Source organism: Tursiops truncatus, chromosome 6 (genome assembly GCF_011762595.2).
Source record: "Tursiops truncatus isolate mTurTru1 chromosome 6, mTurTru1.mat.Y, whole genome shotgun sequence".
NCBI lineage: Eukaryota > Metazoa > Chordata > Mammalia > Artiodactyla > Delphinidae > Tursiops > Tursiops truncatus.
Window position 1 is genome coordinate 113,287,114 of NC_047039.1, and position 138,645 is coordinate 113,425,758.

Here is a 138,645-nt window from a genome sequence, read left to right on the forward strand (position 1 = left end):
GTTTGATCCCCGGTTGGGGAACTAAGATCCCTCATGCTGCGCGACGAGCCAAAATTAAATAAAATATTCAGACATAAAGTGTGTGGCCTCCGTTTGTTTTTTAAAAAAGTAATTTTTCCAAGTTGGAAAAGTAATTTTTCCAAATTTTCCAAGAAAATTACAAATGTATTAAATGTGCACAGATTACAGGGTTTTAAAATGACGGCTCTGGCTCAGATGCTGTCTTAGGGTGGCTGGTTCCCCCTGCTCTGGGTGGGTGGCAGTGGGGAGCTTTACTGAGAAGGTTTTACAACGCTTGTGGGTTCACTCAGACTCCTGTTCCTTAGTCACAAGTTGATGAATTTATTTTCCTTAACAATTTAGTTTTGATCTTTTCCTTTCCCTAGAAAAAGAGAACCCACACATGCACCTAAAACCTATGTGGGCACACTGGAACCGGCTGGTGCCAGCTCGTGGGAGCTGAGGGTGTAGCCTCTTCCCAGGTCTCTATTCGGTGGCGTCCTTCTCATCGGCAGGTTGAAATTGGCCCTGGTGGGGGCATGTACACGGCAGAAGTCAGCCAGCGCTCCCCGCCTGGAGAGCCAAGTGTTAAACGTTTAGCGGCACCCCACTGCAGAAGGATGCTCGCTAACAACGATTAGCTATGACAGTCCTGGAGGTTAATACACTTCACAGCATAGCTTCAAAATACATAAAGCAAAAACACACAGAATTATGGGGAGAAGTGGACACATCCCAGTCGCAGAGGGGGACACTCACACAGCACTCAGAGATAGCCGGCGGTATTCAGTAAGGAAGCTCCCTGCCAGGGGAGTGTTCCGTGTGGAGGACAACGGGACAGTCAGACAGAGCCCAGGCTGTCACTCCCAGTGGGGATCCACCTCCCTGCCCGTCTGCAGGTCCCCTTTTGGGGACAGTCCCTGTCCAGGGGGCTGCATCCCCAGTCTCTGGGTCCAGCGTTCCCGGGGGTGTCATACTCACATGTGGCCACCAGGGGACGATGTTTCCTGGGAAGGCCCATTCTCCCCTGCTGTCTGGATCTTGGTGCTGGCCCCGCCCACACGGGCTCAGCGGCCGGAGTGACCAGTTCCAGCCCTACATTTGTTTCCATCACAAATAACGTTGGAAAGAAATGACGGAGTGAAGTGGGAGCCTCAAGGCCCCGCTGTGTGTGCGTGGAGGTAGGGCCCAGGTGGCTGCAGCCCGCAGCCGTCCTCACCTGCCGTCGGCATGTGCGTCTAGGGGGAGGGGCACCCACCTGCCTCTCTGGAAGGACCACCACTTACCCCCAGATAATAAAACATTGTCTTCACGAAGGCATGGGCAGGGAGTTGATGTCATTTTTTTTTTTAAGGTTCTTATTGGAAAAATAAAATCTTGGCAGTGCAAATGCAGCCCTCAACAGTTGTTCTGGAAACTTCCCTGGTCCATGAATTGCCCGGGTCTGGTGCCCATTAGCTGTGTTGTCTTGGTTTTCTCATCTCTACAATGGGCAACAGTGTTCCTCCCTCCCCTGAGATGACACACATGAAGCAGTCAGCACACTGCTGGCCCCCCTCGCGCCCCCCGCATAGGTGTGCCCTGGGGCAAGGCTCAGGGGCAAATGGGGCCGGTACCAGGTGTGGCTGGGTCAGATGTGGCCAGGTACTGTTGGCTGGTTACTTAATGTCCCTCCTCTGCAGGGCCACACGCAGAGCTCCGAGGAGGAACCTCCTCCTCTGGCCAGTCCCCTTGCTCCACCCTGGACGTCTGCCCAGTCAGAGGGCGGCCTGCAGACGCCTCCCTCTGCCCTGGGAGCCTGGCCAGCAGGTGGGTGTGGAGGGCTGGCCGGGACTGTGGAGAGGGCCAGTCTGGGCCAGAAGGAGGTGTCTCAGGCCTGGTAATAACATGCAGAGAAACTTACAAAAATTCCCTGAAACTGACAGCCCGGGGGTTCCAGTCCCTGCTTCCCAGATGGGGAAAGAGGCTCCTCGAAGGGAGACCAGCCCAGATGGCGCAGCAGCCTGGCAGCAGGACCCTGGCCCAGGGCCCCTAGCTGGAGCCTGCCCACCTCTTGACCTTGGCCCTCTTCCAGACCCAAGCAGCACCCAATCGATGACGAATCCTACAACGCTGACCCACAGGCAAGCCCAGGCCTCCAGCCACCACCCCTCGTCCAAAGTCCAGGGGGACTGTGCTGCCCGCTTGCTTGGGACAATTTTGCAACAGCTGCCTGTCTTTGAGCAGAGGGCAAGAGAGGTCTGGGCTGCCTCGGCTGCTGTCCTGGGGCTGCAGTGACTACTGTGTCCCTCGCCTGGGCATCTCGTGTCTACGGGTCTGAGGAGGACATGGTCATGCTCCTTCCTAGCCCTCTCTGACCTGTCCTTCACCCCATCCAGGGAGGGCACCCCTGCCTCGGGCTGCAAGGCCAAGCTTGCCATCTGCTGAGTGACCGGGCTGCTGTCCTCTCTGCCCTGGACCCCAGCACTGCCCCGGGAAGCCTTGTGCTGGTGGAGCCAGCCTTCCTCCAGAGAGGCCGGGTGGGGGGAGTGAAAGTCTCTGTCCCCATGATGGCGACAGCACATAGGCCAGAGCCCCCAGCCACCTCCTCCGAGATGGCCTCCTGGGTTTCTGCTGGAAGGAAGGACAGCTTGTTCAGGACCACCCCCCAACATAGCCAGCCTCGTGGTCGCCTTGCCCCTCCCTGCCTCCATCTTCTTCCTGGACCCTGAGGCCCTCAAGGGCAGGGAATGGGTCATAGTTGCCTCTGGGTCTCCCTGCAGTTCTTTGCATACAGTAGGTGCTCAGTAAATGTAGAGGGCAGACAAATTGGCAGTAAGACAGTTGGACAGCCCAGTGGGAATAAGTACACACATATTTGTTTGTCTGTATTAATCACAGTATCGTGCCTCCGTCACTCCCTGTATTAGCAGCTGGCATTACTATTTTGTTCACTGACAGAAATTTAAATACTTTCTTTGACCCAGTGGGAGGAGGAGGTCCTATTTTACATCAGCACCTATTCTGATTCTTTGCACAGTCAGAGGTGGACGTACTTACTCGTTCCAGATTTCCTCTGGACGTCTCCTCTGGGCATCTTCTGCCTGAGCACAAACCAGACGCCCTAGACCTAGCTTGAGGCCCCACTCCGTCTGTCTGACTGCAGGCTTGGTCTGGCTCCCCCACTAGCTTGCTGTGTGACCCGAGGCAAGCTGGCTCCCCTCTCTGGGCCCTGGTGCCCCCAACAGTCAAATGGAGGCAGGCATCCCTGCCCTGGGAAGCTGGTCGCTGTGAAGTGGAAAAGCCAGAGGCTCACGGATGTCTCGCCCAGAAACAGAAGGATCTGGGAGCTCTGGAGGGCAGACAGGTCAGGAGCGCTGTCCAGTGCTGGTGGTGCGGGCAACCCAGACTTCCTGACCTGCCTCCGAGGGCAGTGAGCGCCCCTTCCCTGGGGGTGAGCAGCTGAGGCTGGACAGGCAGCTCTGTGCTAAGGCCCTGGATCACCCCACCAAGGAGCCCCAGCCCCGGCACGACGCTGCTGCTGACCCAGCACTTTCTGCCCACCTGGCCGTGCTAAGCTCCCTTCTGGCATGGGGAGCATGGCGGGCACAGGCAGGCAGGGGTGCACGGGTTCATCTGCAGAACGCTGTGACCCCTGTTTTAGGGAGGAGGGGGAGAGGTCGCCTGCCCTGGCGCTGCTGCCCTCAGAACTGCCCGCTTGGCTGTGCCCGGCCCGCCTCCTAGAAGCCTGGCCGTGGGCGGTGCATCCTGCCCCAGCCAAGGGTGGGGGTGGGATGGGGGCGGGCAGCGCCTCCAGGGGCGGGGACAGCGGGGGGTGGGGGCGGGGTTGGCCCCGGGTTCCCGCCTGGCTGTTGCTGGGGAGGAAGGAGGTGACGGCACTGCTGCAGCCACTGGGCCCGGCACTGGCAGGCCACTCGGGGCCCAGGGGCAGTGGCCGGCCGGAGGTACAGCCCTCGGGAGGGCAGGGCCCAGGCCCTTCCCTGGGCTGGCGGGGTGGGGACAGGCCCAGAGCTGGCTGGGCACGACCATGGGACACTCTGGGGGAGGCCAGGGGGCCTGGACACCCTCCCAGCCCTTCTTCTCCCGCTGAGGCCTGTGCCTGGACCTTCCCTCCATCCCCCCACCGCCGGGCCCGTCATCCTACCGCCTGCGGGGAGGGCTTCTCTGGGCCGCCCCGCTTAACAGCACGAGGCCAACCCGGTCTGTCTGACCCCGAACGCTGGCAATGAATGGTCAGGCTGCGGACGCGGGTGGGAGAGAGTTGGAGGGGGCAGAAGTGCAGATCAATGTGGAAGCAGCTGCCCTGGCGGGAGGGCACTGGGCTGCCCCTGCTGGGGCCGTGCCCCCTCTACCCCCAGCCTGGGTGGGAGAACGGGACTGGCCAAGCGCCGGGAAGAGGCACGTGGCGGCACGTGGCAGCCCCCGCGTTGGCACAGGGGGAGGGAAGAAGGAGTCTGGGTCAGAGGCCAGGAGGAGGGGGTGGGGCAGGGGGCGGGCAGATGCCTGGCCTTGGAAAGGCTTCCTGGGCACCCACGTGAAGCTGAGTTTCCGACAGTAGGTCCTCACTGTTGGCGGCTCCTGGAAGGTTAAGGAAATCCAAGGACGAAAGGTAAGTGCAGACACGAGCCGGGCTGCACCTCCCCGTGCCCAGGGCGCCTGAAGCGGGGCAGAGCTGACGGAGGGACTGGGGTGCCCGGCCCCAGCCTCCAACCCCCCACCCCGAAGCCCCTCAACTCACCCCTGCCTGCTCCCTCCTCTGCCCCTACCCCCTGGGGGGGGGGTCTCTGTGGTGAGGGCAGGGCAGCCCTGACCAACCTGAGAGCCCGGGTGCCTGCGGGGGAGCGGAGGGGGTGCAGTGGGCAGTGCCCACCTGTGAGGGCGGGAAAGGGTGTGGCAGTGGGTCCCCCCCCAGCCTCTCCTCCCCCAGACCAGGCCCCGAGATGTCTGCGGACTGGGAGTTCGGGAGGGGGCAGGACAGCCAGCAGGCTTGGCCACACGGCGGCCCTGTGACCTTGGTCACCTTGGCGGGCCTCCTTGGGCCTCAGTCTCCCCCCTCCGTGAAATGGGGACAACAGTCATCTTGACTTCCGAGCAGAGAGAACGCGTGTTCCCGGCTTGCCACGTGGCACATGCTTGGAAATGGAAGTGGTCTTAATTAACTGGCTAATTGATACCAATCACGGCTATTAACGTAGGTGCGGGACCCACCTCAGTCCCTCGACCACAGCCAAACCCCTCTTACTTTTCCTGCTGATCCCACGAGTGGGCCCAGGAGCCTCTCTGAGGCGTCCTTTCCCCTGTGTTCCTCGCCTCCGGGGAGACACCTCTGCTGCATCCTGTCTCCTTAGAAGGTGGGTCCCCGTCACAGTTTTCTTCTTAGAATTATGAGGCTCTTCTGACCGGGGAGGGATGCAAGGTGAGCCCTGCAGGCTACCGGGAGGTCACCAAGGAGGAGGGAGGCTGGTTGCCCATCCTCCGAGTCCCTACCTGGATTCGAGATGGCCCGAGGGAGCCGGGGGCCTGGACGCTGCTGCGTTGCTCACCTTCTGCCTCGGGTCCCAAAGGGCTGTGGAGTCAACGTGGCAGAAATAACTTCTGTCTGGGGCTGAGACGGGAGTTGCCCCGGAGGGCGTGTTGGGTACAGGCTGGAGGGTTGGGTGTCCCTGCCCCAGGCTCCCCGCCACCCACCCTGTGGCCCTGCAGCCCTGCAGCCCTGCCCCGCCACGCACACTGCCCCCCTCCTGCCCCCACCGTGGTCTCCCCTGGGCCCAGCCAGAGCCTGTAGCGTACGAGGCCCTCAGTACACGTGGACAAATGCACAGGTGCACACGTGACGTGGGTGGGTGGCAGGAGGACGGCCGGAGGGTGACAGCGCAGGGGCCCTGGGGCTCACTTGCACAGAGCCTTCTGTGCCCCAGGCAGCCCCGATTCCCTCCCCAGCTCCCTGTGGTGCTCGAGCCGAGTCCCCATGGCCTTGCTGAGCCGAGCCCTGCGTGTGGCCGCCACCTGTCCTCGCCGGAGCCCTGCCCAGGGCCTGGGGCTGCGACTCCTGAGCAGCAGGGCCCGGCCCAGCCCTGAGAAGAGTGTGCCCTACCAGCAGACCCTGAAAGAGGCCCGGGACCCCTGGGCAGGCGCCCAGGGCCCAAGCCGGCCCCTGCCCAGCACAGCCAATGTGGTGGTCATCGGCGGGGGCAGCTTGGGCTGCCAGACCCTCTACCACCTGGCCAAGCTGGGCGTGAGCGGGGCGGTGCTACTGGAACGGGAGCGGCTGACCTCCGGGACCACCTGGCACACGGCGGGTAGGGGCCTGGGTGCACGTGGGGGCGGGAGGGACTGGCTCAGCCAGGGGCCAGCTCTGGGTTGGCAGCCGGAGGCCTGTTAGAGGCAGCTGAGCTGGAGTGGGAGGACATGGGGAAAAGACGCGGGGTCCTTCTGAGGGTGAGCCTGCGTGCCCCCTGAGTCTCTGAAGAGCTGCGGAGGGGAGGAGGGAGCAGACACTGACTGGGGGATCCTGGAGGGCAGAGCAGAGACCAGAGCTGGGAGCCCAGGCAGCTGTGTATTCAAAGAGCAGAAGCCCCTTCCCTGGACGGAGCTACCCGGGGTGAGCGCCGTCCACGGGGTGCAGAGGATGGACGGGGAAGGGGCCATCGGGGGTGTCCTCCGTGGGCACCATGGTTCTCAGCCAGCTAGCCAGTGGGCATATAGTAAAAGCACCTACTGTGCGCACGTCCCCAGGGCAGCCAACCTTTTGCCTTAACCCTGCGTTGAGTTTGCCAGGCTCTGTGGGGAAAACGCTCCCACTTTGGCCAATGTGAGCGTGATGTCGCTGGATGTGGAGCTGAGAAGAGGTTCAGGCATCACGTGTCTTGAGAGCTGACACAGCCGGCCCTGCGCGCCACTGCCCCTGCCTACCCACCGTCCTGTCTCGGCTGGGCCCACACAGCCTCTCACCCACCGCTACCTCTCCCCTGGCCCCCCCGCTCCCCAAACTCTGCTCGGAAGGGAGCAGCTTTGTTGGTGAAGGGGCTGCCTTTGGACCTCAGTCAGTCCTGGGTTGGGGTCCCGGCCCCATCATCACCCGTCCTGTGATCCTGGGCACAGAACCACATGGTGCCGCCTTAATTTCACTATAAAATAGTCACGCCTGCCTCCCAGGACCGCTCTGTCACCCAGTGATAGGCTCAGTACACAGGAGGTGCTCCATAAATCGCAGCCTTGGGTATCGTCACGCTCTGAGCTGCCCAAGGGCGACGTCCTGGAACTCAGCTTTGACCCCGTCACTTCCGGCTCATCAGCGGCTCGGGGCTCTCCATGGCCTGCAGAGACGCTCCCCGCCCACCGCCTGGTCTTCAGGAGCCCGGGCCTGCTGGGAGGAGCCGGGGTGCCGCACTGCAGCGCTGGGGCTGACGGCGCCCCGCCCCTCCCCCGCCAGGCCTGCTGTGGCAGCTGCGGCCTAGCGACGTGGAGGTGGAGCTTCTGGCCCACACGAGGCGCGTGGTGAGCCGCGACCTGGGGGAGGAGACGGGGCTGCACACGGGCTGGATCCAGAACGGGGGCCTGTTCATCGCGTCCAACCGGCAGCGTCTGGATGAGTACAAGAGGCTCATGTCGGTGGGTGCACCCCTGCCAGGGCGGGGACTCATGTCCTGGGTGCACTCCCGCCCGGGCGAGTGAGCGGCTCGTGTTGGTGTGTGCCCCCCTGCCGGTGGTGGGTGGGGCAGCGTAGCACAGGGAAGGAGCCCCGACAGATCTGGGTTCAAGCCCTGGTGCTGCCCTTGCTGGTCGGGCACCTGGGCCGAGCGGCGTTGCCTCCGAGCCTCGGCATCCTCGCCTTTAAAATGGGACCGTTGCGTTGCGCAGCACCGTTTGCCGAGCCTCGAGGCAGGAGAGGCCCGATAACCGGGAGTTATCGGCAGGCACGGTGCTCACAGGAGCCAGGATGCATGATGAGAAACTGCAGTACCCAGGAGGAAGGACCACCCTTCTCCCGGCACCGCTGGCGGGGCTGAGGGAACGCCATTGGGGGCGAGACGGCAGAGAAAGCCTTCCGCTGTGGAAGGCCCTCTGCTGGGGTGGAGAGTTGATTCTTCACCCAGAGCAGCCAGGCCCGGACCCCAAATTCCAGGGCGTGGCAGAGACTGGCTCCTCCAGCAGGTCATTCCTTATTGAGCACCAACTGAAGAGCGGCTCAGGGCCCAGCGAGCAGAGAGGCCTGTGTGGGTAGCAGAGGTACATTGTCACAGGGATGCCGAGCGCCTCTGCCCAGACGGAAGCAGCGGCACCTGGCTTCATTAGAACGGGCTGGGTCTCTGGGGTTAGGAGGTGGCCTCATTCTGCCTACTCCCCCCACCTCTCCCCCCCACCTCTCCCCCCCACCTCTCCCCCCCACCTCTCCCTCCCCCCCCCACCTCTCCCTCCCCCCACCACCTCTCCCTCCCCCCCCCCCCCCCCCCCCCCCCCCCCGCCGCCTTGCTCACTCATCAGCTGCGATGGAGGCTCCAAAGGTGCCCAGGCAACCTTTCAGCTCAAGTGCTGAGCGAGGTCTCTGCAGCTTTTCAGTCCCACTGCTCGGAGAGAGAATCTGATTGGCTCAGCTCATCTCTAGTTGGGCGGATTGGCCCTTGGGCCAATCAAATGAGCCGGGGGTGTGGGGCCTGGGACCGAGGACTGCAGCGGTCTCTCGTCTGGGGAGCTGGTCTGACCCTCAAACCTGGTTGAAGCTCAAACTATCAGACGTATGGGGATTATTTTTATTTATGTTATACAGTAAATCCTTATGTGCCAGGGACTGGTCTAAGCTCTTTAAAGGTGTCAACCCCATAAACCATTATCACCCCCATTCCCCCAGGTGACGTTAGCAACTTGCCCCACGTCACATGGCTCATGTTAGAGCTGGATGGGGGAGGCGGGAGGGCCCCAGAACCTGCTTCCGAGCACTACCTGGGCTCCTGACTCTTTCTCGGAGCTGGCCCGAGGGATGGGGGCCGCTGGGGCACGGTGGCCGGCTAAGGGTTCCTGGGGGACAAAGGGTCTGAACTGACCCTTGGAGGCCCAGATGGGGAGGAGAGTGGCCAAGGGGGTCTGCTCCCCGAGGGCTCAAGTACTTTCCTCTGGGTCCCCCAGTTGGGCAAGGCCTATGGCGTGGAGTCCCACGTGCTGAGCCCGGCAGAGACCAAGGCCCTGTATCCGCTGATGAATGTGGATGACCTCTACGGGACCCTGTACGTGCCTCATGACGGCACCATGGACCCCGCCGGCACCTGTACCGCCCTCACCAGAGCCGCCACTGCCCGCGGAGCACAGGTACAATGGCCTTCCGGCCCTGGGTCCCCTGCTCCCAGCCCACCCCTCCTGCCTAAGAACCCCAAGACCAGAAGGCAAGAGAACACGTGCCGTTCTCTCTGCTCCACATAGGACCTGAGCCTCTAATCCGATCCTGCAGAGGCCGACCGGCCTCAGGTTTGTCCCCCAGGTCAGCTCTCCTCCCTTCCCCGAGGTCTGGCCCTGCTGGAAGAGTGAACCCGCCCCAAATCTCTTCTTGTAAATTTTATCTTCTTTTGTCTCGAATACACACGTAGTTGTAGGAAAGATTAGAAAAGACAAATAAGCAAGACAGAAGAAATGAGGATCCCCCAGAGGTAACCAATGTTGACATTGTAGTTTTACTGCAAGTACTTTTCTATGAAGATGTATGTGTAAGTCAACTGGAAGCAAACTGCACTGTATGTGACCTTTTACCGCAAGCATCTGTCCGTCAAATGAGCCCTCCTTTTCTTTTCTTTTTCTCAAAAAAAGCCTCTGTCTGGGGGGACAAGTTCTCCAAGTCAAGGAACACGTGGAGTTAGTTTCCACCCTGTGGTCACCCCATTTCCCCAGTGGGGTCACATGAAGCCTGCCTGAGCAGAAGCAGGTGTCCCGGGTACCGCCTGGGCTGGAGGTAGGAGAGGGTAGGTGGTCAGTGCTCAGAGCGCCCACATGGCTTTGGAAGCAGCTCTTCTCGCTCTCAGGTCATCGAGAACTGCCCGGTGACCGGCATCAGTGTGCGGACGGATGATTTTGGGGTGCGGCGGGTCGAGGCTGTGGAGACAGAGCACGGCTCCATCCAGACACCCTGCGTGGTCAATTGTGCAGGTGGGAACACGTTTCTTCTGGGCTCCCAAGTGGCCACCCCGGCTGCTCCCTAAACCTGGCCTTACTTAGGGGTGGGGGCCCAGGCGTGACCTGGGGAGTCACTGCCATGGCAGACAGGCCTGCAGAGGCGCCCAGCTGGCTGGCCCCCGCCAAGTGCCAGCAGAGCTGTCTGTGCTCTGCCTGCAGGAGTGTGGGCAGGCGCCGTGGGCCGGATGGCTGGCGTCAAGGTCCCGCTGGTGGCCATGCACCATGCCTACGTCGTCACCGAGCGCATTGAAGGGATCCAGGTGAGTAGACGGCCTCAGGCACCAAGTGGGTGGTGCACGGACCTGGCTGTGAAGCCCAACACTTGCAGGTTCCTTCATTGCCCTGAGCGTCAGTGGCCTCATCTGTGAAATGGGACTCCTCATGACTGGAGGTTTTGGGTGGCCTGAGAATGAAGTGAAGTAGCACAGGCATAACCCGAGGGTCCCGACCCCCTTTGCCTTGGGAGCAGGGCTTCTCATTGATGCCCAAGCCCATCCTGCATGGTGCGGCCAGTCTGGCTTTTGCCATGTTCTGGGCCCCAGGTGTTTCTGGGAACCTCTGAATGTTCGCATGCTCCCAAATGTGCCCTGGGTGCCAGTCTCAGAGGACATTGATCCCTGGCCCTCAGAACCTCCCAGGGAGCCCTGGAGACACCTCTGCCAGAGGAGGCGGTGGGGGAGAGGGGAGCTGTGCGCCCCCTGCCCTCTCTCCTCTCCTCCCTTTCTATCTCCCCTCTCCTCCCTTTCTACCTCCCCTCTCCTCCCTTTCTATCTCCCCTCTCCTCCCTTTCTATCTCCCCTCTCCTCCCTTTCTACCTCCCCTCTCCTCCCTTTCTACCTCCCCTCTCCTCCCTTTCTACCTCCCCTCTCCTCCCTTTCTATCTCCCCTCTCCTCCCTTTCTATCTCTCCTCTCCTCCCTTTCTATCTCCCCTCTCCTCCCTTTCTACCTCCCCTCTCCTCCCTTTCTACCTCCCCTCTCCTCCCCTTCTATCTCCCCTCTCCTGTGCTGGTGGCAGGTGGCTTCCTGTCGCCTTGTCACTGACCACTCCTCTTTCCCTCCAGCCTCTTCCCCCTCCCTCCCTCCCTCCATCCATTATCCCTCCACTCATTTCCTTCCCTCTGTTCCTCTGGCCATCCCTGCATCCATTCATCCCTCCTCCGATCCCTCCCTCCCTCTAGCCCTTCATCCATCCATTGATTCATCTATTTATCCATCCATTCATCTGTCCGTCCTTTCTCTCATGTATCCATCCAGCCATCACCCCCTCTACCCATTCATCTCTCCCTCCACCCATTCCTCCATCATCCATCCGTTTATTAATCCATCTAACCTTCCCTCCCCACCCCTCTCTGCATCAAACATTCACTGGATAAGCTCTGTGCTCCAAGCCCTCATCTAGAAACTGGGACTATAACAGAGATAAGAACCTAGTTCTCGCCCAGGTGAGCTGGGGGAAGGGTACAAACAAGTAAAGGTATTATTTATTTTAAAACAGGCTGACAGGGGCTCCCAGGGGGCAAGCACAGGGGCTATAGGGACTCCCAGCCTATGGACCAGGGAGGTGCCCTGGCGGAGGCCATGTCTGAAGGGTCTTCTGAGGCATCTGAAGGGTGGCAGAGAAAGAACAAGGGGGAGAAGGGGAGGACGCAGAGCCTGGCGGCCGGGGCACTGCAGGCAGTTCAGGGAAGCGGGCCTGAGGGTGTGGGTGTGGGGAGAGCGTGAGAGACCAGACTGGCCTTGTTTAGGGTCAGGCTCCAGCAAAGAGGGGCCTGGGAGCCTCACCGCTGCCCTGGACAAGCCTGGCTTCCCTCTGGTCACCAGGCTGGCCGCTGGGTGGACCCAGTGGCGGAGGGTGAGGGAAGCTGCCGCGGGGCCGGGGTCTCCGCCGCTCTTGTCCCCCCACCCCCACACACACAAGGTTCCCCCGTTCGTGGAAGAGTTTAATACAACCCAGCACACACACTCCTCCCCAGGGCTGCTGTGTGCCCTCTGGGTGGGGCTCTGGGGAAAGAGGCATCACTGCAGCTGTTGGTGCGAAGAGTCCCTGGCCCTGGTTCTGTGGGAAATATCCCCCGCGGCCGCCAGGGGTCGCCCTCAGGCCGCAGTGGGCTCTCGGGGGCTGGGCTAAAGCTGGGGACAGGCTGGGGGCAGAGCAGGGCTGTGTCCTACAGAGCCCAGGACTGGGGCCTCAGTCTCTCCGTGTCCTGGTGTGCAGGATGCCCAGCTTTGAGGCGGCTTTCAGGGAGAAGCAGGGCCCACTCTGGGCCCAGGGACCCGCACCCTGAATTTTAAGGTCAGAGCCAGGCTGGGGTTATTCATGTAACTCACAAACACTGCCCTCACCCAGCAACCTGTGTGTCCTGGGAACCCCAGGCTGCGCTCCAGGAAAGGGCCACCAGCCCCAGAATCTATGAGACTTCTGTAGGAGAAAAGAGGAGATTTGGGGCTGGGGGCCAAGTTCCCCATGCTCCCCTCCACGTGGGGAGTCTGGGAGGCCAGCCTCTCCTGAGGCCACACCTGGGCAGCCTGAATCTGGGAGAAGGGCAGGCCTCTGACCCTGACCTCCCACGTGGTCTGATGCCATGGTGGGTCAGAAAACAAGCTCCTTTAGGCCACGGCAGCTCCTGCAGTCAGGGCTCTGCGGCTCATGCTGGGAGGCCCCTGACACTTGGGCCTGTCTTCCGCTGCTCGGGTCGCTCCCTGGGTTGACAGTCCTGCAGCAGGACACTTAACTGCCCAGATCTGGGCCTCGTGGTGTTGGCCCCGGGCTGGCCAGTGAGGGCTCAGGGCTTTGCCACCTGGACCACATGCCCTTTATCCTTCTTTATGGGTGGCCAGAGGGCTGTGCTGCCCTAGGGACCCCAGTTCTGAGAAGCCGTCCCCGTCCTGGGTCCTAGCCGAATGCTGCCCCCAGCTCCTCTGTGACCTTGTCCCTTTCCTCTCTGGGCCTGGCCTCTGCGTCTGTCAAACGTGGTGGCCCAGATGCTCCCTCATGATCTGGCATCCCCGCTATCCTCGACCCACTTTTGCAGAAACTGCTCTGTTGGGGCACAGAGCAATGGGAGAGGGCCCGTGCTCAGGCTCTGCATCCCAACTCCCCCATTGCCCAGCCAGGTGAGTCAAGGTGCCACCTGAGCCTCAGTTTCCTTCTCTGCCAAATGGGTAAAAATGGTAGCTACCTCTTAGGGCGGTGCTGAGGGAGGAACCAAGTGATGGGCTGAAGGGCTGAGCGCAGTGCCTGGCACATAGCAGGGGCTCATTAGGTGAGGGCCACGATGACCGACCGTGACTAAGGGCATGGGATGGTCCAGCCAGCTGGTGCTTCAGAGGAAGAGAGCAGGGAAGGCTGGCGCCATCGGGCGGGCTTCCTGGAGGAAGCAGCTGACAAGATTTGGATGGAGATGGGGCCGGGAGAAGCAGATGGAAGGAACGGGCTGAGATTAGGAGGCAGAGACACCAGTGGAATTGGTGTTACACCTATAGGGTGGGCTTCCGGAGGGAGGAAGCAGTGAGGGTACCCTGTGGATGCCTTGGGGCTGAGCTGAGCCTGTGCTGGCCACTCTGGGGCAGCTGGGGCCTTGCAAGGCAGGGAGATGGGGACCCTGATCCTGCTGGACGAAAGCCAGGGGCTTCCCTGGCCAGCAGGTGTCCCCGCTCTCCTGCTCTATGGAGCTCTGGCATTCTGTTGGTTTTGTTTTTAGAGTGGTAGTGACAGCAGAGGTAACCTCTCACTATTATTATTCCTGAAGTGCTCGGTTACTGAGAGCTTCCCGGGAGCCTTCTTGCAATCAGTGCAGACATGCTTAGTCCAGCTCTGCAGGGGAGCCAGGCCACTAGGAGACTGGAGGAGCAGGGAGGGGCATCTGCCAGGTTATCCCTTTTGGTCTCTGCGTGTCCTCGAAGGTGGGGCGGAGGGGTCACATCAGATGTGTCCGCCTCCAGGGCAGGGGCACCGGAGAGCAGGGTTGAGAGGAAGCAGTTCCCCCGGTGCTGAGCACCCCTGTGGGGTGGCCTCTTCCCACTCCGCTCACTTTCTAAAATGCTTCGGTTTTGTTTATCCATTCATTTATTGGTTAAATCAGTAGTATTTGCAGTATAATGACAGTGAGAACATTGTTAACTCCTGAGCAAATAGTGTCCAACTTTTCGTGTTTCCTGGAGCTATTAATAGTTTTTTTTTTGGTTGTTCAGTTTCCTATGTAGCTGTGACTAATTCTTTATTCCTATCTATCTATCCATCTGTCTATCTATCTGTCATCTATCATCTGTCTATCTGTCTACCTCTATCAATCAATCAATCTATCTATCTAACTCTATCATCTATCTATCTCTGTCATCTATCTCTATCATCTATCTGTCTATCATCTATCTATCTCTATCATGTATCTATCTATCTATCATCTCTCTATCTATCTGTCTGTCTGTCTATCTATCTATCTGTCTGTCTATCTACCTATCTGTCTGTCTGTCTACCTATCTGTCTGTCTATCTATCATCTATCTATCTCTATCATCTATCTATCTATCTATCTGTCTGTCTGTCTATCTATCTGTTTGTCTGTCTATCTATCTATCTGTCTGTCTGTCTATCTATCTGTCTGCCTGTCTATCTGTCTGTCTATCTATCTGTCTGTCTATCTGTCTATCTGTCTGTCTATCTATCTGTCTATCTGTCTGTCTGTCTATCTGTCTATCTGTCTGCCTGTCTGTCTGTCTGTCTATCTAACATTATCTTAGTCCTTAAAACCCCACACACATTATCAGCCCCCATTTCCCACCCCACCCTCAGCTTAGACAGTCACTAATCTAATTTCTGTCTCTATGGATTTTCCTGGTTTGGACTTCAAATGAAATGGAATCATACCATTTGTGGCCTCTGTGTCTGGCTTCTTTCACTCTGCATGACACTGTCAAGGTTCATCCATGTGGTACATGTAGCAGAATTTCATTCCTTTTTATGGCTGAATAATATACTCTTGTAAGCCACAGTTTATTTATCCATTCGTCTGTTGATGGACATGTGGGTTGTTTTCGCTTTTTGGCTATTGTGAATAATGCTGCTATGAACATTCATGTACAAGTTTTTGTGTGGACGTATGTTTTCCTTTCTCTTGGGTGGAAGTGGAATTGCTGAGTCACAGAGTAGCTCTATGTTGAACTTTCTGAGGAACCGTCAGCCTGTTTTCCAAGGAAGCTGCACTGCTTTACATCCTCATCAGCAGTGTATGAAGGTTCTGACTTCTCCACATTCTCAGCAATATTTCTTATTGTCTATCTTTTTGATTCTAGCCATCGTAGTGGGTGTGAAGTGGTATCTTGTGGCTCGAGTTGCATTTCCCTAATGAGTGATGACGTTGAGTGTCTTTTCATGTGCCTGTTGGCCATACGTATATCTTCTTTGGGGAAACCTCTGTTCAGATACTTTGCTCATTTTTAATTGGATTGTCGTTCTATTGAACTATAAGAGTTCATGTATTCTGGATACAAGTCCCTCATCAGATTTATGATTTGCAAACATTGTCTCCCATTCTGTGTGTTGTCTTTTCACCCTCTTGTTGGTATTGTTGGCAGCACAAAAGTTCTTAATTATGATGAAGTAATTTCAACCTATGTAATTTTTTCTTTTGTCCCTTGTGCTTGTGGTGTCATATTTAAGAAGGCATTCCCTAAACCAGGCCACAGAGGTTTATTCCCGTATTTTCTTCTAAGACTTTTACAGTCTTAGCTCTTATAATTAGGTCTCCAACACATTTGGAGTTAAATTTTGTGTGTGGCGTGAGGAAGGGGTCCAACTTCGTGCTCTTGCAGGAGGCGATTCAGGTGTTCCAGCACCATTTGCTGAAGAGTATCCTTTTCCCCATTGAATTGCCTTGGCATCCTTGTGGAAAATCAATTGGCCATAAGTGTGAGGGTTTATTTCTGGACTCTCAGTTCTATTCTGTTGATCTATATATGTCTATCCTTATGTTTGGACCACTCTGTCTTGATTGTATTAACCTTGTAGTAAGTTTTGAACTCAGAAGTGTAAGTCTTCTGTGTTTGTTCTTCTCTTAAGATTGCTCTGAATATTCTGGGTCCCTTGCACTTCCATATGAATTTTAGGGTCAGCTTGTCAACTCCTGCCAAGAAGCCAGCTGAGATTTTGGTGGGAGCTGTGTTGAATCTGTAGATCCGTTTGGGGGGTACTGTCCTCTTAGCAACAGTAAGTCTTCATTTTGTAAACTTGAGAGGTCTTTCCACTATTTACATCTTCTTTAATTTCTTTCAAAGGCATCTTCTAGTTTTTAGAGTACAAGTTTCGCACTTTTGTTAAACTTATTTGTAAGCATTTTATTATTTTCGATATCGTAAATTGAATTATTTTCCTAATTTTTTTATTTTCCTAATTTCATTTTTGATTGTTCACTGCTGGTATATAGAAATACAGTGGGTTTTGTCTGCTTGTTGTATATTGACCTTGTATCCTGCAACCTTGTTGAACTATTTTATAAGTTATAATCGTTTTTAGTGGGGTCGTTAGGATTTTCTCTACGTAAGATCATGTCATCTGCACCTAGAGATAGTTTCACTTTTTTTCCCTCTGGTTGCCTGTAATTAGTCTTTCTTGCCTGATTCCCGCCCTGGCCAGGACCTCCTGTACAATGTTGACTGGCAGTGGCGACAGTGGACCTCCTTCTCTTGGCCTGGTCTTAGAGGAAAGACTGCAAATAAGTAGGCATTTGCTGTGGGTGTTTCTCAGATATTCTTTATCAGGAAGTTCCCTTCTATTCCTAGACATTGGGTGTTTTTATCATGAAAGTGTTTTATCTGTCAAATGCTTTTTTTGCATCTATTGAAATAATTAGTGGATTTTGTCCTTTATTGATAATGGTATATTACACAGATTTTCAGAAGTTAAACCAACCTTGCATTCCCGGGATAAATCCCATTTGGTCATGGTATGTAATCCTTTTTCTATGTTGCTGGATTCAGTTTCCTAGTATTTTGTCAAGGATATTTGCATCTGTATTCATAACTGTCACAATTTTCCCCCAAACATCTCAACAGATCTGTCAAACACCTATCAGTAATATTTTCGGGTTTTTTCTTTCTTTCTTTTTTTTTTTTTTTGCGGGTATGCGGGCCTGTCACTGTTGTGGCCTCTCCCGTTGCGGAGCACAGACTCTGGACGCGCAGGCTCAGCGGCCATGACTCACGGGCCTAGCCGCTCCACGGCATGTGGGATCTTCCCGGACCGGGGCACGAACCCGTGTCCCCTGCATCGGCAGGCGGACTCTCAACCACTGCGCCACCAGGGAAGCCCATATCAGTAATATTTTCTGCATACTCATACATGGCAGAGAAATCCCATAAAGTCTGTAAGTCCCATTCCCCTCCCCTGAAGGACTCCTCCCGCTGCCTTCTTATCTTCTCCATCAGCCTCTGACCGGCTGTTACCCTGGGACCTTCCTCACCCATCTTCTGTTTGGATCTGCTGCTCTCCGGATCCATGGCATATGGTCTCTGGCCACTTACTGAGAAGGGTACCTGGAAAATAAACGTTTTTGTGTCCGTGAATGTCTGAAGAAAATCTTTATTCTTTCTTACAGTCGGTTGACGAATTGACTGGGTCGAGAATTCTGTATTTAAAATCGTCTTTCAGAATTTTGAGGACTTTGTTCCAGGTCTTCAGCCTCCAGGAATGCTGTTTCTTTGTTTAGGACCCACCTGTTCGCCGGATGTTCCATCCTGATGTGGCCTTGGTGCAGGCCTGGTCCAGTCACAGGGCTTGGTGGGCACTTGTGGGCCCTTCAATACTGAGATTCACGATTTTCAGTCGGAGAAATCATCTTGGATTTTTGCTTTGACTTTCCTTCTACTCCATTTTCTCTATTTTCTCTTCCTGGAACCCCTGTAAGGTGGACATTGGACCTTCAGGATTGAATTTCTAATTTTCTTATTTTTTTCCCTTTCCTGATTTCCATGCCTTAATCTGTTTTAGCCTAATATCTGGAAGATGTCCTTGGCCTTATCCAGTCCTTCTGTCGAATGCCCTTCTCTTTGGTGAGGGACCTCCATGTCAGCGTCTGGAGTCTTCCCCAAACCACTCAGTGTCTCCACAGAAGACTCTCCAGTCTGTTGTCGAGGGGGGATGGCAGCTGGCTTCTCACCTCCCCGGAGCCTGGAGCCCCTGGGGACCCATTTCTCCAGAGACAGACCTCAGGGCCCCTGCAGGGTAGGGCCAGGCCCTGGGCTGCACACAGCAGGGATGGAAGGGATCTGGGTCCAATTGCTTTGAAGAGACCCTAGTCCAACTTCCTGTTCACGTACACGCACATACTCTCTCTCACACTCACACACACATGCACACTCACACACATGCGTGCACGCACACATACACACTCGGCCCACCGCCCCCTGCAGAGGGACCTGGGGTTGCCCTAGGCTCGGCCTTTGCAGATTGGAGGGGACTGGACAGAGGCTGGCAAACTGTCTCCCCTCTCCCAGCCCTGAGCTAAGGCGCCGGCCCTCCCCCATCCACTCTGCACCTCCGGTGTTGGCTGAGATCCCCCGTCTGCTGTGTTCCGTGGGTTACCCTTTTCTCTTCCCTCCCTCCGCCCTTCCATCTTTGCTGCTATCTTATGGGGTTTCAGTGGGGTGGTTTGTCCACTGTGTGACGCAGAGGCCCCAGGTCCACCCTGTCCTCAGGGTCCTACAACGAGGAGGTGGCACCGTGGGCCCAGCTTGGGTCTGTGACCCTGACCCCGAGGCCTCTGTGCTCCACCTTGCAGAACATGCCCAACGTCCGCGACCACGACGCCTCCATCTACCTCCGCCTCCAAGGGGACGCCTTGTCCGTGGGCGGCTACGAGACCAACCCCATCTTCTGGGAGGAGGTGAGACACCAGGGCTCGAGGGAGGGGTTGGGGCTGCATCTCAGCGTGGAGGAGCCTTCTTCCGGAGACTGTCCCCCCGGAGCTCCCCCGACCCTGGGGGCTTACCTGAGGAGTGGCAGGTCCCCCATCCCACAAGGTCAAGGTCAAACCCATTTTTTCCAACCCCTGAAGAACCTGGCACACAGGCAGATCCAGACTCGGGGCAGGTGGAGGGCTTGCCTCAAAACATCAATCATCAGAGGCTGCAAAGTGTGAAATAATGACTTTAGAAGATTATGAAAGCATTGAAGCCCTCTGTCCATCAACAAACAATCCCATGCCCTCCCCCACCCCCCGTGGTTGCGGCTGTATCTCCCTCCAGCCTGGGCTGCTCTGCCGGCAGCTCCTGGGGTTCATGCAGGGCCAGCGGCCCCCTCAGCACCCCCCAGCCCCCTCGAGCATGTACGGACCACCCCAGCTCCCGTACTCATGCATTTAGTCTACAAATTGAACAACAAAATGAGTCCTTTCAGCCAGATACTGTTTAACTTTGGGGAGAAAGAGGGAGACCAAAATAAGAGTCCCTGTCCCCAGAGGCCTCTATTCTGGTGGGGAGACACACAGTAAGTAAGCAAAGAAGTAATGCGATTTGGGATGGTGGTCTGTGCCCCGAGTGAAGCTAGCAGGTTGAGGATGAGCCTAGCGAGACTGGCGTGGAAGCATGTCCTTCGGACGGTGGCCCGGCAGGGCTCCCTGAGGAGCTGACGTCAGCAGAGAGCCCTGCAGACAGAAGGTGGGGGAGGAGCTGCCCCAGGTGGAGGTGAAGGCCCTGAGGTCAGATCAGGCTTGCTTTTCCCGAAGACCCGAAGGAAGGTCAGCGTAGCTGTGGGTTGGTGGCAGACGTGGGCAGGGTCCGCTCACGTAGGGCCGATCTGACTTAGGTGAACGGGGTGAAGGAGGGCGGGAGGCAGGGAGACCGGGCAGAGCAGGTGGGCCTGGGGCGGGGCGGGAAGGGGGCGCAGACGGGCCGCTGAGGGGTTGGGGGAGGGGAGACACACTGCGGGACCAGCCCAGCGCTGTCACCACCTAATGGAGGGGCTGGCCAGGCCCTGCCTGGCTCTCACTCCCGTGGGGCGCTGTCACAGGGCAGTTCCCTGCCCGCCTCCCCAGGTGTCGGACAAGTTTGCCTTTGGCCTCTTCGACCTGGACTGGGATGTGTTCACCCAGCACATTGAAGGTGCCGTCAACCGGGTCCCCGTGCTGGAGAAAACGGGGATTAAGTCCACAGTCTGCGGCCCAGGTGAGTGGGGGGCCTGGAGCCGGCGGGGGGGCTGCCCCCTGAGGCTGGCCTGCGCCGGGTGCGCGCCGGCCGTCCCTCCGTCCTGGGCCTCGGGTGCCGCGCTCGCTCTTCTCTGCAGGCAAAGGACGTGAGCTCGGTGAGGGCAGAAGTCCGCCCACGGGCACGCGGCCAGGCTTCCTCCCGTCCACGCCCGCGTGAGTCCCTCCTGAGGTCCCGCCGGGCTCAATCCCTGCTTGACTTTTCCCTGGAACTTGGTGTTTTCATCCGTAAGGTGGGATGAGCGCCCTCCCAGCGCCTGGTGAGGCTGAGCATGGAGAGCAGGGCCAAGCTCCTCCCTGATGCCGTCCTCACAGGCCTGCAGACCCCCATTCCAGGTCAGCCTCGCCCCCTTTGCCCTCTGCCCTCGGCAGGCAGGCCAGCAGGGCCACACGCCCACACAGCATGGAAAGGCCCAAGCCGGTGCCTCCCCTCTGGCCCCCGGGAAAGCTGAGCTGCAGGAAGCTGGAGGGAAAAGGGGAGAACAGAGTGGCTCAGCTTCCAGTGCCCCCCTTGGGTATGCACGGTGCAGCCCCTGACCCTGCCCGGCCGGTCGGTGCCCACGGGGATCGAACACCAGGCGGGGTGGACTCGGACCCCCAGCACTGACACGTTTGGCCAAGGCCACTAGTTTATTGTTTAGGGCCTTCCGGCCAGGCTAGACTTTGGACATTCAAACTGATGTGACTTGTCCCAGCACGGGTCACTCACAGCTCAGCACGGAGAGATGACCGCTCGACGACGGAGCCTGAGAGAGGGCAATCCTGGGGTTGCCCAGGGAGCTCAGGGACCCCAGGGTGGGGGAGGCCCAGGCACGCTGAGCGTCTCAAAGGCTGTGTGCAGATGGAGAAGGTTCTAGAATAAGATTCAAGCCCGGGACAACGTCAGCGGGGATGTGGTGTGGGGGAGCTCGCACAGCATCCGCCCAGCTCCTTCTGACGGCTGAGCGCCTGCCTCGTGCCCGGGCACGTGGGGAGCGCAGCGGGGGAGCCTGTGTGGGAGGCTGGGCGGAGCTCCCGAAGCTGGAACCCAAGGCGGGTGGGCTCGGGACAGGGGGGCAGCACGTTCCCGTGTGACGGCACTGGGGTGCAGGGGTGAGGCTGCTGGCCTGGGGTCCTGGCAGACAGTGGCCTCTGGGCGTAGAGGGGCCCAAGCTGGCCCTGGGGCCCAGACATTTCAGCTGCGGGGCTGAGGGCAGGAGGTACAGGGGTGGTGGGAGCAGGGTGGGCCACCCAGAGGGTGCCGTGGGGGGCTGCGGGGCCAGGGTTCCGGGCGGGCGAGACACGCCACCCCAGGCTGGTTCCAGCAGAAACACGTGGGCATACCCCCTCGTTCCTGCACGGATGGGATCGCTTTAATCCTCAAGAAAGGCAAGAAACGGGTAGGATGCCTACTTAGGGGTGGAGAGAGGTTCCGAAAGGTTCAGTTGCCCAAAGAGGAAACTTTGTGTCTGAGGCGCTGAGTTCCTTGAACCTCGGTGTCTGCATCTGTGAAACGGGTGACGGGCGGAGTGAGGCGAGGAAGCCACACGTTAGGTTGCAGGGCAAGGCCCAGGCCGGCCGTCAAAGCCTTTCCTACAGGCCGAGCAGGGCGTGAGGGGCAGGCCAGGCCCGGGGAGGGGTGGGGTCCCGACACCAGCCTGCGGACTGACGGGGATCCAGGCTTCCTGGTTCCGGCACACACGGTGTCTGCACAGCCGCCAGCCCCGACTGCTTTAATCTGTTCAGCTCATGAAAGAGCCTTGGGTGAGAGGACAGCTTTCTGGGGAGAGGCAGCTGGGGTCCCCCGGCCAACCCCAGGGTCTTGGGGCACAGGGTGCGGTGTGAGAGCCGAGGGCTCACTGCCCCGGCAGCTTCCCGGGGCTGCGTGGGGCTGGCAGTGAGAAACCCAGGCCCAAAGCAATCCCAGGGGCACGGGAGCATTCTCGCTTTAATTGGACTGGGGGTCATGGCCCCCAGGAAGCCCTACGGGGGGGGGAGATGCATGTGGAGTCTGGTTTCCCAGCTGCGAGGGAGGTTCCGTGGGGACATCAGCACTTCTCACCAGGGAGGACAGGCCGGTCAACGACCCTCGGCCTCCGGAGCAGAACAGGGAAGTCCCAGGCCCCCTTGACTTCGGGGAAGCTGGGGGCGGGGAGACCTCTCGTTCCAAGGTCGGGAGGTCAGAGCCAAGGTGGGGGCCCCTGTCCCATGCATCCTGCCTCCTCTCGAGTCATTTGTTAAACATCCAGGCGACCTTGACCCCCAAACTTCCCTCCTGCTGGCTTTCTGTAAGGCTGCTCAGAACGTTTGGAAACATTTACAACACTCCCGAAGTGCTCACCGGGTCATCCCCGAACATAACTGCATCCTCCCATCACTGTTGCAGGAGCCGCCCCCTGCACCCCGCCCCTCGCCCCCCGCTTGCCCCCCCCCGCCCCCCACCCTGTCCCCAGCTTGCCCCTTGCAGCCCGGCCTCCGCATAGTCCCCAGAGAGGCCCCTGACGCTTCCTCACAGGGCTGTCGCCCCTCCTGACGCCTCCCCCGGAGGCTCACCAGTGTCACCGTGGCCTCCAGGGACTCACCCTAGGCCCCGCCCTCCTCTCCGCCCCGCTTCTTCCACCCTCCCTGTGGCTGTCTGGGAGGCTCCCCAGCTTCCCAGGGCTGGTGGCCTCCTTCAGCTCAGACGCTGAAGATCGGAGACCGGGGTCGCCGGTCACCAGCAGGGAGAAAGACAGCGCTTGTGACCAGTGCACACGGCGGCTGAGGGCCCGGCTGGGAGCCGGGCAGCCCTGACCGGCGGCCCCAGCTCCTTGCTGTGCAGCGTCCTCCTCTGTGACCCGGGGTTATGATGGCGCCAGGGGGCGGTTAGGAGCGGCCAGCCCTCTGGGCACTCCAGACCCAGAATCCCCCTGTGTTTTCTCCCCAGGCATTCCCTGTTCCCCTTATTTACCCATTTACTCTCTGTCCCTCTCACTCTCCCGTCGGCTCCCCGAGGGGTGGGGCTTGTCTTGTTCGGAGCCACCTCCCGTAGCTGAGTTCTGGGCACAAACAGGTGGGCTGCAAATATTTGCAGACCGACTAACTCACAGCCCCGTGAAGTAAATACCCTGATCAGGATTTTACAGATGAGGAAATCAAGGCGGCTCTGAGCCAAGGTCACACGCTGGGAAGGGGTAAAGCAGGGTTTGAACCCAGGACAGTGGCTGCAAAGTCCAGCTCTTTATCATTATGCCCTCCAATCCTGGCCTCTGCTCTCGGCACGCTGGCAGCAGACAGAAGCGAGAGACTTGGTCTCCTCTCCCAAAGAACTTACGATCCTTCATTCACTCAGTGAACATTTATCAAGCACCTACTGTTTGCTGGGCCCTGTGCTAGGCCTCGAGATACCGCACACAGTGAGCAAAGCCCAGCCCCTGCCCTCAAGGTACTCGTGGTCCAGTGGGCAAGAGTGCCCTGCAGTGACACAGCAGGAAGATGGTACAGTGACCGGGAGCCCCGTGCAGTGATGGGGGCTCAGGGAGCGGCCCCTCACCAGCAGGAGAATGGTGATAGTCATGAGATACACCAGGACCCCCCCCAAGGCAGAACCCAGTTCAGGTCGTAAATGCTGAGGAACTCAGGGGAATGTGGCAGGAGCAATCACGGAGGCTTCCTGGAGGAAGCAGCGTTGAGCTGGGTCTTGAGGATAGGGAGGGTCTGGATGAAGGAGGCACCTACACACCCCCACCTCAATTACTGCCCTCTTGGGAGACACCACCCAGGAGCATGTGGCCGGGAGGGAGCTTCAGGCCTGCCCCTCCCTTTCAGAGTCATTCACACCGGACCACAAGCCCCTGATGGGGGAGGCACCCGAGCTCCGTGGGTTCTTCCTGGGCTGCGGCTTCAACAGTGCAGGTAAGCATGGGCAGCAGTGCGTCCCCGACTCCCTGGCATCCCTGCAAGTGAAGACAGCCAGCTGGGCCTCTCCTTCAGTTCTCAGAGCCCCACCCCCCACCCCGGGTTGGGGTGCTGGGCCTGGCAGCACTGCAGCCCTGACAGGGGTGGAGATGGGACAAGCCTGCCGGGAGGGGGTGAGGTCCCGTTAGGAGGTGTGTGGCACCCCAGGTGTGAGATCCAGGGCTTAGGGGCTGATGCTGCCCATAGAGGTGGGAGGGGCACGGAACTGAGGTGCAGGGCCCCGGGGGTGGATCGCAGACCTGCGGCTCCGCTCCTGCCAGGAATGATGCTGGGAGGTGGCTGTGGGCAGGAGCTGGCCCACTGGATCATCCACGGGCGCCCGGAGAAGGACATGCACAGCTACGACATCAGGCAAGGGCCCGCTGGGACCCGCGGGCAGGAGGCGGCTGCCCCAGGGTGGGGTGGGGTGGGGTGGGGTGGGGTAAATATCCAGGGCTATTTAGAAAGGAGCCTTCCCTGAAATCCAGAGGGCTTCTTGGAAGAGGTGGCAGTAAGGGAAGAAAGGGAAGAAGCCTGCCAGCGGGGGCGGTGCTGCAGGGTGCCTGGGTTTGGCAGATCCACTGCCCTCTACAGTTTCCAGGACCTCTTGTCCCAGTGTCCTGCCTGACCCGCCTGACAGCTCTGGGCTCAGCAGTGAGATCTTATCATCCCACTTTGCAGATGGGGAGACTGAGGCCCGGGGAGCAGGAGGGACTGCACAGGCTGCCCAGGAAATGGGGCTGAATTGGTGGTCATCGTTAGGACATGTGCAGGTCTGGGAGACAGGCAGCCCTGAGCGACATGTCAGCTGCATCCATCCGTCACTCACAGAGTGTCTGGAATCAGTCAGACCCCGTGCCGAGCACTTTCCTCTCTGTAACCTGGGGTGTGATGTATATGCTGTAAGTGCCGCCGGCAGCAGTGAGCGTGTTTGTGTAGGTAAAACGCTCGGCATCAGGTCTGCACACGGAAACACTAAACAAAGCTGAGCTGAGCCCAGGGGGCACTGATATCAGAGTTGGGAGGCGTCCCACTGACCTCTATGAGTTGGGACAGGGATGCGGGTGCCCCCAGGCAGGGTCCGGAGGGTGGCAATCGGTGGGGCTGGGGTCTGGCCCCCAGGCGGCAGTTCTGCGCCCCGAGCGCTGCAGGTGGCAGTCGAGGCAGCGGCTTGGAGGGGCCTCTGTGGGTGTTCGGCCCCCTCCGCTGTGACTGGGGAGATCCCAGCTGCCCAGCAGGGCTGGAGGTGGCAGGGCTGGAGGTGCTGCTGGTTCAGCTCAGCGCACCCCAGCTCCTCTGCTCACCTCGTCCCTGCCTGGCCCGCTGGGGACCTCGCGTCCACTGGGGGGGATGTCTGGTCCCCACAGAGACAGACAGACATACCCTGAGGTCCCCCCAACACTGCCGCCCCCTGCATGGCGCCTGGCACAGCGTGGTCCGCTCTGGCGCCACCTTGGAGTCTGTCTGGGTCTGTGCCCACGTGCTCTCCCAAGAGAGGAATGTTCCAGAAATGATAAAGCTGCACGGGGCCTCAGGGATGGGCCAGTCTGAGCCCCTCCCGCTACAAACAGCGAAACAGAGGCGCCGTCGCAAGAGGCATCGTGTCTGAAGTCACCCCGCGTGCGAGCCAGTGGGCAGGGACCCAGCTCCAGCCCTGCAGGGCTGTCTGCCGTCCGGCTTCCCTCGCGGGGTGAGGCCTCAGCAGTGGAATCGGACAGACCAGGGCGTATCCTCGGCCTCGCCGAGTGGCCTCTCACCTCCGGGGCTGGTGGAGGCCCCTGGCATGGGTCTGAGCCTCCCTCCTCAGCCGCCTCTTCTCACAAGCTGTGACATTAGAGGGAGCGTCTTGTGGGCGGGTTTGTGGGTGGAAGGCAGAGCTCCTGCCTCTGCCCTCGCCTGGCTGGGGCCTTGCGTCACAGGTTGGAAGGCAGAGGGCCCAGGGAGGGAGCCCCTGAGTGCTGGGGCCCAGTGGGTAGGGGTCGGGGCTGTGATCTGGGCCACCCGCCTTTCTGGCCCGGGCAATGCACCCAGGAGATGACCGGCTCATGGCATCGGGCCTGAGCGGTCACTGATGTGGGGCGTCCGTGTCCACCCAGCACCCACACCCCCGCCCCCATCCCCACTCACATACTGGACGGCTGCGACCACCGGACCAGCTGTGGCACCGGCACCCGGGGCCTCTCAGCACTGATGGGATGTTCTGCTTCCCTGGCCTGAGCGGGGCATGGAGATCCAGGCGCCACAAGAGAGGCAGAGCCAGGAAACGAGGGCACTGTGTCAGGGAGTCACCAAAAAACCTGGACGAGGGAGCGCCAGCCTTGTGCCCCTGCTTAGACACTCAGGAGATCAGAGCAGAGCTCTGACCCATGTCACCTCCTCGTCTTACACGCTGGAGGATGGGCTCGGGGAGAGGTGCCTGAGGAGGCGATCGGGACCCAGGGCCGGGTCCAGGGCGTGTCTGGACCCTGGCCTGCATGTGAGGCTCCCGGGGCTGGCCTGGCACCAGGTGCCCTTCAGGCCACAGCAGCTGCCTCACGGATGGTGGCAGAGGCACCCCCTTTGGACACCCAAACAGGTTCTCAGCTGTCCCGGCCCCCCACCAATTAGCCAGTTCTTCCTCCTCCCTGACCTTGGTTTCCCCATCTGTGAAATGGGAACAGTGATCCACCCTCTCAGTGGAGTGCATTTGAGGCTCATGGTAGGGATGCGTCGCCTCCCCCAGGGCCTGGCATAGGTGGGGCCCAGAGCACGGGCCGTTGTTTTTAAAGAAAGCTCTTGGGGTCCTGGCAACCAGGGAAGGAGAAGTCGCTCTTTGTTATGTCAGGAGGGTGGCTGGACGCCGGACCCCGGCTGCAGGCCCCTCTGCCCGCTTGTATGCAGGTGGAAAACGGCAGCCGGGTCCTTGTGGACCATGGGGAGTGGTCCTGCCGCTGCTGACCCCTGTCGTGCTTGGGCTGAGCTGAGTGCCCCCGCCCCTGACACCCACAGGTGTGCACAGGGGCGAGCAGAGGGGCTGGTGGGGGCCTGTCTAGAGGGGCCGGATGTGCCTGTGCAGGGATCACCCAGCCCTGCCTCAGGCCCATCCCCCTCCCTGGTCCCTGCCACCCAGGGGGTCTGAGAGGACAACTGAGGCTCCACCTCCCCCCTTGAGAGCCCCCCAGGAGCCCCACTCTCAGCGAGGCTGGGTGGGTGACCACGTCCCATCCCAGGAGCCACTGGGCTCCTGCTGCCAAGGGGGGTGAGTCTCCTGGCCTCCTCCCGCCCCGGCTCAGCCCCTCACCAGCCTGCTCCTGCAGCCCCACGTGCCGCTGCTGGGACCCCTCCCCAGGCCCCTGGCGGTGCTTCGTGGCCCCCCTTCTTTCTGGAAGCTCCTGGCTCAGTGCAGCAGGTTCCTGTCGCGTGGAATGAGTCAAACCAGGAGCCCCACACCTGAGGCCGCTCTGAGGACTGCACGAGGGGTTCTTGCAGGTGGCCCGCAGCCCTGGGCCTGCCCTGGAAAAGGGCTCCTTACACGACGGCAATCACTACGAATAGTATCTGTCGTGCTAATTCCCACATCGGCAGCCCCTGCCCCAGCCCCTGCACAGGTCAGAGCAGCATGCTGAGGAGCCCTGCTGAGGCTCAGGCCAGGCCCCTGAGGACAGCAGCACTGATGGGGACACAGCCGGGGGGAGGTGGGCCCCACAGGACACGTGAGATGCCAACAGGCGGGGAGTGGAGGAGTGGGCAGGCGGGGGCCGCAGTGAGCTGGGCGCCTGAGAGTGGGCTGTTCCTGGGAGGGGCTGCAGGGCGCAGCGTGTAACGCAGCCCAGCAACTGTGGCCACGCTGGGGACCAGACGGCAGGGCTGCTGGTTGGCCCTGGCTGTCCTCCCTCCGTGAAGGCTGGGGGAGGGGCCTCTCAGCTCAGCAGGAGGTCGCGTGGGATCCGCGGGCGGAGTTGGACACCACCATGGGTGGAGTGGCTGCACCTGGTGTCCCCCCAGCTGCCAGGGGACACACGTGCAGGGATCGCGGCCACACCATCCCTGGGAGCAGTGCCCCCAGCACAGCTGGGACTTCTCCCACTCCTCTGCGCCTCCTGGGGGTCTGACCTGAGAGGCCGTCACCTGCACCCCTTGCCTCCGCTGAGGGGCACCGAGGGGAAAGAGGCGCTCCATCACATCTGCTGACCCTAAACTCCGAAGATCCCTCACGCTAGCTTTCACGAGATCATCGGGGCCTGTCCGGCCCGGGGCCCAGGTCGGGGGCAAGGAGCACGGCTCACCCCACGCACTTCCCCAGCCTGAGGCCCTGAGCCTGCGGTGTCCACTCCCTGCGCCCGTCAGCTGTAGGGGGCTGCAGGCGAGGACGCTGAGCTCCCCGAGATTTGCGGGCTGCCCAAGGCCCCTCAGTGGGAGAACGGAGAGCCAGGAGCCCCCCTGAGGCCTGAGCCATAGGGAGGACTCCCGTGGAGGGGACAAGGGTCCCCAAGGCAGTGACGGGCCACTCCATCCACGACAGGCGCTTCCATCACTCGCTCACGGACCACGGCCGCTGGATTCGAGAGCGCAGCCACGAGTCCTACTCCAAGAATTACTCGGTCGTCTTCCCCCACGACGAGCCCCTGGCTGGACGCAACATGAGGACAGACCCCCTGCACGAGGTGCCACCCCCACCCCCCCGCAGTGCCTGCTCTGTGCCGGCTGCCGGCGCTCTCAGGGAGCCCCAGGTGTGGGGTGACAGAGTGCATGCAGCGCCCCCCCGCCCCCAGCTGCAGGGCAGGTGTTGGCTCCTTCGCTCCCTGGGCACTTACCGAGGGAATGTGCCTGGAGCACAGTGGGGGGTCGTGAGGGCCAGGTGCACCGGCAGGTGTGTGCAGTCGCCCATCAGGAGGGCAGGACCAGGCAGTGGCGTGCTAAGAAGACGTGCTCCTGCTTGTGGGGCCTGCTTGGGATGTCTTTCCTCCCCGGCAAGCTTCTACTTATATGATGAAACCCATCGTCAGGTGCCCTTTCCTGGGGCCTGCCCCTGGGCACTCTCCCAGGCCCCTGACAACCCAGGTGCCTTCCCTGTGCTCCCATTACCCCCCCCAACCCCAAGTCCATCTCCATCCCCCCTTCCTTGCCTCCATGTCTACGAGGACCCTGGCAACGGGGGCTGGGCCCCAGTCACTCTGAGCGCAGAGCCTGACTCTGGGTAGGTGCTCAGGGAATGTTTGTTGACTGGATGGCTGGGGCGGGAGGCAGGTGGGCAGGGCGCAGTAAGCAGGTAACATTTAAGCAGAAGAAGCCTCCTTCATCTGGGGCTCCAGCGCCTGGACCCCAGAGGGAGCTGGTGCCCACGGCACCTCCCCAGGACAGAGACATCCTTGGCTCCCGGGCTGCCCTGTCCTCCAGCCTGGCCTAGAGCGCCAGCTGGGAATCTTGGGCCCCACGTGGGCTCGGGTTCCCCCAGCCTGTCCCCGGGCCTGCACCGTCCCCGCAGCGCAGCAGTCTCCCAAGGAGCTCAGGGCTTGCTCGATGACTCTCGGGTGGAAGATGGGCTCAGGCACGTTGCTCACATGTGCACAGTTCTGCCCGGAGGGGGCTTGGCGGGTGCAGCAGCCTTGCCCCCGGGGAGGAATCTGCCTTCACCCACACTTCACTTCCTCGTCAGCACCCTCCTGGTGACACTTCCCAGCCGTTGATGGTTGGCGTGTGTTTTGTTAAACAGAGGAGCCTGCTCTCCATTTTCCCTCCCAGGAAGGGTGATGCGTCTCTGGTGGAGGTGTCCCCACGCTCACTGGAGGGGAGTGGGTTTTGTGTCCTTGGTTGCCACCCCCTTGGACGTCCAGGGAGGAAGCATCCGGGGGTCACCAGTTGGCATGTGACCTGGAGCGCCCTCCCCCTCGAGGTGGTGGCTCACGGGGAGGGGGAGACTCAGGCCGTCTTGGCCTCTGGCGCCCATCGGTCCTGGCCCTTGAACGCCCGGCCACGCTCAGCTTCCGAAGCCCACTCCTCCTGGGCGCTGGGCTGGGTTGGCCCCAGGCACAGGGCCCTTCCAAACCTTAGAGCGGAGATTCTTTTCTCCCCCCAGGCTAAATTTATTTTCAAAGAAATCTGCCGCCACATTACTTTACTGTGTCTGCTGTAATTTCTTATTGTGGTAAAGTGCACACAGCATACAGCTTGCCATTTGAACCACTCTAAAGTGTACAACGCAGGGGGTTAAGTACATACACGGAGCTGCGTAACCATCACCGCTATCCAGTTCCAGAATGTTTTTGTCACTGCGAGAGGAAACCTCGTACCCATTAAGCAACAACTCCCCATGTCGCCCCCACCCCCCAGCCTAGAAAAGCTACCGATCTATACTTTCTGTCTCTCTGGATGTGCCTGTTCTGGTCTTTTCGCATAAATGGGATCGTACCCTGTGTGGCCCTTGGTGGCCGGGCTGCTTTTCCTTACCTTGCCTCTGAGGTTCATCTGCAATATAACAGGTGTCAGAATGTTCTTCCTTTGTCAGGCTGAATAACATCGCATCGTATGGGTGGACCACACTGGCCATCCATTCATCCGTTGATGGGCGCCTGGGCTGTCCCCTCCTCTGGGTGGCTGTGAACGCAGGCGTGCACGGGCTTGTTTGCGTCCCTGGTGTCATTTCTCCTGGGTGTACGCTTAGCTGTGGCATCGCTGGGTCAATGGGTGTCCCAGACCGCTCGGGCTGCCGTAACAGACACCCCAGGCTGGGGGGCTCGAATTCATCTCTCACAGTCCTGGAGGCTGGGCGGTCAGGATCCAAGTGTCCGCTGACCGGTTTCTGGTGAGGGCGGCCGCCTTCCCGCTGTGTCTGCTCCTGGCAGAGGGACAGCCCTGGTGGCTTCTCCTCTCCTCATAAGGCTTCGGACCCCACCCTTAGGGCCTCATTTCACCCTAATTCCTTCCTCACAGGCCCCGTCTCCAAATACAGTCACACTGGGGGTTAGGGCTTCAGCATAGGAATTTGGGGGTGCTGTTCGGTCCATAAGAGAAGGTAATTCTGCAGATGGGGGATTCTTGAGGCGGGCAGTGTGGGTGCTGGGAGGGCCGCACAGTTGGAGTCAGAGCCTGGGCTTGGGTCCTGGTTCCGAGTACTGGGACCTCTTTGCCCGCTGCCTGCTGCGGTGCCGGGTGGTGGATTCTCCCCTCCCTGCCCTGCTCTGCGCGTCTGGCCAGGCCTGAGTGGGCCTCTTCTCCCTCCACAACCAGGAACTCCTCGCACGAGGCTGCGTGTTCCAGGAGCGGCACGGCTGGGAGAGGCCGGGATGGTTCAGTCCCCACGGCGCGGCTCCGGTGAGTGGCTCCCCGGCACCCAGCGGCCATGCCCCCAGCCCGGCCTGCGCCCGGCCCCTGCCCACCGTCCCGCCTACGTCCTCCCCACCGGAGGTGGCTGTGTGTCTCCCTGTCCTTAGTGCCGTGGGGCGGGTGCGTCACCTGGCCTTTGGAGAAGCCGAGCCCCGGCCGGGCCACCTGAGGTCGTGGGATGTCCCCACAGGCATCCCTCACCGCCCACGGTGCCCGGCCTTCCACGGCCCAAATGGGCCAGGGGCCAGGAGAGCTGGTGTTCCACAGAGGGGAGGCTGCACACGAGGCTCCCAGGTTTACGGGAGGAATCAGAGCGTCTTCTCGTAATTTGGTTCATATATCTTTGGCAACGGCAACTGTGAATGTTAGTAGGAGGATTTAGCCAAAATTATGCATTCTGTGTGTTAGCTCGTAAGTTGGTACTTCACAGCGTCCTGGCCTCTGGGTGCCCTCCTGGGGGCTGCCCAGCCCCCACCCAGTGCCTCTCAGGGACCCGGGTCCTCAGAGAAGAGTCAAAACCGTCCTGCTTGTGAGCCCCTCGGCCTGGGGTCTCTGGAGCAGGTGATGTGATCTGAGGGGGATAGTATTTGACCCAGATTTGTACAAATTAAAACCCCTTTCCCGTTGCTATGTTTCACCAGTCCCCTTCCAGTGCGACCCATCTCCCATCTCCGTAGCAGCTATGTGCCAAGGCACGTTCCAGGGCATGTTAGGTGAGGTGGATGGAGGCCAGAGTTCCTGATGGCTTCTGCCTCTGCTTCTCTGGGGTCAGCAGAGAGGAGGGGCCTAGGGAGACCCCTCCTTGAGCAGGTCTCTGCAGAGCCCACTGCAGCCAGCCTGGTCCGCCCTGGAAGCCCCTCTCCCCGGAATCCGCGGGCAAGGCGATGAGACCAGAGCAGGAATCAGCGACATACCCCTGGTCCCGAGATGGGCAGGCTGTGCAGTCCCCACCCGGGAGCCATCCTGGGAGTCCAGGGCACTGGGTGACGAGACGTCCCCAAACCCCTGACCCCTGGCCAGGCTACGGCAGGCTGGGATGTTAGGAGGGAGGGCTGGGGGAGGAGGAGGGGCCCCATCCGCAGGAACAGGGCCAAGTGCGGGGTGTTGGGTCCTGGGCCTGCCTGAGAGCAGCTGACCGAGTGCAGGAGAAGCCAAGGCAAGTGGTGGCTGAGGGGCCAGCCTCTGGGGCCCACGCCGGGCGCTCAGGACTCGCCTGTGACCTGAGGCAAGTTCCAGTCTCTCGGCGCCTCGGTTTCCTCATCTGTAGAGAGGGTCTCCCTTCCCGGAAGCGCGAGGCCCTTTGCGCAGGGCTTGGCCCCGAGCAGGACCTGATCCCGGATCACCATGGCAACAGCACCTGGAGCCACCGCTGCGGCCACCCCAGCCCCGACTCCCCCTCCCTCTCCTTCCGCAGGCTGATCCCTGGGCCTTATCCCAGCGCCTTGGCGCTGAATCGGAAGCCCTGGCGTGGCCCCCGAGGTCCCAGTCAACCCGCCTGTTTCCCGTTCAGCCCCGTCCCTCGCCGTCCTCCCTACCCGAGCACACCCAGTTCGTTCTCCACCCTCCGGGGCCCCAACGCTCCCACCGCCATGGAGATGATGGTGTCACCTGTGCAACATGGAGGGCATGCCTGAGCCCCGCCTCCACCCCGGCCTCGTCCACAGCGCGTTGCCCCTCGAGAGCGGGGCTTGGAGAGGGCAGGACCAGCTCTGCCCTGTGGACCTTTGTTTCCGCAGGACCCGGCTCAGGGCTGGCCAGGCCGCGGGCACCGGGCCATGCTGTGCGTGGAGGGGGGAGGAGGGGGCGGGACCGGTGACGACCCCTCTTCTGCCCCAGGTGCTCCCTTACGACTACTACGGGGCCTACAGGCAGCGGGCGCATGAGGACTACCTCTACGGCAGGCTGCTGGGCCACGAGTACACCTTCGACTTCCCACCCCACCACGACGTGGTAGGACGCCCCATCCCTGATGGCACAGAAAGGCGGGCGTCCCCGTGGGCTGGCCCTCTCTGCCGGCTATCCCCACCCCCGTTTTTGGCCGACTCAGTTTCGTGGAGGAATCGGTGATGTTCTCTGCCCTCCCCTCCCGTCTGTACCAAGACTTTGGCAGCGGTGAGGTCTGCTCAAGGAGTGGGGCTGGAGCCAGGCCTGGGTCTGGCTGTGTGGCCTCGGGCCAGGGCTTCACCTCTCTGAGCCTCTCGGAGCTGCTCCGATTCTCAGGTCGCTCCTGGTGGCTCCTGGCCCCTTCCTTCCCTTCCCGACTCCTCATTTCTGTTGGGGTTGAGGTGAGTCCCTCTGAGTCTGCGTCACACAGGGAAGTTCTCACAGGCAGCTTCTGCAGAAGAGACTATGCCAGCTTCCCCTCGGAGCCGCCCAGCTGCTTTGTTACCCAGCAGAACGTGCTGTGTCCCCGTGCACGTGGCCGACTGGGGAGGGAGCGAAGTCCCTTCGGTATCTGTTTGAGAGGGGGCCAAGGCCTCAGCCTGGGGGTCCCCAGGGATGGGTGGCCTGGGAAGCTTCCTGGGCGTGGGACCCCTGCAGTCACGTGGGGCCCCCTGCTTAGAAGCAAAGCTCTGCTGTTGCTGCCTGGAAACTCTTAATACATTCTGAACAGGCCCGCATCTTTATCGTGACTAGTTCTGCACCCGGTCCTGAAGGGGAGGAAGCAGGCTCTCCTCCGAAGCTTGCCCTAGTAAAGGCATTGGAGGAGGCGGCTTCTGAAATGGAAGGGGAGGCGTGTGCGTCTGAAAGCCCAGGAGTCCCTGGGGGCTGCCTCTCCGGGGAGCAAACGGGGACCCGTCTGGCACCTCCGCACGGTGGCTTCCAAGGCCTGCGGGATGTTCAGGCCCTTGAGGATGTGGGCGCTGGGAGGGGATGCCAACTTGGCTTCACGGCTGCATCCCACCCGCGCAAAGGCACCTCGACAGTCCCAGAGCATGAAACAGGCACTTGTGCTCAGCCTTGGCAACTTCCCCAGCCTGGCTAGACGAGAGTCAGCCCGGGAAGCTGTTCTGGGCTTTGATCTGCAGCCCCAGCAGTGTAAGCGAAGGTACCACATGGCTGATGGGTGAAGGGAGCTCCATAAAGAGTAGTGGTGCCTGGAGCTGTGCAGGAGCTGTGCAGACCCCATGGGGTGCCGTGTAACAACCAGCTGTCCCAGGGGGAAGCCTGATCCCCGGCGCTGGCCAGTTTCCCCTGTATAAATGCCCTCACCGTCCGCTCCCTCCCACCCACCCACGTGGCATCACTGAACGCAGAGCGGGGAGAGATGCGCACGGTGGCTTCTCGGGGTCGGGGCACTACTAGACAGACCCAGGTGATGAACAGCTCATCGTTTCCACCTGTGTAAACTTGAGTGGCCCACGTACTGCCCCTGGGCCTCAGAGGGCACCCGGCCGTGAGGCTGCTGATCACAGTTGCTCCCAGGCAGCGGTGTCTGTACCACACGGGGCGGGAGGAGATGGCGTGGGCCCCTCACACACCCTAAATGCTCCCTAAGTGGCAGCTTTCCTGTTATAATTTTTTTTTTTTCCCGTAAAAGCAGTGGGATTGGCACATCTGCTCAGCGATGGGGTGAGGGGTTTAGGGCAAAGATGGACTGACATTGCAAGGGAAGACCAAGCAGAAGAAACAGATGGACAGCAGAAAACCTTGAGACTGGAGCCAAGCGTTTGCGTACCGTATGGAGGGAAATAATGAGAGATGTCGCCTTGTTTTTTTTTGTTTTTTTTTAAAAAAAAAACAGCTTTACTGAGATATATTCACATACCATACCACCCAACCACTTAAAGTGTACAATGCTTTTAGTATTTTCAGAGGGTTCTGCAACCATCACTGCAATCTAATTTTAGAACCTTTTTATCTCCCCCCCAGGGAAACCCTATCCCCATTAGCCCATTTTCTCACCGCATCCCCACCTTCTGGCAGCCACTAATCTACTTCCTGTCTGCGTAGCTTTACCTCATCTGGACGTTTCACGTAATGGACTCGTACCATGGTCTTCTGTGACTGGCATAATGTCTTCAAGGACCATCCATGTTTTAGGAAGTCGTCAGTACTTCATGACTTCTTATTCTGAACAATATTCCATTACATGGATACACTCCTTTTTCTTTATCCATTCATCTGTTGATGGACATTTGCGTGGTTCGACTTTCGGGCTATTATGAATAATGCTGCTCTGAAAATGTGCGTGCAAGTTTTTAGACAGATGTTTTCATTTCTCACGGGTAAATATCTGGGAGTGGGATTGCCGGGCCATGTGGTAGCTCCACGTTTCGTGTTTTGAAGATCTGCGAAGGCTTTTCCAAAGTGGCTGCACCGTTTCACACCTCCGCCCGCGGCGGACGAGGTTCTCGGTTCTCCATCCTCGTGAGCACGTGTAGTTCTCTTTTTGACGCTAGCCATCCGGGTGGGTGTGAAGTGGTATCTCAAAGATCTGAGTTGCATTTCCCTAATGACTGCTGGTGCGGAACATCTTTTCATGTGCAGATTTAGCCATTTGTATATTTTCTTGGGAGAAATGTCTATCCAGATATTTTGCTCAGTTTTAAATTGAGCTATTTGTCTTTTTATTGAGTTATAAGAATTCTCCGTACATTCTGGCTACAAGTCCCTCATCAGGTTTATGATTTGTAAACATTTTCTCTCCTTCTGTGGGTTGGCTTTTCACTTTTTTAACGATATCGTTGGCAGCACGAAAGTTCTTAATTTTGATGAAGTACAGCTTATGTAGTTTTTCTTTTGTCCCTTGCGTTTTTAGTGTCATATTTAAGAAGGCGTTTCCTAACCCAGGTCACAACGAGTTACTCTTCCGTTTTCTTCTCAGAATGGTATAGTTTTAGGTCTCGTACTTAGGTCTGTGGTTCATTCTGATGAAGCTTTGTGTGTGGCGTGAGGAAGGGGTCCAACTTCGCACTTTTGCAGACGGCTATTCGGGTGTTCCGGCACCATTTGTTGAAGATTATTCTTTTCCCGATCGAATTGCCTTGGCATCCTTGTGAAAAATCAACTGACCATAAACGTCAGGGTTTATTTCTGGACTCTCAATTCTATTCCATTGATCTGTATTTCTATCCTTATGCTATACCACGCCGTCTTGAGTACATTAGCTTTGTAGTAAGTTTCAAAATGAGGAAGTGTGAATCCTCTAGCTTTGTTCTCCTTTTTCAAGACTGTTTTGAATATTCTGGGTGCCTTGCATTTCTGTATGAATGTTAGAATCCGTTTGTCAGCTTCCGCCAAGAAGCCAGCCGAGATTTCGGTAGACTCTGTCTAATCAGTAGATTGATTTGGGGGGTACAGTCATCTTAGCAATAGTGAGTCTTCATTTCGTAAACATGAGAGGGCTTTCCATTTATTTAGGTCTTTAATTTCTTTCAAAGATATTTTCTAGTTTTTAAGTACAAGTTTGCACTTCTTTTGTTAAATTTATGTGTAAGCATTTAAAAATTCTTTTTGATGATGTAAATAGAATTATTTTCTTAATTTCATCGATGGTTCATGGCTAGCATATAGAAATACAAAAATTTTTTATTTGTTGTATATTGACCCTATATCCTGCAACCTTCTTGAACTATTTTATTAGGTGTAATAGTTTTTCAGTGGGTTCCTTAGGATTTTCTGATGTAAGATCACATCAGCTGCAAATAGAGATGGTTCTACTTCCCCTTTTCCAGTCTGGATGCCTTTTATTTTTTCTTGCCTAATTGCTCTGGCCGGGACCTCCAGTACAATGTTGAGTAGAAGTAGCAGAGTGGACAGCCCTGTCTTGTTCCTGATCTTAGCGTGGGACATTTAGTCTCTCACCATTAAGTATGTCAGCTGTGGGATTTTGTTCATGCCCTTTATCAGGTTGAGGAATTTCCCTTTTAGCCCTAGTTTACTTGGAGTTTTTATCATGAACAAGTGTTGGATTTTGTCAGATACTTTTTCTGCATCTGTTGAGATGATCATTTGGTTTTTGTTCTTTATCCCGTGAAGATGGTACATTACGTCGATTGATTTTGGGGTGGTAAACCAGCCTCCCATTCCTGGGATAATCCCACTTGATCGTGGTGTGTAATCCTTTTTATATGTTGTTGGATTTAGCTTGCTAGTATTTTGTTGAGGTTTTTGTATCTGTATTCATGAAGGATTTTGGTCTGTAGTTTTCTTATGAGGTCTTTGGTTTTGGCATCAGGGGTAGTGCTGGCCTCTTGGGAAGAGTTTGTGAAGAATTGGTATTAATTCTTTTTTGAATGTTTGGTGAAATACACTAGTGAAGCCATCTGGACCTGGGCTTTTCTTTGTGGGGAGTTTTAAATGACTAATTAAGTCTCTTTTTTATTATAGATGGATTCAGACTATTTCCCCTTCAGTCGGCTTCAGTAATTTGTGTCTTTCTAGGAATTTCATTTCATGTCTAATTTGTTGGACAGCTGTTGACAGTATTCCTTAAAATCCTTTGCTATAAATTGGTTAGTGATACCCCTCTTTCATTCCTGATTTCAGTACTTCGAGTCTTCGCTGTTTTTTCTTGGTCAGTCTAGCTAGTGATTTGCCAATTTTGTTGATCTTTTCAAAGAAACAATTTTCAATTTTGCTGATTTTCTCTGTTTTTCAAGATTTCATTTATTTCCTTTCTAATCTCTAGTATGTCTTTCCTTCTGCCTGCCTTGCCTTCTGCCTACTTTGGGCTTAATTTGCTCTCCTTTTCTAGTTTCTCAAAGTGGAGAAGTTAGGTTATTGACTGGAGAGCACTTGCAGGTGTAAAACTTCCGTGAGCACAGCACTAGCTTCATCCCATCAGTCTGCATATGTTGTATTTTCATGTTCATTCATCTCCAAGTGTTTTCTAATTCCCTTTCTCTTTGATCCGTTGGTTATCTAGGACTGCGTTGTCTAACTTCACTTATTTGTGAATTTCCCGATTTTTCTTCCACTACTGATTTCTAATTTGATTCCACTGTGGTCAAAGAACATATTTTGTACGATTTTAACCCGTTTGAATTTATCGCCTTGTTTTATGGCTTCTGGTCTACCCTGGAGAGTGTCTCCTGTGCTTGAAAAGGATGGTCACCGTGTGTTCCTAGCTGGAGGGGGGGAAGGCAGGAGGGGCTCTCGGAGCAGGACGGCAGCCAAGGGCCCAGTGCCCCAGGGTCTGGGGGAGGAGTCAGGTCCCAGAGCCCACACAGCACCCCACCTCTGGAACTTTTCAGATCAAGAAGGAGTGTCTGGCCTGCAGAGGGGCTGCTGCTGTGTTTGACATGTCCTACTTTGGGAAGTTCTACCTGGTGGGCCTGGATGCGAGGAAGGCCGCCGACTGGCTCTTCTCGGCCGATGTCAGCCGGGCCCCAGGTACGGAGCCCAGGTGGGCCACGCTTTCCCACTTCGGTGCAGCCCCGGGCACTGAGACGAGACAGCGAGCTAACCCTGTCCTCTCTGGGCTCATCTGGCTCATGGCTCTGCCCCCGGGGCCTGGCCCTGGGTCCCCGTGTCCAGACCCCTCTGCCCTCCTGGCCGAGCCCCAGCCCCAGGCCCCCTCCACTTTCCTCCCTCCCTCTACCCTCTGTCTCCTCCTCCATCCTCCCCCCTGCCCCCACCCCCACTTTTACTTTGTTCCAGACAGGGTTCCAGGCAGCAAGTCCTCAGAACAGTCTCCTGGGGCTGCAGAACCTGTCCACTTCCCCCCCTAGGAATGCTCTCCCCAAGTAGGGTTTCTAGAATTAAACAAAAACACAGGGTGTTCAGTTCCATTTGAATTCTAAATAAAGGATGAATAACTTCTTAGTGTAAGTATGTCCCATGCAATGTTTGGGATATGCCTCTCCTTTTTTATCACGCATCCCCATCCACCCGACCCCAAACTCACCCAGCCCCATCGCTATTAGTTTCCTAGAGCTGCTGTAACAAAGTACCACAAACTGAGTGGCTTTAAACAACCTAAATGTGTTATCTTACAAGCCTGGGGCTGGAAGTTCAGACTCAGGCCGTGATCCCAAGAACGTAGAATCCCTCCTTTTTGCCCCTCCTGGCTTCTGGCCGTGGCCACCGTCCATGCCTTTCAACCACGTTGCTCCAATCTCTGCCTCTGAGTCACACGGTCTTCTCCCTGCGTTTTCTTCTTCTTTTAAGGGCACCAATTACGTTGGATTAGGGCCCCACCCTGATGACCTCTGATCACCCTAGCATGATCCCATCTGCAAAGACCCTATTTCCAAATAAGATCCATTCACAGGGACTGGGGGTTAGGACTTCAACATACCATTCTGGGGGTCACAGTTCAACCCATTATACCATTTATCCAGCCAACCCACCTGCTCCCCACCTCACATGTACCTGCTACTCACCTCTCCTTAATCCCCCGCGTCCCATTCATCATGCCAACACCCTTCTACCCACCCACCCGTCCCCTCCTTCCATCCGTGCTTCCCCCCACCCTCTCCCCACCTCCGCATTCTCTCATCCATCCATCCATCTACTCACCTCCCCTTAATCTCCCGTGTCCCATTCATCATGCCAACACCCTTCTACCCACCCACCCGTCCCCTCCTTCCATCCATGCTTCCCCCCACCCTCTCCCCACCTCCGCATTCTCTCATTCATCCATCCATCTACTCACATCCCCTTAATCCCCTGCGTCCCATTCATCGTGCCAACACCCTTCTACCCACCCACCCGTCCCCTCCTTCCATCTGTGCTTCCCCCCACCCTCTCCCCACCTCCGCATTCTCTCATCCATCCATCTACTTACTTTTGCATACTCATTTGTTCATCAGCCATTCAAGGAGCTTCTGCTGTGCCAGGCATGGTGCTAGGAACACCCAATGAATGAGATATAAATCCTGCCCTTAAAGACGTCCCAGCGTGGGGGTGGGGTGGGTGGGAGGGAGGGATTCGAGGCATTTCTAGAAGAAAGAAGCCTCCCTCCTGACCCTTCCTCCTCTGGGCATGGCAGTGCTGGGTGACCTGCCCATCCCTCTCTGGGTCATTCAGTCGTGGTGGCATCACTGAGACGAGGGGCCTTTCAAGGTTGTCCCCCTAGGGTATCCGACCAAGGGTTACCCTGAGCTGAGGGGCCGCCCCGCTAAATGGCTCCCACATTCTGGGGTCTTCATCCTGTCCGCAGGCTCCACGGTGTACACCTGCATGCTGAACCACCGCGGGGGCACCGAGAGCGACCTGACCGTCAGCCGCCTTGCCCCCAGCCCCCAGCCCTCCCCGCTGGCCCCTGCCTTTGAAGGTAAGCGATGCCTCGAGGATCCAGCAGTGCCCTCGACGCAGCCCCGCTCGGTGAGGCGGCCGCCGACGCAGGACGCACTGGGAGGGGCTGCCGAGGCTGCTCTGGTCACGCGTGTGCCCGCTGCAGTCAGGGCCTGGGAGCTCAGAGGTCTCGCTTCAGGCAACGATGCTGGGCTTCCAGCGCTCAGTGATTATGCCTTTGAACCTGCCCGTCCCGCAGGGTTTCGGAGTGGCCACAGCGTGCGCGTGCTCAGCTCACCTGCCCGGAAGAGAGTGAGCCGAGGATAAGGCCACGCCTCCCTCGTGGAGAACTTAGCTCCTTCTGACACCGGCATCTATGCTGAATTGGCTGTCTCCGTTCCCGTGTAACTCTCAGTCTCAGACTGGGGCAGGTCCTTAGAAGATATCCAGCTCTGTGCCCAAGCTGACACCCACACTGCCCTCTGCAGGCCCTCTGCTTCTGCTTGCATGCCTCTTGTGACGGGGAGCTCATTACTCGTACCCCTTGTTTGCACAGGTCTGACTACGCTGAGCCAGATCTGCCCCCATCAGTTCACCTCCCCGACCCACCCCTTGGTTCACATGGGAGCAGTCGAATCTCTAGTGCTGCAAGCCTGTCTCTGTCAGGGAAGAGTAGCAATGGCTAAGCTTCACAGAGCGTGGGAAGCATCCCCTCTCTCCAAGAAGGGGCCGCCTTGCCACCTCTGGGACACTGGATTTGCAGGGGAGAAAGGATTCAACTGTGCTGCTCTCTGTGCGGCTGCACTGTACCGTCGGGGGAAGGGTCACTGTCAGCCCGTTCAGGAAACCTGGCGGCCCCAGCTCCCGGCCTGGCTCAGTGCTGCTGGCCATTCAGTTGCGTGGGACTCAGTCACGGAGGAGGGGGGCGAGGTCTGGCCTGGGCACTGGGAGAGGGAGGTGCAGGAGAAGCCCGATAGAACACTGGGTGGGATTGTGAGGGGGTGGGAAAGAGTGAGGATTATGGGAGGCCATGGGAAGCAGGTGAGCCAGGATGAGGAAGGTTTCCTGGAGGAGGTGATGTCTGGCCTGAGCCTCGAAGGATGGATACGAGCCACCTGCTAGAAAGGTGTGGAGGAAAGAACGCGGGAGGATCCTGTGAGGAGCTGGGTGGAGAGGGGCATTTTGACAAGGGCCGCTGGAAACTTTGGCCTTCATCCCCCAGGAGAGGGGAGGCCCGGTCCAGCCACAGCTGCCATCCTTAGACAGCGAGTCTAGCTGGGGAGACAGAACAGAGGGACCCCAGTGAGTGTGCAGGTCCCTGAAATCCTGGCTCTGCCACTGCCTGGCTCGGGGCCCGCCTCTCTGAGCCTCAGTTTCCCCATCTGTGAAGTGGAGACAAATGACCCACCTCCCTGAGCTGCTGCAGGGAGTTGAGCGAGAGTCTGGGGGTGCCAGGAGGGCTGGGGAGCAGCCTCCCTGAGCTTGTTTCCCCACCTGGAAACTAGTCCCCGTCACCGGGGGGAGTTGTCACCAAGGCTCTGTACGCTGAGCCACGGCCCAAGGGGGCAGCTTCTTGTGCCCTTCCCGATGAGTCTGGTGGATTCCTGGCCCTGGAGGAGAACTCGCCTGCCAGGGCCGGAAGAGCAGGCTCTGAGAGGAGGGGAAGGGGAGGTGTTAATGGACCCCGGAGATGTTTCTCCTGGACGCTGGGGGCGTCTGCCTCAAGTTAAACGGCCGCCTGGTGGGGAGGTTTGCACTTGGTGGGTTCTTGACCTGCCAGGGCGTGTGCAGATGACAAGCAAGTCACAGTGGTCTGTGGAGCGTGCTAAAGGTCCCGGCTTCACCGCTAAGCACAGAAAACCCACATACGGACCTTGTATTTTCAGCCTTAAAAAAGCGGTACTGTTCCTGCTGTGAACATGCATGTCCAGTCAGTGCGCGTGTTTATACCTGTTAGGTCAGATCACCATTAAGACAAGAGGATGTGCGTTTCACGTGTGATCAAGGTTGTGTATAAAGCAGCTGTCCATCTTAAATGTGATTTTGAACAGTATTTTACATCACAAAGGGAGTACATACCTGTAGGAAACATTTGGACAATTCTGAAAAGTACAAAATAAAGTCCACAGCTCCCGGCCCGAGCCAGGGCCCTGGAGCCTGCCCTCTGACCGCCCTCCCTGCCATGTCCGCCGTGTGGGCTGGACCTGGACCTGGGCACTTCGCGATGTTTTTCATGAGAGACAGCTGCCCAGAGGAGGCCAGGCCCAGCAGCCGCTGTCTGTCTGGAACCAGGTGGCTTCAGTTAACGCTCGGGTCCCCCTGGGAGGGGCCTCGGCATGGCTGCAGACGGGCGGGGCCCCGCGGGGCCCACGGAGCGTGCTCCGGGCGCTGGGGTAGAGGATGCTGCTGGAGACTCGATCCTCAGAGGTGTTCTCAATCCAGCGTCCCGAGAGCCCCCAGCCCAGGTAGCAGGGGATCCTTGGGGATCAGCTTGTTTGTTTGGCCTTTGAGTTGGGTCTGGATGGACAGCCAGGACTGAGGGCGCAGACGGGCACACAGAACGTGGGGTGACGAGGTCAGGGATGTTCCAGAGGTCACCTGGACGGGGCGGGAGGACGACCAGGGCTCTGGCTGGGGTCTCCACGTGGGGGACTGATGGCAAAGCCAGGGGCTCTTCTGCTCTCCCCCCGGCTGCTGCTGGTGGAACCCTGGCTTGGAGGGGGCAAAGGGTTCCCAGCTTCACGCTTCCAGGTGTGGTGGCCTGACCGGTCCCAGCTCCAGGACCTTCCATCAGAGCCCAGCCAGCGAGTGCTTCTGGGGAGGGAGCAGAGGCCCCAGGCCCCCCCACCCCATCCCCTGTCCCCGTCTGGGCTCTGCTACGAGCTTCACGCTCCCCTGCCGGAGAAGCGAAGTGGGGCGTGTCTCTTTTTCAATTATAGTAGGTGCCCGCACCTATGATCACAATGACATGCTGTTCCACTGCTGTGGAAGCCTCGGGGAGTGGGGGCCAGTGTGCGGAAGGGCGTCTAGGCAGGATTCTCCAGACTCCGGAGCCTCCCCGAGAGCTGCTGCCCCCCTCCCATGCCAGCTGTGCCCAGAGTGGGCTGGGGGCTGGTGCCAGGCCGGCCCCCGGCGGGGCCCAGAGTGAATGGCGCGGAAAGCTGAGAGAAGCAGCCCTTGGGCAGGACCGGACCCCCGGGGAGGGAGATGAGTGTCCCAGTGCGTAACCATCCCGGTTCCTGGTTCCTGAGCCCCAAGCTGGGCTCCTGGTGCCACCATAGCTCCTTCAATCACCCCAGCAGCCTTGTGGGGGGGGGGTTCTGGCCTCATTCCCATTGTACAGATGCAGAAACTGAGGCTGGAAGTCAGGGATTGACTGGGTACCATCACTCTGAGATGGGGGGAGCCCTGCTGGAAGGAAGGAAGGAAGAGAGGGAATGGGATGGGGAGAAGGGCGCATAGAAAATGCAGAGGAGCGAAGCCCCTTCCAGGCCTGCCACCTCCACCAGGTCACGGGGGGAGTAGTCAGTGAGAGCCTGCCCGCCCAGGGCACACACAGTGGCTGAATCTCACAGCATCCCCGCGGGTGAGGTGCCTTCACCCCAAATTGCAGGTGACATTTCGGAGGCTCAGGCAGGCTGCATGAGGGGTCCAGGGCCACACAGCTGTCTGAGGTCACAGCCCCCCGGGGCAGTGGCTCTCCCAGGACACTGGGCCAAGGTGAGCTCCCCTCCGCTCAGCAGTACCCGGGTGGCAGCACGGCCCAGTGGATGCTCCACAGGCCGTGGACTCAGAGCTGGACAGAGGCCAGTCTTCTCACACCGTGTGACCTCTCTGAACCTCAGTCTCCTTTTCCCGAGGGTGGTGACGAGTGTCAGTCCCCTCTGAAGGATCAACGGTGTGTTGCCTGTAACGCCCCGGCTCGACACCAGCCCCCATAAGGCCATGGCAGGGATCCTAAAGACCGGGGGCCATGGGAATATGAAGAGAAACGGGAGCTGGTCAGGACGTTGAGGCTCAGAGAAGGAAAGAGGCTTGTCCAAGCTCGCCCAGCACTGGCAGCTGAGGTGGGACTCGGTCTCCCCACGGCGTGATGGCACTGGGAGCTCTTACGCTTTCTTGGACCACAAACCCTTTGAGAAGTGGGAGAAAGCCTCAGACTCCCCCAGAAAATGCTCCCTTGACGCGCGCAGCCTCAGGGGGTCCCGCACCCAGCCCCTCCTCCCCACGTTTCGTCCTGCGGGTGATGAGAACCCAGGGTCCCTTGGGAGTGTCCCCATCACTTGGGCCTCTGTCGTTCACTTTCAAGGAAAGAGTGTGTGTTTTCTCCACGAGGCCTCGGACCATCCCCTCTGCCCCGCCTCCTCCGTCCCACAGTCCTGCGCTGAGTCCCGTGCTTCTCCTCCAGGGGACGGCTACTACCTGGCCGTGGGCGGGGCTGTGGCCCAGCACAACTGGTCCCACATCACCACGGTGCTGCAGGACCGGAGGTTCCGGTGCCAGCTTGTCGACAGCTCCGAGGACCTGGGCCTGATCAGCGTCCAGGGCCCAGCCAGGTGAGGAGAGGGCGGGGAGCCAGGCACCGGGGTGCCCCTGGGCCCTGGGCCCTCGGCCCTCTATCTGGGGCCCGGGGCAGAACCACTTACTGCTTCAGAATGGGACATTGTGGTCAGTAAGCTCGACGTGCCAGCGACCTCAGAGAGGCCACACCAGAAGGACGCTTTTCGAAGCACTAGAATACAGAAAAGCCCTTAATGAAAGACTCAGACTGAACCTCACTGTGAATCAGTACGTGAGGATTCAGTGGTCACGGAAGGGCCAGCGAGGGTGTCTCTGGACAGCTGACACAGACTAAGAATCATGTGCGCCATCTCTAGGGGGGCAGGGCCAGACTGGGGTTCCACGTGCTACCTGGGCTCAGAATATCGCTCTACACCGAGAGGTGGCCTGCTGCTCCCTAAACGCCCCCAGTGACTAGGTCTACAGACGATCATTCACTCCTTAATCCATTCTGTGAGCGTTTACTGAGCTGTGTTCCCACCCAGGAGGAATCAGCTCCTGGAAAGCCCTCGGATTCCAGCTTGTGCGTGGAGCCCCACGACGGTCTTAGGCAAAGGGGCACCTGAGCAGCTGTGCACGTTGGAAAGATCCCTCTGGCTGCGCTTTGGAGAGGGGACGGGGGGATAGGGGATAAGGGGGGAAGCACAGCGTGTTCACATTGACCAGCCAGGGGGCTGGGATGTACCAACATCTCCTCCAGTCCTGATCACAGCCCTTGGAGGTGGTTAGAAGTATTTTTATTCTTATTGGTGAAGAAGAGAGGACGGTGCACCTCCAGCCAGGTTATCCCAAAGCTGACGCTTAGATGCAGCATGGCCGTGTCCACGGGACATCCTTGTCAGCCGGGGTCATGCCAGGATCCCCAGACAGTGCACGCAGGTCCCGCCACGGGGTCCATTTTCCCTGGTTCTTTGGAGCTGACCAAGCCTGCAGCACCCCCGCTGGGTCCTGGACTGGCGGCCCTCCCCTCCCGGGCGGAGTGTAGCTGGCTCTGAGCGCGCATCGTCTCGCACAGAGGCACATGGCACACGCGGTACGTGCTCTCCGAATCACGGCTGGCTGTGTACCTTAACCATCAAGTGCTGGACTTCAGGCTTCTCATGAAAAGCAATATTTATTAGGGGGCCCTTGGAGGGGACACTGCGGGAAATGAGGGGTCAAGGCTTGGAGCTCTCTGAAGGGACAGTGTTTCAGGCAGAGGAGGCAGCAGGTGCAAAGGCCCTGTGGCAGGAGGAAAAGCAGTGAGGCCAGGGCCATAGGAGACACGCTCAGAGGGCAGTGGAGGCGAGAGCCTACAGGTGCAGAGGCTACTCCTCCAGGAGAGGGAACTGAGCAGAAGAAGGGCTTTAACGGGGTCTCTGATTCTGGGCCAGGGAGTAGGAGGCCGGCAGGTGTGAGGAGCCTCAGGGGCCAGGTGAAGCAGGGATTCTGAGCGGAGAGTGATGAGCCGTGTCCAGGTGGTCGATGGGTCCAGTATGTGGGGTTCCTCTCCCCACACACTGACCTTCGCATCTCTGGGCTGAACGGGGGTGGGCGTCCTGGCCTCCTGAGCTCGAGGCCATCCTCGGAAGCCTCAGCTTCATCTGCACTGCGACCTTGGCCAGGGACTGGGCCATTTTTGGTTTGGTGGTGGAGGTGAGCGGGCAGGGGAGGGAGGGGGTACCAGACAGACAGATCAAGGTGTGGCCCCGGGAGGACAGACCAGCCTCTTCCAGCCTCATTAGAAGCTGCTCAAGGAGGGTGGCAAGTGACAGCTGCCAGGGCAGGAAGACAAGCTCTCCTCCTCCTGGTAACTTCTTAGCTTTCTCCCCCAAATTGTCCTCGCTCTTTCAAAAATAACCCAAAGTTTCTTGTATGAATAATAATGTTACCAGCACCGCTGACAAGGGCTAAACTTTCTGAGCTGTCAGGTGGAAAGCATTCGGCGCGGCACCTGGACCATGGGAGATGCTGTATGACCTGCTGACTGATAGAACTTTCTGGAAACATTCCATAATTGGTGGTCCAGTACAGTACCCACTAAGCTGTATGCGGCCACTGAGGCCTTGACATGTGGCCGTGGGACAGAATGTTTTACCTTAATTACCTTAAGCTCAAGAGGCCACACGTGACTGGGGGAGACACGCGGGGAACAGTGATTGCCATCGTAGCTGTTAGTGCCACGGCGCTTGGCGCGTGCTTTCTGGTGGCTGCCCCCTCACAAGGGCCCCGTGAGGTGGCATCGCTGCCCTCCTGGAGCGGACGAGGGGACTGAGGCGAGGCTGGGGTGGGAGTGAGTGAAGGAAGCAGGACCTGAACCTGCTCTCTGACCGGAGCCGGTGCCCTCTGGTGCCACCCGCTGCCCCTTGACAGAGGCACAGCCTCCTGCACCCCGACCCGTGCTTGGCAGACCTGCCTGCCCATCTAGGTGCCCGAGCTGGGGCACCCCTGGCACTGCTAAGGCCACGCCGGCCCCGGGTGGCAGCTCCAGCCTCCTTCCTCCTTCCCCTGCTGGGAAGACCAGGGAGCAGCCCTGGCCCCATCCGCTCAGGGCCGCGGAGAGGATGGGCTTCTTAAGGACTGGGTGTGGGTTCTCCGGGGGCTGACGCCACGTGGGCGCCGGGGTGTTACATAAGGATCTTGACACACTGCAGCACGCTGGGCACCTCGGGCAGGCGTGGGCGGGCAGCTCCCGGCACCGTGGGGCTGGGGATTCGCCTCAGACGTGTTTCTGGGCACTGGCTGGGACCCCTGCGAGGCAGAAATGGTGGGGCTGTCTCCTGCCAATGGGGAGCTGGCCCTGCAGTGCAAAGCCAGCCCATTTTCAATCAGCCCTATTTACCAGTTGTCCTCTCTGTGCCAGGCATAGGGGCCCTGTTGGCACAGAGCTCCTGGTTCAGTGGGGGCAAGTATCAATACAACTAGTGTGAGAGGTACCCTGGCAGGAGACGTATCAGGGCTGTGAGCTCAGACCGGGGGCAGTGTGGGGAGGGGCGGGAACCTGACCCAGACTCGGGGAATCAGGGAGGCCTTCTTGTAGGAGGTGACGGATGCACCAAACCTGAAGGATAACAAAACTTTAAACTGGGGCCGGGGCACCCGGTGGAAACATGCAGGGGAGCAAGAGTCAACTAAGTCCTGGAGGGAGGCAAGGGGCACGGTGCCCAGGAACTGAAGGTTTCCACAGACACCGAGAGGTCTCAGGTAACCCATCCAGCATGAGAGCCAGGCTGCCGGGCCAGCAGGGCAGGGGAGCTGAGGAGGGCGGGCCCTGCCCTCGGGGGCCTGTGGCATGAGGAGCGTTAGCTGGCTAGATGACTGCCCCATGCCTTGGTTCCCCCATCTGAGAAAGGAGAGCTTGTGAGCGCCCATCTCTGAGTCGTGTCTCTGCCCAGGGCTTGGTTGTTCCTGTCACTGCTCTGATGAAGGTGCCTTTCTTATCTGACTGGATTTGGGGTGCGTCTCCCTCTTGGTGTGTTTTATTACTAGCATGTTTGTTGGCGGTCTGCCCCGTGAGGGCAGGGCCCTGTCCTCCTCACTGCTGTGTCCCCAGTGCGTCTCCAGCCAGGCCACACACCCAGGAGGGCTGGGCAGGTGTTTGTTGACCGACTGACTGACCGACCTTGCTCTCGCTCACAGCCGGGCCATTCTCCAGGAAGTGCTCGATGCAGACCTGAGCAATGAGGCCTTCCCGCTGTTCACTCACAAGCTGGTGAGAGCCGCCGGGCACCTGGTAGGTACCACCTGGCCGCGGTCCCCTGGGCTGTAGGGGGCAGCAGCTGCAAGGGAACAAACCCGGGGCTTGGGAGTCGTGTGCCCTTGGGCACGTCAGTGGACCTCCCTGGACCCTGGTTCCCTACTGTGAAGTGGGGACCACATGTCCTGCCCACAGGCTGTTAGGGCCTCAGACGAGGAGCGGGGGTCAAAGTCAGGTATCACCTGTGCCCCCCACCTGGTGTCTGGCGCACGCTGAGGGGCGCAGCCCCAAGCTTCTGCCAGGGACTTGCCACCTGTGAAGCCGCCCCCAGTGTCCGCTCCTCAGAGGCAAGGGCACGCCCTCCCAGATCAGGGCATTTCCTGCGCCTCCCTGGAGATGACAGTGCTGGGGACAGCCAAGCAATTACGCTGCTCCGGAGGTCTGCGTGTCCTGAGGAGGCGGCCTGTCCTCTGGAGTGTTCCCCCTTCCCAGCCCCCGGCACTGCGGGAGAGGGGAGGGGCCGCTCGGGGTGCACCGCCAGGCCCCAGGGAGCAGCCCCTGCCCTTCCCCCAGCTCCAGAAGGCCGGGTCCCAGGACCGGAAGCTTCTGAGACTGTGGACAGTATCAGGGCCGCAGCGGACTCAATGTCCTCAGAGACCCTGGGGCCGGGGTCCCGGGTCCAGCTCTGGTCAGGCCCTACTCCTGGGCCGTGGTGTCCTTTTAGGAAAATGAGCATCGTGTTCTCCACCCTGACCTCCCGAGGGCAAGGTGAGGAGAAGGCGGTCAAGGTGACCTCAGCCGCTGTCACCCGAGGGCTCGCGAGGCGCCAGGCACAAAGCATGTGACTCACGAGTACTTAGTGCTTAACACTCACGACAGTGTGGAAGGTTCTAGCAAGGGCTTCTCGGCCTCAGCACTGTCGGTGACGTTTCGGAACAGATACTCTGGCGGGGCAGGGGGCGCATCCCGGTCATCGCAGTGTGTGGAGCCGCGTGCCTGGCCTCACCCACCTGACGCCAGGAGCACCCCCAGATGTGACAACCAAAACTGTGTCCAGACGTGGCCACGCGTCCCCAGAGGCAGCACTGCCGTGGCAGGGGAAGAGGGGGTGGGGCAGGGGAGGAGGTGCTGCCCTGTGATCGCCCTGTTAGCAGGTGTACATCACAGCCAGGTGCGTTGAACGAGGTCGTACAGCAGCTCCCGACGTAGGAAATGTTACCCCCAGCACGGGTGTTTCCCTGAATTGAGCTCAGAGAAGTTGGATGGACTGCCCAGGCCCGCCCCCAGCTAATGAAACATAAAAAGCGCACGAATATGTCAGGAACACGGAGGTGGCCTTAAGGAGGGGGTGGGTGGACAGACAGCCGGATTCAGGGGCACTTCCCCCTCTTCTACTTCCTTCGTGTTCATCTGGGGGGTTTGGGGGGGAAAGTGCTAAGGGATGTTTGTGATCCTGGCCTGCAGAGGGGCTGGAGGTCAGAGGAATCTGGGTCCCGTTAGCAAGTAAACAATGTTTCAATGACATCAGAAAGGAGGCTGCCAGGAGAAACTAGATAAAAGCAGCTCTGCAGAGCCGAGGAGTGCTGGCCCGGCTCTGGTCTGCCTTCCCTCTCTGGAGGCTGTGCTGGGGGGCAGGAAACTGGGGATGTCTCTGTCTAGCTTGCTTCCTGCCTGCTTGGTACAAAGCTGCCTGCCGGGACCAGAGAGGGCGTGCGTTTTGAGGGAATGGCACAGCTCCACCCCAGGCCACAGTGGCGTCTGGCCCGCCCCGGCTGCAGCCCTGGCCCTCTCGGCCCCCGTGGGGTCCATGCAGCGCCCAGCCCTGTCTGGGGCGGCGTCCTGACTTGTGAAGTGGGAGGGGGAGCTGGGAGCTTGGCGCTGGCTCAGCCTGTGTGTGGTTCCGGGGTTTGTGTGGGAGAAGACCAGGTGGGAGCGCTTCCCCTGCCAGCCGAGGGTCGCTGCAGCGAGGCACCTGGGCCTTAGTCTTGGACAACGGGCTGCAATGGGGGCCGGCCCTTCCCGGCCCTGGCTGCCGCCCCAGGCCTGGCCCACGGCCGTCTGGCTGCATCTTGGCCTCCAGGAGCCGGGCTGGGCCGGGGCTCTGGCCGGTGGAAGCAGAGGTCAGACTCCAGGATGAACTCCTGCGTGGGGTAACAGGCACAGGTCGGGGGCCACGGGGTGGGATACATGGGGTGCAGGACATACACGGGCTGCTTCTCTCCACCCCCTCCTCTGGAACCGGCTTTACTGGTTTAGTCAAAAGCACCTTACTGCTCGTTTCTCTGTTTCCAACCACAGTACACAGTGTGCAGGGCCCGGGTGCAGACCTCGCCGCTGACATGACCCCTTTGGGCGTGACCTTTGACCTCTCTGAGACTTCCCTTTCTCACCTGCCACAGAGTCTGGCTGAAGAGTTGATGGGTGGTTTCACTATAAATAGGGAATATTAGTAAAATAAGAACAAACAAAAACCCCTCTCATTCCACCAGAGAGAAAGCCAAGGTTGACAGTGTACTTCCTTCCATCTTCTCTCCCTAATCTCTGCCTGTAAATTTTAAAACAGAAGCAAGATCATCCCATGTATATAGTTTGTACGTTCGGCCTTGTTCTCTTACTAAGTTGCTGTGATCGTTTTCCTGTTCCTTGAAATACTGCCTGAGAACCACTCTGAACGTCGGGTCATCCTCTCCGCTGAGCAGGACATGTGGTTGGGCTGCTTTTTCTCCTTGGAATAACCTGTGATGGGCTTTCCTCGATGGTGGGCCTTTTGTGACTCTGATTATTGACCTATGACATATTCCTCAGAACCCAGAGTCAGAGGCGTCCCAGGGACGTGGTCCCAGCCTTCCTGGCCGTTCAGCAGTCATTTGGTATTTTCTGTCCCCGAGGCCTTTGGGGCAGGGTCGGGGAGAAGCACAGAGCTGTCCAAGGCCAGTCGCTACCTGAGGGATTTGGCCCGTCGGCTCATACATGGCCAATCTGGATGCCCAGCTGAGTTCCAGCATCCCTTCCAAACTGAAGGCTCTATCCCAGTGCCGAGCTCCCCAACGCTCTCCCTAGAATTAATTCTGGACGTGTTGGCTAGGAGCCTGCCAGGTCAGGGCTCTGGGCTGGAAGACACGGGCCTGGCCCTCCACAGGCTCACAGCCTAGTTGAGGTTGGGGGACGGGAAGGACGCTGCAGTCCTAGCCCAGCCTGCGTCGGAGCGAGGGCCTGGGTGGTGAGAGGAGCCGCCGCTGCTCAGCAGCTGACGTGGGGGTGAAAAGGGTCCCAGGAAGACGTTCGCAGGGGGACTCCAGTCCTGCCTTGGCGACCGCGCCTTCTCCCGAGGCCCCAAGGCTAGGCTGTTCCTCCTTTGTGTCAGTGTTACGGTTTTTGCTGACCTCACAGTGACCCAAGACACAAGTTCCCAGACGGTCCAGGCCAGGGGCACAAAGGTCTTCCCATCCACTGGCCGGCGAGAGGGATGGGGAAGTCAGCGGCCAGCAGGACTTGGGCCATGGGACCTGCGCTGGCCACCGCCCTGGCCCCCACCCGCGGTGGCCTCACAGGCAGGCGGGGAGGCGGGAACCGGGTCAGCCCGGGATCCGGGGGTCCGGGAGCGCCACCACCTCAGCGCCCAGCAGAGCTGGGGGCCAGCAGGCCTGGCTTCTGGTCCTGCCCCGGCCTCTGTGGGACCACCTCTCTGGGTCTCAGTTTCCCCATCTGTAGCACAAAGTTTAGACAATGACCAAAATCTTTTCTGGCCCGTCCTGTAAGTCTGTCCAGATATCCTGCATGCTCTCTGGATCCAGGGGGAATTTCATATTCTCCTAAATAATGTCATCATGTGTTGACACCGGTTCCGTCAATGTTGCGACGCTGGGCCCGGAGCTCGGGGCCAAGCCTTTATGGGAGATAATTGGCTGCCAGCCAACCAGATGCAGGAGAGGAATATGTGTGTCTGAGTCATCGGGAAGGCCTCCGGGTCACGAGGGATACGCGGAATGGTGAGGGTCAGAGCCCAGAACCACAGATCCTGCCCGAGGGTGGGTAAGCAGGACCCTGCCGCCGCCCACAGTGACCCACGCTCACGGCTAACGCGTGGGTGGGCGGCTGTGGCTGAGCGGTGCCTCCAGCCGAGCGGTGCCGTTGTTTTGTGATAATTCTGCGATGCTTGGACCAGCCCCAGGCTTGCAAGATCCTTGCATTCCTAGAGGAAGAACAGAGGGCGGGAGTTGTCCCCTGGGCAGCCAGCTGACCGGATGTCCTCAAGGCCAGCGAGGTTCCCAGTGAAAGCCTGCTCCTGGCCTGGTTCCCAGGGGAGGCACGGTGTCTCCCTGACTCAACCAAGGACAGGGACCCCTTCTGAAAGCATAAGGTGCTGGGCTAGAAGCTCATCTTTAGACAAGGTGATAAAGCAATTTTTTCCTGAAAATTAATTGCAGGTCAAAAGGAAATTGAATTTCTTTTCCTGACTGTGTGTGTCCTTGCTGTGACACCATTCAGATTCAATTAGTCTGGGATGGAACATTCTCCCACCCCCACGCATTGTACGAACAGAGGCGGGATGCCCATACCTTCACAGAGCCTGCGTTTGCCAACTGGGTTTTAGCCGTCGCCTAAAAAGTCGCTTTGCACAGCTTGTGCAAATTCACCTCTGTCCTAGAGAGCTGGGGGTGGTGTGTAGCTGAGAGACATGGTGGCCAAGGCCACTATTCAGGGGTGTCCTGTGGGGGGCAGTGACAGCTTCTTGCCATGAAAGTATAAGGACAAGGTGTGGCTGGAATGAGGTTGGGTGGCTTAGAGGGACTCCCAGGAGTGTGCTTCAGAGATTCTGGAAGCTCCTCCAGGGCAGAACCCCGTCCTTTCTCTGCAAGGATGTTCTGATCGTGCGGCCCCTGCCGTTGTCTGTAGGTGCAGACGGGGCCTTTCTGGGGGTGGGCCATAACGTCTACCACCTGCTTGGAATCTGTGGCTCTTTTTTTGATCCTCTGAGACGGCCAAGTTTGTGAAGTGTGGTTTGAGCATCACACCTTTTATTTATTCTGAATCTTTGAAAATTGGTTTCCAATCAACATCCCCCCCATCACCATCACCACCACCACCACCACCACCGTCACCACCATCACCATCACCACCACCATCACCACCACCACCATCACCACCGTCACCATCACCACCACCATCACCATCACCACCATCACCACCACCATCACCATCACCACCACCACCACCACCACCACTATCACCACCATCACCATCACCACCACCATCACCATCACCACCATCATTATCACCATCACCACTGTCACCATCACCACCACCATCACCACCACCACCACCACCGTCACCATCACCACCACCACCACCACCACCACCACCATCACCACCACCATCACCACCACCACCACCATCATTATCACCATCACCACCGTCACCATGACCACCACCATCACCATCACCACCGTTACCATCACCACCACCATCACCACCACCATCACCACCACCACCATCACCACCATCACCACCACCACCACCACCATTACCACTATCACCACCGTCACCACCATCATCATCACTGCCACCACCACCGCTTCCACCACCACCATACTGCCATCAACCTTGCTACCACAAACATCATCCCCACCAACCACTACCATTACCACTATCTTTACCACCACCATTACCTTCACCTCCACCGTCACCAGAACTACCAGCACCACCGTAAACTAGCCTTCTGGTCCAGACTCCTAGGAGAGATTGCACACCCCACTGCAGGGTGTTTTTGGAATCAAGGGTGTCTTGGGATGTCCAGAGGATTTGAAAAATGAAGATCCTTTCAACCTCCTGCCACCTGGCTTCTTCCCTCTCCTGTGGATTCAGGGCTCTGGGCCCCTGCAGGGGGCTGCACATCCTCTGATCCCTGCCTATACCCTGCCTCGGGAGCCCCTGAGACCCTCACTTATTTAAGGGGTGACTGAGTTTGGACGACGTGCCCGGTGAGTCGGGGTGCCGGTACACACCCAGACTCCCCGGAAACAGGCGAAATCGCCACGAGCTAATGTGATTTGAGAGAGCTTGGGCCCGTGTCTGTGGGTCACCTGCTCAAGGCTTCCTGCGGTGTCTGCCCAGAGAGGCTACTCCAGGCTTGTTCTGATGCTGCCCGTGGCCAAACATCCCACAGGAGTGACGTAGGCTCTCCTGCCTGGGGCACTCGTGTGGCCTTTATCCGAGCTGGGGTGGGCACCTAGCGCTACCCTGATTTCAGTCCTCCCCACGGAGAGCTGGCAGGAAGTTCACTGGTGCACCAAACATGGAACCAAGCCCCCAAATCCATTTTACTGAAACCTGAACATATTCCCTCCCCACAAAAATATTCCAGTGAGTCAGTCGAGGGCAGGGAGGGAGGACCTTACGGTGTCGACTCCTTGCTCTGACTTACTAGCTGTGAGTCCTCCGAGCGTCTTGGGAAGTGCTCATACCAGCTCGTGAGAGCTGAGGGTTAAATCTGTACGAAAATCAGCAAGGGGTGGTTAAACCATCGTTAGCTTGAAATCCGCTGTAGCAGGAGTACTTATACCACAGGAAGTGGTAAATGCTACAGAACAGCCCCCTGCCCCCCAAGAGTTGATTGTTGAACATTTTCTAGGACATCACTGGGCCTTGGGCAAGTGGCTTGACCTCCCTGAGCCCCAGTATCCTTATCTGTAAAATGGGCACACCAGCGTCACCCACCTCTCCGAGTAGCCAGCCTCCTGCCTGGGGCTCTATAGTGACAGCTTTGTTGACTGCTCCCACGGGCCCTAGGAGCTCTCTTATCGGCCAGGATTTGCAGAAGTAGACTCAGGGATGTCAGTCGCCAGGGATGCAACGGTTGTGACTCATACTTAAACCTAGTAGCTATGTGGCACCCAAGCCCACGCTCTCAGCCACTCTGGTGCCTGCACGGCTGGGTGGCTGGCCCTCACCTGCCCTGCGTCAGGTGTGAGTGCCGGGAGGACCAGGCAGCATCCTGAGTACTGTGGAGGGTCCAGAGCTTGGGGGCGGGCGTGCCAGGGCCCCACGGGATGTTTGAGCACAGGTGTTTGTGGACTGGGTAGCTAGGAGCTTCGTCTTGCTGGGCTGGCCATCTGTGTCTGGGGCAGGTGACCCCGTGTGGGACCACAGACATTACTGACCACGCACTGTGTGCAGAGCCCCGGGTTGGGGCTCAGAGGCATCTCGTGACTCGTGTTCCAGATTCCAGCCTTGTCCTTACGGGGCGGATAAGCCCTAAGCCTGCTGCAGCCCAGGCTGATGGGGACACTCTCGGCCTCAGGAGGGGAGAACTCCCCCACACCACGCCCTGCTGACCATCTCATTGCCACCCTAGTGGCCTGAATGAAACATGTGATGGGCAGAGCGGAGAATCCTCTCACCCTTGGGGACCCGTAGCATCCCGCAGAACTTTCTACAGGGCCCCACATGTCCTGGTGGAGGGGTCTGAAACCCAGAACCTTCCAAAAGGAGAGGGTCCTTGAGCCAATTTGGAATGAAGAAGCACTGCATAGAAGTAATGACGTTCACCCAGGTGTTTGGGGCTTGGTGGGTCTGCCTCCCCACCCCAGCAGGATCTCTTCTCACTCAGGGGTCCTCTAGCGTCTCCGTTCCACAGCCCAGGAGTCTGAGCCTCCCAGGGGGCCCAGCTGGCAGGTGGCTCTTGCTGGCTTTAGAAGCAATTCCTTCCTCTGTGGGCCAGCTGGCCAGAGGCACACTGGCCACTGCAAAGATGGGCACTGGCCAAGCCCTGTTGATTCCTGAGTGGTCACCCCAGCTGGGCCAAGCAGAAAAGGGCATTGCTCCCAGCAGGGCCTCACACGAGGTCCTGTTCCAGCGTTTATTTGCAGAGCTAAGTTTGTTTGATGATAACAGGATGCTTGTTGCCCGGGACGCACATGACCAGACCGGCTCCTTCTCTACCCCTCAGTTCTTTTGCATATGTACCCAGAAGTGGGATTGCTGGACATATGGTAGTTCTATTTTTAATTTTTTGAGGAATCACCATACTGTTTTTCCTAACAGTTACACTATTTTACATTCCCCCCAACTGTGCCCAAGGGTTCCAATTCCACATTCTCGCCAGCACTGATTATTTTCTGTGTTTTCTTTTAAATAGGAACCATGCTAATGGGTCTGAAATCATACTTCATCATGGTTTTCATTTACATTTCCCTAATGTTTAGTGACATTGCCCATCTTTTCATATGCTTGTTGGCCATTCGTATATCATCTTTGTGAAATGTCTATTCACGTTCTTAATTCGTTTCTTAATCAGGTTGTTTTTGTTGAGTTGTAGGAGCTCTTTATATAGTCCGGATAGTAACCCTTTATCGGATACATGATTTGTAAATGTTTTCTCCCATTCTGTAGGTTGCCTTCTCACTGTTGGTTGTGTCCTTTGATGCACAGAAATGTTTACATTTGCTGGAGTCCCATTTAATTATTTTTGCTTTTTGTTGCCTGTGCTTTTGGTATCATATTCGAGAAATCACCACCAAGTCCAGTGTCACGAAGTTTTCCTCTGTGTTTTCTTCTAGGGCTTTTACAGTCAGAGGCCTCACATTTAGGTCTTTAATCCAGTTTGAGTTAATGTTTATATATGATGTAAGATAAGGTTCAGTTTTTCCATCACTGTTTGGTGAAGAGACTGTCCTTTCCCCACGGAACAGTCTTGGATCCCTTGTTAAGGGTCACTGGGCATTTACATGAGGGTTTATTTCTGGGCTGTCTTTTGTGTTCCGTTGATTTGTTTGTCTGATTTTATGCTGTACCATGCTGTTTTGATGTGGTAGCTTTGTAATAACTTCTGAAAGCAGGAAGTGAGTCCTTCAGCCTTGTTCTTTTCCAAGATTGTTGGCTATTTGAAGTCACCCATATGACTGTTAGGGTGAATTTTTCTATTTCTGCAAAAAAATGCCACTGGGATTTTGATAGAGGTTGTATTGAATCTGTAGGTCGTTTGGGTAGCGTTGATATCTTGAGGACACGAGATGTCTTTCCATTTATTTGTGTAATGAAAGAACTTTCATTTCTTTAGGCAATGTTTTATAGTTCTCAGCGTGCAAGTCTTTCACCACCGTCGTTAGGTTTCTTCCTAGGGATTTTATTTTTTTGGATGTGTTTGTAAACAGATAGTTTTCTAATTCCCTGTTTAGATTGTCCATTGTTAGGGTATAGAAAGGCAGCCAGTTTTGCATGTTGATTTTATATCCTGCAACCTTGCTGACTAGGTTTGTCGGTTCTGACAGTATCGGGGGAGTCTTTGGGGTCTGAAAAGGTTTAAACAAAACCTGCTTTAAGGCCCTTCCTGATGGCCTTCCACAATTCTGTGGCCCTGTCCACTGCCCACGGTTCCCAGGCAGTGTGGGGCTGTTTTGAAGGGGAGTTTGCCTCAGTTTGGGGATTGCTTTCTAAAGTCCATCCAAGCCCACGTTGACCGCCAGATGACTGTGTACCAGGCACCAGCTTCCCATGAACTTGATGCTCACCCCATTTATCAGATGGGGGCACTGAGGCTGGGAGAGGCAGCCCGTGGGTCTGGCTGACCCTGAGCTCATGTTCCAGACGTCCTTATTTTCGGCCCTTCCCTTCAGTACGTGTCCTCTCTCAGAAGAAATGAGACCTCCCCCAACTCCACTGTTTCAGTGGAGAAAAAAACACAAGATGTCTCAAGAACCAATGATGCCGGCAACTTAGAAAGTCACCTAGGAATCCCCAAACCCTTCCCCTCACTTTGCCAGAAAGCAGAGCTCTGTCCATCTGTGCCTGTTTTCCCCCTTCACTCGGGAAGTATTAATTCAGCCCGTCTGTGTGCTGGGGTATGATGGAGACCAGCCAGCTTCCTGGCCTCGCCGGGCTCCTGGGAGCTGGGGAAGGGGCTGGGGGCAGCTCCATCCCACCCGTAAATTCATTCAAGAGCCTGACTTAACTGGGGGGCTGTATGTCCGATAAGACCGGCGCTCCTGAGGCCGTGAATGGGTGAGCTTTAAAAATGATTTTTTCCTGTTCAAAATGAGATTGGCTTTGAGCCCTGAGCTCCTCCGTGGGCTGTCTAAAATTAGAAGCCCGTTGACAAGGCAGGGGAGCAGCGAAATGTCAACAGTACATTTTCTGTGTCAATTTTGAGTTTTTTGAGAGGCCCGGACAAATGGCAACTCGGCAAATTTGTGCTGTTTCAAAAGCTTCCCGAATCCAGCCCCTCGGTGGCGGTGTGATTGAAGTGTCAGAGTTATAAGGCGCTGGTTCCGTGGTCGGCAGAGTGGCCCCCGCTCTCCTTCTGCTCAGGTATTATCCTGGCAGGAGCTGCACTGGGCAGCCCTTGGGGCTCAGAGCAGTAATGGGATCAGGTCCTCCGTCTCCATGAGCTCTGTGACTTGCTGCGCCCTCCCTGTCCCTTTTGTGAGCTGGACAGTCCCACGCTTGGGCCTTGCGCATGGGGACGCTGAGGGTTCAAGTATTTGCCCGAAGGCTGGAGGCGGCCGCCAGGTGCCGGATGTGTAAGTGACGAGCCCCCAAACCAGCCGTGCAGGAAAAGTCAGGCTTCCTAAGACAGACAGAGCCAGGCCCCTGACCCTGCTTATGGACAAGGAAATCGAGGTCAAAGGGAGGCCAAGAGGCTTGCCCGAGTCACTGCAACGATTGAACGGTGGCCCCCAAAAGAGACGTCCACGTCCCCACCCCGGACCTGGGGCTGGGGCCTTGGAAATAGGGTCTCTGCAGTTGTGATTAAGGCAGAGGATCTCAGGGTGAGACCATCCTGGCTCAGGGTGGAGCCCATCCCAACGGCAAGTGTCCTGCTGGAGACGAGGAGACACAGACACAGAGGAGAGTGAGCCAGAGGTCGGGATGACGCAGCCAGGAGCGCCTGGGGCCTCCAGAGGGAGCGTGGCCCTGCCCACACCTTGCTTTTGGGCTTCGGGCCTCAGAACTGGGAGAGAGCACACTTCTGTGGTTTTAAGTCCCCGGGTTTGTAGTCATTGGTTACAGAGGCCCAAGGGCATCCCTACAGTCACTTAGGAGAAGAGCTGTGGCCCGGGAACCACATGTCCACTTTCTCCCACCCCCAATGACGACACCCCTTCCTTTTAAAGATTTCCAGGGACTTCCCTGGTGGCACAGTGGTTAAGAATCCGCCTGCCAATGCAGGGAACATGGGTTCGAGCCCTGGTCCGGGCAGATCCCACATGCCACGGAACAACTAAGCCCATGGGCCTTAGCTACTGAGACTGTGCTCTAGAGCCTGCAAGCTACAACTACTGAGCCCACGTGCCACAACTACTGAAGCCCGCACGCCTAGAGCCTGTGCTCCCCAACAAGAGAAGCCACCGCAATGAGAAGCCCGTGCACCGCAACGAAGAGTAGCCTCCACTCGCCGCAACAAGAGAAAGCCCGCGTGCAGCAATGAAGACCCAAGGCAGCCAAAAATCAATCGATCAATCAATAAACTTATTAAACAACAACAAAAAACATTTCCAGAGTGCCCCTGAGGACTCTCCTCGGGACCCCCTATTTCTTGGGGCCAGAGGCCGTGGCCTGGGCCCAGGGCCGGCTAATAATGGTGACGGTAGGAAGTGTCCACCAGTAAGTGGTGGCTGGACCTTGACCTCAGTCGTCTGACCCTGGCCCACGTCTAAGCTGTGACTTGTCCCCCAGGTCCGGGCCATGAGGCTGTCCTTCGTTGGGGAGCTGGGCTGGGAGCTGCACATCCCGAGGTCGTCCTGCCTGCCCGTGTACCAGGCTGTGATGGCAGCAGGGGCCAAGCACGGCCTCGTCAATGCCGGGTACCGGGCCATCGACTCCCTGAGCATCGAGAAAGGTGTGTGCAGGGTTTGGACACCACGGTGGGCTGCCTGAGCCACGTTCACTGGAGGCAGAGAGGCTGTTACCCCCACCTCTGGCCCCATGATCCTTCCAGCCCCACTGTGCTCCCCCTTCCCCCAACCTTTGCTATCTCCCCAAACCCCCTTTGCTGTCCACGAACCGGGTCCTCCATGCAGGCCCGGGGGTGGTGCTGGCATCTCTTGACACCAGCACTCTTGAGGGGAGGGGTGCTCTCCCAGGTAGGGGCGGACGGGGGCCAGAGCTGGATTTGGACGTAGTGCCAAGTTTCCCGGAGAGAGCTGGAGGACATCGGAACGGGAAGGGGCCCTCAGTGCTGCCCCTTCACAGCCCCCTCCCCAGGGCCCCCAGCCTGACGGCACAGGTGCTGCAGTGCTGATGGGGGCTCGTCCAGGGGACCTACTACGATCGAGGATGCCCCCCGCCCCGGGAGGCCCAGGTCACGGAGTTTCTAGGCTGGGCATGTGGGCTGGGGCAGGGGCCCACGTGCGTCTCGCGAAGGGCTTGTGTCTGCCTCTGCTGGCGCTGACCCCGTCGTCTCCCACCCAGGCTACCGGCACTGGCACGCCGACCTGCGGCCCGATGACAGCCCCCTGGAGGCGGGTTTGGCCTTCGCCTGCAAACTCAAGTCCGCCATCCCCTTCCTGGGGCGCGAGGCCCTGGAGAAGCAGCGGGCCAAGGGCCTCTGCCGGCGCCTGGTGGGCTTCACCGTGGACGAGTGAGTACCCCTGGGGCCAGGGCTGCCAGAAGTGACTGCCGCAGACAAGCAGGCCTCGGGTTTCCTCCTCTCGAGCCGCCTGGTGTGACGCTCCCCACAGGCCAGGCACCCTCTCCCAGAACTCCCACCGCAGCCCCGTTACAGGTGAGAAGGCTGGGTCCATGCCGGGCCTGACTCCGAAGCCAGCGCTGCAAACTCAGATCCCGCCAGGGCCGGGCAGGGTGCAAACCAGGCCCGGGGCCAGTGCTGGTCAGCAGGGAGTAAAGAGGGTCGCGCTCATCAGACGCAGATTTGATTTTATTTTACTTTGTCCATGCCATGCGCTGGCAGTGTCTTAGTTCCCCAACCAGGGATTGAACCCACACCCTCGGCAGTGAACGTGCAGAGTCCTTACCACTGGACCGCCAGGGAATTCCCTCAAACACAGATTTTAAAAGTGAAAGGCCTTGCCAACCCCAGCCAGCTCTGTGGGAGGCGCCAGACCAAGGGCCTCGAGCTGGCTGCCCGTCACGGTGTGTCCTCATTAGAGCCCCCCCACAGCCCGGGAGGGGGGACCGTGGAGGGAAGGGCCGGGCTGGGGCCACCAGCCCCACTTACAGGTGGAGACCATGGGGGCCAAGGGACAGGGTGGCTCTCGCCCGGGCACGGGGCAGAGGGGGAAGGAGAGCCCTGTGGTGGGGCCTGATCCCTTCTCCCCCACCTCCCCCGGGGCAGCTTTTGAGCGTGTCGCCCTTACGTGCTCGGAGCTGAGCCCACATTGTCCCTGGGTCCGGGGTGCCGGCACTGGAAGACATAGATGGTGTGACACGGAGTCTGAGTAGCAACCGTCTCCAGGGCGGCGGGCGTCTCTGGGCTTCGTCGATTTGGAGCTGACAGCCAGCCGTCAAGGGTGCCACTTCTCCCAGATTTGGAACCTTCAAAGCAAGTGTTGAGAGTGCCCAGGGGAGGGGGGCGGAGAGAGCAGAGCTGGGGGCCGTCACCGTCCTACGGCTTCTCCCTGGGCTCCCATCAGGCCGCCTCTCCGCTTGATTCCTTGTCCGTCTCCGGGGGAGCAGCTCAGCTCTGGTTTGGGGTGCAGGTAGAGCAGGGGTCCGCCGAGGCCTTCTGCTGCCTGGCCCTCCAGGAAGCGCCCACAACTTCAGACCGCACCGGCCACAGCCTGGCTCTCCCCGCTCGGGGGTTCCCTGCCGGGCTGCAGATTCCACCCAGTGCCGTGGCCTGGCCGGTCCCAGGCCTGAGGAGAGACCCGACCTGGGCGCCGGCTGGGGAGTCACAGAGAACTCCCGCTGCATTTGCTCTGGGGCCCTGGGCGAGGCAGGTGGCCTCTCTGAGGCTGTTCCCTCCCAGGGACGTGGCGCCCCGGTAGGACTGGGTGAGACCAAAGGAGACAAGAAGGTGCTTACATAGCCTCCTTCCGTCCCACCCTCATCCACTGGACCCGTGGGGCCCAGACCTTTCCCTCCTGGTCTCTGAACTGGGCGGCACCCCGGACCCCGTGCAGGCTCTTTTCCTCAGTGTAGGGTTCACCCAGTTCCAGTTACCGTAACTGGGCCCAGCTGTGCCCCACTCGCCTCCGGGCGTGGTCCTCACACCCGCCCCGGGGCCCCACGGGGCCACGTGGTGCTCGCTGCCTCCCCAGGGCCCAGCACAGCCCTCGCCGGCGCGACGCACAGGAGGGGCACGTCTGCCAAGATCTGCACCAGACGATCCGGTGTTGGCGTTTCTGTGACTGTAGCTTAATCTTTGTTTTCTATTTTGAATTTTCAAAACTTTTACAGCGAGCATTGTACCTTACATGTAATACAGAAAATCGCTTTTAATAGACGACGCAGCACGCTGTAGACAAAGGAGACCCGTCAGAGTAAAACAAGTCGTACGACAGTTTTAAACTGATCAGAAGTCAAATCCTCAAGGTGGGCCTCTTCCAAACCTGTGGGGCCTGTCCCTAGAGACACGGAAGTCAGATCCTGGTTTTGGTGTTTTCTGTTCATTCATTTATTTGCTCGGAGCCTGTGCCGTGGCATCCCCGGGGCCCAGGCGCCGGGCACGGGGGCTCATAGCAGACCAGCCCCGCAGCGTGGAGCCCGTGGTCTGGCGGGCGCGGCTCCTCTCTCCTCGACCAGGCAAAGCACAGGAGTTTCCCCTCCGGGGGATCTGGGGTCCCAGCCGTCTATTGCTTCTTCCAGGAAAGTGCCCATGTTCGGCCTGGAGGCCATCTGGAGAAACGGCCAGGTGGTGGGCCACGTCCGGAGAGCCGACTTCGGGTTCACCATCGACAAGACCCTGGCCTACGGCTACATCCGGGACCCCAGCGGCGGGCCGGTGAGTCCAGCTCCCCAGCACTGCCACCGGGAGCCCGAGGTCCTCTCAGGCTCCACACCAGCACCCCTGCCCACCGCCTCGAGTGTGCCAGGCGTGCGAGGACCAGAGCACAGCGAGGTGACTGACTGATGGGGCTGTGTCCCTGGGCAGAGTCGGAGCTCTTTCCATGTTTTCTCTCCAAAAGAATCTGATTTTGGAAGCTCCAAGCTTCTCCTGGTCAGGAAGAGGCTCTGGGCCAGGCTAACGCCCGCTGCTCCCTAGAGCTTGAGACCCCGTGTGCGTGCAGACGGTTGTGTGCACACACGTCCGTGTACACGCGCGTATACCCGCATGTGCGCACACGTACTGACACACGTGCACACAGACACGCGCGCGCGCAGGCACATTTGGGAAACTTGGCAATGAGACAGAGGGGCAGCTTGTTCCGGGTGGAGAAAATCTAAACATTTTGCCCAAACGATCATTTGTAAACCCAGATAATCCCCCACCGAGCATGGATGCCGCCGTGCACACTGGCAGGGGAGTGAGGGCAGAGCGAGGGCCCTTAGAGGGCCTCCGGGGGTCTGAGCCCTGGGAGGGGTGTGAAGCTCGTGCCGGGCTGGCTGGGTGGTGTGACGCGAGTGGGGGGAGTTCATTATCATCGGTGCCATCTTTGCCTGCTTGCTTCCCTGGAGTCGTGCACCAACCCCCTGACGGCGGAGAAAGGGGCCCCAAGAGGCTCTGACGTCGGGGCAGGGATGCCCACCCAGCTGGGCCTTCCGGCCTCCCCTGCCCCGAAAGTCTCTGGGCTGCGGCCCCCCACCTCCTCCCACTGAGGCTCCAGGTTGGGGGAGGCACCTGGAAGCAGCAGCGTGGAGGGGGCAGGAGGAGTGAGTCAGACCAGCCCTGGCAGAGGTGCAGGGGCGGGCCAGGCCCGATGGCAGGCCCAAGGGGGAAGGGGCCAGGCTGCGGTGCTGTCTGAGGAGGCTGCATCCGCAGTGGGCTGGGAGGCTCAGGACACAGGCTCGGCCTCAGTAGCTTTGGCGCTCTGCCCTGGACTGGCCTGGCGACCTTGGACAAGGGCGTCTCTCTGAGCCTCGGTTTCCTCATCTGTAAAATGGGGACAGATTATTCCCACCTGCCTCACAGGGCTGTCTACAGAGCTCTGCTCTAAGTGGAGCCTTAATGAGCTCCACGTATTGCCATGGGGTTGCCATGGCTAGTGATGGCGTTTTGCGGTGACAAAGGACCCTCTGACACCCCAGATATGGAGCCCTGGGTCCCAGCTGAAGCCCCGTGTCCATTTGCCCCATGCAAGGGTAGGGGTGGGTGCAGGCCTAGTCACCTCTTCTTTCAAAGAACAATAATTCTTGCTCTTTCTGCTTGGTCAGGTTGGGTTTCTAATTAATGTGACCGAGGAAGGAACGCTTATCCCTACCCAGACAGGTGGCCCAGGATACCCGGGTTTGACCAGTGCAGGGCCAAGGCCGGCTCAGGCTGGCTTGTAAGAGCCGACTGTGTCCACCTCTTCCCAACCCCGCCATCAGGGATGTCCAGTGTGTTTATACCATGGAAATGGGCAAACGCCACAATCAGGCCTCCCCCATCCCCCAACCCCTTCCCCTCCCTTGAGAGCTGGTTGTTAAACATTTACCAGCACAGCAGCGGGATAACCAAGACTCCTTTGTAAAATAGGAAAACTGCCCTTGAAAGGAAAGGCTCTGGACCTGGGGGCAGAATTGGTGGCCTCCGGGGTGTTTATTAGCAAGGACTACGCCCCAGCTCTGGGCAAGCCCGTCCTTCAGACGTCTGAAGGCACCAGTGGTCTCTGCCACCTGCCTCTGGGCCCAGTGGGGGCAGCGTGGAGCTTTGAGCCCGGCCAGTGCCCACCACGGCTCAGAAGCCTGGTCTAGAAGCCGCTTCATTTCAACACTGCAGTCACATAAAAAGCCTCATCTCTTTGGGGTATTTTTTCCATCCAACCCTGAGCTGCTGAGAGAGGTCATTTAACAGCCCGAGCAGAGCCCCTCCGTGAGGCCCGGCCCTGGGTGTATTCTCTGCACCAGGAGAACAGGATCCTGCGCCGGGCCAGCCCACTCTGCCTCTGCCCGCCACTGCCCTGCGTGTCCAGGCCGTGCTCCGGTTCCCAGGAACCTGCAGTTCCAGGGCGGAGGGGTGCTGCCCCGCGGGAGAGATCTCACTGACTGCCAGACCTCGGCTCTGCTGGACCCTGGGTGCTCAAGTCCAACCCGGGGGCATGGGGACACGGAATCTACCTGCTCAGGGCAGTTCCTCGGCTCAGGGAGGACCCTCAGCACAGCGACGGGTTTGCCCGCAGGAGGGGCGTGAGGCCGAGACAGCCGGCCCCATCCCAAGAGGCAGGTAGCGTGAGCCCAGCACCCACTGGGTAACGAGTGACCAAGATCCCTCCTCTTCTGCTACTAGGTCTCGCTGGACTTTGTGAAGAGTGGAGAGTACGCCCTGGAGAGGATGGGGGTGACCTACCCGACCCAGGCTCACCTCAAGTCTCCCTTCGATCCCGACAACAAGAGGATGAAAGGGATCTACTGAGGGGCAGGGAGCGGGGCCTCAGCCGATCCGGAGGCCGGAGGACCCTGGCCAGAACTTGGGCTCCCCCTGCCCTCAGTCGAGGCCTGCAAACCATCCCCCACCAAACAGATGCAAACTGAGAGGGTGGAAAGAGGACCCAGAAGGCCCGTGCTGTGGTCACTGACCAAAGGGTGGTCTCGAGTCCACCCACACCCTAAAAAAGCCACCCATAGCCCCTTAGGCTCAGGGACCATGCCTGTAGCCCTTGAGAGCTTCTGAGAAGCGCTTAGGAAGCACTCGATAAGGCCCGTGTCAAAGCAGGGAGGCGGGGAGCTTTACCCTGGGTTCCTAGCCTTGACTGGAAGGCTGCCCAGAGCAGCCTCGCAGAGGTGTAAGGTGTGTCTGGAACTGGGGATTGATTAGTACTGTCTGCCTCAGGCGCAGTAGGAAAGGCAGAGAGCGTGCGTGCCAGACTGGCCCGGTCCCTGAGGTCAAGGTTAGCAGAATGGTCTGGTTCCCAGATCCCAGGAAGGGTGGGGGGTGGATCAGACAGCAAGCGCTTCCTGCCTTGAGCCTCCTGAGAGTTCCCAGCCCTGAAAGCGGTGCCAGCAGCAGGGGTGGGAGGGGTCTCAGGTCAGCACCCGCCCTCCCCTGTGCAGAAGCTCCCTCTCCTGGCTTGGTTTCCCCGAGAGCCCCTCGCTCTCTAGGTCTGGAGAGGAAGGCATGCTGCTGGGTGAGAACCTGGCAGACTCCTCCTGCCCGGGTGGGTGCCTCCTGTCCTTACTCTTTGATTAGGACTGAGCTCTGGTCCTGGTCTCCCACTCTTCCGGCCCCCTGGGGATGGGCCTCGCACAGGCCCTTGAAAGGGGGTGAGTCCCTGCTCCCTTCGTGGGGCTTCCAGACCTGTCCTCCGTGCCTCTGGAGGAGCCCTGCCTCCCTGCCGGGATGGCGGCCAGCCCAGGGCCCAGGCAGCTGCCACAAAGCGGCACCACGCAGCTGTGCCCCAGCGAGCCCGGCCCCGTGGGGAGCAGGCGTGGCAGGTGCTGGGGACAGGAGAGACACGGCTCCCGCAGACACAGGCGGGAAGCCACGCGGTACCAGAGGTGCAGGCAGTCCCCGGAGGGCCCAGGCTGCCTTCAGAGGCGCACACACCACTCAGCCCCACGGCAGACGGGGCCGGAACAGGTCAGGCTAATAAAGCCAAGGCCATGGGAAGACGTTTGGGTTTCGGGTGACCTTTGTAGAGAGAATCTGGCCCCCTCGCCAGACCGCAAGCTGGGGGGCGGGGACCTCTGTCTTTCCCAAGCCTCAGGCAAAGGAATGCCTGCAGCCCCCCCACCACCCTGGTCACAGACGGGCCTGGGGAACCCCGAGTGGGCCCCGTAGGACCAGCGGAGGAGAGGAGGGTAGCTGGCTTCCCAGATGGCCTGGGCTGCTTCCCCGGGCCCTGTGGTTTGGCCATGGACCTCTGTTCGGGGCCTGTGCACGTGTTCATTCCACAGCCGTCCTTGGGGGAGGCCTTGGACGAGGGAGGTCAGGCCCAGGTTCCAGCCCGACTCCTTCCCCAGGGGTTGAACCCAGAAACAAACGTTCGCTTTCGCCCTCCCTGTTTGTGTTTGTTCCTCTGCTGGGGAGAAATAGCTCTGGCCCCTCTGCAAAGGGCACTGGGTCGCCGACATGAGAGAGGCTGTCATGGGCCACCCCCCAGCTCACCTGCTTGATCCCGCAGCTCCGGAAGGTCTAGGCCACGTCCTGGCCCTCAGCAGGCTGCCCGGTCGCTTAGGGCTAGAACACATCACCCTCCCCTCGGAGCCAGTGACCTCAGCCCGTCCTTCCTAATCCCATTCCGGACACACCCTGTTGCGTCTATTTTGGAAGGCTTTTCTGGACAGAATGAGCACTGTGGCCCTCACCGTGGCTCTGAGTACTGAGCTTGGCTGGACACAGGAGAAGGGTGCCCCCCCCAACGCCCCCGCACCCTCAGACTCAACCTGCGTGCGGCTCCAGCCGCGCCGGGAGCTCTGAGCCTCCTGCAGGGGCCCGGGACGGTGAAGGCCCCGACTCTCTCACTAGCTCCTGTCTGTCAGCCTGGCAGGTTGTTAGGGACCACAGGGACCCCAGACACCTTGCACCCAGCAAAGGCATTTGCATCAGAGCCGCTGGCACCCCGCCTCTGGTCTTTGCGTGGCTGGCGGGAACGAGGTGCCCCTGTCCTCCGTGAGGACCAAGGGCCCTGGCAGTGGAATCCCCAGGCAACTCGCAGCCCGCTCGATTCCCAGACACCTCACATACACGGAGCTGGCGTGGGGCCCACCTCCCTCCAGAAGAGCTGGTAAGAGGGGCAACAAAAGCATTCGGCAAAGGAGAGGAGCTGGGGCTGCATTTGAGTGATTGTGGACGACGAGCCCGTCACGTGCTAAGGTCCTGGGGTGAGCCTGACCTGCCACGTGGCCTGGGCCGTGTTTACCCATCCGGGCTTCAGCCACCCCATCTGCAAGGGGGCGGTGGGGGCACAGCCCCTGGGCTCCCTCGCCCTGCCTCCGCTTGAGGACACCCTAGTGGAGCTTCTGCCTGCCGGGGACCCTCCCTGCCCGACAGAAGCACCATCTGGCCTGGAAGGGCCGAGCGCTCAGCTCATCCCCACCCCGTGGAACAAAGCTCTTCCCTTGGGCGGCCAGAACCACCCGCCCAGGTCACTGCTGGAGAGGAAGGTACTGAGCCATCTGGCTCGGGGTCGCGCAGAGTGAGCTTGAAGAGGGTCCACCAGGCGGAATCCCTGGGACCCTGGCGAGACCCTCACTCCTCCCAGGGTCCTTGCTCCACTACACGAGCGGGAGGCAGTGGGGCATGCAGTGGGCCGTGGGGAGGCGTGGACGCTGTGGCCGGGAGGGGCCTCGCCGAGCATGGCCACGGGGCTGGGTGCAGTCGCCAGGGGCGCCAGGCGGCCTTTCAGGGGGCCTGCCGATTTTCCTCACCTGACAGCCACTCCAGGGGCTCAGGGGCCCGTGGCAGTGCTGGAAGGCCTCAGACCACCCCCAGCATGAGCTGGTTCTGGTTCTGCCTTTGTTCCCTCTCAGCTTTATTCTTCGGTCTCCCCAGTTTAAAGGCTCATCGCCCAAGGCCCCCACTGCAAACACGCTAACCCCCGAAACGCTGCACCTAGGGGTCTGTGGGCCAGGCCGGGCCTGGGGGTGACTGCCCCTCGGGCCGCCCACACGGGGCTCCGCCTGGGCCGCCCCTCCCCTCTCCCGTGAGGTCTCCAGGCATCTCCTAGGAACTGCCTCCGTGGACCCTAAATAACTGTCTCCTCTCGCCTCCCCGCTCCTGCCGCCCCCCACCCCTCCTCTCACCTCCAGAGGAGGAAGGGGCAGGATGGAAGCCCAGGGCAAAGCTTTGGTTTCTGACCGGGGAGGGGACAGAGGGCGAGGGTCCCCACACAGAGGCAAAGGAAGGCCTCCTGGGCCATGATGTCAGCACAGGGGGAGGGCTTCCTGGGGTCTAGTCTAGAATCTCCCGCTGAGGGCTCCCCAAGTCCTTATTAGGAGCCTGCCACAAACACAGAAGTTTCTGGCCTGGGATTCGTGGGACACAGTGGGCTGCCTTCCACCCAAGAACCTCTTGAAAATGCAGGGAAATGTGGAGTGTATGCTTGAGGGTGGGTGAGGGTGGGGGCGCTAGACAGACGGGAGAAAATGGAGCCGTGCGTGTCCCCGGGAGACCCTGCGTGGTTTTCAGGGCATTTTGGAAGGGTCGGAGGGGGATGAAACGGGGGTTCTTTGCAATAACGAGAAGCTTTGTTTTTCGCTGCAATGGAGCAGAGGACAGTAGGAGCCCCCAGGAGCCCCGGGGCTCTGTTTCTCCATCTGCACCACAGGATGGGTGGCTGGGGGCCAGGGACGGTTGGGGGAATCGAAGCATCCCCACTGGGCTTTTGGAGGCCTGTCAGTGGTCATAATGCAGGAAGCTGCTAATGCTTTGCACTGGGGCTAAGGGGCTGGACCTTCCGAAGCAGGAGGGACCACCCTTAGCCTGGGAGACTGGTCCTGCCCCAAATGCCTCCGTGGACAATTCCTGCACCCCTGCGGTGGTCCAGCTGCTCTGTCCGGAGCCGGGCCCGTCAAGAGGGCTGCTGGGATGTGAGGATGCACGTGGCTCCCAGCCCAGGCAGCTCAGCTAAGCTGGTGCTGTCTGGGACCCGGCCGTGGTGCAGCGCAGCCCTGTGGAGCTTTCCACGTTGATGGAAATGCTCTATACCTGGTCTGCGCGTACAGTAGCCATGGCCACACGTGGCTATCGAGTGTTTGAAATGTGGCCGGTGTGACTGAGAACCCAAATGTTTTATATCATTTTAATTCATTTAAAATTAAGCTTAAACAGCCACATGAGCTTAATGGCCACCGGGCAATATAGCCCTGGAGCCTCCCGGGACCGGCTCAGGCAGGCACACCTGCTCCCGTGGGAGCCTGCAGCCTGGGAACGGCCCCCACCACCCAGCCCCAGGCCTTCTCAGCACTGAGCATGCGTGGGCGCACCTCAGCCCGGGACTCTGGGCATGTCACCCGAGCAGCTCTTGCCCCCAGGAGGCTGGGGAACCTTCTCCATGGGCAGATGGGAAGATGGAGGCCCAGAGAAGGAAAGTAAATTGGCCAGGGCCACACAGCAGAGGGAGGGTTGGGAACCCAGGCTGCGGGACCCTCACCGCCCTCTTTCCACCGCCCCAGTCCTTCAGAAGATGGGGGATCCTGGACAGTGCTCAAAGGGACCTGGCCAAGGTAGTGCCTCGCCCTGACCGGCTATTTTCAGGTAGTGAACATTTGCCCCAGCTGTCATTGCTTAGTCCCCACGAGGCCCCGGGACAGTGCCTGGGTCCTAAGCAAGGAAATGGAGGTTGCAAGCCCAGGCTTTGCGGTCACACAGGCCCGGGGTCACTTCCTGGCCCTGTGCTCACTCTGGGTGACCTCAGCACCTAGCTTTAGATCTCTGAGTTTCCCCATCTGTCCGTGGGAGCAGAAACAGTCTGTCGTGGGTTCGTGGGAGGGTTAGCACAGAACCAGGTATGTACTCTTATCAGTGACACGGGTGCGGTAATCTGGGCGGGATAGGGGGAGAAGCGCAGGCTGCCCACGAGGAAAAGAGCGAGCAGCCTGCGAGCGACAGTGAGTGAAGGGGAGAGGGTGTCGGTGTGGGTGGCGGAAGGTTCTGGAACTGGATGTGATTCCTGATCTCCACTAATCCTCCAGGGGCCCCGGGTGAGGAGGGGCGTCTCCTCTGTGAACCTCAGCTCCCTCCTTGGTGAGGCTGGGGTGCCACAAGTGTGGAACAAAGCAATGGCGGCCAGGAGGGGCTTGGTGGGTGTGAGGCCCGGGGGTCAACCTCGAACCCTCTGCCACAGCTCTGGGCTGACTGGGACCCCTGTCTGGGCTGCCAGGTGGGCATGATCAGAGGGAAGGGGTCTTTTTGGGCCAGAAGACCAGGGCCGGAGGCTGGGCAAGCTCCAGCTGCCCTCCCAAGGGCTGCGCCCTGAGGGGAGGGGCCTCTCTCCCCGCTGTCGTCCGGGGCTCTAAAGATGACAGAGGGCTGGCCGCCCTGCAGCCTCTGTCAGGCCTGGCGTTTCACAGCCATCATGGCCTGTGACTTACGGCGCAGGAAGCCATGATTTATGTGACGCAGTGCAGGGCGCCTGGGCCCGTTCGTCCCGTCTGTAATGAAGTGTCTGGCAGGAGGAGAGGCAGCGCTTAGCGGACGGCTGTTGGGGTGTAAGGCGGGGCTGGGGGGGACTTGGAGGCCATCCATCACCCTCTCTCTCCCCTAGAGGCTGTACAGAATTTTGCTGAACTGGCTGGACAGAGTTGAATCTGTCACTCCTGGCAGAAACCACCCAAGAGCTGAACTTGGCCTTCAACAGAGGCAGCGAAGAAAGAGGGAGGAACGTGAAGACTGACCCAGGAGGCGTGAGGCATGTTCTGCTCCGCCCGGGACAGGGTGCCTGGCCAGGCAGCACCACCCTGTACTAGCCGTCGCTGGGTGCCGCCCTGTGCACGAGTTTTATTGTCTCAGTAACCCGCACGGCGCTGGCCCCGTTTTACAGATGAGGAGACTAAGGGTCAGGGAGGTGGGGCTGGACTTCTCACGCAGGTCTGATTCCAGGGCCCGCTTGCTCCATCAGCTGCCTGTCCCGCCGCAGAGAGAAGCGACCCTGGCTATTAATTCCGCTTCCCAAGGAGCCGGCGCCCGGATCCTTGTCTGGATCTCTGCTGTCGCATCTTTCGGTGGTGGTGAGAGGTGCTGTTAGGCTTTCCCTTTAGGTGGGCGAAAATATCTGTTTACCCTGCAATGGAGCAGTTTCCCCAGGCAAGTCTCTAACTAGCTAAATGGCTTGTCCTGTCTCTGTCAGCTGGGAAGACGCCCACTGCGACACGTGAGCCAGTCTGCAGGGACACGTTGAAGCAGCACTCTCACCTGTCACATGCCCACACAGAGCGCCATCAGCCGGGGCCGGGGACGCGGGGCCAGCTCGGGTGATGGCGGCCAGGCATGGCTCGTGTGCCAGGAGGCTGGCCCCTCCCAGAGAGACGGCAGGGCTTTCAGGGCACTGGACTCTAGACCTCCGAGGGAGGTTACCCTTACGCTGCGTCAAAACGGTGCGCGAGGGTCTCGGTCCACCCAGTCCTCGGCGGGTCAACAGGGAGCTGTCACGGGACCCTCTCAGCCATGCAGGGGCTCCCCCGGGGGAGAATGCTGGAATGGACCCTAGTCTCAGGCAGTGGCTTGGTCCAGCCCCTCATCCTGGGCACACAGAGCTGCTCCATAGGGGTCTTCGTAGAGTACGGGGGTGCGCAGAGCCGGCGTGAGCCCACAGGGACGGCGTGGAGGGGGGAGCGAGGAGACCACACCCGCTCAACCTTTGCCCCCGCCGATGCTGACCATGGTGGGGCCGGCGGGGCTCTGACCCTGGCTGGCTGGGCAGTGGCGGGTGGGCTCTTCCAGCTTGGAGATGATCTCGGGAAGGGGCTGCAGATTCCACTCACCCTGCAAGGAAGGGACCAGGAGATAAACTGAGGCTGGAGGGGTGAAGCGGAGGCCACCTCCCCAGGCCCTTTTCCCAATGACCTCTTTCCCTTAAACTCACCTTGTCCCAAACCAACCCCCCATTGCTACTTGGGGGTCCTCACCCGGAAGTCATCCTAGGCCCCCATCTGCCTCCTTGGCCGCCCCTCACTTCCTTCAGAGAAGCAGTCAGAAGCCCTGGGCACAGGCTGAGTTTTTAGCGATCCCCACCCCCCGCCCCATGACAAGGCTGCATCAAAGGGCACATTTTAACCGCATCAGACGTCTGCCCTAAACGACTCTCTGACGCACCATCATGAGGCCCGCCCTTGGTGCCGGGAATGTTTGATTTATAGCAATTAATCCAGCTCCCAAATGCCTCCAGAAAACCTGCCTTCCAGACTTGCAGGCTGCAGAGCCCTCCACGCCTAACTCAGGACCAGCCTTGGCCTCAGACAGGCGGCTGGCCCGGGGAACACATGAGATGCCTTTGAATCCCAGCGGGTCTCAGATAAGGAGAGAAACCAGCCTGCAGCTTCAGACTGTATGGTTTCTCACCTGCCCCTCCCTGAGCACTTTATTTTTAGACTCCGGGGGAGTTTGCTGGCGGCCTGCTCATACCACCAAGATTAGTCCCGTGATGTGACGGCGTCAGAGAGCGGGTAGCGCCCTTCTGGGGTGGCTGTCGGTTTCTCCCTCTGCAGACCGTCAGCTGTCTGTCTGGGCCCGTCTGTCACCACCAGATTACTCAACTGTTTTGTGTGAGTGTGTCTCGCCAGCTCCTTGGGGTGGAGCCCTGTCACCCACGCCGGGGTCCTCTGAGGGGCCTGGGGCACTAAGGGGTGGGCAGCCGCAGAACTTGCTGCTGGGGGTTGGGAAGGGGCTACGGTGTTCCCAAGGGCGGCGACTGGCGTGCCCCTGACACACACACACACACACACACACACACACACACACACACACACACACACAGGGCAGGCATACCTGGAAGCGGACAGCCGAGGACTTGTTGCAGTGCATGGAGATGGGGGCAAAGCTGTACAGAGCCTTGAGCACTTGGCGGTTGAAGGAGTTCCAGGGCACAGAGGCAAACTGCTCAGGGACAGAGGCTTGAGGGCAGGTGCAGACTTCCTCGCTGTTGAACCTTGTTGGGGGAAGAAACAGCCCAGAGTAGGGTATGGCAGAGGGGAGGGGAGCCCAGCAGGGCAAGTGACGCCTCCCTGTAGATGGGTGGGGTCCCCAGAGTAGCTCTCAGGCCACCAGCCTCCTAACATACTGCCTTGGCCCTGACTCCCTGCTGGCAATGGCTAATAGGTTCATCTCTTCTGCCAGCTTGGATCAGTAGGGAATGACTGCTCCAAGGCTGGGTGGAGGGGGCTTCTCAGGCCAAGTCCAGACTCACTAGGAAACAAGTGCAGAGATCGATTAGTGATGCCTGCCACAGACACCTCAAGGGGGAGTGGAGACATGGTTGCCACATTTGTGCTCCCCCTCCTCCTGGATTCCTCGCTTTCGCCCAGCTGCCTAACAGGGCCTGGGGGGTTCTGGGTTGGGGTTCCCCTGCCATGCCCAGGGATGGGAGGCACAGCAGACGTGCTCCCCTGGAGCCATCACCTGTTCACAAGGTGGAAATACTTCTGCAGGAAGCCGGGGTCCACGGCACTCTTGCAGAGCTCCAGCTGCGTCAGGGGGTAGTAGTGCACGTAGTTGACGCACATCTCCTCCAGGATCCCGAAGCCCCCCTGCGGGATGGAGATGACGCCCGTCAGCAGCGGCGCTTTACTCCGGGACGCTGCCGCTCGACATCTCATATATTCACTGCATTCGTGCATTCATTCGTTCCCTCACCACGCGGTGCCACACCATGTTCTGAGCGAGCAAAGTCCCTGCCCTCTTGGGATTCCCAGCCTTTGCAGGTGAGACCAATAGCAAACAAGTCAGCCAGTACGCTCGTCTCGGGTGGTGGTAAGTGTTGTTAGGAATCAAACTACAACGGAGGCACCCGAGAGGGGTATTAGTGTACCCATTTTATGGATGCAGAAACTGAGTCCCAGGGAGGGTAAAGGGCAAGGCCTGAGTGGATGCAGGCTCCCGACCTTGGCTGGGGAGCTGTCCCTTCAGTCTGCGGTGTGAGCCTGGGGACTGGGGACAGCAGGGGAGGCCTCCCCTCACAGAAGACCCCGCATGGCCACCCGTCATTTCCAGAACTCAGCTCTGGGAGCAGCAGGGGCTGCAGAAGAGGCGCCAGTGACTAGAGGCTGTCACAAGCCACCCAGGGAAACCTGTGGCTTTGTCATCCTGGGAGGGAGCAGAGTGCCACCAGCTTTAAGCCCCTGGCCAGGTCCCTGCTCTCAGAGCCGCTGGACGTGGAGCCCAGACCCAGGAAGAGGAGGAACCTGGCAGCAGAGGGGCCAGGCTGGAGGGAGCAGAGGTCCGCCTGGCAGCAGCTCAGACCCCAGCAGGGCAGGGGCAGGTTTGGGTGCATGGCCCCGGCCCACCTTTGCCTTGCCCAGGCTCCCAGCTCTTTGTGAACAATGGAGTGGGCCTGGGTGGGGTGGGGGGGTTATTTGGCTGGTGGGAAAGTTTGAGGGGAGAAAGGCATCTGCTTCTTTATGGCAGGACAAAAGCACCGTAAAAAGCCCAGCTGAGGGCTCATGCCAGGCAGTGGACAGGGAGCCTGGGCAGCTCTGCTCAAGGATGACTGTTTAAAAAGGAAATTCCCCAGGAGCCGTTGCCCCGCTCCTGAGCGGCACCTCGGGGGAGGGTTTCACCTGTATTGTTCCCTGGTTCTGACCCCCCATTTCCCAAGGCCTCTGGGCCGTCCTGTCCTGGCCTCAGATCATGAAGATAACCTCCCTCCTGGAATTCCACAGATTCCTGTACCTCCTACTACTGCTTGTCTCAGACATCAAAAGAGAGAGTCCCGACCCTCTGCGGGCTGTGCTCAGGAAGCCCTCCCTTTGTCTCCACCCTGGGCTGGAAATCACATTTCAGGCCCGGGGCTGTCAGAGTGTGGGAAGGCCCTGCTGCCCTCCGCTGTCATCCCGCCTGGTGACGGGGCCACCTCCCCGAGGAGGGTGCGGGGCGGTGGCCCGAAGCCCTCAGGAACACTCACGTGGCCACAACATCCCTGGACGTGACACCATTTCTCCCGGATGAGGTCGGGTGGGGCAGGGAGCATGGCCCTCGCAGAAGCAGCACGGAGCAGGGCTTGGCCTGGGGGGCTCCCCTTCACCGTTCACCGGCTGGATGCCAAGCAGGTGCCTGACATCTCCCACCCTCAGCCCCAGTGGCCTCGCCCACAGGGTAGGAGATGCTGCGGTCCTGCCTGGGGCGTTGTTCAGCTCACAGACTCCCTACCGAGAGGCGGCACGTGCAGTGTTGGCGCCTGGACCAGCCCTGCTCCCTGCCAGCTGGGTGCCCCCAGTTGCTCCATCTCACTGTTTCCTGGGACAGCTGCCTCAGAGGGTCCTGGCCAAGCTTCAAGCGTTCCTACGCACAGACAGGCTGAGTCATTACAGCAAGTCCTCCGCGTGGAGAAGGGCTAGGGTTAGGAGGCGCTCCACGTTAGCGGCTGTGTGATGTGCTGAGCCCCCCCTTGCAGTCCCATAAAGAAGGTGCTAGCGGGCTTTCCTGGTGGCGCAGTGGTTGAGAGTCCGCCTGCCGATGCGGGAGACGCGGGTTCGTGCCCCGGTCCGGGAGGATCCCACATGCCGCATAGCGGCTGGGCCCGTGAGCCATGGCCGCTGAGCCTGCGCGTCCGGAGCCTGTGCTCCGCAACGGGAGAGGCCACAACAGTGAGAGGCCCGCGTACCACCAAAAAAAAAAAAAAAAAGAAGGTGCTGGGGTTTAGGGCAGGGATGTGTGCCTGCAAAGCTCTCCTGCCCCCGCCACCAAGTCTGTGACCACAGACCCAGAGCAGTTGTCACCTTAAATCCAGACGGAGGGAGGGGTCACGAGGCAGGAAATTTACAGGCACACGGCCCGGGGCTAAATGCCTGTTCAGCCCTAGTTGTCAGGTGTGTGACTTTCAGCAAGTGTCTCCCCTCTCTGAGCCTCAGTTTCTCACCCATGAAAACAGAGACGAGGATTCCTACCTTGGAGACTGGTGTGAACCCTAAATAAGAGGTGGAAACACCCCAGTGTCCATCTACGCGTGAATGGCAAACAACTGTGGTCCATCCACACGATGGAGTCTTATTCAGCCAGAAAGAGGAGTGAGGCACCGACTCACACCACGGCTTGGATGAAGCTTGAAAACACGATGCTGAGTGAAAAAAGCCCGTCACAAAAGGGCACAGATTATATCATTCCGTGGAGCTGAAAGTCCAGAATCGGTAAACCCACAGAGACAGAAAGTAGATCAGCTATTGCTTGGGGCTGAGGGTATGGGGCTGAGGGATTTGGGCTTCCTTTGGGGGCAGGAAATGTTCTAACATTGACCGCGGTGACGGTCGCACGTAGCAAATATTCTAAGCGTCATTGAATCGCACACTTGAAGTGGGTGAATTGTACAGCATGTGAATTATATCTCAATAAAGCTGTCTTAAAGGAAACTAAATGGGACAGAGAGTAGACGTTCAAGGAACGTCAGCTGAATGAAAAGACAGAGCAGTCGCGGGTGCAGACCAGAGTTCCTGGGGAGGGGAGGGGACCGCACAGGCTGGGACGCAACACCAGGTCTGGTGCACTCGGAACCTCGTGATTCCCGGGGTGATTCCTGGGACCTACGCTGACTATCGAGACAGTCAGAGACTCTGTCAGCAAGGGGTCAGCGCGCTCGGGCGGTCTTGCTCTGTGCCTGTTGACCCGGCACGATTGTTAACAGGGCCGCCCTTTGTTCTCAGAGGTGCCCCAGCTGTTCGATTCGTCACGTGACCACCTCTCTGTTGGTGCCACCTGCACACCTAGCCCTGGACAGGTCCTCCTCCTGGGCTGCCCACAGCCCAGCCCAGGTGAACCCGTGCCCCAGCCCTCCGGAGCAGAGTCGACTACCTTTACACGGGATTGTCTTAGCATGAAGCCCAAAAGGGGACAGCGTAACAATGAACGTCTCCGTAGCCCCCTTATTTTTGCTGATGAACAGTGTGTTAGAAAAGTGGCTGCAGGTTTGTTACCAAAGGTGTGAGAATGACCTTTGTCCTCTGCCTGCCCGCCCGCCTCCCCTCTGCCTGGCCCTCCCAGCCTCTCCCCCTCCTTGGTCTCTGTCTGACAATCGCCTCTCTTGGCCCTGCTCCCAACGCTTCCACCGCGTCTTTAGTTTTATCCCAACTCTGCTTGTCGCTGGTGGCAGGGAGCAACCTCACGGCTGTGGCCGCTCCCCAGCACCGGCTCTAGTGTTGATATTTATTGCCGTGGCGCTCTACCTAGGGCAGCCGTCAGAATAACCCAGAGAGCTTGTTAAACCTCGGGTCGCGGTGTCACCACCCAAATTCCAGCTCCAGCTCGATAGGTCTGGGGAGGAACCGATGAGTTCACCATCGGTTTCTTTTACCAAGGTCCCAGGGGACGCTGACGTTGCTGGTACAGGGGATGCTGACGTTGCTGGTACAGGGACCACACCCTGAGAGCCACTGGTTGACTGAAAGAATGAAGGAGGGGCAGCCCTGCCCTCTGGTCTAGAGGAGATAAGACTTGTCCACGTGCTCTGCAGCAGATGGCAAGAAGCCAGGTGACTTACCACGGTGGCCAGCTTCCTGTCTCCCGTGTTGTATGTGCAGGAAGTGATGAGCACGTCTCCCTGAGAACCAAGCCGACAAAGGCCCGTCAGCACCGGCCCGCGTCGGGTACCAGGTGCCCTGGGCCCGTCCCACCTGGTGCCTGACTGCGGTAGTCAATCCACTACTGAGGAGCCCAGCAGTGGGCCCAGGGTGCCCACACACGAGGGTCCCTCTCTGAGTGTCCCCAGGGGGTGATTACTCGTCGGCCTCTGTGGCCCCCTCCTACATGGGACAGAGCCGGCTGGTGGTTGCCTGGGGCTGGAGGGACCCACGGTGACCCCCATGCCCTCATCTCTCCCTAAAGCTCTCGGGTCTGCGGTCAGCTGATCAGGCGGGAGGATGCTTGTCACCCCAAGTGCAGTCTGGTCCCGGCCCCTCTGCGGCCCCTCCGTGCAGTCCCGGTGAGTCTCACGGTGGGGCAGCCCCAGCCCCTGTCCTGCATGGACCTGGCTCTGGAAGGCCTTCCCCAGCCTCTGCCCTCCCCCATTGCTTCCTGTCCCTCCCCACTGGGGACAGCACTCCTGGCACTCCTGGCACTCCTGGCCCCCCGTCCCTAACCGGGCACTCACCGGGTGGACGGACACGACCTTCTTCAACATGCGGATCTCCTGGGGTGGGCAGAGTTGGGGGAGGGGAGGGGCAGAGAGGGGGAGGGGCAGAGCAGGGGGGAGGGGGAGACTTCAGAGTACTGCAGACACAGCCCCCCCGATTCCTCTGTGGGAAGCCAGGACTGGTTAAGTTTGGCCTCCGGTCAGGAACAGATTAGGACAAGAAGGTGGTCATCTAAGATGGATGTTACCATCAAGCTGCCAGGGTCCCCCGAATCCCGCAGTCGGCCACACGCCAGGATCCCCCACTGGAGCCCCTCCCCCAGATGAAATCCGCAAGAGGAACCGGCTGGCTGTGTGTACTCCTCGGGCGTCTGGGCTGGCCCAGGAGAGGGAGCCCCGGAATGGGGACGTTTCTATGGCCGTCGGGAGAGAGAGGGTCGGACAGCCCACAGCCATGCCCTGCGCGGGCCAGCAGGGTGGGGCGGGGCGGGGAAGGGGTGTGGGGTGGTGGGCCCTACCTGGAAGTGAGGGCTGTAGTGGTTGTCTCTGTTCACAATCTCCTTCTCGCGGCCGTCCCGGGCCAGCACCGTGACCACCTTCCTGCCCGTCAGGTGCGTGTGGAGTTGAGAGGCGAAGATGTGGATTCCGGAAGGAGGCAGAGCCTGCGGGGATGGGGGGGGGCGTCAGGGCCTGGCCACGTGGTTGTCTGCACCCCCAGGGCCACAGAACGGCCATGTGAGTACTTCCCTGGACCGTTTGCATCACCCAGGCCCTTCCTTCTCCCGGATCGGTGAAACCCCCCATCAGAAAACTCAGTAGAGGGACGTCCCTGGCGGTCCAGTGGTTCAGAATCTGCCTTCCAAGGTAGGGGACGCAGGTTCGATCTCTGGTTGGGGGACTAATATCCCATGTGCCTCGGGGCAGCTAAGCCCGCGCGCCGCAGCTGGAGAGAAGCCTGAGGCTCGTCCGGCTGCCGACGGCTTCCCTTTGGGTCCTCTCTTGAGCCCCCGAAGGCTGGTAGGTTCGTTCTGCCTCTATTCCACAGACTCTAGGGTCCTCACGTCCGGCGGATGACGTGGGACAGCAGTGCCGGCCGTCCTGTCAAGCCTCTGCCAGCCTCCAGCACTGGCAGGTCCCCAGCTGCCCTCGGCACGACCTCCCTTCATCTGCGTGAGAGCCAGGCCGCTGTTCCCTGCCGTCACCGTCACCTGGTACTACAGCCGTGGCGTGACCGTGAAGCTGCAGGCGGGCAGCACGGAGGAAACAGGCCAGCCCTCACATCACCACCAGGGCAGACGGCCATTTTCCAGATGTTTCTCTTGCGTTAACATTCACTTGATTTAGACAGAACGTTTCCTAAAATGGATTACGCACGTCCAGCGTTTTCTACTCGACGTGGTCCTCTCCCTGACAACACACCGCCGTGTTCGTCCACCCCATCGGCTGCTCCGGGAGGTCCTGGTGCCCTCGCCCCGTCACTGAGCGATCCCAGGCTGCTGCACTTCCGCACGTTACCCGATTTCACGTTTGTGCTTCTATCTTGTTCTCCTCCAGCTACTGTCCCCTGCCCTCGTCATTATGAGGACTGGGAAACCTTGTGGCCACATTTGTGACCATTGGGGCCAGGCCTGGGAGCACCTGCTGAACAATGGGGCCCTGGGTTTCTCCCGTCTGGTCCCCAGAGGCCGACCACTGGCCCAGAGCCGTGGGTGTGTGACAGGTGCAGGGGGATTGCCGTCCTGGGGCCTGTGGTCCAAAACACTGTGCTTCTTCTTGGCTGGTCTTGGGTGAGGATACCTAGACCAGGCCAGACTTCCGACTGCAGAAATCACGCCCCTCGGAGGTCTGCTAACGGAGATGAGATCCCCCACTCTGCCGGAGGCCCTTCCATGAGAGTCCACAGAAATGCGATTTTCACAAAGAATGTACCATTTAAAGGGGAACAAGAAAACGGAGTTATTTTTATTTGGGGCTGTAAAGTATTTAGAGACTCTGGTGAGAGAAGGCAGGGCTGCATTCCCAGGCTGGTGACAGGCGTATTCTCAAGGTCAGCGGGTCAGCATGACCCGTGTACCCTGGGCAAAAGTCAGTCACTCGGCCTGGGGCCCCTCTATGCCGGTGAGTCTGCAGCCCCAGCTCCAGGCTCAGGCCACAGAGACTTTCACACGGCAAGGTGTCACCACGTTCTGGGGCCACGGGAAAGTGTCAGATGCTGCTGTGGTTACGGTCTGTCCCCCCTGGTCTCAGATAAGAGCTGACCCACCGTGGATGCAGACGAGGCCAGTGCAGTCTGACAGCTCTGTCCCTTCAGTTCGAGGGCCCTTTGCTTGCCTAAGACTTGGAGGCTCAGGGAGCTCCCCAGGGAATCCATTCACTGGGAAGACAGATCCGCATATAAACCGCATCACAAGGCAGGCTGCTGTGAGAAGTCAGAGAGACCCCTGTTTGACTCCTCACTCTGCAACCAGAGGCACTGTGGCCCCGGCAAGCCTCAGTCTCCCCATCTGTGAAGTGGGGACGCTAACACTCACCTTGCAGGTCATCGTGAGAAGCAAAGGTACCACATGGGAGAGAGTGTTTGCAGCGTTCCCAACAGACCATGCCGTTAACACCCACCATATAAAAAGAACTTTTGGCTTCTTTTACTATTGGTTTCTACCAGTAGTAAGACAGACAACCCACTAGAAACACTGGACAACGTTATGAACAGATATTCGCAGAAAGGAAGGGCAAATGGCCAAGAAACAGGTGCAAACACCCTCAACTTCTACAAATGGGGAAATTCAAACTGAACGACAGTGACGTTCTTCTCCCAAGTGATTGAGAAAATATTTTAAGCATTGATAATACGGTGGGTCAGGAAGTCTGGGGCACCAGGCACCCTCTGGTACTGTGGGGGGAAGAAGCCCCAGAATGGGCTTTCTGGGGGGCTTTTTGCCAGATTTATTCAAATGAAAGCTCACATCCCTGTGCGCGGCAATTCCACCTCTAGAATACACCTGATACACACTTCCCGCGGGCACAGAATTTCCCTGAGGGCTTCTTCCTGTCAGTGGAAAGTTGACAGCAGCCTGGATACTGGTGACGAGGGGACAGTTCAGCACAGGCCGGGACTGGGGGAGGCCAGGGAGAACCGAGGGCCCAGAATTTGGGGAGTCACTTCCGCTCCTCCCGAAGCTCGGTCCCTCCACCTGCCCCCGAGTCTAAGCGTTACCTGTGCCACACCTGCCCTCGCACAGCAGCCCTGGGCGTCAGGGCTCCCTTGTGTCCTGCGCCCCAGGCACCTCGCTGGCCTCACCTGGTCCGGCGCCAGTGAAGTTCCCACTGAATCTGTGCTGTGCGTCGGTTAAAGGGCGTCACAGACAAACGTTCACTCTTCAGTTTGTTTTTAAACATGCCGCATGTAAGGGCTTGTAGAAACAGGTAGGGGAAAAGTCCGAAGGGGCACCAGAGATCCAGCAACTGGCTACCTCGGGGAGGGGGAGAGGCTGCCGGGACCCAGGGGTGTTAGCTGCGCTGCCTGCGCTTCTCATGGTGAATGGGTTGTCTGTCTCGTTCATGGGACGAGCATGTATTTTAAACACTGGTTCAGGTTTGGACTAAGCGGGAGCCAGTTATTACTGGAGAGGAAGGTGCAGACGCACGCCGGCCGGCGGGACGGCTCCTTGGCGTCCAGAGGAGGTCGGGGGGGGGGGGCGCTGGTGGAGCTGCAGGGTGGGGAAAGCAAAGCCACAAGCCGCCGACCTCGGCCCCCACCCTCGGGGCCTCAGCAGGGGAAGCAGGGCGGTGCCAGGCCCAGCCCCATGTCCGGCCCACTCACCAGCTGGGTGCACTTGTCCGTGCAGTAGCCGGTGAGGACGAAGCCCGTCTCCTGCGGGGGGATGGCCATCACAGGCGTGTACACCAGGCCCAGCTCCATGATGCCCGCGTCGAAGCGCCTCAGCGTGGCCGTGTAGTACAGGCGGATGCCCGAGGAGTCGCGCCGGCCTGGGAGGAGGAGGGACGGAGGTGAGCGGGGCCCCTCGCCCCTCGCCCCGCCTGGCACACGGACCCCCCCAGCCACCCTCAACCAGGAGGCACCAGTCACCCACACCCGCTCCCACCTGCATTTGTTCCCACACCTGTTTACCCCAGAGGAACGCCATGGTTACAAGGACCGATTCACCTGTGCAATTCCCACGTGCAAGGCAAGAGCCATTGTTTCCGTGGAAACGAGGTGAATGCTTTGGAAAGACTTGATTAAGGCAACGAAAGAAAACCCAAAACCGTGCTGTTGGGCCGGGTGAGGTGCCTGCGGTGCATTCAGGAAGCTCGCCAACGCCTCGGAGGGCTTGGGGAGTGCTTTGATGTTCTTCCTGCTGGTTCCAAGGGCTCTGAGCTGGAACTGACCAGCAGGACACCTGTCGGTGAGGTTTGGGCAGAGAGCAGGGCGTGGCCGCTCTCACAGAGGAGCCTCGGCCCCATCGGGCAGGTGAGCGTGAGTCTGTGTGGTGAAGTCAGCAAGAAGCATCTAAGACACATCCTTCTTGTGGCCTCTCTCCCTCCTTCCTCCTTTGATTCCTGTCCTGCGGGGTTGACCCAGGGGCTGCGTATGCTGGGAGGACATCGCAGGAGAAACCTAAGCAGGAGCGTGGACCCCTAGAGCAGGGTCAGTGCTAAGGGTGCAGCCCCCCCGGCTCACACACCGTCCTGGGTCCCATCTGCTCAACAGTGTGCTGTGTGCTCTCAGGCAAGTTGCTGTCCCTCTCTGGGCTCGAAGTCAAGGACCTCTTCCAAAGAAGAATTTGGTGCTTCTGCCCATCATGTTCCAGCCACACCTGCCAGGTCTTCTTGTCAACAAATTGGAGAGTCCACAGCTCCCTGGGCAGCCTCCCAGCGATCATACGAAGCTGACGGATGGAGGTCTGGGGATGCCGGCACCCACAGGTCTCGAGTAATCCTTTCCCTGCCAGGAGTCGGTCAGCGAGGCCCTGGCATCTCGGGGCTAGTCCCATGGGAGAGGAGTAGGGGCTGGACATGGCCCATCCCCTCGGAATGGGCAGGAGAGCTGGGAGCTGGGCGGGGGAGCCCGTGTAACTGAAGAATCATCCTCCCGCGATGACAGACGGGGAAACTGAGGCCCGGAACCTGAGCTGAAGACCCTGCTCAAGATTGCAGGGCTGGGAAGTGGCCGAGCTGGGACCCCAGCCCAGGGCACCTTTGGGGGCAGGGCTGTCTCCCTGCTCAGCTGCTCTGAGGCAGAGCTGAGGACACACCGTCTTGCCTCTGCCTCCCTCCCTCCCTCCCTGCCCCGTTCTCCTCCTGCAATGTCCAGACTCAGCCTCTGTATCTCTGGGCTGATTACATCAGAGGATAATAATAAAAAGCGAGATGCAATTGGTTAAAATTCAGATGGGGATTAAATAGTGAAATAATTGTTGAATTTTGATATTTAGAGAAAAGAGACCGATCTCCAGATTTGCAAAGTGACAGGAGCATCTTTACATTTGGCAAAAGATCCATAAATACAAGCAGATAATCAGCAAGAGACAGACTTCCCTGACGCTTAAGGAGTTTTCAAAAATCCATTTGCTTTCAGGCTTTAAATGAGCAATAAATCCCGTGTCATGCTAAGGCCCAAGCTGACGTACACTCCTCTGTGTGCGCTGCAGATAATTCCAGCGGCGGCACAAAGTGTTAGTGACGCAGCCGGGAAGAAGTCGCTGGTGCTATTGGTTGAGCACAGCCTGGTGCCCGCACCCAGCTGGGAGCGTTACATGCACGAGCTTCCCCAGCCTCAGGACAGCTGAGGGAGGTCAGGAAGCAAGGGTAGGGGTCACCCACCCGGGGTCACGCAGCTAGGGAGACACAGGCTGGGACCTGGCTGGGAGCTGATGTCTAATCTGTCAGACTATTTCTGCCCCTCACTTACACAAATGAAAAATGTCATTTAAAAAAAGAGAGAGTGAGTGAGAGGAAGAGGGCTATGTGACAATATATGGCAAGAGATGCCGGTGAAACAGAGAGGGGAAAATGTTTTCCGTTTCGGATACAGTATCTGCTGGCAGCGTCACCCTAAAGACTGACCCTGGTGGTTCCTCCTTCAGGCACAGGATGATCCAGCAGTCCCTGCTCTCTGCCCCCACCTCGCTTTCCCATCCCCTGCATTGCAGCCAGGCTGGACCCCCTGTCTCCCTTTCCCACCTCCGTGTCTGTGAACAGCACAGCCTATCCCTCCATCTGGAATGAAGCACCTGTCAGCTTCCCCTGTGAAAATGGTCCTGTCCTCCGAGGCCCAGGTCACAAGCTGCCATGATGCCGCCCAGACCATGTGGACCCTTCCTTTCATACTTTCTTGCACTTTGCTTGTGTCTCCCTCCTAAAAAGCCTTTGCACCTTTCTGGACCTAAGGTCTGGTGTGGTAAATTGGGGAATGAGACATGATCCTGCATCTCACAGGAGGGGGTCTTGTGGATTTCTGTCTGCCTAGTATAAATTCAACAGCGCGAAACAAACAAGAGCCACCCCTCCAGTGCCCAGGGCAGACATCGCTAATCAATCCCAGTACGGCCTTCAGCTGCCTTTCCAGCAGGGAGCTGGAGCTGCAGCTGAGGGTCAGTCAGAGGAGTCCCGGTGAGCAGAACCTGTTTGCCGCCCTGACACAGAGCACATGGAAATAAAATCCCATCGACACATTCACACTCCAGGCATGCGTTTGCTCTGTGGTGACAGGTTTTGAGAAGCAGGAGGGAAGTTCATAGCCAGAAACGCCCCCCAGTGAGCCAGGCACTCCCTTTGCCCTGAGGACAGTCCTGGGGCTGTGCCTCCCAATGGTCAAACCATTGGCGGCTGGGTTCTAGGCAGGGATCGTGTTGGCTCTGGAGTGGCCTGCATCCTGCCATCCTGCCATGTGCCCTGTCCTGGCCCAGCCTGTTCTGGGGACGGCAGAGCCGCCTCTCATGGGTGCTGGAGAGTCACCCCTTTGGGGAGGGGAGGTCAGGGTTGGGGGGGCATCTCCTGGTCTGAGCAGCCTCACAGAAGTTAGATTTTCAGGGGAGACGGCACATGCGACCACTCCGGCCTGTGACCTCCCTCCACTGTCTGGGACCCCGTTGGTTGGCACACCTGATGCTAGCATTCTGCTCTGTCGGGTGCCAATGAGGAAAGGGTGTGGGAGGAGGGGTGAGCTGTGTTTCCTCAGATGGACCCGACATCTAAATGTTCCTTAAAGCTTCGGAATCAGACCCAGCTTGCCAGGTTCAAGTGTGGGCTCGACCACAGCGTGGCTGCACCACTGAGGCCACGGAGCCGGGTCAGACCAGACCTGCTGGCTCTCAATTCCTACTCGCTTCATGGCCCTGGAGGCATCCCTTCACCACTAGCTTAATTTGCTCTTCTGCAAAATAGGCACACAAGAAACCTCTACCTGCCTTTCCCAGGTGGTACCTGGGACAGCGTGGTGTTGGTGGCAGCTGTGTTTATGAAGGGGGAGGGGTGAAGATGCTGGGCCCCCACCGTGCGGATGAGCCAGCCGATGAGACTCTGCCTGGGGAGCCCACCGCAGGCCCAGGAGACGGGCCGTGAACAAGAGACAAGAGGCACGCAGGCCGCGGTGGGCCACGCGACAAGGAGGCTAGAGCTGGGGGGAGAGGGGTGCGGTGCTAAGCCCCGCCAGCCCGGCTACCTTCCTAACTGGGTATGGCCGCGCCCAGCATTCCCGAGGGGAGGACGGCAAGGCTGGAAGCACACCTCGGAGCTCCCTACCTTTTATCATCAGCGGGTTGTGGTAGTGGACTTCCAGGCGGAGAAATCTGGAGGACCCAGGGCCCCCGAAAGCAAGGCCGGCTTCCTCTGGGTAGTAAAAGGCCTGCAGGGAGCAGGGAGGGCAGGGTCAGGCCAGGCAGACAGACTGGGGTGTCAAGAGAGGGGTCCCGGGGCGGTCAGGGCATACCCACCCATGTGCTGGGGCCTGAGCTGCAGTGAGTGCTGTTGGTGGGGCAGCCAGATTAGGACTCTCCCCGTGATGGGCAGCTCACTACCAGCCCATGCAACGTTCCTATTAGACTCGGGGTCAGGGAGTGGGGAGAGCTCATGCCCCCAGGCGAGCCCACCGCCCAAGCCCCTCCTCTGAGCCGGTGGAGGAAGCTGCTGGAAGACCCTGGACACAGCCCAGGGAGGCCAGCCCCGGGACCACCCTGTGCACAGACCCGTCCAAGTCCAGCGGAACTTGATCGGGGAAATGAGAGCGATGCCCACGAGGAATGTTAGGTCGTGGGGCTCCTGCATTTTTACAGGAAAGTAACGGAGGCTGGAGAAGGCGTTCGTGGCTCAAAAGAGCCATGGGATTCCAACGATGCACAGGTGGTGGGGAGACGGGGTTATTCGGGGCCTGGGTTGCCCTGGGGGCCTCACTTCTTGGAGGCTCTCATGCATAACTGGGGGCCCCCTGGGGAGATGCTGGGAAGGGCACGCACCTTGGCGCCCAGGGCCCAGGCGGCCAGCACATGGCGACAGTAGTTGAGCCGCTCCGGCTTCATCTTGGAGTCGCAGGGCCCGCTGAAGTGGGGGAAGCTCTCGAACTCGGCTGCGCACTGGAAGACCTCCATGTGGTGCACCAGGGCCTCGTTGCCCTCGGTGACGATGGGCTCGTACTGCGGGAGCAGAGCACCAACTGGACCTGGGACAGCGGACCCCGCCCGCCCACCTGCTCACCCCCACGGGTGGGGCTGTCACCCAGCAGCTCCCTTCCGTGGGCCTCTGCGTGCCCCTCTGTAAAATGGGAGGGTTGAGCCAGGTGATTTCCAGGGGTGCTTCTGGGGCTCAGGTTTGGGGGTGGAGCCACCAACCTGGAAGCAGGCAGAATCTGCCAGAAGCTCACGGTGAGCTCAGGAGCAAAGGGAAGGGGGCCCAGGCCAGTCATCTCCCGATAAGGGGGCTGGGGGACAGGAAGGCCGCCGTCCTCGTGTGAACGTGGCAGTGGCTGCACAGACACACGGAGGCTGCCCGAGGCAAGGCTGAGCCTAGGGGGCAGGTGCAGCACTGAGTCAGGCCCACCACTTCCTGCTGTGTGACTTTGGGAACTCACACTACCTCTCTGGGCTGCACGTCCTCGAATGGAAATAAGAGTGATAATATCTAGCACTATGTGTATAGTATTGTGGTGATGGAGGGAGTAAACCACCTCCTCTTTCCCCCAGGCCAGGCAAAGAAGGGACATTCAACAGCTACTGTCGTTACTGTTATATCTCCAGGAAGGTGTTTAGAGCCATTGAGCTCTGAGTTGAGCTGTTATTTCATGAAGGAGGAGGGTGTCCTGACGGACAGATAAATAGCTAGACAGCGGTTCCAGTCCCGAGATAAGATGCAAAAATCAATACATCAGTTGCCTTTGGTCCAGGCTGGGAAGCTGGGGTGCAGCAGCCCTGGGAGGGTGGGGAGTGAGCAGGGTGACGGGGGGCGGGGCAGAGCACACTTGTGGCTGCAGAAAGTTCAGACCCTGCCTGGGGTCCACACCACAGAGGTCACTGGTCCCAGCAGGACCACGGACAGCTCCCCGGGGCGGGACACCTCCGAGGCCCCAGGTGGGAGGCAGAGCTGGGATAGGGCTGGGCCCACGTACCATGACGATGTGGTGCCGAGGGAAGCCGTCGGGGAGCTCGGTGATGTGGCACCAGTACGTGGTTTCCCGGCCGGGGACCAGGACGTCGGGGGCGCGGACCTCCATGGTGCGCACGTCTGAGGGCAGGGCCGGGACGGAAATGTTGGGCTTCAGCAGCTGCACCCGCTGCAGCCCCGTCTGCAGGCTGGAGACGTTGATGGCCTCCAGCGACTGGAACGGCTCCTCCAGGATCCCGTACACCAGGTGGACGGTGCCGTCCTGCAGGCGAGACAGGGCCCGGCACTCATCCACTCACACCCCCAGAGCTGGGCTCCTGGTGACCGGGGAGATGCCAGGTCCCTACCCACCCGTGCCTGGCTGGTGACATGCCCGATTCTCACTTCTCTGAAGGAGGGGAGCTTTGAGGCTCTGTGTGGACCTGGCTGGGATTCAATCCAAGGCCGACCGCCCCCAGAGCCCGCGGTTTGCACCAGCCATTAGTACATGTTGTCTCCCTAAATTCCTTCTATCTACATTTGCTTAGCGTCCATTCAACCAACCATTGCTGGGTCGCTGTGAACCAGGCCGGCTGGCTCACCTGGGACATGTGTTCCCTCCACCACCCCCAGGGTCACTGGGGACAGGGCTGTTCTCTGCACAGGTGTCTCAGAGCTCCAGGCAGGAGGCTTCCCCACACCCAGGCTGCAGGCTCTGAGCTGAGCACACCTTGGCACCAGACGCCATGCAAAGTTCCGGGAGAGGGTCCTCTGCCTGCCCTTGCCCTTGTCCGTGGGGAAGGTGAGCCAGCAGGGTAAGGACTCAGACCTCCTTCTGGAAGGGCACTCCTTCTGGCTCCAGCTCTGTCCCCTCTCTGCCGTGTGTCCCTGGGCGAGTCCTCCCCTGTCTGGCCTCAGTTTCCTCGTGTAGCACTGGGCCAGCCCATGTCGCTGACGCGTCATAAAGATAACACAGACTTTGGGTGTCAAGGTGCCTTGGAAAGTGGAGAGGATTTTGCCTTCAGGAGGGAACTGGCTTGTTTTTCCCTAAGGGTCTAGGAGCAGCGTGAGAAGCCTAAGGATTTTTAGATCTGTTGCGGCTGTGAATTCCTAGACAGAGCAGGCCGAGCCTTACAGATCATCTAAGTCCCTTTTACAGACAGGTAAACTGAGGCCCAGAGGAGGAGGGGACCTGCCCGGAGCCTCACAGTCCGTTGGCCACAGAGCCAGTCTGGGAAACCAAGTCTCCTGGGCTCTTTCCAGAATTCTCCTGAAGATGCTGGACCAGGAAGAGAGAACTAGTCAGGAGGAAGACCACTCAGGTCCCTGTCTGAAAGCTTCGGGGCGAGACCAACATCTAGAAACACGTCAGCTACGTGTCAACCAAGAGCTGCTTGCTTGAGGGATCAGACGCCGATGGCAGAGCTGGTTTCTCCCCACCTGCCTTGTCCCCACCCAGCCGCCTCTGGAATCCATGCTCTGTGCACGGCCGGCCCAGGGATACCGCCCTGGTATGCGAGAGGGCTCCACGCAGCCCACGGTCTCCTGGGCAAGCGGGCTGCCACCCACCTCGATGAGGTAATCCTTGGGGTCACAGGTGCCAAAGGGCCTCTTGAACAGCAGGGACAGGCCTTCCCGGGTCCTCTGTGCCCGCAGCAGCTGGTAATCCTGCTGGGCGTCCAGATGGATCTGCCCCTTCTGGTCACTCCAGGCGTCCTGTAGAGGCAAGGGCGGGCTCGGAGCACAAGGGGCCGAGTTCAGCGTTGGCCGCCCGCGGTGCAGCCCCTGGACATACCTCGCCCTGGGGCTCCTGGGGTTCTGCCCGGGGTGGGCGTCACACCCACACTCGGTGTCTGCCTGAGACAGTGGAGTTGACGTCCAACCCCACTCTCTTCCTCTGTGCCCTTGACACACGGCCTCAAACGCCAGCCAGGACTCACTGGGGCTGGTTAGCCATGCAGGTTCCCAGACCTCTGGGTGGGACCCGGGAGCCTTAGACAAAGAATCGCCTTTGGTCTGTGGAGGGAGGGACCCTAACAGCACACGGAACCTCGGAGAGGGTTTGCCCACCCTGCACTTGCACTCCCCTGAGAGTGAGCCCGCCTGAAACGCCGCCCCCCCCAGCATCTTGCCCACCTCGCCCTAGTCTTAGCCTTGCCCGGAGAGGGTAAACCGAGGCCCAGGAGGAAACGGACCTGCTGCATTTCCCCAGGATGTCCGAGGGTGGTGGTTCTGGCCAAACCCTGCCCTCCCCTCTCCCTAGCTGTTTCCCTGGCACCAGGCTCTAGGGCTCGGCCACGCCGGGGCTCCAGGCCAGGGCCCGGAAAGCCGTCCACCTGGCAAGGAGGCTGTGAGGGAAACCCTGCCCCCGACCAGCAGGCCGCTATTCCAGTTCAGGAACAACACGGGACCACCAGTCCTTGGCCTTAGGATTTTCTTAAACCCTGCATTCAGGGCTGAAGCATGTTTTCCTCATTTCCTTGAGCAAAAAAGAAACCTGCCAAAGATTTTGCCACATTTTCCCTAGAGAAAAGCACAGTGGAGCTCGTGCTGGGGTGCACTGCTGATCTGCAGAAGGACTCGTTTTAAACAGAAGCAGAAAGTCAGCTCGTGAGCCTTCGGCTGGAAGTCTAGAATTAATTGTTGAACATATTTGCTAAAGGAGGAAAAACAAGTCTGACATTTGTTTGCATAGGAATTTGTTGTGCAAATTAATCCTGCCTGTGCTGGAGGACCGAGTGGCCCCAGCTCTCCTGGCAGCCGGGGAAGCTGCTTCCGGGCTTGCCGGCTCCTCTGGGACGCGCTGCCCAGGTCTTTCTTGGCCGTGACCCGTAGCCACTGAGCATCCTGGTGGAGGAGAGGTGGGACAGCCCGGGGCCCAGGAGGCCCCACCCCGTCTGGCTGGTGGTCGGGCTCACCTACCCTCCCCTGGGAAGTATGCGGAGCTCCTTCCTTCCTGCAGAGTTGTGGCAGGGGTTGGACAGAGCACCACCGGCTTCCAGAAAGACCAGCTTGTGTGAACTCACACATCGCGAGAAGGTGGAGAGGGATGATTGTACCCACTCTGCAGATGAGGAACGCGAGGCCGGGGGCCTGTCCTGACCCCGGCTTGGAGCACCGCTGGATTCCCACACTTAATTGAAGGAAGAGCCCCGCTGCTCACAGATAAAGTGCCTCCTGACTTAAAAACTGTTTTAACCCTCCTGCGTCTGTTTCCATGAGAGAGTTGGGTTTGGTCCCCAGAGAGGTCAGGGTGGAAGAATGTTGGGTGGCGGCTCAGGGCAAGATGGCTAGGCTCCCCCAACCCAGAGGGCCTCCCTTCAGCCTGTCGAGGGCCCCCAAAACCTCTCTCCTTTGAAGGGAAACCTCCCCCCACTCCTTCTCCCTTTCTGGCAAGAATGGGGGTGAATTTCGGGCGTGGAGGGAAGCGCACGCCCTCAGCGTCCTGGCTTAACTCCACGGACGGTTCGTTCCACGCCCGGGTTGGGGGCCGGGGAGTCTGCACCTGCTCAGGTTACCCACATGAGCCAGCACCGCGTCCTTGGCAGTGGGCAGGCAGGCCAGCCACCGTGCTTGGCCGCGTGTGACCTCTGGGCGTTGTTCATGCGGGTGGGTACGTGGGGCCGCCCTCCCGAGGGCAGGGGCGGTGGAGGACGTGTGTTTATGTGGCGAGTGTGTCCTTCGTGTGCGGCTGTGCTCCTTGGGCACGCTGAGCTCTGTCATTTGGGGCGTGCAGTCAAGGACCGTGGAAGTCATCGATTTCCCATTTTGTCCTCACATCAGCATCCCCGAGATGCCCAAGCTTGGGACACAAGGGATGCCCAGAGTAAACGCGACCAGAGAGGCAGGAGGGAGACTTCCTTTGCCAGGTTAAGGACGGTGAGTGTAGAGGAAAAGGCAAGTTCAGGAGCACTGCGGAGGGAAGACTCACCCCAAAGTGGGCACTGTCCCCGTCGGTCCAGAGCACGACCAGGTCGGCGTTCTCCAACTCGCCACGGTCCGACATCCCAAACAGGACGCCGGCCTTGAGCTCCCGCACCAGGAGCTGGAAGTGGACAGTCTCCTGCACGTAGCTGACATTCCACGACAGCTCCAGGGTCCCCTCGGGGTCCAGGGGGATGCGGTAGGGGAAGGGGCTCTCGGGGGGTGCCGAGCCCTGCAGTGCGGCCACCAGGATGACCAGGAAGACGGCCACCGCTGTGCCGTACATGGAGGCCGCCTCGCGCACGCTGGGGCTGGGGACCTGCATGGCTGGGTGAGCTTGGCCGCCCCACCTGGCCATTTATGTCTCGGCCCCGCAGGGGGTGGGCCCGGGCTCCACCGGTAATCACATTTGTCTGGTGGGGAATTCAATTGTCCCAGTGACCCTCCCACCAGGCCAGGCCCCAGGCCAAACGCTTTGCTGCCCTTGCTTCTCCTAATTGGCACTAATGACACATGGACATCATCAGTGGGAATTGAAGCAGACAGGCTGGTTTCATTCGCTCTGAATAGTCTCCGAGAGGTGTCCGGAAAGGGCTGCTCCCTGCAGGCGGCCTCCAGCCAGGCACTGGGCTGACCACCAGGCTGGCTGCCTGGGCCTGTCCCCGCGGAGCTGACGGATTGGGCCCATGAGCTGCTCCGCCGTGGATGGACAGACTGAGGCTCCGAGGGGTTTCCAAGGTGACCAGTGAGTGACGAGACCTCACGGCCGCAGGCCCAGGGAGCTGCTTCTATCATATAATACTAGAGGGTGGACCGATTTCAAACTAAAGATAAAAGACGATCCCCAAATAGTCCCTGTGTTTAAACACTCTCTCCTTGGCCTGCTGTTCCCACTTTTGTCTTCTCTCGATTTCCCCACAGGCTCCAGCTGGTGCCACAGCTGCTCCAGAAGACGTGGTTGTACTGCTAGGGGTGGGGGCAGATTGCAGGTGGATTTCTGGGGGCCCCAGAGAGCAGGGTACACTGCTGGGGAGCAGACTTCTTTTTTTTTAATTTTTATTTATTTATTTATTAACATCTTTATTGGGGTATAATTGCTTTACAATGGTGTGTTAGTTTCTGCTCTATAACAGAGTGAATCAGTTATACATATACATATGTTCCCATTATCTCTTCCCTCTTGCGTCTCCCTCCCTCCCACCCTCCCTATCCCACCCCTCCAGGCGGTCACAAAGCACCGAGCTGATCTCCCTGTGCTATGCGGCTGCTTCCCACTAGCTATCTACCTTACGTTTGTTAGTGTGTATATGTCCATGCCTCTCTCTCGCTTTGTCACAGCTCACCCTTCCCCCTCCCCATATCCTCAAGTCCGTTCTCTAGTAGGTCTGTGTCTTTATTCCCGTCTTACCCCTAGGTTCTTCATGACATTTTTTTTTTCTTAAATTCCACATATATGTGTTAGCAGACGGTATTTGTCCTTCTCTTTCTGACTTACTTCACGGGAGCAGACTTCTTGATTCATACCTTGCCGAAGGGTAGATTGCAGGGCACAATTCTTGGGGGAAACAGACTTTGCAGAAAGGGGTGTGAATGCCAGGCCTGCTTCCCTGTGTCCAAAACTCCAAAGCCCACAATGTCCTTTAGCCTGGAGTGGACCCCGACTGAATTTGAACCCTCCCAGGGCAGCCAGCCGATTGCATGGTTTCTCCCGCACGCAACACAGAGCCTTTGCACGGGCCCGTTGGGACTCACGGCTCCGCAAGCCCCATGTGTCAGTCTGTCTGCATCCCAGCTCACTCCTGTCCTTCTCTGTGCAGAGGGGACTTGACTTGTGCTGTCACCTCCAGGAAGTTGTCCCTGATTGCCTTCTGCTCTGAACTTGGCCTCCTCCTTCCAGGAATCTGACACCCTTCCTTCTTTCTTCCTCCTCCAATTCCTCTTCTCTCTGGAGAAACCAAGAACTTGACCAATGTCCTCAGTGTCCACAATATCGTCTTCAAATACCCACAAATCCTCAAATAGTGACAAAGGCTAGCCCAGAGCTTGCAGCAGCAGGCTCTGTTTTTGCTCTGAACTCTGTTCCTTCGGAAGGAATGACTGTGTCTCTGCATGAGTATGAAATCTGGAGCAAGTTCCCCTCCCCTGGTCCTGGTGGGTGCTGGTCTCTGCTTCCCAGTGGCTGGGCTGCCCTGCAAACAGGGCCGAAGAAGGAAAGATGCTACAAAAGGCTGCGGGATACCCCCCTCGACTGTACACAGGGTCACAGGGTGGAGGTGTTACAGGGCACGTCACTCGTGCAGCTGACACCACAATAGCTGCTCTCCATGGGGCAGGGACTGCCTGCCCACCCACTGCTGGGGCCCGTTCCCCAGGGCAGCACAGAGCTGGAGCAAAATAAAGGGCTGAGTGAGTGAATACATGAGTGAGTGCAGGATGCCACCACAGGCCCCCGTCCTGGGCCTGGGGAAAGATGTGGAAGGATAATGGGCCACCAGAGCAGGCCCTCTGGGGCTGTGGAAGCTGCAGACCCTCGGCACAAGTGACAGCACGGAGCCCAGGGCTGTCCCTTGGCCTGGGGTGGCAGGTGCGCTTCCTGGAGCCCAGGCAGGGACTCAGGTAGAGCCTGGCAGGACGGTGTTCCCATGGTTGGGGGGGGCACCAGGGGTGTCAGGCTACAGGATCAAACCCAAAGGCCTTTAGGTAAGGCTGCCTTGCACAGAAGACAGGCGGGCACAGGCCAGGGGAGACCCCAGACCAGGCTCCGAAGGCCTCGTCCCACAGGGCACCGCCTCATTCTTTAAAATGTTGCCCAAACTTCCTCGTCTGTGGTGCCTAAGCGGCGTGTAGCATTTGGGATCCCACGATACGATGGAGCTTCACCACCCCCCGCCATGATCAGGGTGCAGCCACGGGGAGGAGGTGAGACGGGCGGCTCGGGCGGGCACCGTGTTCCCGGCAGGTGCAAAGCGAGGGTGACAGGGCTCCACGGCAGCCCTGGCTCTGCGTGAGCCTCCTGGCCATCCACGTGGCTCCGGCCAGAAGACAGACGGAACGAGCACCAGCTCTCTCCCGGGGTAGTGGGACCCCAAGGGCTCATCCTGCACCACCAAAGGGTCGGAGCTCTGGGTCTGAACCCCGCTCCACCCCTGCTGAGTCCCGGCTGGGCCTCCCCACGGAAGCATTTCCCCATCAGATCCCCAGCCCATCTGGAGACGGAGGAGCTGGACGACACAACCGTGTATCCCTCCGCCTCCCTTCACCCCCAGGGAGCTGGGCATCGAGAGGTGTGAGGCCTGGCAGCAAGGGCCCGGGACTGGAGTCAGCAGCCCTGCGGCGGACCTCGGGCCCGTTCCTCTCCGCATGCAGGTGAGATCCACAGTTGCTCCAAGAGCCGAGGAGAAAAGGTCTGCGTGGCTCTTAGCAGCGTGTGTGAACACGTGTTCACAGGCATTCTCTTCCTCCAGCTCAGAACTGGGCTGGAACGCGGGCCAGGTCATTAACAGGAGATAGAAATTGTGTCCACGGCCATTCCTTCACCTACTTGTTTCATTTCAGCCCCACCGGCCTTGGGTGCCCGAGCTCTGACTGTCCTCAGACACGAGATGAAGCTTCAGAGAGGGGCAGCATCGTGCCGTCGGGGACAGGGCCGGCCTGGTGCCCAGATCAAGGACCCCAGGGTGCACTCTTAGCCAGGGGGGCTGGACCTGGAGACAGCCAAGGTCAGGGAAGTTCCACTGGAGTCAGAAGGAAGGGATGCTCGGAGGAGAAATTCAAGCAGGGAGAGAAACTGTGGAGGCTCTGGGCTGGGCTGGGGGTGGGAAGGAGCTAGTCCAATCAGGTGGCCTCTGCTACGAGGTGCCGTTCCTTGCATTAATGGATTTTAAAAAACAAGCAATCCGACCTGGAATAAGGAAGCAGTACTCAGCGGTCCTGCCCCAGCCCGTGTCAGTGAGACTCCTGCCCACCCCAGGCGCCCTTTGGCACTGTCAGTGCTGTCCCGGCCCAGGTGCTCTCAGGGCAGGGGTGGGCGTGCTGCCCCCCTGCTTCCACCCCCCTGCCCGGCTCTGCTCTGGTGTTTGGGCGCATTGTGCCCTCCAGAAGCGGGGGTGGGGGGGTGGCACCCGGGGCGTCGCTGCCACCTTGTCGGGAAATAAACACTGTTCACTGCTCAGCGCCTGGCTCTCCTCCAAGGCGCTTCGACGGCTGACCTCATTTGGAACCAATTTCAGCGTTTTAATAAGCCCTTTGCTTTCCCGCATCTCTCTGACACTGTCATCCTTCACGTTGTAATCCCCCATCGCCTCTGCCACGTGAGGCCGCTCCGGCTGGCTTCACAGCAACCCGACTGAAGCCAGTTAGGGACCTGACCCAGACAGGCCAGGCCAGGCCAGGCCGCCCCCAACGACCCCAGGGTGGCTGCAGGCAGTGCCCCCCCAAAAAAATCCAGCAATCTAGCTGACAGCCGGGCAAAAGCCGGACTGAGAAGGGCTGCTGGGGGCTGCCGGAGATGGAGACCCCCCACCCCCATGCCCGGGGGGCACGTCTCCGTCCCTTGTCCTGAGCATGGCTGGTCGTGATGTGAAGGTATAGGCAGCATGGCCTCCCAGCTAATCCATCTGCCGCCCCAGTGTGTTCCCCCGTGTCTGCCCATTAACGGTGGCGGCCCTGACATTAGGACGGCACATCCAAGGCTTGAGATGCCCAGGGCCAAGGGCATCAAACGGTGTGGCCACAGCCTGAGGGCTGGGGGCATGCAGGAGCCCAGGGCACCCCAGGCCCTCTCAGCTCCAACCTCCGCCCACTCCCTCTCTGGCGGCTGGGCCAGAGCCCCCACTGGTCCCAGAGCTCCCTGGGCCAGAGCAGTGAGGTCTCCTGACTCCTCTTGGGGCCTCAGTCTGCCCGTCCTCAGATCCAAGGCCTGCACCCCAGCCACTCCTACATTCACACACACACACCCCTAACCAGTGCGTCTGGAGGTGACGACACACACCTGGGGTGAGGCCTGCAGGGCCCTGAGGAATCTCACCAGGAGAACATCCTCAGGTTCTGCGCTCTCTGCATCCTCCAAAAGGATGAGGACACCGTCCTCTTTCCTGAGTTTGGGGACCCTGTGGCAGGTGTGGGTGCGCAATTTTTGTGTCTTTAGATTTTCCGAAGGGGCCACTGCCAGAAAGGTGGCCGGTCCTCAGGCGGCACCCAGACCACTCCCAACGCCAGAGGGGCCTGAGCCCTGAGCTTGGCTGCTGTGTGGTCAGGACGGAGCTGTGTGCTCTGAACCTCACTTTCCTCATCTGTAGAATGGGAACAGTGCCCAGCGGGGTGAGCGCCCAGGGACCGGCGCTGACACTTGGCTGTGACCTTGGCGGGGGCGCTGCTGCTTCTGTCTCTACACGAGGCTGCCCCTCTTGCCTCCATAGGCCTGTGCCCACCTCTAGTTCACGTCCACAAGCCCAGTCACCCCTGAGGACAGCCACCATGTCACCCGCAAGTCAGTCCACCTACTGTTGGCCCAGAGTTGGCCAGTCCAGGTAGGTGACAGCCGTCATGCTGCTGGGGTCTGGGTCCTCCTGATGCTTCGAGATGCCCCGTGCTTGAGCCCAGCCCCCGCCCGGCTCTGACGTGAGGCTGCATGCGCGGGGCGTTCTCGAGCATTCAGAGCCCTGACCACCACCACGTCACAGGTGAGGACCCCAGACTAGAGACACGCAGATACAGGCAAGGCCACAGGCAGTGGCGGTCAGGCTGGAGGAGAGGGCGGGCCTTCCTGATCCTCCGGGCAGCTCCACGCAGGCCCTGCCGGCCCACACGATGGCCTTGACAAGGGAGCCAGCGGGCAGCGGTCACCTCAGCTGCCCGGCCACGCCGCTCCTCGGAGGACCAGCCCCTCTACACCCCGTGCAGAGGTCCAGAGCCACACCGTCCCGTGGTCCTGAAGCTCGGGGCTGCTATACCTCCCGTGACCCCAACTGTCCCTGCCAGCTGCCGCCCAGCACCGCGGGTCAGCTGGTGCCGCCCAGTCCAGGACGCTCTGACTTGCCCCCCCTTCCTTAAGCCACAGCCGAGTAAAGGTGACTCGGGCCTGAAGGTCAGAGGGCCCCGCCCACCTCGGGGCGGGGCAGATCTGGAGGTCAGATCTGAGAGATGCTGCGGGGCGGAGCCTGCCCGGCTCCTCCAGCGCCGAGCGACGTCTGAGGTCCCGCTTGGGGCACAGACTGCACAGAGCACAAGCGTCTGTTTCCGAGGGGGCTGGGCACGCAGCCGCTCTCCTTTCTCAATATTCCCTTGTGCGACTATGTGCAAACTTACTGAACCCACCCCCTGCTGGTTAAATACGTGGGCTGTTTGCTTTCTCATCTAAGCCGGTGGTGGCAGCGGTGCAATGAGGGTCACGCACCTCCACCCTCAGGCTCTCGTGCCTGTGAGTCCTCAGGGTCAGCCCCCAGAACTGGAACGGTGGGGCTAGAGGCCGGCAGCTGGGCTTCCTCACGGAAGTCGCTCCCGAGGTCCAAAAGGCTCTCCTCAAGAAAGACTGTCAGCCGCTGGCCGGGAGCCAACCACCAAAGGCAAAACCCCCTCCCTGGAACAAATAGTTTCTTACAGGTAAGTGGGTTTTAACCTTGTTGACGGGCCAAATTCGCTCTTGGGCCGGGCAGCCGCCCTCCGGCTACAGTCAGATGCAGCACATACATAAACGCAAATTCAATAAAGCCTGAAGCTCGCCATCTGCTTTTCAAAGATGAGACTTTGGAAGGAGCAGGTCCCGGTGCCCGGGGGCCTCTGACATTCACGAGGCAAGAGGGGGCCAGCGATCTGCACGCCCTGATCCAATTGTCTCTCCACTGATCAAGTTATACAGAGACTTGCCCAACAGCGGGCGGGGGTCAAGGCGAATTAAACGTAGGAACAGAGACGATGCTACACGTCGGTGAGGAGGTGGCGTGACCCGGTGCAGGTGCGGACAGGGACATCTTTCCGGGGGATGCGTGGTCCATATCTAGAGTGACAAGATGTCTCGGTAGGGCTGGGGCTGGGCTGGGTGTTACCACCCCTGGACGACAGGTCTGCATTTGACAGTCCCCTGCATGGTGGGAGGTGGGAGGTCACTGTGCGGTCGCTACCGAGGGTCCCAGGTACATTCCAGGGGGTCTGTCGAGGAACCCATCGCATGGCATCTCCTTGGCTAGTCCGGTTGATGTTACCACCCCCCCGGCTGAGATCCTCTGTTGCCACTGACACCATCTCGGTACAGAGGGGTGTCCTTTAAAACCAAAACATCAACCACCTTCTTACATTTGAACAAACAGAAGCTTCAGGACAGCACTTTGAGGGACAAAGGGGAACTCCACGTAAGCTGGTGTCTCCTTTGGGATGTAGACGTCATCACCCCCAGCTCAGGGGGAGGCCCTGGAAATTATCAATAACTTTTGTGGTTTCAGCGGTTTGATTGTTTTCTGTTGTGTGGTCTCACAGTGTCAAGCAGACCCAGGCTTTAGTCTCAATCCAGAAGCGTCATCCGTAACGAAGGGACGCTGCTGCATCTTGGGAGCCGGTACTCGGTACCCAGGATCTGTTGATGCCTCACCTGCCCCGGAGGGGGCCCGTGGGGGTACCCAGGGCAGAACATGCTCTTCAGGTGTGTTGAATAACGTTCCGAGGCTTCAGTCAAATGGGAAGCGATGCATACTCCCCCCCCGCCAAATCCTACCAAGTGTCAGAAAGATGTTTTGAAAAGAAAAAAATTCATAACAGGATTGGTTTTTTAAAAAATGGAGTCTTTTCAGGGGATCAGAATTCTGTAGGGATCACAGAAAGATGCAAAGAAACAAGATTAGAGGAAACCACGTTCCCAGCAGGTGCTCTGAGAGGACGGCTAGAGAGGCTGGAGCCCCAGACTCAGAGCCACGGAGACGAGGCGCGTGGCCGGGTGGGAGGATGGTCAGCGTGCTTCCTCGAGCTGCTGCCCACGGACCAGCCCCGTGACCAGTTGCTCCTCCCCCACATGGTAAGCAGCGGAGAGCCCCTGAGTCCCCAGGTTAAAGCAGAGAGTGGTCACCACTGCAGGACATTGACCAGGGAACTACTGTCCCTGATGAAACACAGGGACCCCCTCCCCCAGTCCAGGGAAGCAATTCCCCACCCACCTTGCCCGGATGCTCGCACCACCCCATCTTCCGTCAGAGGCTCAGAAACCGACGCAGCAGCGGCAGACAGATCGAATGCAAAAATAGGCATACTGCCCACCAGACCAAGCGAGTGAGGAAAAGCTACCCCATCACAGAGGCTTCATCTCAGAAACACAAACCCCAGCTCCCTGGGGAGCGGCATTGATTGAGTAAGCAGAGAGATTTTAAAATGAGTATAATTACTATCTTTAGAGAGATAAGAGGGGTTATCGTAGTCATGAAGCAAGAATGGGCCTTGATATAAAAGAACTAATTAGAGATCTTGGAAATTTAAAATAGACGGGCTGAAAGCAGAAAGGAGACATGTGAGGAGCAGATCGGTGCTGGAAGACCAGGCCAGGCACTGCCGGAGGAATTCATCTTAAAGGGCAAAGGGATGGAAAACAGGAGGGAAAAGTGGGGACTTGGGGGACAGCTCCAGATGCCCCACAGCCACCTAAGGGACATCCCAAAGTGGAGCAGCAAGGACGGAAGGGAGAAAACAGCCAAGTGACCCAGAGCTATGGAAAGACATCCATCTTCAGACTCGGAGCCAATGGACACAGGCTGGCAGACCTGGGGCGGCCAGAAGGAACACCAGGGACAGAGTGAAGAGGCTCCCAGAGGGCGAGTGAGCACTTCCACTTGAGGGCAAAATTGAGAAAAAGAGCGAGAGGGGGAGAACGCTGTCCTGTGGAGGAGCATGCCGGAGCAATGCCAGTTTTCCTAAGCGCAGCACAAAACGACAGGGGACCCAGATCTCTCCTCCAAAATTCTGAGAGATGTTATTAAGTCCACCATTCCAAATCCAGCATTCTGCTTTCGGGGCAAAATTGAAACATTCAAGGACTCACAAATTTGGCCACCACCCTCCTTTCTGACAGGATTACTCAAGGGTGTATTCTGACGAAACAAAAATCTTAACCCAAGAAAGAGGAGAACACGGGACAGAAGAAATGCTGGGAAGACAAAAGTCAGCATACGGTGAAGTCCGGGTAGTTTTGTTGTTGTCAGGAATGGGATCCATTGTCATCTTTGTATTCTAAAATATTTCCAATATGAGAAAATTAAAGAGAAATGGTGTCACAGATATTCACGTGCTCACCACTCAGACCTTCCGTATGCTTATTAGGCCGTGTTTGCTTTAGTTTTACAAAATAAATAAGTAACACATGTTCAGTTAAGCTCCCTTTGTCCCTCTCCTCAAATTGAATCCGTTTTTCATCACATCTCTACTTGGATTATGGTAATGGGTACAAAAGCATTGATTTTTAAAAGCGTTTATTTTGTAGCTGGCGGACTTGCTAAACTTGTAATTGTCCTAATAAATCTTCATTGGGTTCGCTTGGTTTTGTCAAGTGGAATTTTCCAGTGTCCGTGAGTAGTCACATTTCAGCTTCCGGCGGTTCAATATTTGTGTCTTTTATTTCCGTTTCTGTCATGCAGACTCGCCAGGCCTCCCTGGCGGCGGAGACCCTGGCGTGCGAGGGTGCACAGCCCAGCTTGTTCCCGCGAGCACTTTCCGTATTTCCCCAAGTGCAGGAGGCCTGCCATCGATTGCCGTCAGATACCCTTTCCTAAGTGAGCAAGTTTCTCTTTTCAAACAGCAATAGATGCTGACTGTGATTAGCTGCCCTGTCCACCTCTGTTAAGATGATCCTTAGGTCTCCCTGCCTTTCTGTTAATGCAGAGTCATGGTTCTCAAACTTTTGGGCTGCTGGACCCCTTCACCCTCCTAAAAATGATTAAAGACCCTAAAGAACTCATATGAAGGATGCTATACAATTTTACTGAACGAGGCACTTCCCTGGTGGCGCAGTGGTTAAGAATCCGCCTGCCAATACAGGGGACACGAGTTCGAGCCCTGGTCCGGGAAGATCCTACACACCGCGGAGCAACTGAGCCCGAGCGCCACAACTACTGAGCCTGCGCTCTAGCGCCCACGTGCCACAACTCCTGAAGCCCGTGCGCCTGGAGCCCGTGCTCCGCAGCAAGAGAAGCCACCGCAACGAGAAGCCGCGCACCGCAGTGAAGAACAGCCCCCGCTCACCACAACTAGAGAAAGCCCACGTGCAGCAACGAAGACCCAACGCAGCCAGAAAATAAATAAATAAATTTAAGAATAAATAAATAAATAAAAGCACTTAAAATTTTTTTTTTTTTTACTGAAGGATAGAAAATGAAAATCTCAGTAAATATTTAAGGATAAGAACCAGGCTCCTTGATGGGAAGACATTGTAACATTGTAAAGACAATATTCTCCTGTATTGATTGTAATAAGTATATTCTCCACACCTGAACATCTCTGAAACTGACATATACTTTACAATTAAGGGCATATCACAGCTTAACTCGCAGCTTTTTCCTTCCTAGTAATACATTCAATAACGATTTATCTTAAAACAGATGATGTCTGATTTCATACGTGCTTTACATATCTTAGCTCTTTTATTTTTTACACTAATGCTTCCAGCAATATTGGTGTGATTATTACCCCATTTTACACAAGAAGAAGCTGAGGCACAGAGAAGTCAAGCAACTTATCCAAGGGAACACAGCTGGGGAGAGACAGAACTGGGATTTGAGCCCAGGCTGTCTGGTCCTAGGGCTTCTACCATTCTGCACTACTCTCCAGACGTTGAGTTTCTTCAAATTAATCTGTAATTCAGTTCTATCTTAATTAAAGCCCCCCAAGGATTCCCAACCTCACGAGCTGATAATACACGTAATTCAGAAGAGGAAAAAACTTAAGAAAAATTTGGCAGCAAGATAAAGGAACACTGACAGGCATTTTACCCTTCTCGAGAACAGTGGTTCCACAGAGCCGTAAAAGTTGTGTCTGTCACATGCTGGGGAAGGGAGAGGCAAACAGGAGAGCAGAGGGTCCAGAAACAGACCCTTGCGTGTATGGAATGAGATTTACGATGGATGTGATTTTCACTTCGATAGTGAACAGGTGACACCTGGCTCTTCGTGCGTCAAAACAAAATGAAAATAAAAATAAGCAAACCTCTGGCTCACATTTGCAAAATTCCTCAATGGGCTAAAAATTAAGCATCAAAGTCAAAATTGCACCAATAGTAGGGAAAATATCGTGTACTTTCATCAGCCTCCCAGAAGCCCTAAAGAAAAAGCCCCACAGATCTACCCTTGAAAACTGTCAGCTTCAGCGTGATGGACCATAAAGAGAGGTGGAGACAGACAGCAGCGGGGAGGAAATGTTTGCCACCCATAAAAGAGATTCAGGTTTCATATCCTGAATATGTAGTGAGCACCCACAGATCAGTATGAAGACACAAAGCCTCAGGAATGGAAGAAATGGGCCAGCGAAATGAGCAGGTGTAAGAAAGGATTCTCAGCCACGGCAGCAGGTGGGCAAAGGCATAGTCAACCAGAGATGTCATTTAACGCCACGAAATCGTGCAATTTAATCCCATCCAGTGTGGGTCCCGGTGTGTCTGGGAGAAGGGAGCATCGGGCAGGGTCCCGGAGGGAAAATGACAGGTCACTCAGGTGAGGGTGTTCAAGGAGGGTTTAATAACAGGGGTTTTGTGAAGAGGTGGGCCCAGCGAGAGGCCCCAGGTGAAGGGCAGGAATGAGCTGTTGTTCTCACTGCTGGGATGAAGGGAAGAGGCCCCAGAAGGAGAGCGCTGGGTCCCAGGAGCCAGCATGACATGGAGAGATGCAACCCTACAGAGAGGGGCCCGGGGTGTACAGCTCCCCCCCACCCCGCTTCGGCCTTCGCTCACCTGCCATGCCCGCTCCTTGGCCATGCCTGGGGGGAGACTGGAAGGTTCCTCTCGCCCGTGTCCACACAGGCAGCAGCTGTGTTCACTGCTCACACACGGCTTTCTCACCCACCCTCCTGAGCCGCATGCCGCGCCCCCGTAAAAGGGAGGGAACCGACATTCAGGCCAAGCAAGGTCCACTCTGACCCAAACGCCCGATGCTCGGGGTGAGAGCCCCTAAGGGAGGGGCATCCCTGGTGGCAGCAAAGTGCGGCCGTCCCAGGCTCCTCCGAGGGGAGAGGCATGGCTCACACACGTGGCAGGGTCTCAGCACGCACAGGGTCACCCGACTACCCCAAACTTCTCATCAGAACACGAACGGCAAGGCTAGTGGAAACAGTGCAGCGGGAGAGGCCAGCAGGCGTCGGGAAGGGCAGCAGTGTCCTCGTGGGTGATTCTAGTTTCATAACAAGGACAGCGGCCCCAGGGTCCCTCCCCAACCTGGGAGCCACACTGCACCCCAGGCGTTGAGAAAGGGGGCAAGGAGGGTGCAGTGCGGACAGGAACCACCAGCAGAGAGAACTCATGGCCCCAGACTGACCCATCTGGGGGTGACAATGGGTCAGTGAGATGCCCGAGGCGGGCCCTTCCCTCCCTGCCATGTCTCCTGCTGCCAGCGCACCACTGGCCCTGGTTGCAGACAAGGCCTGGTTTCCAGCACCGCATGCTAATGCACCCAGATGTTCTCCCCCGGCCTGGCGCCTGCTGCCCCCTGCCCCCAGCCTCCTGTGCCATCATTGCCAAGGCACAGACCAAGCGCGCAAAGGCCTTTCCATAGCCGGCAGAGGAGGGAGGACTGCAGGCGGGGCTGTGGAGGGAGCACACTCCCAGCCCAGGGGGCGGCTGGCGGGCGGTGCCCTGGGCGGGGGCCGAGGCTGGAACGCCATTCCCCTCCAGGCTCCATCAGAGGCAAGGAAGCTGTCTGGCCAAGTCCCACTCCGCCCCTAGGATGGGTAAAGCCGGCAGGACTGGGGCTCCAGAGACCAGCACCCAGGCGCCAGGCCGGACCACCAGGAGGAACAGGTGGGATTTCATGTCCAGCGCAGCCCTCGCTGCTGGGATGGCCAGAGCCTTTTCCTCACAGAGCATCCACACTGGAGGGGGCAGGGCGGGGGTGGCCTCATGCTCACCTGGGAGGTAAGCAGACTCATGTGGCTCAGAGCCGCACATGGGGAAACTGAGGCTGAGCTGAGGGCCCAAGTTCACCCACTTAGGAAGCAGGGGACCAGGGTCGAGTCCCGCTCTGTCCACCTCCAAGCCCTTGTCTTCCCCCTGTGCTGCCCCAGGGCAGTGTGACCAGATCTACAGGTCCAGACCCAAATTCTGGACCAGCCCAGACCAGGAACCTGACCCAGGGGTAGATTCTGAGAGGACAAGACTGGGCCTGTCCTGTCCACCTCTGCATCACAGCACCCATCCCTGTGCTGCACACAGTAGGTGCTCAATAAATGAGTCAGTCTGACTTGGCATAAGCACTCATGCTCAAAGAGAGGTAAACAATTGCAGAAGAGGGGACATTAGAATTTTGATCAAAGTGTTATGTGATCCTCCTGGCATCCCAGAGGCTGCATCACTCAAGCTGGGCCTTGTAGGGTGCGTAGGAGTTCGTCCAATGGTGATGGGTGGAAAGAGCATCTGTGGCAGAGGCACCGGCATGGGCAATGGCAGTGAGGCACGGACATAAAACGTGCACCTGGGATCAGCCAATCTGGGGATGGTCCTAGGCCGAAGGACTGGCCTGCCCTGCAGAAGTTGCACTCCATCCGGGAGGCCGAGGAGAACGGCTAGGGAATTCCCGCTGGGGAGGGGCCCAGACGTGCGTGGGATGGATGGGGGTCGGGGGGAGCGGGGTGAGAGGCCCCACTTAGGGGTCTTGCAGTGGTCCAAGTGTCCCCAGGGCAGATGGGCTGAGATGGGCTCTGCCTCTTCTCTCTGGGGAGCCTGGTGGTGGGGAGGGGCTCTGGGCACACCCCTGAGCTGTGCCTCAGCTCCGTATCCGGCAGTCACTTGCCCCTCACTGCCTCGGTTTCCTCATCCATCCAACAGGAAGGATCATCACGGCCAGTGGTCTCAGTGGGGCGTCAGGCACAGAGGGAGGCTTGGCTTCTGGCTACTCCTGGTCTGGAAGGCTGAGAATCTAGGACCAGCATAGAGTCTCAGACAAATGCTTTCTCATGCGAAGGTCTTTCATTCATTCAACAAACAGTCGCTATGGCTGGGGCTGGGAGCCGGAGACCGAGAGAGACAAAGCTCAGCCCTCATGGACCTTCCTTCCCGGCACAGAGAGGCAGAGGATGAAGGAGCCATAGATGAGACGGTGCCCGAGAATCAGGGCCACGAAGAAAGGGAGCAGACGCCCGGTAGAGAAGGACCTGGCGAGGGAGGCTGAGGATGAAATCTGTCCTCCCAGCTTCTTCAGTGGAATTCGAAACACCACGCATACCTCCCCATTTTACCGTGGGGGACTGGCTCGGGCGGCAGTGTGCGTGAGCACAGGACCGTAGCTGATGCCCTTTAGGTCGCTTCAGGCCCCCAGATGGGGGGCTGGTGGGGGCAGCGGCCAGACCAGGGCAGGAGGGAGCCTCAGCTCGGTAAGCCCACCCCTCACCCCTGCGCCCCGCCACCCCGGAACACGTGCTCAGCTCTGCTTGCCCGCATTTAACCTCGCTGTGCCCCCCTCCCTCCCCAAACCCTCCCCCTTCCTCACCCCCCACCAAGCTTGCCATCGGGAGCTGGCAGCAGCGATGGATTCTGACAGGAGAGCCACGGCCAAGTCCATGTTTCCGGTCTTTGTGCCCCAGAGGAGGTCATCTGCTGTAGGGCTTGGGTGGCTAGAGCTCACACGGCACCTCGGAGACCCTCCTGAGGGAAGGAACGGCTCCCTCGCTATTGGGATGAAAGGCCTCCAACCTCACACAGACCTTATTGTCGGGTCATGACGTTTGTAAGTGTCAGTCACAGAGGGGCCTCCGTCTTCATCTCTTATTAAAATGAACAGTTTTCAGCATTCTCCGCAGCCTGTGCTAACAGAAGCAGGCAGGTGGCAGGAGATGGCTTTCCTCTTAGGAAAGGTTCACAATAGGGTCACATAGTCCAAACAGGCGATCTCTTATGTTTATCTTCTATTTTTTAGCAGGATTAGCGGGGGCCCCCCAACAGCATGGGACATGCTCAGTGTGGACTTAGGGCCAGCGGGATCCTGGCCGTGGCGCAGCGCAGGCAGGCATTCCCTTCTCCAAGTCTCAGGCTCTTTACTGTCAAATGCGTCAAATAAAAGAAGAGTTCTCATCTCTCAGGGCTGTCAGGAGGGCTCAGTGGTAGCTAATCATAGTACAGTCCCGGGTCCAGCTCCACCTGAGGCAGGGAGCCTTGTCTCACTGGAAACCTCACCCACCTCTGAGTTCCCAGATAACAGGGGCTTCTGCCCTTGTCTCTGCACCCCTCCCCGGGGCACAGCACAACAATGGATGGATGGATGAATGAACGCACTGCCTGGGTTTGCTCTTCTTGTGGGAAGGTTTGGCTGGGAAACTGAAGATCAGATCCCGAGAGCTCCTGCTAAGGCTTCTCAACAAGGAACAAATCTCTGAAATGGAGCAAATAAGAATCCCCTGGGGCCCCATCTCACTCCCCCACCCTGGGCAGGACTTGTCCTGAGATTCACACAAGGAACCCTGAGGGACCCTTGGCTGTGTCCCAAGCACCTCTGTCATCACCATGGTTTCCTCGTCCAGCAGCCTCGAAGATTCCTAAAGAACAAACATACCAAGCTTGCTGTCACAACGTTTTCAAATGTTGCGGTAATTCAAAACCATCAGTGATGTCCGTTCAAACAGACCAGGCTGTCTGTTCCCACCAGGGCAATTGGAATCATCCCACCCACTACGTGTGCCTGACCACCGGCACACACACCACACACCCGCCCATTCCCGGCCCCTTGCACGCCTGGTTGTCTGACCCTCTCACTCTCACACACTCTGATGCCTTGTTATTCTCCTGGTCACGTCCAAATGACACCCAGTCCCAAGTCCTTAGTCTAGGATGTGAGTACACGCTGCTAGCCAACATCACAAGATAATCACAGTGTCATGGTGTTGCCCATCCCACAATTATTTTTTTTTAATTAATCTGTTTTCTAAACGGGCTTGGCTTGGGGACATAGATTTAGTGACATCAGCGGATCTGCCACCAGCCCATTCAATCAGGCGGAACCCCTTAGGAGTGCAGATGGGGAAAACAAAACAATTCAATGACCAAACGAAGGTTAATTTAGCAATTGCCCGAAGGTACAGGCTATTTCCATAAGTACTCCCTGGTGGAAACAGCCGCCACTTCTGTCATTTGGCCCAGCGCCCATAAACTTGGAAAACTCGACGGGGTGCCCCTTTGGGTTCCCCAAGATCCACTGGGCAGCTGAAACAGAGGCTGGGGAAGGGGCGCCCCCTCTGAGCAGCCATCGGCTGCCCCTTCCGAAATCTCACGGACTTCCAAGGTTGGAAGGGTTCCCCGGGGTCAGCTCGGCCAGCTCGCCTCTGCTTTAAGTGATGGCCAGCTGCTGCTTGGATACGTCTGGAGATGGCAAACTCACCCCCTCCTGAAGATTCCCAGAAAGAGAGCTGGCCGTTATTCTCACATCCTGGCAGAAACTTTACCCCCTAAGCGCTCTGCTTCTCTGTCTCTCTGCAGGACCAGACTCGGGTCAGAAATAGCAGCTGGGTAAATGTCCTTTGCCCCCCGAGAACTTAATGCACTCCACCTGAACTTATAAGTGACTGTGTGTATTGTGTGGCTGTGATTAGAAGGCTGAGTCCCCGCGGTCAAGCCATGGTCCCTCCCCTACAGGCTAGTCACACTTGCCCCCAAGAAACACGTGGCCATAAAGGTCCCGTCTTTACTGTGCCAGGCTCAACTTACGAAAGCCCCATTTGCTATCAGTGGAAAACGAACCTCTGTAAATTGCCACGCATGATCCAACGTGTTGGGATTTTTTTTCACCCAACTTGGCCATCTGTTGGATTTGAGTTATACCCATGAAGCTCTGCGTTGCAGAAAGATGCTGGTGCCGGGGACGTAGTAGCTGCCGTAGTCTGCAGTTGCCATGCAACTGGAAAGCAGATTGTAGTGGAAGGAACACCAGTGGGGTGGCGCCATGACGTTCCTCCCACCCCCAGGCTTGTTTTGGGCCAAACCTGAAAGAACTGTGCGTAGCTCAAATCCTTTTCTTCATGCGCAGGAGAAAGTGCTATTTAAGGAAATCTGATGGTGAGTTGTTTCTATAAAGTGACTAGTGACTCTTCATTTCCCCCACCCCATTTTTATTTTTGGAAATGGGGTTTTTGCTTAAAATCAAGGCACGCTTTGGTCACACAAAGACCAAGTGTGGTGGTGACGATGGGACATCGTTATCCAGATGAAACCCACTCAGCCACCTCCTTGCTGGTCGTGTGACCACGGGCGCGCCAATTCACCCCTCTGTTACCATCTGTAAAGTGAAGATAAGAAAGGCATCTACCTGACGTGTTGGGAGGACGTATTCAGTCTGGATTCAATAAAATGGGCTCGATTACACCATCACAAGCACCAGGAGCCCACCTCCTTCCACAGCACAGGAAAGAAACCAGAGGTCAGGAGCTCCAGAGCCCGAACCGGTGTCAGAGGTCTGCAGCCGTCCAGACCCACGGCGGTGAGATTCTGCAGCGTATGAATGAAAAGTAGGCATGGGAAGCAGTGGAAGGGCCTGGGAGCTGGTTGGTAAAGAGGGTTTGGCAGTGATGCTCCTTTTAAAATTCCTGGCACACATTTGCTAGGATCCAAGAAATCTTGGGGAAAAAAAAAAAAGTTGCTCAGTTGTCATAACGGGGATTTTGACTGGAAATGATGATTTAAAGGATTCCTGTGCCGACTCCTAGAGCGTTGACTGGCTGGCTAGTTTGCACCTCTCTCGTGTCTTCCTCTTTCTCTCTCTCTCTCTCTCTCTCTCTCTCACTCTCTCCCTCTCTCTCTCTCTCTCTCTCTCTCTCCCCCCCTCCCCCCCCTTCCCCCTCTCCCCCCCTCCTCCTCTCTTTCTCTGACTCCTTATGTGGAATTTCTATTAATGTTTCCATCTTTTTTCCTAGTTTGGGGAAAACGTGGAAAATCTGGAAGAAGAGTGTTAGGACCACACGCCTGAGAACTGGTCCAGCTCACCTCCAGTCTACTGTTCTTAAGCCTAAAGTCTTCAGCTGCAAACTCAGGGTATCAACAGCATCTATCTCACTGGACTGTTGAGAAGACTAGACGAAACAACGCAGGACAAGCGTTCAGCTTGTGTCTAGAACATATTAAGCACATAAGGAGTGATGTTTATCGTGAGATAAGTGCCTGGTGGAAGCAGGTACGGCTCACAGTTAATTAATGAAACAAACACAACCACTGGTCCCCTGGGAAATGAGGCAGGTGACGTTTAATTATCCTGCTTAGAAGGGACAGAGATACAAGGGGCAGGCACCAGCTCTTCCCACTAGTTAAGAGGAATAAGGTACTTGCCTGGTTTGTTATAAGGAAACTCTCCAGACTCAAAATAGCTTGAATACTTCTGGAAAAGTAGACTGTGACCCTTGCCAGGGGACCTGACAGGCTGGACAGCGGGTTGGACAGTTGGAGTCTGTCCGTTTGGTCCCTTGGCCCTGCGGTGTGGCTCTGGGCAAGCTGCTTACCCTTCTGTCCTCAGCCCATCTGTAAGGTGGGAATGGACTCCCAGGAGGTCACTTTTCCCCCTGTTTTCAGTATTCTCATCTCTAGTATGGGGGTGAAGTTACACGTTCTTCCTGACAGGGTATAGCTTCTTATAGAGAACTTAAGGGTCAATAAAGCAAACATTCAAACCGCGCTTTCAGGGTGCTGGCACGGTTCTTATTGCTTAACATGTTTGGATTCAAAGCCCTTTTAATTCCAGAACTTTCTCAGTTCAGGGTCCCTGTGGGTGCAGCCTCCTCTGGAAGGTCTGTGAGGACAGAGGTCACGGAGCGCTCATTTCAGGCGGAAGGACCTTCCATCAGAAAGTACTCAGCCCAAATCTGCCTCGCTTTCACTTCTGTCCATTGGTCCTAAGTCTGTGCTTTGAAGTCCCCAGAAAGAAGTGTACTCCCTTCCGCTATGGATGCCCTAAGAGGTCCAGAGGCAGCTACCAAGTCCCCAACACCGGCCAGCCCAGCCCCGCCCCGAAGCAGCACTGCCCCCTGCTCTCACTTGCTCCGTGGTTGCTAAACAAGAAAATGGTGGTGGTGGGGGGGAATCATGATAAAGGCAAGCATTTACTAAGCACTCATTGTGTGCCAAGCCCCTAGGCGTCGTTGAATTTCACCCTCAGACCAACCTTACAGGCACTGCTCTTAGGCCCATTTTGAAGATGAGAACCAGAGACTTCCTGAGTAAGGACTTGCCCCAAGGTTGCACTGTTGGTAAACAGCAGCTTCGGCCTGACTCCAAATCCCAACGCTGTGGAGACGGGGAGCGCCAGGAAAGCAGGCTGCGAGCAAGGGGCGGGAGTGGGGTCGCCCCCAGGCCGGCGGGAGGTCGCGAGCCTCGGCCCTGAGCGGACGAGCCGTCAGCACCAGGGACAGCTCCCGGGCCGCTCCCCGCAGCCCCCGACGACGGCGCGCGCGGGGCCGGCGGCGCGCTTCCCGCCCTGCTCGGGCGCGCGCCCTCCCCGCCTGCGCGCGCGCCCCGCGCCCGGGACTGGGCTGGAAGCGCGCGTGTGCCGCTCGCCGGGAGCCAGCCTGGGCGTCCGGAGCCGCGGCGCAGCCGGCGCTGGCAGGGGGCTCCCGCCTGGGCACGCAGCCGCCTCCCGCGGACCTCCGGGGCCTCTCCAGCGCCCGCCTCGCCCGCCGGGCCCCAGGAGGCGCCGCAGCTGTGGCCTGGGCGTGAGCGGCCGCCACTAGCTGCGCCCGGCCTGGGACGGACGCCGGACCGCCCCGTCACGTGCGCCCAAGTCCTCGGCCGGCCCGGGCAGCGCCGTTCCCATGGTTCAAGGTAAGGGCCGAGATGGCGCGCGGGTCACGGGGCGTGGGGGGCAGAGGACGCAAGCGGGGAAGCCCCGGCTCAGTGCCCACCTCGTCTGGAGCGCCCACCGCAGCCTGCCTGGGCTGCCTTGCGCCAGGTCCCTGTCCCAGGCAGCTGCCGGAGCCCGGGAAGCCCGTCCCATCTCCGGCCGCCCTCAAAGTACGGCCCTGTCGAGGAGGCTGTGGACAGAAACCGAAGTGGGCAGTGAGGGCCTGAGGGAAAGGCAGGGGCACCCACTGTGCCGAGGGATGCCTCGTCTGTCTCCCGGCGGGGGAGGAGGGATGTTGGAGAGGGAAAGTTTCCAGGAGGTGCCTGGCCCCCATTCTCTCTGCTGCCAGGGGCTGAGACCTTCCTTTACCAAGATTTGCCTTCTGCAAGACACCATGCTGGGTGCTGGACCTGTGGTATCATCCATGCATTGCACCCAACGTCCGCGAGGAGGGGACATTGGCCCTGTTTGACAGATGAGGAAACTGAGGCTCAGGGAAGTTTAGTCACTTGCCCAAGGTCACACAGCCAGTAAGTGGTAGAGCTGGCCTCAGACATGCCAGCCTCTGTCACTGCCACCCGCCTCACACCCAATCTTTGTCTATTTGAAATCTCAGCTTAAGTGGGGGAGGGGAGCGCCAGACTGGCATTTGGGTTTTTCCAGTCGGGGGTGGAAGGACTCTCCAAACACCAAAAATCTAGGAGAGGTGCCCTGTCCACCCCCCAAGCGCTGCCATTTCACCCCACTCCATGTCTTCCACTCCCAAGGCCAGGGACCGTGTGGCATGAGCAGTCCTGCCCCTGTGCAGCCCCCCGCAGCTCTGAGACTAGAATCTTGAGGGTCGAGTTCACTGACCCTTCTCAAAGATAAGAGGGCGTCCCGGAGGCCACAGCCCCAACATGCCCCCTTGCACGTTCCCCAGGAAGCTGGCTCAGGAATGCCAGAAGGGACACCTTGCCAGCCTTCCTCCAGCGATCCCCTCCACTCAGACCAGGCCAGGCTTCTGGGGGGCTTCCAGGAACCATGAGAACTTCCAACCCCCAAAAGTTCGGGCTCGCCAGGAAAGCACATATGCCCATGTCCCCACCTTCCCCCTTTTCTGGCGGCATCGAGGATGGAGTCTAGGTGACCAGAGCTCTTCTCATCTAAGCAGGTGGGTGCAGGCACCTCCTGTGCTGGGGAAGAGGTTGTTTGTGTGCGCTGACCACAAGCTTTCTAAAGAAGCTTGCGTGCTGGGAACTTGTGAAAAATCTGTCCTGCTCCTGACGCTAGGGCTCAAGGCAGTGTGGGGTTGTCTCCATTCATTCTTTTATTTGGTAGTGGCTTGTTAAGCACCTGCAGAACAGGATGAAAAAGACAGGGTGATACTCCCGCTGAGCTCTGGTCTTCCCGTTGACTGCGTTTCCAGTGGGGCTGACGGGTCCGAATTCACTTGGAAAGCTTGGAAGTGGCTTCCCGAAGGGGTTGGGGTCTGAAAAGGATCCACGGGCTCTCCCAGCCTTGGTGCCCCAGGGGTGCACAGGAGTCGGGCTGGGGAACTCTGGGGAGCTTTGCTGGCCTTTCCGGAGGGAGCCGATGCTCTGCTCCAGGCTCTGGCACACGGAAGGGTTGCAGCTTCTCCATCTTTGCCTCTCTAGCATGGGGAGGGGAGAGCGCCCGTCCCAGAGCCCCCACCCCAGAGCCCCCACCCCAGGCTCCAAGGCTTTGAGCCCCAGACAAGCGTTGCTTATGCCAGCACGATGGTCCAACATGAATAAGGGCACTTGGGGAAAAGGTAGGCACAGCTGCTGGAGCCAAGACTTAGCTGCCCAGTTCTGTCCACCTTTCTGCGTGACCTTGGACAAGTCACTCCCCCTCTCTAGACCTCAGTTTCCATCTGTGACACGATGGGGTGAATCATGTAATGTGCCCTGTGGGCCACTGCAGCTCTGTTCACCTAAGCCCCGAATGGAGTGGGCAAGGCTGGCACGAGCTGCAGTGTTGGGAGAGTTTGCAGGGGTTTTGCAATCTCAGGGCTGATGTGAGCCCAAGCCCCCAATCCCACCAGCCCCACTTCCCACTCCAGGGAGGACCCCAGCCTTGCATGTTTGGGGGCTGGTTGTAAATTGCTGACCCCCGTTGCTGGTTCTGGGTGGGCTACACAGCCCCGGGACCCGCTCCTGCAGAGCGGCTCTGGGCTCCTGCCACGTGGGCCTGCGCTGTGGAGGGATGGCAGTGGGATCCGCGAGGAATAATTACAGCACTCAGGAGGGGCGAGGGGGCAGGCGGAGCCGCGGGAGAGATTTATTACGGCTCAGTAACCGGGCAGGAGGCAAGGCAGAGTGGCAGCTGGCCCTCGTCCTGTCCTCCACGCGGCTCCCAGCCCCGCCACTCTCTCCTGTGCATGAGTAAAAAGGCAATTTGCATGGCAGAGAGAGAGGGTTCCGGGCTACCCTGGGCAGATCACTCAGCCTCCTCGTGTGCAAAAAAGGGGGTGCTTCTGCCTTCCCCACTGGCATAACCTGAGAGTCCTGGCTGGCGGCCTTGGCACCCGGAGCCTGTTCCAGGGTCTGCGCCACCGAGGCCACGGCGGCTGGGCTTCTCAGCCTGGCTCTGCTGCTCTCCTCGGCACTGGCTTTCCTGGCGGTGTGTCGGTCCCTCTTATTTGCTCCAGAGGGGATCTGACAAGCCCAGAATCTTCGGCGTTTGCCAGCTCCTCTCCTTCCACTACTGAGCAGAGAGGCTCCTGGGTACGGAGTGCGCGCTTGTTTCTCTTTGCAAAGCTCTTTGTTCCCTTTGGAATCAGGCCCCCTCCCTGAACAGGCTCTCGCTGGTGAACCCTCCCCCAGGCCTCGGCCCCGCCCCCTTGCTGGTGTCTGCCCGGGGATGGAGGGTGCTGCAAGGGGAAACTCCCAGGTGCGTGGGCCAGCTTGTCCTGGGTGGAGGGTGAGCCAGAGCCCCGAACTCAGACGGAGGCTTGGCTTCCAAGCCCAGCGCTGCTGCTTCCTGGCCATGGGACCCTGGGCCTCTGGCTCTCGGGCTGTGAAGTGGAGACTGTGGCCCCTTCTTCCCTGGGGGCCTTGGAGGATTAAATAAACAATCCTGGCGAGAGCCCTGGGACCTTGGAAGTGGGGAGCAAGGCTTGTAAGCCCAGCTCTGCGGGTGGGCTTTCTCCGAGGTCCCCAGGAACCACAGGCAGGAGAGCCTGGGAGGACCTCGGCCAGATATGGCCTTTAGAGAACGCTCCCCACAGTGCAACGTGGAGGGTACCTGGGAGGAGGTGAGGCTGGAAGCAGGGAGGATTTGGGGGAGACCGCTGCATCCAGACAGAAGGGAAACAAGGGAGGCCTGGACCAGGAGAGTGAGAAGGGGGCAGATGTCAGGCTCAGCTTTCCCAGGCTGCAGAGGTGGGAGAGGGCTGGACCGGCTGGGAGTCCCAGGTGGAGGCGGATCAGGGACCTGGGCAGGGACCCCAGAACAAGTCAGGCTCCTGGAGCTGCAGCCTGGCCTGCCACATGCCCTGACTACTGAGGACAGGTTGGCAGTGCGGCCGAGTGGATAAGAGCACAGCCTTTGGGGCTGACCGGAGCTGTGTTTGTGTCCAAGCTGTGTGTCCTTAGTGAAGTTACTTAGTCTCTGTGGACCCCAGGTTCTTCACTAATAAAATGACAATAACATCCAACAACAATAAACAACAATATTACATCCAACGGCAATAAAATGACTGACATCCGCCTCATAGGATGTTCCAGCCGATCGGGCAGGGGAGCCCATGCAGCGAGGAGCCCCAGCAGAAACCTCTCTTCTGGGCCAGGTCTCCCCCAGGGCAGCCCCCACCGGTGCTCACTGCCTGGCTTGGCCACAGGCTGGCCTGGGGGCTGCCCCTGACAAGCAGGCAGACCCTACCCTGGGACCACTCTGGCTCCCTGACGGCCACCTGCATCTTGATTCTTCCCGACCAGGTCCACGGCTTACGCACGCCACGGCAGTGGCAAAGGTGGCCCCTCGGGGCGCTCCCAGGCTGGTCCTGTCTAGCAGCTGGGCCTGGAAAATAGTCTTCTCTGTATTCTTATTATCTTTATGGTTGTTTGCCGGATCGAGTTGCACGTACCGTACAAGCATAAATGTGGAGCGGCGGCCCCCCCAGACCAGCAGCCTTGACATCCCTGGGAGCTTGTTGGGAACGCAGATGTTCTCAGGCCCCCTCCAGACCTGCTTGAAAAGCTCCCTGGGTGATTCTCCAGCTCCATGAAGTTTGAATCACACTGTTCTAGAAAACATACCCTACACCGAAACAGAAAAAGGGCTCTACCCGCAGAAGGCTGTCGTAGGTGACTGTCTCCTCTGTGCTACTCACATTATTAATGAATATATATTCATTTTAATCTACATTAAAGGGTTTTTAAATAAAATAAAGGCATATCTGCTGTAAAAGAAAAACCAAGACACGCAGCTTTGTTTGTTTGTCGCAAAGTAGAAGCTGTGTTAGCGGTCAGTCGTTTGCTGTGGCCACGCTGGGCATCGCCAAGGGCTCTTCTGCCCGTCCTCCTCCCTCGTCCTTTTAAAAGCAGCCCATCTGGAGCATCTGTCCATACCAGCGCCCCATTCTCTCATTTATTTACCTGGACCCGTAGACAGGTATGAGGTCATCCGAGTTTTCTGCGTTGTCTGGTTTTCACAGATTTGTTCAGTGACGTGATCCCTACAGGGAAGGATCTCATGGCCGGGGATGGGGGGTGGGGCGGGGGGACACGCAGTCGTGAATAGAACGAGATGGCAAGGGAAGGGCAGTTCTCGGTGGATTGTAACCTGGGTGCGAGGCGGCAGGCGTCCCAGATTCAGAGGGAGGGACCCCGTGGGCAAGAGCAGTCAGGGAAGGCTTCCTGGAGGTGGAATTTGAGCTGAGCCTTGAGGGACGCATATGGAGTGGGGAGGAGCAGGCGTGGTGGAGAGATGGGGCGTTTCTGCCGTCACGGGGACGCAGGGGCACCGTCTGTTGACTTTGGCTGGTGACCCACTGAAGATGCCCCGGCGTTCCCCATCTCTCTCCTGCCCGTGAGAACCAGCTGGGCTACTTCCTGGTGGTCTCACTGGCCCTGAGCACTCAGACCTGTTCTGTGATTGAAGTCGGTTTCCCCGCTCGTGGCCCCCTCTGTCATCCTCTGGTCTCTCTGCCAGGCTTTAAAAGGCCCACCTCCGCCCCCTGTGCCGAGGGGATTTTGCTGCAGTCAAAGGAAGGACCCACTGCAGAGCCCCCGCCCCCGCCCCGGGGCCCAGCCGCGCCAGACGGGTTTGCAGCTGCCGCCAACGCGCCCCCTAGTGTTAGCTGGTATTATTTTGCCAAGCGCGATAGGAGGCAGGAAAGCCTGGGGCTGCAGCGGGGACCACGGGGAATGTGTCTGACCCAGCAGAGGAAGGAGGCAGCCAGGGAAGCATCATTAGTTTATCCGGAACACTGTCGAGGGCCTCACCTTGCAGTCTGAAGAGCCATGTTTTACATCCTGTCTTCCAAATGCTTCCGCTTGGCCTCGGCAAATGACCCTCACTCCGTACGTACATTCAGGGACTCTCTCCTAAGACAAAATAAAAATGCGCCCTTTTCCAGTTCAAGGCGAGCGCGCGACCCATCACCCCAGCCTTTCTTCGCAGGGGGCCCTCCCGCCCCACCGGCCACTGCTCCCGGAGCCCAGCAGAGCCACTGGCTTAGAGAAGGCCGCACATCTAGAGCGAGAAAGCACGTGTCTTTTCCTGCCGGGGTATCCCCTCGAAACACTGCAAAACCGGTCACGGCTTTGAGAGGGCCCATCCCAAGATGTGATGATCCAATTCCGGTTTGAAGGAGGACAGTGAAAAACAGTCTCGTACTTCACCTGAAGAGAGTAGCAGCCTCTCTTTCGTCGACTTGTCAGCTTCTGGTATCTACCTGTGTTTAGGGTTTGTTTGGTTAAAACACTCATCGTGCAGAAGGCTCCTGGCTCAGTGCGAACCCATTTCCAAAATTCAAAATATAGTCAACTTTAATCGTACCTTCATGGAACTTCCCACACGAGCATTCCCTCTAAACAGATTTCTATTTCCAAAACATAGTTTGTTTTACGACATGGTGTCTTGAATGATCACTTTTGGGGTGGTTTTTATCACCACTGGGCTGTGTTTGGTTTTTTGCCGTCTGCCCTTGTTTTCCTGGGATCATCCACATCTGTACAATGAGACGTGAGGATGAGGGGAGGGGAGGGCGAGGAAGAGGGCGTAGGGGGAGGTGGACGGGGGGGCCAGCAGGGCTGCAGATCCAGCGGGATGCGCGGAACAGGCACAAGGGTTAGGACCCCGCAGCTCAGCCCAGCCCCCGGCAAGGGCTCCTCCCAGCTGGTGACCTTAGGCGCGTGATCAAACCTCTCTGTGTCCTAGTCTCCTGGTCCTTACAAACGGGGATGGTTGTACCCCCCTCGTCATGAGGATTCATCGTCACCCAGCTAAGACCCCGCACACCCAGAGGAGCATGACAGATGCAACCTGCTGCTACATTCTGGGGTCTCTGGGCCTGGTGGCTGGAGGCTGTGGAATGGTCGTCGCGCTGGAACTCGGGTTTTCTGTTGTCATGGGCGGCTGGGGACCCTGCTTAAAAGCCATCCCCACTGAGGCTAGATCCCAGACCCCTGGTATGGTCCAGGGGGCCCTGCAGGGAACAGACCCTGCCAGCCCCCACCCCCAGCCTCATCACTCGCCTCTCTCCCCTGCCCTGCTTACTTCCAATTCTGGAACACTCGAGACCCTTCATCCCTGGGGGTCCTCCCACCTCCTCACCTCCCGGCCTGAAAGATCCCTCCTGGCTAGTACAGGCCTGCCCTTCAGGGAAGCATCCCTGACCTCACACCACCTCGCGAGGAGATCAGGCCCAGGGCACGCTCTCAGCCCGTCCATGCCCAGCTCTGTGGCTCGTTCCCACCGGCCTCCCTCTGTACACGGCCTGGGAGCCCGTCGAGAATGGTACCTGTTGGTCTGGCTCATCAGTGGCTCGGGGACGGCACCGGGTAGGGGCACTTGTAGATTTTTGTTGGACGGCTGGATGTTTCTGTGCCGTTCTGAGGGCCAACCTCATCTGCTGGGGGCCCGGTGGCCTCTGCCCGGCTCTCCCTGGCCTGAGACCCCCCAAGTTTCGAGCCAGAAACGGCGTCTATATTCCCATCCGGGTCTCCCTTCCAAACAATCGAAACCTGTTCAGGAAAGGAGGGGCTCAGAGTGTCCCAGAGATGGGAAATCAGCCAGTGGGGCAGGAGCGTAGCCAGTGCCTGGGGGTCTGGGCATCAGCAGGGTCTGTTCTATGCAGTGCCCACCATCCTCTGTTCCATGCAGTGTGGGAATGTCATCATCAGATGAAGTGTTGGTTGGCGGTTCTGGACCTGGTGGCCTCACTTGGTCGGACCTTGGCTCCTGGCCAGGCCCCAGGGGTTAACACCGCCACTCTTCATTGACAGCAACTCCCGGTTTTGAAAAAATCATTTAATCTGCAAGACGGGCCCTTTCAACAACACGCCTACACTCACTTAAGAATGGCTGAGCCCAATTTTTTTAAAAGGAAAATAGATGTAAACAGATTGCTCCGGGCACGGGCTTTGCTGGAGCCTGGGCCACGGAAGACTTCCCGGGGCAGCTGAGTTGCCCCCAGGAGCTTGGAAGGGAGTCTCTGAGTCGGCTGCAGTGGCCAAGGCTGGGAAGAGGCTCGTAGCAAGTGTGCAGCCTGGGTGCCTGCAGACCCAGCAGGCAGAGCTCCGTAAACCGTCAGACGAATGAAGAGGTGAGTGAGTGGGTGAGGGGCGAGGGGCGGGCCGGGGGCTGACCGCCGCCCTTTGAGGCCTCTGCCCCCAGAATGAAGGTGCACAGGCTTGTCCTTGGGACAGAAGCTGGGGTGACTCCAGGGAGGAGCGGAAAGCTTGGAAGTTGGCCGGGAGTCAGAGGTGGTGCCGCCCTCCTCCCTCCCGAGGGAGAGTTGGAGATCCCACTGCTCGGGCTGACCATCTTGGGTGCATTGTGATTTCAAGAAGAAAAAAGTTCCCTTATTGCTCACCCAGCGGGTGATTAGGCCAGGTAACGTCCAAAGTCCCTTCTGAATGGAAGAGAAGAAATTCAGGGGGTTCAGATTCTGAGCGTCCGTTGCTCGGATGTTCTGATTTTCTAGGACTCTGGGACGTGGGTGCTCAGATTCTGGGAGTCCCTGGTTCCACCGCCTTAGATCGACCTCTCCCCAACCCGCTCCACGGGTTCCCTGGCTGTCCGTCCACCCTTTCACCCCTGCCCCCCACCTTCCTCCAGCCGCACCCCTGCTGTAGGCCCTTCCTAAAGCCGCAGGGCAGAAGCTGGGCCTGATTTAAATGAGCTGCACTGATCTCACGCAAGGGTAGGGTCAGGCGGGTCCCCGGTGGGTGCCAGGTCCCCGGAACTTAAAGGGTGTGTCCAGAGAGGGCGGTGGTAACACACCCCTCCGCCACTGCTGGACGGTCCAGTCATTGTCTTTGGAACAACCAGGTGGCTGGATTCACCTTTGCCCCTGTTCATCTGCTCTTCATTCACCGTGAACACAGACACACAGACACACACACACAGACAGACACACACATATACCCCCATATACATAATGCACATACACACATATACACAGACACAACACATGCACACGCACACAGAACACACGTATACATGCACCCACAGATACATGTACACACACACATACATATGTACACATATACCACCGCCTCCTGCCACACACACAGCCCTGGGTGAGGCGGCACTGCCTGGACTCAGCAGGAAGGGCTGGCCCTGGCCCCTCCGTCCGCTCTGGGCTGTCTCCAGGGGTGGGAATTCAGGGCCGCCCAGGGTGTGCCGAGTGGTGACACACAAAGGCGTCCTGGGAGTTTACAAGTTAACCAGCAGCCCAGGCCTCCATTTCACCGACTGTAGTTGCCTGGGTGCGCCAGCCCCTGGTCTCCTGTGCCCCCGTGTGGATAAGGGGACAATCCTGTCTTCCCAACGCACAGGGCTGCTTGCGCGGGAGATGCTGTACCTGAAAACTCAGCTTAAGACCCAGGTGTTATTCTAATTAGCCGCTGAAATCAGGGCCGGGCGAGAGCGGGGAGAGGCAGTGACGTTCTCACTCGCTCCCTGCTTGCCTCCTTCCCTCCAGTCCGGCAGCCAGGCACCTGGTTCCTGGGCAGAAATCGGGCAGGTGCCCTGGTACGCTGGGTTAAGTGGGGCCCCACCTGCTCCCCTCGGTGCACGCAGCTTGCGGCGGTAGCCGTGGAAACTTCTGTAACCTTGTGAACAGCTAAAATTTATATACCTTTTGGTTGGTTGTTTTTAAAAGCATTATACAGGTTTCCTTTGTACTTTCACACTCCTGTAGGGATAAGTGAGGGGAACGCAAAGCACGAGGTTGTCGTGCAAAACATGCCTCGCACCCACTCCCCCTGTGCTCGCTTGTCAGGGCCTGGGTCCAAGCAATTGGGGTCCTCCGTAGGGAGAGCCCCTGAAGGGCCACTGCCCCCTCCACATGGGCCTCCCCCAAGACAAGCCAGACTCCACCCAGTCCCCCATGAGCAGCGAACTTCCCACATGGCTCCCCAACCCACTGCTCAGGTAGGGCCACTGGGGACCCAAACCCAGTGAGAAAATAAGACTCCTCCAGTAATAGGTCCAGATGGCATACATACCCTGGCGAGGAGCTGAGCCATGGGCCCTGCCCTCCGGGGCATCATAGTCAAGAAGGGGGAACAATACTAATACTGTCTTTGATTTCATCTTAATTTCAGAAAGATTTTTTGCTGGATAGAACATTCTAGTTTGGTGTGCCTTCTTTCCGTCTCCTGGCTTTAATCGTTTCCGGGGCAAAGTCGGCCGCCCTTCTTGTCTTTGTTCCCCTACATGTGGCACGTGACTTTTTCTCTAAGATCATGTCTTTATCGCTGGTATTAAGGAATTTGATTATAATCTTCCTCGGTGTCGTTTGCTTCGCGCTTCTTGTGTTTGTGTTTCATTGACTGTTTGGATCTGTAGGTCCATAGGTTTTCACTCAATTTGGAAATTTTTCATCCAGTACTTCTTCTGCTCACTTTTCTGCATCCCCCTTCCTTTGGGGGTCCCAGTGACACATCTACGAGGTCACTTGAAGTTTCCCACATCTCACGGAAGCTCTGCTTACTTATTTACGTTTTGTCTTTTACCTCTGTGTGTTCGTTTCGGATCGTTTCTATCTCTGTCTTTAAGTTCACCTATCTTTTCTTCTGCAATATCCAATCTGATGTTAACCCCATCCTGTGTATTTTTCATCTTAGCCATCGTAGCTTTTTTATCTCCAGAAATTTGGTTTTGTTCCTTTCAACATCTTCTCTGTTTCTACTTCACGTGTCCAGTTTCTTCTCTAGTGTTTCAACATGTGGGCGACAGTTATAGTAACTGTTTTCATTAATGTTCTTGTCTCCTAAGTCTATCATCTGCCATTTCTGGGTTAGTTTCAGCTGATTTTTCTCTTGATGGTGGACTGTATTCGTTTGCATCTTTGCTGCCAAGTAATTTCTTGCTGGATGCCGGACGTTGTGAATTTCACCTTGTTGGGTGCTAGACCCCTATATATATATTTGTGAACTTTGTTCTGGGGTGTGGGTGTTACTTGGAAACAGTTTGCTTCAGCCCCAGCTGTTATGCTTTGGGAGGCAAGACCAGAGCACACTTAGCCAAAGCCCTTCTGAGTTCTCTACCCAATGCTCCAGGAATTATGAACTTTTCCTCTCTGATAGGAGAAGGAACTATTCCCGGGTCTGTGTGAGCTTCCAGTATTGTTCCCTAGAACCCTTTCAAATGTTTTTTTCCCTTAACAAAAAAGTTCTTTCTCTGGGAGTTTCACAGCACGTGTGCTGATCAGTACTCGGCTGACTACTCAAGGGGACCCTCTGCAGAGATCTGTACTTCTCTCTGTGCAGCTCCTCCTGCACAGGACCCTGCCCTGTGCACTCTGGCCACTCAGCGTCCTTGGACTCTCGGCTCTCTCTCCTCAACTCAGGGGCTACCGGCAGGCCCTGCCTGGGTTCCCCTGCTCTGCAGCCTGGAGACTCTCACCAGGTGGGGAGCCTGGACAGTCCTGGGCTCTCCTCATTCCTCACCCATCTCTTGAGGATGGTCCTTCATCATCTGATGTCAGTGCCTTGGAAGCTATTATTTCGTAGCTTTTTGTCCTGGATGCTTAGTTGTTTCAGGCTGTGGGATAAATCTGGGCCCTGCTCCTCCACCTTGACCAGGACTCTGATTAGCTAATGCTGCTCTCATGATGTGGGTTAGCGCTCCCAATTATGAGGGGAGTCCCAGTGTCACCCCCATTTTGTCACTGAGAAAAGCAGGACACAGAGGAGTTAAGTGACTTGGCCAGGGTGATGCAGAGCCTGGAGACCAGCCCCGTGTCACACTGCGCTGCCTCTCCCACAGCTGCCCAGGCTGGAAGCTTCGGGGTCCCCAGGACTCCTCCCAGTCACCCCCTCCCCTCCCCTTCTCTCCAGCCCCACCCTCTCCTGTCACCTGATGCCTACAACAGCCTCTGGACGGCCCCTCCCACCCACCCTGCAGCCACAGAGGCGTTTTTAAAAAGCAGAACTGACCAGGTACCGTCCTTGTCAGCACCCTTCCGTGCCTTCCCCCGGCTTCATTTATTCATTCATCACTCAGCTGACAGTTACCAAGGACCTACTATGAGCCACTCTGGGCGCCAGGATCCAGCAAGCAGCAAAAGAGATGGCGCCCCTGTGCTCGGCGACTCAAATCCCTGGAAGGACGAGCCTCACCGGGTAAAGGGCAGCCACGGTAGGGAGGGAGTCATTTCGGATAGATGGTCAGAGAAGGTCTCTGAGGAGGAGACATTTGAGCAGAGACCTGCATGGAACGAGGACAAGAGCCCATGAGACAAGTGCATCCCAGGCAGAGAGAAGAGGCAGTGCAAAGGCCCTGAGGCTGCAGTGGGCCTGGTGTGAGCAGGGGAGAGAGGCAGGAAACGTGGTCCAAGAGGGGCTGCGCGGGGCTGGTGGGCCTTGTGGGTGCAGCAGTGCCATGATGTCGCGTTTTATTTTAAGTGACACAGGCCCATGGGGATGTTTTGAGAAGAGGATGGAGAGAGCTCTAGCCTGAAGCCTCTGTGTGGAGCATCACTCTGGCCTCTGTGTGGAGAGCAGGCAGCCGGGGGTGGGAGTGGGGGTGGGGACTCAGGCAGCAGCCCAGGCTTGAGGGGAGGGGCTGGAAAAGGAGGAGGCATGGGAAGCGGTCAGACTCCGGGTGGAGTTTGCGGATCTGCTGACAGGTCGGGTGTGAAGTGAGAACAACGGAGGGGACCCGGGGGACTAGGGGGTTTGGGGTCCGAGCAGCTGGAAGGGTGTAAATGCCACTCCCTGGGATGGGGCGCTGCAGGAGGCGCGTCGGGAACTGGGTTTCCTGCACACCAGTGTTCCCCGCGCTGCACGTGCAGGGGCCGAGGCCGGCCGGCAGTCAAGGAGCAGGGCGAGGGCTGGGCCAGGGCTACCAATCTGGTTGTTGTCCAGAGGTGTGGAGAGCTGGGGAAGGTCACCTTGGGAGCGGCTGTGTACCGGAGAGGGAGTGTGAGGCCTGGACCCCTGGGCCCTGGACACGTGGAGGTCAGGAGCCGGGGAGGAGGCCGCACAGGAAGCCGGGAAGGAAGGACCTGTCCGGCAGCTTCAGCGTCAGCTAAGGGCTCTGGTGCTCCGCCCCCCAAGTGTGCCCTGTGGACCGGCAGCGCCAGCACCACCCAGCGCTTGTTCAAACGTGTTCCGGGGCTTCCCTGGTGGCGCAGTGGTTGAGGGTCCGCCTGCCGATGCAGGGGACACGGGTTCGTGCCCCGGTCCGGGAAGATCCCACGTGCCGCGGAGCGGCTGTGCCCGTGAGCCATGGCCGCCGAGCCTGCGCGTCCAGAGCCTGTGCTCCGCGACGGGAGGGGCCACAACACTGAGAGGCTCGCGTACCGCAAAACAAAAACAAAAACAAAGACGTGTTCCATCTCAGCAACCCCACACCACTGGTCAGAGCTGCTTCACCAGCTTCCCGGGCGACTGGGTGCACATCCAAACATGAGGACGGCCGATGTAGGAGTCGTTTCAGGGAGGAAGGGCCCCCGAGCTGCAGCAGGCACGCCACGTGAGGACCAGGGCTCCGTGAAGGCCGAGCCAGGCGCAGCGGAACGCGCTGCGCAGCCAGGTCCCTGCTGACCTCCCCCGCGCCCCGTCCTCGTGCTTCCTCCTCCTCGTGCGCTCGGGCTCCTGAGTCCACCCCGCGCCGCCTGCCCCCAGGCCTTTGCACGTGCCGTTTCCTCTGTCGATGCTCTTTCCCGTCATTCCCTTCTCATCCTTCAGGTCCCGGCACCGGGGTCACTCTCTAGGAGCCACCTCTCCCAGCTGCCCCCCCATCCCGCCAGCGAGCACCCGGAATGCTCCCTCCGTACGCCCCATCTGTGTCCCCCAACAAGACTGAAAACTCCACAAAGGCAGGGACCCAGAACAGAGTCCAGGACGCAGCAGGAACTCAGTGAATTTTTGTGTTGAATTGTTGATAAATTATAAACGCCAGGTGCCTAGTTTGGACAGCGAGCGCTATTAAATCCCAAAGAAGGAGTCGTATCCAGGGGCTGGGGGTCAGGAAAGGCTTTCTCAAGGAGCGTGCAGACTGATGGCTGAGGATTTCATAAGCAGAGGTGGAAGGGAGTTCAGGGTCCCATGGAATGGCACCAGCAAAGGCCCAGAGGCAAGACAATGCAAAGTTTGTGGTCTTAAGGCCCCGGGAACAAACACCTTAGCCAGACCCGTTAAAGGGAGCGTCGCAGGGATAGCCAGCCAGGCTGGAAAGGCAAATCAGGGACAAGTGCAGCGGGCCCGGAACACCAGATGTTTGGGGCCTGGACCAGGAGAGTCACGCTCAGAGCTTCGTTCCAGAGGGATGCTGGCTGCACTGCTGGGGTGCTCTGCAGGGAGAGCCGTGGCCCGCATGTGCTGACCTGAAGGGAGACAAAGCTCAGCACAGTCTATATGGAACGGGCGCATTTTGTTTAAAAAAAAAAAAGTCAAAATACAAAGGCGAGGAGGTCAGCGGGGGCTCCGCTGAGGCTACCGGCGTCTCCAGCCCAGGCTCTGGGCAGGGGTGTGCAGCCAGGCTGCCCGGAAGTCCCGCGGAGGAGGCAGGGGCCCTGGCCCCGTTCATCGCTGTGCCCACCACGCGGCACACCCCGCACTCCATAAATGCTTGTGGAAAAGAGGGAGGAGGGGGAGGAGGAGGTTGGGAGACTGGCATTAACATCCTGCTAGAAGATGAGGACTCTGATGCCCATGGTCACCCTGGCACGAGGGAGGAAAGCCTGGATTCACACCCAAGTCTTCTGACTCGCAGATAGACCAGGGCTGGGAGAGAGAGCCGGCTCCGCCAGGCACGAGCCCGGGCTGCATCGGAGCCAAGCCTCTGGGTGGCAGGAATCCCTCGGGCTGCAGTGAAGGTTCTGCAAGAGAACGTATATAACAGACCATGGCTGCTCAGATGAGATGGTTGAGGGTGGCCTGAGCCAGCGGATGGCAGAGGGCATGACCGAAGTGGCCAATTGTGGGCTCCAGAGCTCGCCAGGAAAGTCCCCGGCAGGATTGGCGGGAACTTGGCTGCAACATCCTGTCTGGACCGCTGAGCGGGGCGAGCCAGAGATGGGGGCGTCTGCCCCCTGCGAGCTGCACTGCGGCAAGGTGCATCCGCTGTTGCCTCCACTGCCACCGGGTACAACCGCACGGGGCTCTGAGGACTCGTGCGGGCTATGGGGTGAACCCCGAGTCAGGTCCCTCAGCCCCTGTGAGGGTTCTCGGGGCAGATCCGCCTGCCGGCACTGCATCCATAGATGTCTGTGTTCCCAACTCAGCCTGAGCTGCACATCGGAGACCCCTGGACCCCCGAGGGTCTCACGTCCTTAGCCTGGGGTGGGCTGGGGGGCATGGTTGGGGGGCGATCCTGATGGGCTGCCTGAGGCTAAGGCACAGCTCGCTGGGCCACTCCCAGAGTTTCTGACTCGGTGGGTCTGGGCGGGACCGGACTCTGCATTTCATCAAGTCCCCGGGTGTCACTGGGGATGCTCTGAGCAAAGAAGTCATAGGCCCGGAGCAGCTCAGGCCAGTGATTGTGGGCGAGGCTGCAGGGTGAAGAGAGAGGCCAAGAGTGGGCAGAGGCAGGTCCTGAGGCCGGAGAGGGAGGTATTTATGCTCTAATAGGGAAACCACTCCCCACACACCCGGCACTGCTAACTGCTCCCTAGCGCTGAAGTCTGCGCTGACCGTGACCTCTGCCCTGAACTGCACTCACCACCACGTGCCTCTGTTTCCCGGAGCGCAGGGCTGCTGCCGAGTCTCCCCGCCCCCTCCAGGTCCTAGAGTGGGACTGGCTGTTGGTGATTGACTGGGTGCTCGTCCAATCGCTGTGAGATGCCAGAGGCAGCCGGCATTGCTGAAAAAGCCTCCTGACCCCCAGCCTGGCCCCAGGTTCTGCCTGTCGCCGACCTTGCAGGTGACAGTATCTCCTTGAGCCTCAGTTTCCCCATCTGTAAAATGGGGTTAATAACTCCGACTCCTAGGGCGATGGTGAGGCTTAAAGGGAGTGATGTGCACATTCTCTGCAGAGCGCCGCCAGTGCAGGCACTGTCCCCATCCAGCTTTCACAGATGGTAAACCCAGGGGGGCTTTTCCCACGTCACACTGCAGGCATGGAGGGGGACAGATTTGGTTGGGGTCCCCTGGGCTCACAGGCTCAGCATCCCTCCTCCCCTCACCCTTCTTGCATGAGCCCTTCACAGCTAACTTGATCTTCTTCCTGTAAATTCATCAATGGCTCCAACGGCCCCCTCCCCCTCCCCCAGTGCTTAGCTCCAGGGGCTCCGCTTTGGCCAGTGACTCAATCCACAGGCGTATATAGAGCTCCTGCTGTTTACCAGGGTCTGTGCGGCAAGGTGAGGCTGATGGTGCAGCCCTCGTGGGGATCCCAGCGCATTGTGGGGACTAGCAGGAAAGCGGCTGAGGATGAAACCGCAAGGGATGGAGAGGACAGCCCGGTGCACAGAGGAGACAGCAGGCTTCCTGCAGAAGGGGAGGCCTGAGCATGGCCGTTAGGATCAGAAGGCATCGGCCCCCTGGAAGGAAGTGGGCATGGTCCCAGGGGCACCCCAGGCCAAGGGACCGTGGGGCAAGCACAGGCCTGAGGCCAGTGTGCACCTCCACAACGCAGTCCCATCCTCAAGCAGAGGTGGGGCATCTGGGCTGGTCCTGGTGGGCGTGGGCTGTATTCAGGGCCAACTGGGAGCCACTGCTGGTCCAGACTTGCTTTGGGGGGCCCATCCTTTGGGACAGTAGTTCTCCAAGCGTGGTCCCTGGTCCAGCAGCCTCAGCATCCCCTGGGAACGGTCGAGATGAGCATTCTTAGCCCACCTGGACCTCTGAGCAGAAACTTACAGGGGAATCCCCACAGTCCAGAGTCCCCCCCTCCCCCCGCCCCGGGGAAGCTGGTGCAGCCCAGGTGAGAATCTCCAATTTGATGGGGGCCCCGGAGGGGGCTGGCACTGGCTGGGGGGCCGGCCTGGCCCAGGCCCTGGCAGGGAGGCAGGCGGGAACAGGACAGGGTGAAGCACTGAGGCCATGGTGTTGTCTCAGCCACGGTTACCGACCGCGACACACAGCCAGGGGGACAGCGCCCTGAGCTTAGGCCTGGGGGTCTCCCCAACCCAGAATGGTACTGCTCTGTTGGCCCTGCGGCACCCAGGGGCCCCTGGCAGAGAGAGGAGTTCTCGGAAGTTGAGGTCAGCACCGGCACGTGACAGACAACAGCTCTGTCAAAGGAACGGGCAGGGAAGTGGGTGGGAAGCCCCGGTGTGAGTGGGATGGCTGATTCACTTGGATGCCTTAGTGGTCTGGCGGGGTGGGGGCACGTTACCTTCATCCCCTCAGGCCTGGGCAGTGGCCGGCGCTCTGTGGACACAAGAAAGCCCCCCGGCAGGCAGGCCCTCCTATGGTGGAGCCACGGTCACGCCCGGCACCGAAAGCCCGCTCTCCCATGCTCGGGGCAGCCGCGCGGCCGAGGGGTCAGGAGCCCAGCCTGTGCTGGCAGGTGGCCCTTGAATCGCCTGGGCCCGGGGCGTCCCTGCCGAGTCTGTGAGCCTCTGTTTGCCCCCCTGGGTCTGGTTGAGTCGTGAGGGTTTCATGGACGTCAAGCCTGAGCCGCAGGGATGGGCAGAGGCCAAATGGGGTCCTGCCTGTGCTTCCTCCCTCCTGCCCCTCCAGACGCGGAGCCCCCCTAACCCCCAACCCCCGGTGCCTGTTTCTTCGCCGGTGCTGAGAGTGACCGTGAGGGCGAAGTGAAACACCCAGGGGAGAGCCCTTGCCCAGCGGCTGGACATGGTCTGTGCTTAACGAACAGTGCTCTGATGGTCCCAGGAAGCCCTGGCCTGGAGCCCCCTCCTGTGCGCCCGCCAAGCTCCGAGCTGGTACCAGGGGCCGTGCCCAGTTCTTGGAAGAGGAAGTTAGAAAAGAAAAAAACGGCGAAAAAAGTTACGTCAAGGAGCAGAAAGTGTTTTGCAAACCCTGCTTCTGCACGTGGTTATTTTAAGGGCGAGAAAAAGCCCGCGGCATCTGCAGCTGAGCTGGGGCTCCCTCGGGGTCTCCAACCCGCCCTCCCATAAAGATCCCACCACAGCCTAGAAAGTTCCGGAATGGTGCATGCCAGCTGCCTTCCTTCTGACGGGTACCCCAACGCGGGCCTGGCCCGCAGCACCCACTACCTGCCCAGGACACGCTGCGGGCAGGCAGCGCGGGAGGTGGGGGCCACAGACGCAAGACCCCGTGCCTCCCCTTCCCGCGTTCAGGGGGCCTGTTCAGCGCAGGCTTGCCGAACGGACCCCGACTCAGTTCACATCTGCCCGCATTTTGCAGCCACTACTGTGTCCTTGCGCTCTATTGCCCCCTGGTGGCAGGAGGACCGCAGAACTGGCGCCAGCCAGGTTCCTGCCTTCACGGGGCTTCCAGTCGGGCAGGGGGCGAGGAGGCGGGTGCACCCCTGCCCCTGACACCCGTAGGCAAGCTGCGGCGGGGTGGGAGAAGGAGGGAGAAGACAAGACGCACACTTTGGGAGGCGCACCCAGGCTCACCCCCTGGTCCCCACGCCTAATCGTGTGAGCCACGTGCAGCTCTGCCCCTGTTTCCTTGTCAGTAAAATGGGGTCATGGTGACCCTGCTCAGGCTCTCCTAGGGATTAAAGATGTTGGTCAAGGGTGCTGTGCCCTGCCTGGCACAGAGGAGGTGCTCAGGACGGGACGATGTGCTTGTTGCTGTTGTGAGGCACTGGGGAGCCACGCAAGGTGTTAGAGGGAGGCGGTGACCAGTCCAGACTTGGGTTCAGGAACCCCCGTGGCGCAGCATGGGCAGGAGGGCGGGGCAGGAACCCCAGGTCCTGGGATGCCCCGGCAGCCTCTGTGCCGTGCTGGGGTCAACAGCTGGAGGGCCGGCCGGAGAGATGGGCGTGAACCGTGAGCTTCTCCACAGCCGTGTGTACTACTTCAGACCACGAGGAGGGTGGACAGGAGAGGTCTGGGAGCTGCTGAGCTCAACGTCCGGCAGCGGGGGGCCTCGCCCTCCTCCCACCCCTCCCCTCCTCCCGCCATCACCTTGGGACCCAGGGAGGTGGTCCAGGGTCGCTAGCCTGTGCCCAGCTCTCGCTCTGTGGCAGAGGTCGGGGTGACCCTGGGCAAGGCTCCCTCTCTGGGGCACAGCTGCCCGTCTGCACGGCGAAGGGGCAGAGACATGCTCGCGGACTTCCACACCACCGGCCATGCCCCCACGGAGCTGGGGGATCCAACTTCGTGTGACCATACACCCCAGTGCACCCCGAGTTTCTGCCCATCTGGATGAGCAGGGCAGGGGCTCCGGGCCAGACAGCAGCAGCCACAACTGAGGGTTTAATTTTGGAGCGGGTTCCGAGGGCCTGCCTCATGAAAGGCCCCTCTGGGCCGGGCCTCCCCCCCAGGATGACCAGGGCCCTCCCAGGTGCCACCCGCTGCCCCAGAGGACCAGGGAGGCCCCGGGCGGCTCTGGCACAGCTTCTGATGGAGGCCAGGAGGGGTTCCTCCTGCTACTCCCTGGGGACCATGCCAGAGGGGGCAGAAGGCCACCCAGCTGGAGGTGCCCTGAGCCCCCTGGCCCACCCAGGTGGGGCAAAGCCCTGCTCCCTCCAGTTTCCTGGCCACGGCCCAGCCACCAGGCCCGGGGGTCTGCCCTGGATCCTCCCCTCCTGGACCACAGAGCTGCGAGCTCCTTTCCTCAGCTCCAGCCATATCCACGGTGGGCCGGGCAGGTCCACAAAGATGGGGTGTCCATCCAGTCGGGTTTTCTGCTTGCTCGGTGGGTTGACTCACTCCTCCAGCCTCAGTGCACCCCTAGAAAACGTGAGTGGGGTAATCGAGCAAAGAGATGCGTCTGAGCCCCGCTTCCCACGTGGCCTGGGAGAGTGGGTGTGTCCCACCCTCCACCCTGGGGCGGCCACAGGGAGAAATGAGATCAATGCGCTGACGCTGTTCTCATTAACCCTGCTGTTGCTGAACTGAGGCCCAGAGAAGGAGGGACCCGCCGTTCCCCATCACACCCCCAGCCTCCCTCCCCGCCCCCCGAGAGCTCCGCCAGGGTCCCACTAGGAAATTCCGGTGCACCCTTCAAGAGCTCAAGGACCCCGGCAGGTCATTCGTTCCCAGTCGGCGCTGAGTCCCTACCGTGGGCCCTGCTCTGGACTGGGCTTCAGGAACAGAGCAGTGGACCCCAGGTAGGGCCCTGCTCTCACATGGTTCACCCCGAGGGGCTCTTCAGCAGGGCTATGGGGAGAGCTTCTGGAACTCTGTGAACCCCAGAAACGGCTGTCCAAATGGCACAGCCCCTGTGCTCTCTCTGGGGGTCCTCGAGGAGTCCAGACCACAAAGCCGGCCGACCAGAGGCACCCACAGCATTTCCTAAACATCAGCAACGCAGCCCGCCTGGCAGCGCCAAGCCCCCTGCTGCAGGCGTCCTCCAGCCTTGGAACCCTAGGTGGGCACACGCCCGGCTTACTGGGTCCCCCGCGCCTGGTTGGCCCGAGCGCTCTCGGGGCTGAGCTGATCCGGCCTGAAGATGGAGCTTGGCGGGAGGACACTCCAGGTGGTGTTGGGAGCTGCCTCTCCGGGCCCCAGGCCCCGACTCCGCCACCCCACCCCCAGCCAGGCTCTGGATAACATCTCCGAGGCCAGCCCCAGCGATGCGGAGCACTTCGCCGTCTACTTATTACCAAACGCAGGAATCTGGGAGCCCGCGGAGCGTGAAATTAGGACCAAATGTGGAGGAGGTCTAGACAGGAACTCCGGGCCACTCCCGCTCGAGGACGACGGGGCCCTTGGGCTCCCAGGTAGCAGGAGCGCTCTGGTAACCAGACAGATGTTTGTGGAGAAAAGCGTGCCGGCTCTCCACAAGCTCGACGAGGCGCCGGGATGCGGAAAGGCCTGGCAGCGAGGCGGCAAACCTGGGTCCCAAGCCCAGCTCTGACCTCTCTGCCCCCAGGCTCGGTCTCCCTGTCTGGAAATGAACGGCACCATCTTCGCCCGGTTGGAAGGGCTGCTTGTGAAGCAAGCGGATTCCAGGGCCCCACGCAGACCCACCGAGGCCTGGGCCTCTGCATATTTCCCGGGTTCCCGTCCCTGGAGGGTTTAGGAGTCGCTGGGCTGGTTGAGCCTGAGGCCCGCCCAGTGTGGAGGGTGCAGGGCTGGGCTTCTCCTTGGCTCCTAGAAGGGGCGCCGGGCATCTCAGGTGAACAGGCGAAGGGGTGGGGGGGTGCTGGAGGGGCGTAAGACAGGCAGACTGAGGAGACTCAATCCTTGGTCTGCAAGGCAGGGGTGGGTGGGATGCAGCAACGGGAACAGAGGAGAGTCTGAGACAGTGCAGGACACGTGGTCCAGATGGCAGCCATGCGGGGGTCCTCTGCCAGGGGAGGGGCTCCGTGAGGGCAAGGGGGAGGCAGGTGGGCCGGCGTCTGCCCCGCTGCCAGGTGTTTCCTGCCCCCCACCCCACTGGATCTCCTCGCCGCAGGAGGCAACCGCAGCTCGTAAAGCGGCGGCTCCCCGCGAGACACCGGGCTCTCGGAAGGGGCCGTGGCCCGCCCAGCCCCCCTCCACAGACTCTGGGGCCGGGGGTGCCCAGGGAGGCCCCATCTCACAGCCTGTCCCTGTAAAAATCGGGGGCGGGGACAGGGAAGCAACGCCGTTTATAAAGCTTTAAAACCGTTTATGGTCCCGGGGGGCAGATTAACAATTCAGCTCAGTCCTCGCCAACTCGTCTTGGCTGGCGGTGCGTGGAGACTTGGGGCGGGGGCTGGGGCCAGGGAGCTGGAGGAGGGACGGCGGCGGCAGCCTCCACCAGGCTGGCACTGGACCTGCCGGCACCTCGCTGCCCCTCTCCTTCCTCTCCTGGCCCGACCCGGCCTGGCCCATCAGATGGCCATCCTTCCAGGACGGCTCAGAAGCCTTCTCCTCCAGGAAGCCCCCCACGGTTTCCCTGACGCGATACTGCCCCCTGAGCCCTGAAGCCCTCCGTTGGTCTCTGGGCACTCGGCGTAGCCATTCCCGGGACACAAGTGTCCAGGGGACACTGGATCAGCCCGGTTTCCCTCTAAGCTCCCAGGCAAGTTTATCGGAGTGTCTGCGGTCCTTCCCTTCTCTGCCCCCCTGCGGGATGCCATCCTGATCTATTGCCTGGACCAGCAGCTGGCATGTTTTTCACATTCGTGATTCTGAAACTTTGTCCTGCATCTCAGTTATCCGGACCCCTCACAGGCAGGGCTGGTTAAAGATACAGACCTAGATCCTTCAAGTCCAGAGCTGGCAGGACTTGGTTTTCTAAATCCTCCCATGCCCATATTACAGAGAAGGAAACTGAGGCCCAGAGAGTGGCCTGAGACCCAGGGTTACCAGCGAGTGTATGGCAGGACACTCCCCCTCCTGCCCACCCTAGAGGGCAGGACAAGGGCCCCTCAGCCCTGGTTACTTCAGTGTCCAGCTGGGCAGCGTCCCCAGGCACAGGAAGGAGGTCTGAGAGGCGACAGCTCAGCGAGGGCAGCAAGGTATGGGGCTTGGGGAAAGGGTCCTCTGGCCGCTGTTCTTCCACTGACTTGCTGTGTGAGGTCACGAATGTCTCCCCCGCAACGGTCACCACCCCTGCACTGGCCTCAGCTTCCCCCTACACCCCCCATTAAACAGAGGGGTGGGACTTCAAGGTTCTGTGAGTTGCATTAAAGAAGTCCAGGAAGGCTTCTTGGAGGAGAAGGCATGTTCTGAGCACTGAAGGCAGGGGAAGGCCTGGGGAGGCATAGGGAAGAGCATCCCTGGGGTGGGGCACAGTAAGGGCATAGGGGTGGCTGGAGGGTGGGGTGAGGGAGGCCATGTCACACTCTCGGGGGCAGTTCGGAGTTGACCATGGACTGATGTCAGGCTGGGGCCTAAGTGAAGCTGCCAGTGGTGTGCATGCATGTCTGCTGCCCGGGCCTGGTCCCGGGAGCGGCGCCCGGCTCGGGCGTTGCTGCCCGTCGGCGTGCGTGTATCTGCGGAGTGAGGCTGAGACGCTCCAGCTGGACGGGGCAAGAGTGTTGGAGCTGTGCCTGCTGACAGTCCTGGGCGCCTGGCCGGTGCTGGGGTCCTTCCCATCGCGCCGCCAGGCTGCCTGTGGCTGGAGGCCCCCCACCCAGAGCCGGGCAGAGCGAGGGGCCATCTGTGTCTCAGACCCGGGGAGAGGCTCCGTGGCCACGCCCTCAGGGACCTGATAGAGGGTTGAGAGGCAGAGAGGGAGACATAGTAACAATAGGAAACTGAGCACAGCACACCTGCCGCGGGGTGGAATCCTCCATGTTCTTCCGTTTTACAGAGGAGGAAACTGAGGCACAGAGAAATGGAGGTATTCGAAGCCCCATGCTTGCAGCTAACTGGGGGCAGAGCCAGGCTGGCTCCCAGCGGTCCGTCCGGCTGGGGTGTTGGGGGCGCTGAGTTTAACTCCTGCACTTTGACCTCCTCCTTGACCTTTCCCAAGCCCAGTGGGTTCCCTCATCCAGGAAGCAGGGCCATAATGATCTTTTTGGGGGTACAAACGGCAGAACCACACCCAAGGTTGATGTGTTCACAGCAAGAGTCACTCTGAGGGTCTCAGGGAGGAAAACAGAATCCTGTGAATTGGGACCACAGCCTGGCTCTCTCTGGGCACCTGCGTCCTTCCTCTCTTCCCGCCTGGACCAACTCCCCTGCCTCCACACACATGCCGCCCTGGCTGCGGCCTGAGTGCCCATGTCTCTACCCAAGGTCAAGGGACCAGCAGGGACTGGCCAGTCTCCAGGTCCTGGTTCCACTTCCCGGGAGAGAGAAGACGGCTGGCCCGGCGTGGGGGGGCTGGCGCCTTTCCATCCCAGCCCCAGCAAGCCGTGGCCAGCGGAGCGGCAGGGAGTACGGAGGCTGCTGAAGCCCTCTGGGCCTGGGAGGCCCTGGATTTCCCGTGGCAGGCGCTGGGTCACACGTGGCTTTCAGCTGCGACGGGCCCATTAGCCAGAATGACACGCGTGCATCAGTGGCCCTGAATGGGGGGCTGGCTTTGGCTGGATCACCAGGAGGGACTCTGGCCTTCTCTGAACCTCGGTCTCTTCCTCTGCAAATTGGGGGTCCCGGTGCCTGCTCTGCCCTCCCACGGCTGCCGCAAAGACCAGGGAGAGCTGTCAGGGGTCCATTCCACTGCCCGCTTTCTGGCCACTCCAGGGTCAGGCTGAGACAAGCCGGGGTGTCCCTGTGAGCCCCCAGGGGGAAGGGTTTGGGGGCGTGGGGCGCAGCGCTCCGCCAGCAGCTGCGTGCTTTGCTTTGCCTCACCTCTGTGAAGAGCGTGAAACGCATCTGGACGGCAGGCCTGGCCCTGCCCAGCGTCCCCCGCTGGTTGCTTCCTCTGCACACCCAGCTCCCTGGATCCGGCCCCGGTCGGCCTGCACCTTTGGCAGGGCTGGTGGGCCAGCTGGCCTCAGCCACCCTGGGGGCCGAGGAAGGCCGGAGCTGCCCGGCAGGGCGCCCAGAAATGCAGGGGTCCCTGGGGCTGCTGCTGTCTGTGTGGCCTGCACTGTGTCTTCCTGACCGGGCCCTATTGCTCCAGCTGTCTGGATCTGCCTGTCTGCACCTCTGTCTGTCTGAATTTGGAGCTGTCTGTGAGTCTGGGTCTCGTTGTCTCGTCGCTTTGGGCCTGTCTGGATGTACCTTTCAGTCCATCTGTCTGTCTGCTCAGGGTCTGGGTTCCCATCCCAGCTGTGCCTCTGTCGCAAGACGCTCCCCCCACCCCTTGTGAGCACACGTTCACGTCCTCCTCCACCTATAGACCAGCGTCCCCGGCGTCCCTGCCCGGCCACTCCCTGCCAGTCCACTTGACCCTGCAGACGAGCCTGTGGGGAACCGCTGAGCAGCCAGCCTCACCAGGCGGGGCGCAGCCTCCCTCACTCCCGACCCACCGACCGCCCAGACCCCCCGAGTCTCCCAACGAAAACCCCGTCTGTCAGTTCTCACACATTCCTGGAAGAGAGCAAATCGGCCCAAATCCCATCAAGTCTTTGGCAAAGGCGCATCAGCAGCTTTAGAACCGAGCACTGCACAGAGCGCTTCACGGCACGTTCCTGTAATCGCAAGACGTGGGAGGTAACGCAGATCCCCGCCCGCAGGGCCTGACTGAGTGAGTGGGGCCCCTTCACGCCGCGGGGCGAGCTCTAGGGGCCCCTGGGGGTAATCCCGCCCCTAGGGAAACGTGGTGTATCTGGGGAGAGACTACTGGGTGAAAAGGGAAGGTATGGAGGGTGTAGACAGAATGCCACTTTCGCTCAGGAGGAGAAGGAAATCTATATTTGCTTATATTTTTAGAAAGAAGCAATGGAAGGATAAACCCAGAACTAAGTGAAATGGTTACTTCTGGGCAGAGTAGGGTAGGCGGTGGCTCGGGGGAGGGGGCTGGGCGTGCAAGACCTCTCTGAATGCACCTGGTTTTACGCTTTTGACTTTGGAATCAAATGTTTTCTACAATTAAAGAGCAAAGCTAAATCCGTTTTTTTAAAGAAAGTAAAAACTAACTAGAATAAATGAACCTGAATATCAAGGTGGTGGAAAGAAAACCGTACTAAGAATTATTTCAAGTGACTTTGAAACAATTTTTCTACTACACATCCCTAAGGGGACAAGAACAAAAAAAATAACAGATATCAAATTCCATTCAGTAGACTTGTTAGTAAAAACATCGGTAACACTACTTTTAAATTATTATATATGATGGGAAAAAGCAAATAATGAAGTGCATGTTATTAGGAAATAAAATTTGCACTGTAATGGTCACATAGAC

General features: G+C 58.8%; 2 protein-coding genes across 2 annotated transcripts; one reads left to right on the forward strand and one right to left on the reverse strand.

Moving 5' to 3' along the window:
• Window positions 1-3,774: 3,774 nt before the first annotated feature.
• On the forward strand, window positions 3,775-68,014 carry SARDH (sarcosine dehydrogenase). Its single transcript, XM_033859005.2, has 22 exons — window positions 3,775-3,944; window positions 4,556-4,609; window positions 5,941-6,299; window positions 7,433-7,611; window positions 9,124-9,303; window positions 10,008-10,131; window positions 10,318-10,418; window positions 18,930-19,034; window positions 20,184-20,313; window positions 24,138-24,224; window positions 24,548-24,638; window positions 28,768-28,909; window positions 31,473-31,556; window positions 33,405-33,518; window positions 38,768-38,906; window positions 40,678-40,791; window positions 45,160-45,307; window positions 48,930-49,023; window positions 60,661-60,823; window positions 61,396-61,564; window positions 63,751-63,886; window positions 66,311-68,014. Exons 3-22 carry the CDS (start codon window positions 5,969-5,971, stop codon window positions 66,434-66,436), a joined length of 2,757 nt encoding a protein of 918 aa, XP_033714896.1. The 5' UTR covers window positions 3,775-3,944; window positions 4,556-4,609; window positions 5,941-5,968; the 3' UTR covers window positions 66,437-68,014.
• Window positions 68,015-70,758: 2,744 nt separating this feature from the next.
• On the reverse strand, window positions 70,759-93,555 carry DBH (dopamine beta-hydroxylase). The gene is made up of 12 exons (XM_033859018.2): window positions 93,238-93,555; window positions 90,876-91,022; window positions 89,332-89,589; window positions 88,187-88,363; window positions 87,477-87,579; window positions 83,554-83,720; window positions 80,252-80,395; window positions 79,752-79,790; window positions 79,143-79,202; window positions 75,077-75,204; window positions 74,447-74,606; window positions 70,759-73,444 (listed from the first exon to the last, which is right to left on the reverse strand). Exons 1-12 carry the CDS (start codon window positions 93,553-93,555, stop codon window positions 73,313-73,315), a joined length of 1,833 nt encoding a protein of 610 aa, XP_033714909.1. The 3' UTR covers window positions 70,759-73,312.
• Window positions 93,556-138,645: the final 45,090 nt, after the last annotated feature.

What these genes read in the sequence shown, in the direction of transcription:
- SARDH (XM_033859005.2), top strand. Translation starts at nt 5,969, where the DNA reads ATGGCCTTGCTGAGCCGAGCCCTGCGTGTGGCCGCCACCTGTCCTCGC. An exon ending in AGCGTCCAGGGCCCAGCCAG is followed by an intron (nt 45,308 to 48,929) that starts GTGAGGAGAGGG and finishes TCTCGCTCACAG; the next exon opens with CCGGGCCATTCTCCAGGAAG. An exon ending in TGAGAGCCGCCGGGCACCTG is followed by an intron (nt 49,024 to 60,660) that starts GTAGGTACCACC and finishes CTTGTCCCCCAG; the next exon opens with GTCCGGGCCATGAGGCTGTC.
- DBH (XM_033859018.2), bottom strand. Translation starts at nt 93,555, where the DNA reads ATGCAGGTCCCCAGCCCCAGCGTGCGCGAGGCGGCCTCCATGTACGGC. An exon ending in ACTACAGCCCTCACTTCCAG is followed by an intron (nt 79,791 to 80,251) that starts GTAGGGCCCACC and finishes TGCCCACCCCAG; the next exon opens with GAGATCCGCATGTTGAAGAA. An exon ending in CCTCGGCTGTCCGCTTCCAG is followed by an intron (nt 73,445 to 74,446) that starts GTATGCCTGCCC and finishes CCTTCCTTGCAG; the next exon opens with GGTGAGTGGAATCTGCAGCC.